General features: G+C 39.3%; 4 protein-coding genes across 16 annotated transcripts in view; 2 read left to right on the top strand and 2 right to left on the bottom strand.

Annotated features, from left to right (window-relative positions):
- USP54 (ubiquitin specific peptidase 54) overlaps nt 1-46,824 on the top strand; it is a gene marked incomplete at both ends in the record, with an annotated part of 56,310 nt that extends 9,486 nt beyond the window's left edge. The window contains 20 exons of the mRNA XM_080621192.1: nt 4,314-4,448; nt 7,968-8,081; nt 8,245-8,327; nt 10,783-10,888; nt 14,601-14,747; nt 16,179-16,328; nt 17,547-17,715; nt 20,934-21,104; nt 25,053-25,184; nt 25,452-25,832; nt 30,096-30,330; nt 31,204-31,343; nt 32,427-32,600; nt 35,660-35,779; nt 36,947-37,139; nt 39,348-40,801; nt 43,183-43,301; nt 43,959-44,099; nt 45,260-45,446; nt 46,193-46,824. Of these exons, the coding sequence (XP_080477318.1) occupies nt 4,314-4,448; nt 7,968-8,081; nt 8,245-8,327; nt 10,783-10,888; nt 14,601-14,747; nt 16,179-16,328; nt 17,547-17,715; nt 20,934-21,104; nt 25,053-25,184; nt 25,452-25,832; nt 30,096-30,330; nt 31,204-31,343; nt 32,427-32,600; nt 35,660-35,779; nt 36,947-37,139; nt 39,348-40,801; nt 43,183-43,301; nt 43,959-44,099; nt 45,260-45,446; nt 46,193-46,824 (4,983 nt within the window). The remainder of the gene's footprint in view (nt 1-4,313; nt 4,449-7,967; nt 8,082-8,244; nt 8,328-10,782; nt 10,889-14,600; nt 14,748-16,178; nt 16,329-17,546; nt 17,716-20,933; nt 21,105-25,052; nt 25,185-25,451; nt 25,833-30,095; nt 30,331-31,203; nt 31,344-32,426; nt 32,601-35,659; nt 35,780-36,946; nt 37,140-39,347; nt 40,802-43,182; nt 43,302-43,958; nt 44,100-45,259; nt 45,447-46,192) is intronic.
- A 9,495-nt stretch (nt 46,825-56,319) lies between these two features.
- On the top strand, nt 56,320-106,802 carry PPP3CB (protein phosphatase 3 catalytic subunit beta). 12 transcript variants are annotated; one of them, XR_013957179.1, is made up of 15 exons: nt 56,320-56,686; nt 69,936-70,136; nt 72,278-72,402; nt 75,518-75,629; nt 76,508-76,653; nt 81,369-81,508; nt 81,605-81,682; nt 81,784-81,878; nt 83,390-83,515; nt 85,522-85,599; nt 90,236-90,320; nt 91,186-91,283; nt 100,746-100,805; nt 101,428-101,499; nt 106,439-106,802. XR_013957179.1 is itself a non-coding variant. In XM_080620703.1 (14 exons), exons 1-13 carry the CDS (start codon nt 56,617-56,619, stop codon nt 100,754-100,756), a joined length of 1,365 nt encoding a protein of 454 aa, XP_080476829.1. In that variant the 5' UTR covers nt 56,320-56,616; the 3' UTR covers nt 100,757-100,805; nt 106,439-106,802. The 12 variants fall into 12 exon arrangements, 11 of the variants coding, with proteins under 11 accessions (XP_080476829.1, XP_080476838.1, XP_080476834.1 ...); XM_080620703.1 differs by lacking the exon at nt 101,428-101,499; XM_080620712.1 differs by lacking the exon at nt 106,439-106,802 and having other exon boundaries at nt 101,428-101,614.
- Nucleotides 103,091-119,842, bottom strand: ANXA7 (annexin A7). Of its 2 annotated transcripts, none has more exons than XM_080620713.1 (13): nt 119,762-119,842; nt 115,687-115,744; nt 112,839-113,040; nt 112,428-112,535; nt 111,235-111,278; nt 110,744-110,846; nt 110,387-110,481; nt 109,606-109,719; nt 107,894-108,064; nt 105,942-106,112; nt 105,758-105,833; nt 104,465-104,577; nt 103,091-103,951 (listed from the first exon to the last, which is right to left on the bottom strand). In XM_080620713.1, exons 2-13 carry the CDS (start codon nt 115,741-115,743, stop codon nt 103,829-103,831), a joined length of 1,377 nt encoding a protein of 458 aa, XP_080476839.1. In that variant the 5' UTR covers nt 115,744; nt 119,762-119,842; the 3' UTR covers nt 103,091-103,828. The 2 variants fall into 2 exon arrangements, with proteins under 2 accessions (XP_080476839.1, XP_080476840.1); XM_080620714.1 differs by having other exon boundaries at nt 111,235-111,275.
- Nucleotides 119,843-126,774: 6,932 nt separating this feature from the next.
- EIF3F (eukaryotic translation initiation factor 3 subunit F) lies at nt 126,775-131,621 on the bottom strand (the record flags this gene model as incomplete). Its single annotated transcript, XM_080621726.1, has 8 exons — nt 126,775-127,244; nt 127,988-128,101; nt 128,241-128,377; nt 128,560-128,651; nt 129,702-129,839; nt 130,889-130,968; nt 131,193-131,263; nt 131,339-131,621. The coding sequence occupies 8 exons, from the start codon at nt 131,619-131,621 to the stop codon at nt 127,167-127,169; spliced, it is 993 nt and encodes a 330-aa protein (XP_080477852.1). The 3' UTR covers nt 126,775-127,166.
- Nucleotides 131,622-144,179: the final 12,558 nt, after the last annotated feature.

Here is a 144,179-nt window from a genome sequence, read left to right as displayed (position 1 = left end):
CCTGTTCTCTTCAGCTATCAACTTATTCTTATGCCAGCCTGCTTCCACATGCTTGATTAAAAAGTCATATGTGCATGTGTATCAAGTCTGGGGTTTGTTTCATCAATGTGGTTAGATACACACTGCAGATGTCAATTTACCACAAATAAATGGAATACTTCTTTCCTAGGGAGAAAATTATCTCAGCTTCCAAATCTTTAAAATTTAAAAGAACTCTAAACTGTCAGTCTCATGAATTGCTAGAATTATCTGTATTCTCTAACCAAGTGAAGAACAACTTGTTTTATGATAATGCATGTGAATTTTAGCATTCTGAAATAGAAAGCCAGGTTTTAACTTGTGTGGTAAAGGTTCCTTGTCTCAAACCTTAGGTGATTTTCTTTTGAAGTTTTAGGAATTTTATGTTGATCCCCACACTTGCGAAACTGGAGGAGACTGTAGTGATAGGACAGGGAGTAATGGGTTTTAACATTAAGAGGGGAATGTTCAGGTTAGGTGTAAGGAAGAAGTTCTTACTGTGAGGGTGGTGAGACACTGGATCAGGTTGCCCAAAGAAGTTGTGAATCCTCCGTCCCTGGGAGTGTTCAAGACCAGGTTGGACAGAGCCCTGGCTGACATGGTCTAGTGTGAAGCGTCCCTGCCCATGCCAGGGGGCTTGGAACTAGATCTTGCGGTCCTTTCCAGCCCTAACCATTCTATGATTCTATGATTCTTTTGGTATACCACTGACTCTGCAAGCCTGTGTTCTACTGATATATGTCAGAAGCCCAGATCTGCAGTAGAAAGGACATGAGGCTTCCAGTTACAAAAGTAGGAAAAAGCCTTCCGAACTGTAATAAGCCAAGTGAGGCCCTGCAGTAGATTGCCTGTGATGGTTAAGGAATTTCCAGATTTGGATGCCTCGGGTAAAAGATTAACTATGTAACTGTAGTTGATTTTTGAGTTAGTACTTGGGGAAGGACTAGATGCAACTAGATGGACTTTGGCAATTTATTCCTGTTAAAGTTTTGGGGCTTCGTGGTGGGTTTTTTTTGTTTGTTTTGCTTTGTTCCCTCCCCACCCCGCAGCATCCTTGATTTTAGTTACTGAAAACTGGTAAAATATGAGAGACTTCCCTTGTTCTTGAAGCTTTTAGCAATGTGTTTTCATATTGTTGCTGCCATTAGGGAGACACTCATTTGTGTTGGAATGTAGGCATTGAGGGGGATCATTAGTGTGGTGAATACACTAATGGGGTTTTCACTATCTTCAAATTCAAGAGAAGAAGGTTTTGAAAGAGAACAAAGTTTGAATGTTTCATATATAAAGTTCTCACGAAGTTCTACAAGCACTTGCAGGAAGGGTGTCATGAAAACTCCTGGGGCAGAATCAGCAGTGCTTTCCTGGTCTACACCCAGCTGGCTTTCAGATCTGTATATGGAACAAATATGTTAGTTATTAAATGTATCACTCAAGGGCAAGACCTGAAATTAAGGAAAGAGATATGACTTAGATAACTTAGCAATGAAAATGCAGGAAAAGCCACGCCTGTCCATCTGAGGCTGAGACACAAGGAAGACCTGTTCTGAAGGTGAGCAAAGAACCTGTCTTGAAAAATAAGGAAAAGGGGAAACGCCCTGTCTCCCTGCCTCCCCCCAAAATAAACAAACCCAAACCCCCAAACCTGCACCCCCAAAACCCTGACCAAAACCAAATAAAAACCAGAGCCCTTTTATTCAAACTACTTCTGACTCCATTTGAGGTACTTCTTGGATTTCCTGCAAGCACTGTCTTCAAGCATGCTCTAAATTGCACTGTGCAATGACATGAGAAGATTTGAACTTCAGTAGACTAAAATGCAGAATTACTCACTGATTTTAAGACTTTTAGTTTTAATTGTGAAGGCTGTGTAAGTATTTTGCAATGACAAAAAAAAACAAACAACAAAACAAAAGAAGAATCTTGTGAAAAAACAGCTGCTGTTAATAATCAAGATCACTTTTATGGATCTGTTTATGTTAACTAGTAGGTATGTTACAGTTAAAGCATACCAGTATACTATTTCTTTAAAGATGGAAATTTAAAATAACAGTTTTGGTTTGCTTGTTTGCTTGCTTGCTTGTTTTTACTTTTACTTAGTTTGGAGCCTGCATTGATTCTCTCCCCACACACCCCAAAAGTGCAGAACCATTTCAGAGCTCTCGTTGAAGCAACCTGTGTCCTGTCCATCAGTTCCCTGCAGTGAGATTGTGGGCCAGTTGCTAGGCGAGTGTAGCATTTTCCAGATCTATGAAGTGAGATTGATGATAACCACATTTCTAAAGCACAGTCATGAATATTTTCAAGTGCTTTTAAATTACTTAATATAAAGTGCTGAAGCAGGATGAAATTATGTTTCGCTGGGTTTGGGGTTGGTTTTGGGTTTTTTTGTTTGTTTTGATTTGGTTTGGGGTTTTTGGGGGGGAGGTGTTTGGGTTTTGAGGTCCACTGAAATGAGAAAATTTAGTAATGAAACATGGAACTTGCTCAGTTAACAGTGACAGAAATGGGGATGAAGGTTGTTAAGTACAGAGACATTGTCATTCTTTCCATTTTTTATATATGCATATATAAAGGAACTGAGGAGAGGTAGACAATGTCGTTCATGAGGTGTGAGATGTACTGCCTTACAGCCTTCTCTTCATTACCACTTTCATTGTCATTATTTGATACTCTGATAAAGGCAATATTAGAAGAGCTCTCAGCTTCGGCACAGTGGGCCCTCACACATGAATGAGCACCATAAGGGCTATCAAAATAAAAACAGCAGTAAGGAGAGATGGGCATTTTACATCTATATTAGATAACATGTCAATAGTATAAACTGTGCAATTCCTGCAGCCAGAAATGTCAGGGGTTCAGAGATTGGGTTGCTGGCTGTGCAATGACAGCTGTGTTCTGCACCCTTTCAGCTTTCTCTAAGTAGTGAAGGTTGCAGTTTGGTTAACCATCTCCCAGTTTGCTTTCTCATTTCCTGATAAGAAACAAAAAAGAATAGTTAAAGGAGAGAAAGATTCAGATGATTTATTTCCAGTTAATATAGATCCTAAGTATGCTGGGGAGAGGCTTTCTGTAGTCAAGGGAGGAAGTGATGCATGAATCAACATTGCTATGGATTCTCAGTATAGGGTTGAAAGAAAACCAAACAGGCAGAACAGTTTGAGGCTGGCTTTCTGCTTGTTTGACTAAGTTTAGAAGGCAGAAAAGCTAAGTGATACCCAATTGATCTTTTTTCTCTTGCAGTTAGAATGGAGCTTTTCTGCAACCTTTAGGGAAATTGAAAGCTTTGATAGAAAAGGACAAGCAGAATTTTGAGATTGACACTGATGAAGATGGTGTCTTGTCAAATGAAATGAGGTAGACCAGAGGGGTGTTGGAGACAGAATGGTCTTGTATGAAAATAAGGGCTAGAAGTTTTTACTTAAACTGAGGATTTTGCATACAGAATGATGTTCCTGTTTTAGTGGGAGAGTATAGTGCAAGTTAAATAACTGTTCAGAAGATCTTTTGGATATCACGTGCACAAGTATATGCACATAGACATGCTCACAAAATAAAAGTGGGTTTTTAATCAGTTTGAGAATATGTACCAAACTTTCATGCATATAATCCACACTTTAGATGTAATGTGTCTTTATAGAGATACTCATCCTTGCAAATGATTACCCACATGACCTGTGAGTTAGTTGTGAAAAGCAGGCTTATGGTAGCAAATGAGCAACTGGCCATATGTAGGAACTGTTACTTGTGTCATGCCTTTTCCCTCCTGCATGCTGACTCAAAAATCATCTGATTCTTAGCAACTTGGACTTATTGGAAGGTAAATTCCTTAAACAGTTAAAGCAGCAGGTTGTGGCTGTTTGACGGCTAAGACATTTGAAAAGAGTTACTTGAAAGAGGAAAGAAGGCAGCTTATGTAAGAAGAAAGCTACTGAGGTGGGAATGAAAAAGTGAACTGGAGAAAAGAATTAGGAATAAAAAGTGAGGAACTGTTGGTGTCCATTGTGTTTGCTTTGGGGGTCAAAGTTGGAGGAATATCCAAGGGGGATTATTAACACTGAGGGAAATTTACCCCTAAGCTACGCACCCTGCCTTGGATATGTGAAAGGAAGGAATACACAAAGGCGCATGTAATTTCAAAGGAGAACTAATTCTGTGGTAGTCCCTGTATGATACAAAATATCTATGTGCTGCTTGATCAAAGTGAGTTAGATGTTTGCTGGTTTTTTTTTCAGATAATTTGAGTCATGTTTTGAAAATACAGTAACTTACCTATCTTTTTGTTTTACCGCTAGAGTATCTTCAACCAGTTCCAGTGTAGCAGTGAGAAGGTACTGCCTTCTGATGCCCTGCGCACTGCTCTTGCAAAGACATTTCAGGATGAGCAACGCTTCCAGCTGGGCATCATGGATGATGCTGCTGAATGTTTTGTGAGTATAACTGAAAGATGGTTTGACAGGCATAGATGTGAACCCCCACTACACAATCTTTTTTTTTAATTTTTTTTTTTTTTTTTAGTTCCTCCATTCCTCCCCAGATTCTAACAGACCTTGCATGTGTGGCCTGGAAAAGTCCACAGTGAGATCCTGAAGCTTCAAGTAGTCCAGTGGGGAACCACTATTTGGCTTGAGAGTCATTACTAATGATTTTGAAATGGAAACATCAGTGTTACCCATTTTTACAGTTACTTTTGCATATCTACTGCTTTCATGCTTAAGTGCATCTTGGATAGTAATTGTAAAAGCAATTGCACTGCAAGAATATTCCAGAATTCTGGTTTTAAGGATCACCTCAAAAGGGTGAAAGGACGTTTTGCCAGTTATTGTGAAACCATGTTTTCACAAACTCTAAGGGAAAGTAAAAATAAATAATCAAATACAACCCAACACAGTTGTTCATGTTTGTAAGCTGAGGTAAGCAACAGTAAAATGGATCATGTCCAATTATTTCTCTTGACATATTTGTAAACCATCTGACAACTTGTTTTAGGCTAGTTGTCTCACCAGTGTGGTTGGTAGATGGCTTTTAACACTAGTCTTCCATCCCAGATTTGCCCACCTGTTTTCTTTTTATACTCAAACTCTTTCCTGGCATCCATTATGTTAAGCTTTTATTCTTACCCACATTTCCTCCTTTTCCCTCTTCAGTCTCCTAAGTTGATTAAACTTAATTAGGATGTATTTTTATCTTGCTTACCTATTGGCTGCTCCCCTTTTTGGAAGGGGTGGCCCAAGTGTATTTGTATCTTAGTTGTTTATTAACAAAGATGTTATTTCTTAACCAAAGTACTGAATTTACTACTGCAAGGTAGAACTTCTCTCAGGTAAAGCACCTATCAGAGTGGAGTCATTTCTGTATATTAAATCTTTCATTTCTGATACCTAGCTAATTTGAAGCTTGCACTGTAAGAGATCACAGAAATGAGATAAATGCATATAGCTATTGTAGTTCTTCTCTTAAACTAAGTGGACTGACAGTGGCCTTTGATAACTCAACATATCCTGTCTTTCTAGAATACTAATATAGCAAAACATCATACTTTAATGAGCTTGCTTAAAATGGAAGTACATCATGCCGAGAAAGCCTCAAAGTCAAATAAATTGCATCAGCCTACACAGGAGCCCCTGAGCACAGTTATGCCAAATCATTGTCTGCAGTCCAGCACTTGAATGGAGCTCTGTATGTTGTACAACATGGGAACTTCTGATTTAGTTTCTTTCTTGAGAAAGCTATATAACCTATCTCATACTGCTGTGGAAGTCCCCACAAACAGGTTTGTTAGGTTAACTGTACTGACACAAGGACAGTTAAAATGGGTACAAGTTCCTTTATGAGGTTAAGCTTTAAGGCAGAGATAATTCATAGAATCGTAGAATCATAGAATAGTTAGGGTTGGAAAGGACCTTAAGATCATCTAGTTCCAAACCCCCTGCCATGGACAGGGACACCTCACACTAAACCATGTCACCCAAGGCTTTGTCCAAGCTGGCCTTGAACACTGCCAGGGATGGAGCATTCACAACTTCCCTAGACAACCCATTCCAGTGCCTCACCACCCTCACAGTAAAGAATTTCTTCCTTATATCCAATCTAAACTTCCCCTGTTTAAGCTTTAACCCGTTACCCCTTGTCCTGTCACTACAGTCCCTAATGAAGAGTCCATCCCAAGCATCCTTGTAGGCCCCTTTCAGATACTGGAAGGCTGCTATGAGGTCTCCACACAGCCTTCTCTTCTCCAGGCTGAACAGCCCCAACTTTCTCAGCCTGTCTTCATACGGGAGGTGCTTCAGTTTCCTGATCATCCTCGTGGCCCTCCTCTGGACTTGTTCCAACAGTTCCATGTCCTTTTTATGTTGAGGACACCAGAACTGCAGACAATACACTCCAAGTGAGGTCTCACGAGAGCAGAGTAGAGGGGCAGGATCACCTCCTTCGACCTGCTTGTCATGCTCCTCTTGATGCATCCCAGGATACGGTTGGCTTTCTGGGCTGCGAGCGCACACTGCCAGCTCATACTCATTTTCTCACCAACCAACACCCTGAAGTCCTTCTCTGCAGGGCTGCTCTGAATCTCTTCTCTGCCCAACCTGTAGCTGTGCCTTGGATTGCTCCGACCCAGGTGTAGGACCTTGCACTTGGCATGGTTAAACTTCATAAGGTTGGCATCAGCCCACCTCACAAGCGTGTCAAGGTCCCTCTGGATGGCATCCCTTCCCTCCAGCGTATCAACTGAACCACACAGCTTGGTGTCATTGGCAAACTTGCTGAGGGTGCACTCAATCCCACTGTCCATGTCACCAACAAAGATGTTGAACAAGACTGATCCCAACCCCTGAGGGACGCCACTCGTTACCGGTCTCCAGCTAGACATCAAGCCATAACTACAACTCTTTGCGTGCGGCCATCCAGCCAGTTCTTTATCCACTGAGTGGTCCACCCATCAAATTGATGTTTCTCCAATTTAGAGACAAGGATGTCATGTGGGACAGTGTCGAATGCTTTGCACAAGTCCAGATAGATGACGTCAACTGCTCTGCCCCTGTCCATCAGTTCCGTAGCCCCATCATAGAAGGCCACCAAATTGGTCAGGCAGGATTTCCCATTAGTGAAGCCATGCTGGCTGTCACCAACCACCTCCTTGTTTTTCATGTGCCTTAGCATGGCTTCCAGGAGAACCTGCTCCAAGATTTTGCCAGGCACAGAGGTGAGACTGACTGGTCTGTGATTCCCTGGGTCATCCATTTTCCCCTTCTTGAAAATGGGGGTTATATTTCCCTTTTTCCAGTCATCGGGAACTTCACCTGACTGCCATGATTTTTCAAATATGATGGCCAGTGGCTTAGCAACTTCATTCACCAGCTCCTTCAGGACCCGCAGATGGATTTCATCAGGTCCCATGGACGTGTGTATGTTCAGGTTCTTAAGATGGTCTCAAGCCAGATTCTCTCCTACAGTGGGCCTAGGGTCTTCATTCTCACAGTCCCTGCGTCTGCTTTCCAAGACTTCGGTGTTGTGGTCATTAAGAACCTCAGTCTTCTCCAAATCAAGGGTAGCCAGTTCTCCTGATAGCTTCCGAAGGGGGCCCGCGTTGTCCCTAGTCTGTCTTTTATTTGCAATGTACCTATAGAATCCCTTCCTGTTATCTTTCACATCCATTGATGCTTAAGAATTGGACAGAATAAGCAGTAACAAATCTTTAGCTGTGCTAGGAAATAAAATCAATGGTTAACCTGACACAGCATTGCAAATCAGAAGTGGTAGCCATTTTCTTTTATATCAAAGATATGCTAACTTGTGTTTTGTAAGCGACACTCAAAAATTTATAGGAACCCTCTATCTCCGTAAATAATGCTGACATTATTACATCTGACATGCTTTTGTGATTTACATTTTAACTTTTGTTTACATTTGAAATGATCTAATTTGGTTTTGCTTCTCTCTTCGGCTAGGAAAACCTGTTAATGCGAATTCACTTCCACATTGCAGATGAGACAAAGGAAGATATTTGCACTGCGTCACATTGTGTTTCCCATCAGAAGTTTGCAATGACTTTGTTTGAACAGGTGAGGTAATGATAACGTATGTTATACCAATCACAAGTTCTCCAGTTTCAAATTTTCATTTGTAAGACATGCATTGCCATGGTAAAAAAAAATACAAGCCAGAAGTGCTGCTGTGGAAATACCTGTTTAATTTTGTAATTTATCACATTTTCTTTCTCTTCAGTGTGTTTGTACCAGCTGTGGTGCCACATCTGACCCACTACCTTTCATCCAGATGGTACACTATATTTCCACAACCTCACTCTGGTGAGTTGAAGTTTTTAAAAGGAAGAGAATGTGTGCATGTGTACCTTTTCTTTTTTTGTTTGTTTGTTTTTGTTTTGTGTTTATGGTGTTGCTTTTTGTTTGTTTATTTTTTAAACTGGTATTGCAGTTTGAGCTTTTCCTTCACAAGATTAAATGTCCAGAACATGGTTTGATTAAAAGTTGGTGGAGCTTTGGTAACTATGATAAAGAACATGAGGATTTAGTGGAGCAGAAGATACCAATTTAGGCATGGATCAGTGTGTCTTCTTGTTTATGATTCTGAATCTGACAACTGTAGTGGCAAGGTCTTGTGGTGCAAGCAGGTGAGCTAAGAAAGATGAAAAAAGAATTACTCTGAAAAGGACCTTTGTACATCTACTCCATCCTCCTGTTCAAAGCAGGGCTAAATTCAAGGCTAGATGAGGCCAATTGGGGTTTTGTGCTGAGTTCGGAAAACATACAAGGATAGAAATTCCATGACTTCTCTGAGTTGCTTCTTCCAGTGCTTAACGACACAGCGTGAATTTCTTTTTTCCTTATATCTGATAAGAATTTCCATTTCTGCGTCTTTTACTTCTTTCTCTGTTCATCTCTGCAAAGAGTCTGGCTTATGTTCAGCTTGTCCTCCAGCTTTCTGCGGTGTTGCTCCTCAGCTGTTCAGTGCTCAGCCAGTACTGCTGGACCAGGTGTGCTCCATCTGAGGTGCAAGACTTTTTATTTTCGTTTAATGAATTTCATGAGATTCCTATCAGCTCATTCCTCCAGTCTGTCAAAAACCTTCTGGGTGACAGCACTCCTTTTCTGTATGTTGACTGCTCCATCCAGTTTGATGTCATCTGAAAACCTGATGTGGGTGTATTCTGATTCATCATCCAGGTTGTTAATGAAAATGTTAAATAGCGTCAGCCCCAGTATTAACCCTTGAGGAACCACAACTCTTAGCTGACTGCTGGTTGTGTTTTGGTCCTCTGAGCCTGAAGATCCAGCTGTATTCTACTCAGGCAGTCCACACCTCCCAGTTTGGCCACAAGCATGCACTAGGTGATTGGAAAACTTGCTAGAGACCAAATGATATTAACTGCTCTCACTTCCTCAGCAGAACCCATCGTTTTATGACTGGAAATAATCATGTAGGTCAAGTGTATTTTGCCCTTGATAAATCATTGCTGCCTGCTCTGATGTACTTTCTTGTCCTTCATTCACCTGGAGGTGATTTCCAAGGGGATTTTGATCTGTCATCACCCCAGGTACTGGAGCAAGACTCACCAGCCTGTAGTTCCTCAAACCCTCTTTCTTGGATGGATATGTAGCTCCTGCTTTCTCTAGTTATTGGGGAACTCCCCTGGTCACCATAACCTTTCATTAAAGGAGATGGTCTAGGGTGAGGCATCCCTGCCCATGGCATTGGGGTTGGAACTTAAGGTCCTTTCCAACCCTAACTGTTCTATTGTGCACAGAGCAATAGCTCTAGCTCTAGTCTTCTTTCAGTAGATTGCTGCTCAGTTACAAGCTGCTTAAATCTGATTGAGGTAGGAGTCTGATTTGCTTTTGTCTTGAAATTTTGATTGGGTGAAAACTTCTCTTGTGTGAGATATGTACTTACAGAGCCCCAAAATACTGTCTTGAAAACTGCTAGCTGCTTTTCTCATGCAGATCTGTTAAAAACTACCATTTTACCAGTGTATCAGGAGTACTGTAAAGCATTCCCCCTTATGGCTGCTACCTGCCATTCCATCGAGCTGTAGTTTTCCTTTAGGTCATCAACAGACATTAGGTATTCAGAATATTATTTATTATAAAAACATAAATAATATGTTTTCTGGCCAGGAAAAAAGTTGTGTAAATGGTATTCAGTATTTTATATTAAATATCTCAAATCTTAAGTCACACGATATTTTAAAATCATCAATAAACAGTAATATATTTACTTAAAGCATTTTAAGGTTGAACATACTTTGAGCACTAATATTCTTGCGTACTTACTGTCATCTTTCAACTTGGACAGTTGAAATTAGTTGAGTACGATGCTATTTTTGTATTTAGCTTTATTATTAAGGATGTGCTTTACTGTGCTACTTTACTAGGGTTGTGGTTACTGAAGGAAGGCACTGTTGAGGCAAATACTTCATTTTGAAACCAAGTATTTATCAATATAAATAAAAAAGCCTGAGGCTGGCTTTTAAGATGTAAATTTTAAGCCGAACTACAAACTGTTTCTATTTTAAGTTATAGTTGTTTTCTGTTGCAGTATTGTCATGGAAGGTGTAGTAATTCACACTGAATAATTTCATGATTTTTTCTGTACTATAATATTAAGTGTAAAAATGTTGTGTATTTTTAAGGTTCTTTTAATAAAATTTAAGTGAAACATATACAATGTGGGTTTGTGCTTTTATTTTGTTATTAAACTTTTTTTTTTTTTTTTTTTTTCCCTTGTGCTTTCTCTATACTGAAGCAATCAAGCTATTTGTATGCTGGAGAGACGAGAGAAACCCACTCCAGATATGTTTGGAGAGCTACTACAGAATGCCAGCACAATGGGAGACCTACGAAATTGTCCAGTTAGTATCCTTAGTTTTCCATGGCATGGGGCGGGGGGTTGGGGGGAGAAAGGTACAGAAAGGACAGAAGAGGTTCAGTGTATTACACTGGTGTGTACCTTTAATGTAAGCATTTTCAAGGTTCAGCTCATCATGATAAAGAGAGTTTTCTTGGTGTTTGAATTCAGTATCTCTCACTTAAACTACTGATGTTGAGTGCTTTGACTAGATGAAGTAGTGAGAAGAGGAATAGAAATAGTGTGGAAACTGAAAATGAATGCTTCAGAGAGTTTTGGGTGGAAACTAGAAATGAATGCTTTAGAGAGTTAGAAACCATGAAAAAAGGTGGTGAGGAGGAATAAATTTGGAATGCTTACGTTCCTCTCAAGGAATGGCCACACAATCCGTTCCTGTTCATGTCTGTTTCTGCTAGAAGTACTTATCATATGTTTGCTGTTCAGCTTCACTGAGAGTTGGTGAGGCCTCCAGCAGTAGGATTACATGAAGCTGCAATCATGCTGCTTTCATCCTGTGATGAAAGTTCTGGTATCTTACCTAAAGAAATGGAAATGACAAAGAATTTGGAGGCTATCTTTTTACAGGAAATGTCAGTAAGTTGACGGTGGTTTTGATTAGCTAAGCTTTTTAGAACAGTGTTTCCACAGTTCACCCAGTTTCTTTAGTGATTGTTTCTGTTGAGGCTAGTGTGCTTCATCTATAATAATAGCATGAGAAAGGATTAATTATGGTACAATCTTTTCAGTAGTACCTGCTATGGCACATACAGAACTTTTGCATCAGTTACTAATCGTGTACGAAATCAGTAGTTTTGCTTAGATAAGCTTCCATCCAACTTCATTACTACCTCTTAGTTGGAATAAATTGATCTGTTGACCAAACTGCTAAACCTACAGCTTTCATCCAAAATGTTGATCAGAGTGAAAGGAAAGAGGAAGGGTCTGCTGCTTCCCACTGCCAGAGAGTATTCTGACAGTGAAAAGCTTATAGACTACACAGTATATCTGCAAGAGTTGTGCCAAAGGCAGGAATTATCACAGAAAGTCTGAGGGAGTATTGGCTTGTTTTTCAGTGAGGAGTGTGGGAGAAACTGACCAGAAAGTGTAGGCTAAGTTGTGAGTGATGACTGGCATTTAACCACTTAAAAACAATTACTGCGTATGTCCAGTTGATAGTCACAGGCTGTTTTCTTAAAAATGTTCCATTCTGCTATGCAGTAAAAGTGACAAAATTCAGCTGAATTTTGTCTATAAAAGCTTCATGTAAATATAATTTTATTTTTCTTTAAATTGTAAGGGCTCAGTTTCAAAAAGAGGAGTTTGGTATCTTGTTCTACCTTTTAATTTGAGTATGTCCACATCCAGGGGTGCAGATAAGTATGCAAGAAGAGATATCATCACACTTTTTCACATATTGATTAATAGGTAGGGCAGGAAACAGATGCATAATTGCTGCTTCATATAATGCTACTGTTAGATGCCTCACCAGTCCTCAGTAAAGTAATACAGGCTCTAACAGGAATGGTTTGTGTACATGTTCCCTGGGGGCAGTGTATTTCCATTTTATCCCCCCGCGTTCTGTAATGCGTAACTCTGAAACTTTCACTCTTAGTCTCCATCAAAACATTATTTTGGTTTTTGGAATATTGGCAAATAGTGGCTCATCTGAGTACAAGAAATGAAGGTATTGTATTGTTGTCTAAAAGATTCATATGAGTCCAGCTATTTAGTAACTAAGGCATGGCAAATTTAATAAAAAGACATTCTTTGTCAGGTTGAACTGCTATTTATCTGTGAAATAATCAGTGGGATAAAATTGCTTACCACTAATTGCTGACCCTTTGTTTTTCTATTTGGGAATTTTTTCTTCTGAGGCTTAGCTAAGGATGGCCTAAAAGTCATGCAAGGGAAACTTTTATCAGGATGCCATATTCCTCCTGTCTTGCAGAAAATGATGATTTTAGTTAGCTGAAGGAAAGAAGACAATTTAAGAGTGAGATAGGTTTGTTGTGGTAATCCACAGGAATGCTTGTACTTTGAATGACCCTTGCAAAAAATGTGTGAATACAGTCACCTCAGTATTAAAGCCTCATAAGCTACATTTAAACATGTTGTGGTTTAAGCCCAGCCTGTCACTCAGAAACCATGCAGCTGTTCGCTCACTCCCCCCCACTTCCTCCCCGTGCTCCTGGAGGGATGGGGAGGAGAACCGAAAGATTGTAACTCCCACAGGCTGAGGTAAGGACAGTCCAGTAACTAAGGTATAACACAAAACCACTACTGCTACCACCAATAGTAATAATGATAAGGGAAATAACAAGGGAAGAGAATACAGCCGCTCACCACCCACTGACCAGTACCCAGTCCGACCGAGCAGTGATCTAAGCCCTTCTGAGTAACTGCCCCCGGTTTATATAGTGGGCATGACGTGCTGTGGTATGGAATACCTCTGTGACTAGTTTGGGTCAGGTGTCCTGTCTCTGCTTCCTCCCGGCTTCTCCTCCTCCTTGGCAGAGCATGAGACTCAGAAAGTCCTTGGTCAGACTAAACATTATTAAGCAGCAACTAAAAACATTGGTGTTATCAGTGCTGTTCCCAGGCTGGAAGTCAAAAACACAGCACTGCACCAGCTACTGAGAAGGAGGAAAATGACTGCTACTGCTGAACCCAGGACAAAACATCATTGTCTTCTGCCTGTAAAAATATCTGCCTTTCAGTGCCTTGTTGTTAAACTCGTTTCTTTCTGTTTCTGTCTGATAATTGGGACTGAAATTCTGGATAATTTTCTAGGCTGCTGTGGGGAAGAAATGCTTTATGATCTCTTCCCTGGTTGTAGTGTCAGAAATGAATTCAGTTGTGAAACTGGTTTCTCTGTAGAGATGAGAAACTATTCTCAGTATTAAAATGTTTTGGTTGCTTTGGGTTTTGGGGTTTGTTTGTTGGTTTGTTTCTGGTTTTGTTCTTTTTTTTTCTGGAATTTTGCAGAGGTACCTTTGTGACTTGCCACAGGGCAAAAATGAGCGTTGCAAAGAGACTTTGTCACAGTTGTTGTCTTGTCCCACCGTGTCCCATCCCTGTTGTCATCCCTGCCACCCCAAAACAAGATAAAGCACTGTTTACTAAAGTTAAGTGATAGTTATTAATTCAGATAGCACACTTTTTTCATGATGCTTTAAAGATGCCAGCCAGATCTTCCATCTGCTCTCACATTTATATGAATATCAGTCTAACTATTCTAATACGAGTACCTTGTAAAACAGCACCCAATTTTAACAGAGAAGCAGCACCTGAATGTTTATCTGACACTGTCGTAGAAAGCATCAGTCTCTGTAAATACAGTTTTTAATCTGAGATTCTGATCCAAAGAAAATGAGCTTTCCTTCCAATTGCTAAGAATGTTTATGGACTCTTTCGTGTATGCTGGCTTATCTCTTTTTACAGAAGCCTACTTTTGCACTATGCCTTTTAATCATTATCAGCAGTATGAAAAGAATTGACAATGTTTACTTTAAAACTTGAAAATACAAGATAGTCTTGCTAATGCTCCTTATCTGTGACATGAAAAACTCGTTATCTTGACACTGAGTGTATTATCCGCTGTGTTTCACCACCACCTCTTTGGAAGCTGTACTTTGAAACTTATACTTGTTAGTGCCTTGCCCTAACATTATAATAGGAGGATTATATTCAATGTTTTGTTTTATTTAAATCCTCAGAGTAACTGCGGGGAAAAGATCCGTATTCGTCGTGTGCTGATGAACTCTCCACAGATCATCACCATTGGGTTAGTCTGGGACTCTGACCACTCTGACCTGGCTGAGGATGTGATTCACAGTCTGGGTACTTGCCTTAAACTGGGAGATGTGAGTGTTTTTGTATTTTGACAGTACTTACAGACAGAGTCTTTCTCACAGTAGTCTATAGTAGTGGATTGAGAAAAGTAAAACGTCACCGCCTTTACCTTCTCGTTGTCTCTAGATAGGGGAGTAGAGAGCAGATTGAAGGATCTGACATGTTTCTCAGTGCATCACAACCTTCTGAAAACACTGGCGTATAATTGCATATTTCTTGAATTTCTGAACTTGCTGAAAATTAAAAATTACTCCACAAAACAAAGCTTGTCTGAATAAATAAAATAAAAAAAAATCAAGTGAAGGGAAACTTCATTGGGGTTTGTGCTATTTTCATGAAAATACATGTGTATGCTTTCATTTGAATAACAGGAGTTTGTTTCTGTTTCTTTTGAAGACAAAATGTAGATTGGGGTTGTCTGGGTTTGTTGGCAGTTTCAGTTGTTTGGTATGGTTGAGTTTTTTTGTGCTCCTTTAAATCCTGTTTTCATTGAAGTATGTGGTCATAACACTTAAGAGCTATTTATAAATGAGCAATCTGAGAGGTGGTGGCTGGCACTGTGTGATTGAATGATAGATTAAAATGAGAGTGTTTGGTATCTGAAGGTTTGTGCTCTAAAGGATTCACTTATTCTACATTAGCTGATGCTTTAGAGACGAACTATTGGTATGACAAATTGTAGCTGTGTCTCACTGTAGTGTTGAGCTATTACATTAAGATAATTAAATATATCTGCCCACACATACATTTAAAAAATGCATTGCCAGTGCACAGTGTACCAAAATTAGTTCAGCTTAACGGAAATGGGGTTATGAAACATTGTGGTCCTTGCACAGTAAAGCAGTAATGCACTAGAAAATGAGTCCTGTGCATTTTTAAATAAAACATGGTCAACTAAATAGAAAACAGTTTTTCTCTGTGTGCTGACTTCTTTTGACCTACAAATGTATTCAGTTTATCTTTTATGTGGTGTTGTCATGAATTTGTCTTAGCTTAAGTCAGAATAAATGTCAGCTGTTCACTGTCAGAAATGCTTTGTTTCTACAAAACAAAGAGGAATGAATGTTTTAACAATATTTGATATAAGCAGGCAGCATGACACAGAGAATACAGATTTTCAGAATAGAATGACACCCCAGATACTGAAAAGGTATTCTATTATTGTTGTAAATGTCTTCCTTAAAGTGCAGCCACAGTCTCCCAGATTGACTTGAATTTTGAGAATCTCTTCAGTTGGTAGGTGTCTGTTCCTAGTCTGTGTCACTGGGCTTGCTTAAACATTGGTTAATTACTTGAGTATTTATTGCCTTGTTTTCTTGATCATTAAAGTAAAAACCTGACACCTCTCTATAGTACTTGGAGGTCTTCAAACATAACAGGATGTAAAATTCTGGGCATTTTATTAATTTCTTCTTTCATTTTTATTAACTCCCTTCTTGAAGCTCTTCTTCAGAGTAACTGATGACAGAGCAAAACACTCGGAGCTGTATTTGGTGGGAATGATCTGTTACTATGGAAAACACTATTCTACATTCTTCTTCCAAACTAAAATCCGCAAGTGGATGTACTTTGATGATGCTCATGTCAAAGAGGTGAGAAATTAATGTTTAGAATAAGCTACTCGTGTGTATATCCATACTGTTTTCTACAGATTTCAAGGAATTTTGGATGTTTTTCCACTCAAGATCTGTTGCACCTTTTTCTGAGCAAAGTAAACCCTTCCCAAAAGAGAATATCAGTAGTCTCAGAAGCCCTATTCTTAGTTATATTGTGTTGACTGCCTGTCTTGCTTTTATGCTGTTTTTTGAAATCCTGCAGTTTGCTTGTGCACACAGCTAACATACATCTCTCCCTTGCTGACAAGCAGTATAGCTATTTGGTGCCTGCTTTTGGGGTTCTTTGTTGAAATATCTCGATGCCAGTCTTCCCTAGTGGTTGCTGTCAACAATAAATTTTCTGCTTCTGTTAGTGCTTTTTTGTCCCCTTTTCACTAAGCATGAGGCCCTTGACATTAAAGATACCAGTACTGGAATCTTGGCACACCATTATTACATCCCATTAGCTTGTTTGACATTATTTCACACCACTGCCCTTTTTTTCCTTCAAGTCATGGAAGCGCAAAGAAGAGAGAGGAAAATTTTGTCCTATAGTCATGCCAAGCTCAGTCTCAAAGGAAAAGCTCTAATCCTTGCATTTGTTCAGTCACATTTCTCTGCAGCAAAACAAGGATAGGTAGCACAGTGCTTTAGCAGAATACTTATGCATGGTGTAAATCTGTTAGAATAGGTATTCAGTGTGTTAGGTGAAACCTGTATTAGTGCATTTGGAATGCTTTTGAGATTAATATATGAAATATTCTCTGGCCTATCAAAATGCTTGCAGAGGTTTTGTAACAACAGAAATACACCAAAGTGGTTAGTTTTGACTTAGAGTCTGCTGTCATGCTGTTGATGTATTTTATTATTCATGGTTTTTATGGATTAAGACATTTTAACAAATATTTTTGACTGATACAAAGTTAAAACAGTTTTGAGGATAAAAAGCTTTTTATGGGGGGAAAATCTGAAAGGGAAGGATTATTTTTCTAGTCATGTTTTATTAGGAATTGTAATGTATTTAGCGATAAGATGGTGAATACTTTGATTTTAGTTAGGTTGGTTCCAGACTTTCTTGGACAGTCCAGTTCAATATTGCATATAGAAAGAGTTAAAAAGTGTCAGAGGAAGATAAAACTGTGAAAGAAGTATGACGAGGGCTGAACAGAGCTTATTATATTTTTGTGCATTCTTTTATTGTTGTTGTTAATTCAGATTGGTCCAAAATGGAAAGATGTTGTGACAAAGTGCATTAAAGGTCACTATCAGCCTTTGCTGCTGCTGTATGCAGATCCAAGAGGAACTCCAGTGTCAACACAAGACTTGCCCCCTCAAGTGGATTTACAGCAATATAGCAGGACTTGCTACGATAGTGAAGACTCAGGTAAGCAGTGTCGACTATATGCCTTATACTTTTATGCTGTAATGCTGCATGTGGATTCTTCAGTTTTGGATGTGGTTTTGTAGCAAGGGTTCTTGTTGCTTATCAAAGCTGATCTAGAATTCTGAAGAGGACTGCTAGCGTTTCAACTCTGAACCTCTCTCTTTCCACGACTTTGTTTATTGTTTGGGTAGCAATCTTTTCCAGAAAGGTTTGCAGAAAAAAGCTAAAAAAAAAAATAAAAAAAATAAAAAATTAAGGACCTGATGGCATGGACATAGAGGAGAACAATAACTGATAACTTCAGTGACTGAGTTCATAAATCCATCGTAAATCCTTGTCAGAAAGGGAGCAAGACCAGAGATGCACAAACACATGAAAAAAAATTAAAGGAAGCTGCAGAATTAAACATAGTAGGGAAGTTAGGGAAAAGAAATATTAAGGAAATGTATTAAATGAGTCCTTTGCTAGGATGGTGAAGGGATGTGGGGGGAAGAAATACCATTGAATTAAAAAGAGAGACAGAATCAGTGCAGCTTACCTTCAACGTTTGGCTTGTCTTTTACTTAGATAAAGCAGCACAAGAGATACGAACCGATTTGTGGAGACTGAAGGGGAAGGGATTGGTCAAAGGCTTATATGCATAGGTCATGTTTGCTTCTTCATTTTTCATGGTTTGTTTTGCATTAAAAAAGATCTGCAACTATAGATATGTAGCACTTAACATCTCGGAGGCCTTCAACACATTGCTCCTTCCTGAATTCTTTGTATTACTGATAGTCTGTTGAATTGGGTGTGTCCAAATAAGGTGCTTCAGAGGTTAGAACTTGGTCTGCTCAAGATACCAGTAGTGATCTGAACAGGCTGTTGTTCTGGATAATTGCAGACATTTAGTCACACCAGTGGGGGTTGAGCCCTTATTTAGAATAGATAAATTCTGAGAGAGAGATGCAATTGCAATCCAGACAGATCCAGCTCTTATTTTCAACCAGTTTATATTTAATGGCTTTGCAAAAGAAGATAGTTTCTATTTTTGGGTGTTTGCAGAGAATATCCTGAATTAGAGATGTGTTTTTCAGTTGCCAAGAACATCAAGGCCAAGACTAAAACCAAAAATGCAACCTTTCTTACAGGATTTTAGCCTATTTATACAACTGTAATTCCAAGAATCTTTTACAGTTTTCCTGGCCAACAGCTAACTTTATACTTCAGTGAATCTGTAGGGAATATCTGCTGTCTCCTTATCTATGTGTTGACAATCTACCGGTAATGAAATAAATCTCCAACTGTTCTTAAAGATAAATGCGAATAAAACCCGTGGTAAGATGACCTTCACTTCTCACTTGACAAAATGCATCACAATTTATAAATCTGTCTTCTTGTTCCAGACAAACAAACAAACAAAAAAGGAAGTGTGAAGGAGGGAGAGTGGTGCTCTCTGTCATTTATGAGCACTTCTACAAGCTTCAGATCAATATATGCTGTAAATTTGCCTTGTAGTTCTGCTGGTTGATCTCCAGGAAATACATAGATAACCCTTCTACTTACTGTCTGTGCAGTATCTAATACTGTTGTATTCTAAAACTACTTCAGGAAGCTGAATACAAATATATATATTTAAAGGTGTTTCCTTTCAGATCAAATTCATAAGGCTATAATGAGTAACCTGCTCTTGCATTTCAGAAACACTTGGTGAGTCCTCAAGGCTTATTCTTCTAGTCTGCAATGTTCAGCACTGATTTTGAGAGAATTTATGAGCTACTGTAGGTTGAAGTGCCGGAAGAAAAACATACCCTATACGTTTTCCTGTCAAATAGAATTATTTTCTAGCCTTGGTGATATCCAGGGTTTTCTATCATAATACACCTTTATCAGGTGGCCTGCTTGTCTCTCACTAAGTGTAACTGCAGCTGCTTCTGGATTACTCAGTGTTATTAGATATCCACAGGCCATAATTCAGAAACAAGCAGAGATTGCTTATTCTTAAGCTGTTAATTACAATATTGTACCTGAAATTTTGTCAAGGGAATCTGAAAAATGCCTCTCATCATATCAATATCTGATACTACAAATTATGGAGGAAAGATTGTCAGATGCTGCTATGAAATGTTGTGAAGCTAAATGCAAATAGCTCCTCTTAAATGTTTTTAATTTTCTGTTGAATAAAGACTTCAGTTTACAAATTGTTTTATAGTACTCAGTTCCACAGCACTGATTCCTGTTGCCTGCATTCATCTTTCTGTGACTGTCATTTCCATTAATAGCTGTATTCTATACTTCTTTAGACAGTGACATGTTTTATCTATAAGGAGGTGGGGAAAGTTCTGGCTTCAGAATTTGTTGTCCATCCTTAAATAGGACATCAGCTACAGGATTTGCTCTTACCAAAAACATGAAGTGTCCTCAGGCTGAGTTTGCGACTAAACATAAGAATGACTTTCTTTCTGAATTCCTTTATTTCTTCTTTAACTTCTCCGGTGAGAGACAAATATGAAATGAATATTTTGTATATTCAGGAGTGTATACATCACATATGTAAAATGGCCAACTGTCTTCAAACTGTGTTCAGATTTTTACTTTTATGGACTGAAAGTGGTGGGAGGAGGTTGTCTTTTCCTCTTCTTTGGATGAGCTTAGGAGTAACTGTACTGAATTTGAATCATTTCAGTACCCGACTTGTGCAGGGGATCAACGCTAGCTTCTTGAGAAGGAGCAGGTTCTTTTGCTTTAGATAATACAATTTCAGTATAAAATTTTGCTAGGTAAGCATACGTTTCATAGTAGATTAAATGTGCTAATTATTATAACTTGTGATGTTCTTGTTACCTGTACTAACATTTTGTACTTGACTAATTTTTTAACTTTGACTTTCACTTTGACTTGACAGTGTTGAAAATTAATGAAGAATAATCTGTGTGGTGCTAATGTGTACTTTCAGTCCAATGGACATAGTTTTATTTTGTGTAAAAAAGGATTTGATAAATCTGGAGTTATTGGAGAGAATGAAATAAAGGTTTGCAGAAGGAATGACAATCTCTTTCCCCTTCAAAAGGAGAGGACCTTTCCCATAAGCTTTAGCATCCTTGAATATAAGTTTTTATATTTGGTACTCTGTTTTTCTGTTAAATTTTATGCAGTTTCCTCTGTTTTCTTTTTTTAGCCTTTTCTGACTTTAATAATAGCCCAAAAAGATTGAAATTTGACATTGCTTCGTTCCCTAGGGAGAGAACCTTCCATATCAAGTGATACCAGAACAGATTCCTCTACAGACAGCTATCCTTATAAACAGGCGCACCATGAGTCTGTGGTCAGTCACTTCTCCTCTGACTCTCAGGGGACAGTAATCTACAATGTGGAGAATGATGCAGCTTCACAAAGCAGCAGGGACACAGGTAGCAGATACTCTTATATCTGTGTGATTGTCATTAAATATGATTGCAGTGGATTCCAGGGGAAAATGTCTCTATATACAACCTGTAAAAGCATAGTGAAAAATTTAGTATCCTAAATGTTTTTGGTTTGTAATGAACCATGAGCATTCACAAAAAAATAAGCATGATTTTAAATGTCTTGTTGGCTTTTGTAGACTTCCATCTAGCCAGAAAAACAGTTACAGGCATATTTTCTGCTATACACAATTGTACCTACTGGTTTTGTTACATACTTCTCTAAGCTGGAGTTTGTGCAGTGCCATTATATGTTTTGGTAAGTGCTGTGTGTGCTACTTGCTCATCTGCGGGCAGTTACTTCATTTCAGGAGCGGCAGCTGTCTGGGAAGGGCGCTTTCATCACCAGAATCTCATACTTGGGGACTAAGGACTTTCTATGTAAGTGGGTGTTGGTAGTAATATTTACAGCACCAGGAAGGAGCATAAGATGATTTCCTGCCTCTGCTATGGAAGCAAGTTAACTGAGAATCTGCAGTGAGAAGACAATATATATATATATGTTCCTTCAGGCAGCTGACCACTTTTTAGTTGAAAAGAGGTTAGCTGGAAGTCTGAAGGGTTAGATCTCCTCTATTTCTCAGGCCCAGTGACCCTAGCCAGCCTGTTTCTGCATACAGTAACTCTGACATGACTTGTGAAAAAGTAGTGCATGAGTTAAAGTCAGACTTCTTAAGCATCAGAAATATGATTTGCTAAGTCTGTTTGAAAAGTCACTTTACTGTGCCTTAAGTAGACTTTGTAAGACTATATTAGAGTTGAATCAACTGTTTGTTGCACTGATGTGTCAACAGATTATACTACTTCGTCCTTTTAGTTGCAGAATAGTTCTCTTTTGCATTGTGACTATATATGCGTATTTGGTTCATTTGAAAGACTCTATGATACAAATATATTTCACATCTAAAATCTGGAAAAATATTTCAAGTTAATTTTCTTCAGTACTTTTTGATTCTTCATCAGAGGTCCAACTAACTGTAATACGTGTTTTTAAATAGCCAGACAGTACTTCCATTGTTTTGACAAATACTTAACACTATGTTCCAGTCACAGTCCTAGGTAAAGTGTGAGAAAGAAGTAAAAGTTGGAGCAGAATTTGAGTGATGAGGAGACAAAATTGAAAGTGCTAGTGGAATATTGTTTATATAGTCTGCAAAACTGGCACAGAGTTTATTTGATTAGATTTTCCCTACAAAACTTGCCATGAAGAAGTTAGCAGAAAAGTAGGGTAGGGGGATGGTTGCAAACATTTAAGCATGAAGTTCAGCATGTAACCTTTTGTTATGTCATTTTTAGTGACTTTCTCCTTTTCTTTTTCTTCCTTCTCCTACTGATTCTATCCTGTGTTATTCCCTTCAGCTTAGCCTGTCTCTCTACCTAATTCAGTTGTCCTCATCCTCCCTGATTCAGCTTTAGCTATAGTCAGTCTGCCCCCTTAGCTAGCCACCTGTCTGGGCATTTCCCCTTTTTTTACCTACCCAAAACCTTTCCAAAAAAGTCAGTCTGCCAACTGGTACAACTGCTCAGTCACCAAATGCTGATCCGTGGGGCTATAAAGAAGCCATCCACATTGACCTGTCAACTGAGTCATTCTGGGCAAGAGCAGGATTCTTCATTTAATGGCCATTTACCCACTACTCCAGCCCAGAAAATTATGGACTCTATCCCACATCGTCCTCCAGGGAAGGACCACCATTGGGTTGTATGACCTCAGGCACCCGGTTACTTCAGAATGGGGGCATGAAGAGTGGCTGCATAAGCCCTCTCTTGTTCCTGCCAACCTGTGCTGCTGATGAGAAAAATGTGCGTATTCTGGCTGCCCTATTCATGCAACTGAGATTACAGTGGGAGGGAGTAGGGGGTGTTTTGTCTTAACCTGTTTGATTTCATTCTCTTCTCTAACATACATGCACACAACCCCTATAAGCCCCCAGACTTTTCCTTTGAGTATCACTGTTTGCTTATGAAGCCATCCCATCTCTGGAGGGTGAGGTGTTTAGGTGATACATTCAGCAAGGGACACCTTTTAAGCATACGGTTGGGTACCCAGACAGAAATCCTGGCTTGTTATTATAGTAAATTAAAAAAATTAGTGAAAAATGTTAACATATATTCTTGGTATTGCAATTCCTATAACCATGCATTTGTTGCAGAGGATCTAAGTACAGAAAACAAAGCCTGGTCATGCAGACTTTTGGATTGTTGGCATCTCTTCCATGGCTATTAAATGTCCAGTGACAATAGAACAAAATTTGCAGTTTATGAAAGGAGAAGAAAATATTTATGCAAAGCTAGCAGCCTTTAAATACTTTCTGTTAAAGTACTGAAAGGATACTAACCAAGCACTCCCTGCCAGGTTGAAAGGACGTTTGGGGGAAAATGTTGAACTAGAGAAGTTGTGCACTCTGAAGTGAAGCATAAGCGTCTTCTTGTCTTGATGGGAGCCACTACACATTCTAAGCCACTACACTACTGTTCTTTCAGTCGCTGAAAGATGTGTGAGTCCATGCTGTAAAGGAAGAAGAAAATTCTCCCAAAGCACTGACTTATGCTCACCTAAATGCTGCGCATCTTCTGTCTTCACTGCCAACATTTCTCTTTGACCTACTTAATTTCTTTTCTTTTATGTAATTTTCTTGTTTCTAAAGAATTTGGCTACAGAATCACTTTCTGCTTTGCAAATGAATAGAAATGCGAGTCTTGGGTAGCTTGCTTTTTGTTGCTTGGATTCCTTCCCGTTCATATATTGTAGTATCTCTGTAGCAATTGTAGTTGAAGTGAATTATTTTTTTTTCAGCTGTTGAAAGTACATTTTAATGTGTAAAATCTCTTTTAAATGTTGTTAATTTTTTATGTTAATTTTTAGTGAAGGGGGAAGGCTCAGAACAGCCAGCTCTATAGTCTCAGGGCTGTTAATCCACTATTGGGTAGTAAGGACTTCCCTTTCCTATCACCCTATGCAAGGTGAAAGTTGGAAATGTAAAGGCTAGAAAAAAGTCTTTGTAGCTTATTCATAAATTCCCTTCTTATCCTGCATCTTGCTTGGGACTGCTCATGTGAGTAAAGCCATGCGTGTGTTTGTGCTTACAGGTTTAGGTCTGTGAATGTGTGAGAATCATAAAGTTAAGAAAAAACAATAGAGAAAACTTATGATGTCAAATACTATTAATTTACATTTGATGTGGGGAAATGAGGAATAAATTGTGTGTAAAAGAAAATACTAGCACTCAGACACATGATCTGTAGTAAGGGAATATTGTCATGTGTCAAGCTGATCCATGTTGATGGTTTGTGTGTATGCTCTTAGCTTGTGACAGAAGCAAATTAGCTGGCTTACTCTTGACAGCCAACTGAAGCTTCTTCACTGTAGAGTAAGCTAACTCGTATTACCTAGTATTTGCTAAAGGTAAAGAGAGTGTAGATAAATAGTGCAGAGCAGCTGATGATGTGCCGTAATTTATTATTAAATGGTGATTCATTCATGTGTTTGAGTCTTTATTCAACAGAGTAAGTCAAGCAAGCTGTTGTCAGGAGTTTTGTGTTTGTGGCTGCTAAAACTGAGAAAGTATTCAGGCCGCAAGAAAGTGGTGTCCTTACACTAGAAGACAAATCAGTCAGCTTTTTCCTCTCCCTGTGGATGAGCTCTCATTAACCAGATGGGAGCTGGTTAATTATACTTGTAGGGGCTGTATTTATCTTTTATGACCTTAAAAACTGAACATACTCCCCATACAAAACCAAAAACTTTTGGATACAGAAATTAACCCATACTTGCCAGTTAGCATTGGAATGTCTGCAGCTCCTAAGGAGCAGGAAAGCCCTGCCGCTGTTAGTGCACAGAACACTCAGTCCGAAGGCTCTTGTCATCTCTACTCTGTTCTTCTGTCCTTCCAGGGCACCTGACTGACAGTGAGTGCAATCAGAGGCATGTTTCCAAAAAGGGCTCACTGGCAGACCGCAAGAGGAGTTCTAGCCGTTCCCGGCGAAAAGGAGATGAGGCTCAATCATCAGGATACCATAGTGAAGGCAAGAGATGCTATTTTATTTTTAGATATCAGTATCTCCTTATGCATGTTTTTAAGATGAATGCATTTCCCTCCTTGTTTTTTACATCTTTGCATTTTGTCCTGTCTCTGCTTTTTTTGTTTATTTGGGGGTGTTGGTTGGCTGAGGGGTTTTTTTATTGTATTGGAGGTGTGGGGTTTTGGTTTTTACTTTCCAAAATCTGCTAAAGATGCTGATAGTTTAATCTGAAGTTATTTTTGCGGCTTTTGCTGTCTCTCTAAACTGCAGGAGAAACCTTGAAGGAGAAACAAGCCCCCAGAACTGCCCCCAAACCATCCAGCAGCACCAGCAGGCTGAGGGAATTTAAAGAGACAGTGAGCAATATGATCCACAGCAGACCACAGCAGATTTCTCCAATCATCCAGAATTCTCCTCGTGGAGGGAGTAGTGTGGATCAAACAGAAACACGACCCTCAAAAAGCCTGTCTGCACACTCTCGCGATTGGGAGGTGGAGAGTACCAGTAGTGGGTCTAAATCTAATTCATCTAGCAGGTACCGGCCAACCTGGAGACCCAAAAGAGAGTCTCTGAATATAGACAGCATCTTCAGTAAAGACAAGAGGAAACATTGTGGCTACACTCAACTTAGCCCCTTCTCTGAAGAAGCAGGTAAGAGTTTGAGAAAAAAAGATTTATTTCTGAACGTGCGGAATTTGTAATACTCCACTATGCCATTTGGTTTAAGTAAAGTAGGAAAGTGAAATTTTGAACGTGGCATATAGGTCAGTGGTGATTTGTGTCCTTGAAGGCTAGTTTCTGTATGGGTGTTTGTGCTGCATGTATGAAAATTGTTTGCTAAATTTCACATTTAAGGAAATAATAAGAGAAACATTACTGCCTGTGCTGCTTAAATGGATGCAAGGTGTCGTGGCTTAAGCCCAGGCTGTAAATCAGAACCACGCAGTCTACTTCCCCCCCCCCCACTCCCCAGAGGGATGGGGAGGAGAATCGAAAGAATGTAACTCCCACGGGTTGAGATAAAAACAGTCCAGTAACTCAGGTATAACACAAATCACTACTGCTGCCACCAATAATAATAATGATAAGAGAAATAACAAGGGAAGAAAATATGATACCGCCCGCCGGAAAAGAGCCCGACCGAAAAGAGGACGTGCCCTTCCGGGTAGCTCCCAGTTATATCCCCAGGCATGACGTGCTGTGGTATGGAATACCTCTTTGGCTAGTTTGGGTCAGGTGTCCTGTCCCTGCTTCCTCCCGGCCCCTCCTCCTCCCTGGCAGAGCATGAGACTCACAAAGTCCTTGGTCAGTCTAAACATCGGTGTTATCAGCTCTGTTCCGAGGCTGAAAGTCAAAAACACAGTGCTGCAACAGCTACTAAGAAGGAGAAAAACTGACTGCTACTGCTGAACCCAGGACAGTATCCACCCCTTATTCCATACCATTCACGTCATGCTCAGATCCCACATTTTCCATATACCCTCACTCTCATTTCAGTGCACTGTTATCTTAGTGCCCGGACCAATTCCTATAAAGCTACTGAGTCCGTTCGGTTCATGATGTTGGGCTCCATCTCTTGTAACAGTCTTTCAGAGCAGGAGAAGCTGTGTGCAGTGTTGGATCGTTGTCTGCTGATGCTGATCATTCCTTTACTGTAGAACTCATCCGGTTCTATCAAAGTTCATTCTCTGTTGGGATGATGGTCGGAGGGAAGTCAGGGCCAGTCGCTGGTGCCCTGCAGACTTCTAGTTGATGGCTATAGCAGGCAACAGCGTACAATTGAGTTCATTGTCTGTTTTCCCCTAAAATCAAATCCCCTTGAGGTACGCATCGGACTTCCCTATCTTCCTGCATTACCCACCAAGTATATCCAGGTCCCTGAGCAAAAGCAATCCCACGAGTGGGTTTGCCTTTACCTGAAGCAGGAATAACCCAGACTGTCTTCCCCAGCAAATTCTTCATGTGCACCACAGGAACTTTGTCCCCCTCTACAGTATGTAAAAGTTCTGACTGGGCTGGGCCAGCCCTGTTGGCAGATCCTCTGGTGTTGACCAACCAGGTGGCCTTTGGTAAGTGTATATCCCAATGCTTGAAAGTTCCCCCACCCATTGCTCTCAGTGTAGTTTTTAACAGCCCATTATACCGTTCGATTTTCCCAGAGGCTGGTGCATGGTAGGGGATGTGATATACCCACTCAATGCCATGCTCTTTGGCCCAAGTGTCTATAAGGTTATTCCGGAAATGAGTCCCATTGTCTGATTCAATTCTTTCTGGGGTGCCATGTCGCCACAAAATCTGGTTCTCAAGGCCCAGGATAGTGTTCCTGGCAGTGGCATGGGGCACAGCGTATGTTTCCAGCCATCCGGTGGTTGCTTCCACCATGGTAAGCACATGGCGCTTGCCTTGGCGGGTTGGTGGGAGTGTGATATAATCAATCTGCCAGGCCTCCCCATATTTGTACTTCAGCCATCGTCCTCCATACCAAAGAGGCTTTAACCGTTTGGCTTGTTTAATTGCAGCACATGTTTCACACTCATGAATAACCTGGGCAATAATGTCCATTGTTAAGTCCACCCCTCGATCACGGGCCCATCTGTATGTTGCATCTCTGCCCTGATGGCCTGAAGTGTCATGGGCCCACCGAGCCAAAAATAATTCACCTTTATGTTGCCAATCTAAGTCCATCTGAGCCACTTCAATCTTAGCAGCTTTATCCACTGGTTGTTCTGGTGTTCCTCAGTGGCCCGACTCTTGGGTACATGGGCGTCTACATGGCGTACCTTCACCACCAGGTTCTGCACCCGGGCAGCGATATCTTGCCACAGTGCAGCAGCCCAGATGGGTTTACCTCTGCGTTGCCAGTTGCTCTGCTTCCATTGCTGCAACCACCCCCACAGGGCATTTGCCACCATCCATGAGTCAGTATAGAGATAAAGTACTGGCCACTTTTCTCGTTCAGCAATGTCCAGGGCCAGCTGGATGGCTTTCACCTCGGCAAACTGACTCGATTCACCCTCCCCTTCAGCAGTTTCTGCAACTTGTCGTTGAGGATTCCATACAGCTGCCTTCCATCTCCGATGCTTTCCCACAATACGGCAGGACCCATCAGTAAACAAGGCATACTGCTTTTCACTTTCTGATAGTTTATTATATGGTGGGGCCTCTTCAGCACGCATCACCTCCTCCTCTGGTGACATTCCAAAATCTTTGCCCTCTGGCCAGTCCATGATGACTTCTAGAATGCCTGGACAACTGGGATTTCCTATTCGAGCTCGTTGTGTAATTAGTGCAGCCCATTTACTCCATGTCGCATCGGTTGCATGATGTGTAGAGGAGACCCTGCCTTTGAACATCCAGCCCAGAACAGGCAACCGGGGTGCCAGGAGGAGCTGTGCTTCAGTGCCAATCACCTCCGAAGCAGCTCGAACCCCTTCATAGGCTGCCAGTATCTCTTTCTCAGTTGGGGTATAGCTGGCCTCAGATCCTTTGTATCCCCGACTCCAAAAGCCGAGGGGTCGACCTCGAGTCTCCCCTGGAGCTTTCTGCCAGAGGCTCCAGGTAGGACCATTCTCCCCAGCTGCGGTGTACAGTACATTTTTTACATCTGGCCCAGTTCGGACTGGTCCAAGGGCCACTGCATGAACTATCTCACGTTTAATTTGCTCAAAGGCTTGTTGTTGCTCAGGGCCCCATTTAAAATCGTTCTTCTTCCGGGTCACATGATAGAGAGGGCTTACAATCCAACTGTAATTTGGGATGTGCTGAACCCAGGACACAAGGCTAGACTGCTAAGTATCTGGAAGTTTATCCCTTGTAATGGACTTCTGTATTGGTCTGTTGTTTTCTTTAGTTCATCATGGTGTTTTTGCATGATGACTCAGACTATGGTGCTGTGACTACCTCACATGTCATTTCTGAATTCTCATTGTGAGGATAAGAGTTTGGCAGCCAGTGATGATTTTTATGGGCCACTTTACACTTGTACATAGAGACTTTGTCCTCAGCTTTGCTGGTTTTCAAGGTAATAAAATCTGTGGTAAAACAACTTTGGGTATCTTTTGTTGCCCTAGCCCTTACTTTCCTTTTTTCTGTCTGCAAATGAATATAATGGTTATTTTGCTCCCTATCAATTGAAGAGTACTCCTGAAACTGTAGAGGGTTTGAAGAGTAGATGTGTTCCGGTTCCTGCTTTTTATGCTGCTGTGTTCGCCTCTCAGATTGCTTGAAGGATACTGTGTGAATGAGAAGAGGTTTGTGTGACTGGCAGCAGAGTTGTAGTTAGTGAGGAAGCTGATGCAGATATTAGTGAGCCTGGAGAGAGGGAGGGACAGATGATACCAACTCGAAGGAGCTAAATGTTGAAAAGAATTGGGAAGCATAAAAAAACATGTATAAGGAAGGTGAAGGGAGAAGAGCACAGTTCCAGGGAAGGAAGCAAAGGAAGCAAACAAGAGGCAAGTGGGAAGACAGTGAAATCAGTAAGGAAGAATTAAAAAAAAATTTTCTGTCCGTGGCAAAATAATGTAAAAAGTGCAGCATTTGACGTAGCTATGACAGAGTATGATAACAAATATAAACTGGAAATACAGTTAGGTAAGCTGTAAAAATGATCTTGCAATAATACAAATAGTTATGGGGAAGAAAAGATTTTCTTTCCAGAATTTATTGTTACCTGGGAGAGGAATATGGTAAGTATGGGAGAGATTAAAAAAAATAATTTGTTGAATAGATTATTGCTTAGTATTACTAGGAATGCTGTAAAAGTATTGAGATTTTTTCTGCTTAATACTGCTAGTTTTATACTTAAGACAGAGCTTCTGGTTTTAAGCATGGTTGAGAAGCTAACATGTATATATAGATGATTTGGTGATGTTGAAGTTCGGATCTTCTACTAAGCTGTGTTCATCTTAACAGGTAAGGAGCTTATTGAGAATGAGGCGAAGGAACACGCTGTTCAAGAAATAAGATCAAGCCAGTCAAATGCCAGATACAAGCGAGGTATGCTAGGCCGGGGCACCCAGCATCATATGGTGGATCAGCAGCCTCATCTAATACAGAGGATGGAGTCTGGCTATGAAAGCAGTGAGCGCAACAGCAGCAGCCCTGTTAGTCTGGACTTGCCCTTGTCTGAAAGCTCAAGTACCCACAGGTAGATTTCAAGAAACTTCATTTTTTGAGTGATTGAAGTCTTGATTTGGTTTTTGTAGTTACATAATGGTACGGAACGTTTCTTTAAAAATACAAAACAGCGCTCCTAGCTTGTAATACAGGTTTATTGGGGCAGGGGGGATATAGAAGTGAAATAGGACTGAGTGAGTTTGATTCCTTTTCTTGTCAGTATATTAGCTGTATATGATAGCTTACTGCTAGTGAGAAAGAAGTGGGATTCATTAAATGAGAAATGTTGACTAAAATTGCACTTCTAAGTAGTTGTACCATGAGTCTGTGATTCAGAAATTCAACTAAAATATAAAACTTCATGCTTGTCCTTTGAAATTTTGTTCAAAAGACAAGTACGGACCTTTTTGTTTCAGTTAAACTATTGCTTGAGAGAAGCCTTGTATAAAATGAGAAATCAATATTCTTGTATAGAAATCTGTGATGTTTTCAGTTTCAGAGGTTCAGTGAAGTCTTCCAAGACACTTGCAGTATTTATATGCAAAAATAAATAGGCAGCATAGTGTGCTTTTCTTCTTGGCTCAGGAAGCTTCAGGCATTCACAAACTGAGACTGTTTATGGCTAGAATAGTAGATTTTCAGCTGTCCAAATTTGTTGAGAACAGCTACCAGATCACAGTTTTAATATGCATTGCATACTGTCATGGACGAGAACAGAATTTTTGTTCTCTGCCTTGTTAACTTTCTCTTTCCCTGTATCTCTGAAGATTTTCTGATGGTAGGCTTTCTTAAACTTAAATGAAAATGCAAATAAATATTTATGTGATGCTAAGAAAGAAAAGATAGATATAATTTCTCCTGGAGAAATTGGTAAAATGGTAAATTAATTTTTCTCTTCTTGGAGGGATGTTCATATGAAGCGAGCAGGTGGATTGGTTCCTGCCTGGCATAACATCCCAAAGTCTCATAGTAGTAGCATCTTGGAAGTGGAGTCTACTTCATCAATTGGTAGCTGGGCAAACATCCCACAGGCCATTGGAAATGGTAAGATACACTTCCTTGATAGCAGTGATTTTGCAAGGTAAACTGCATTGGATATTTATTTTCACAGTGAAATTATGAGGAAGGGAGAGGAAACACTGAGGATCACAACACGATTTTACAAGATATAACTTACAAGATCTACCAAAGGGGGTTGCAAAAAACATTGTTGGAATATTCCTTTGATCATGTTGCTCTGGCATCTTTTTGTGTATTAATGTAACTGATAAAGTAAAACTATTTTTCCTATTCTCCCCCATACCTCAGTATTCTGCCATCAGTGGAAGATAACTTCCCAAGCATAACTCATAACAACTTAGTAGGATGGACAAGTCCTGAAAAAAAAAGCTCATGAGAATGGATATTTACAGTATCCGGCTAAGGCTGAGATTTTCTTGCAGATGTGCATTCCAATTAAGTATTGTTCTGACCAAATAACTTATTCCGGAGAATGTCTGGGGGAGCGAAAGGGGGGTAGAGAGGAGACACTTTCTGAATACAGGTCATAATTGAAGCAAGAATGATGACTGATGTCTGCTTGTTGACTATGATATTGATATCCTTTATTTTCTTCCCATTTTCATCTGCTTGTGCTGTTAGATGAAAAGCTTTTCAGTTGGAATCCATTTTACTTAGTAAAGCTAATGATCTGGCTAATTTGATATAGCATTATTTACAAATTATAAGCACAGTAAGAAACTTAGAGATTTCAGCATCAATTTAGAGTTACCTCTTACGGTGATTCTCTCTGTTCCATTTGCTCTGTCTTGGGTCAGTGAATCCAGGGATGGGCTGTGCTGTGCTGCAGGGGAGCTTGAAGCAATATTGCAACGTTTCTGCCAGTCACTGGCACAGAGAAGGCAGTTGGAAACCAAATGGCTTAGGCAGGGTTTTGAAAGTAAAATTTAGCAAAGTAAAATTTGTGATATGAAATTCTGTAGTCTTTGCTTGGTAAGTCTGTTATTTTCTAGTATTAATTGTATTCTTCATTAATATTTCTTTGTCTTTTAAAGGGTATTAAAGAGTATCTTGAAGATACTTAACTATCAAAAAAGTTTTTTTCTCTCTCTTATTTTTTGGGGGAAGGTGGGGAGATGTTTGGCCCTTTAAAGAGTGAACTGGATGAATTGCAAGAGGAGGTGGCAAGGAGAGCACATGAACAAGAACTACGCAGAAAAAGAGAAAAGGAAATGGAGGCAGCAATGGGCTTTAATCCCCGCCCCAGCAGGTTCATGGATCTAGATGAACTGCAGAATCAGGGTAACTTTTTGAATGCAGTATATTTTGCAAGACTGTAGTGCTGGAATTTTTTAAACCTTTGAACTTTCCTATTGTAAGTCTTTCTCTTTTTCTCTCCCCCTCCATTACAATTTTGTACCTTCAGTTAGTGAAAGACTGTCAATTTCAAACCTGTAGGATGCAAAAAAACTGTTTGATATTTTGACCAAATACTTTCTTAAATGAGACAAAAATGCAGAGGTGTTTTTAATAGAGTTGCACCTTTCCATTGTCATGGTGATATGCACCATTACTAGTATTGATATCTAGATTTAGCTCTAAGGCTTCAATCAACGGCTTGGAATGAGCCGTTGATGGAATATGATGCAAAATGAGCCATCCACATGCAGCATAGCTTGTTCAGTTAGGCCATTGTTTTGTTTCTGGTAGAACTACTGCCAGTAAGCAATTCTGCTTGTTCCTGCTCTTGTACTTCCCACTCTTTATCCCTGACCAGCTGTGCAGCCACAGCCCAAGTGTGAGAACAAGTACTGTGGCAGGCTTAAACTGGATCTAATTGAAAATCTGAGCTGGGTTTAGATTATGTATGTTTTCTAAGGAAAAAGAATCTGGGGGGCGAAAAAAAAGCCAAATACTAAATTTGATTGTCTTCCATGATTCCTCATGTTTCTGGCAGGGGATGGCAGCAGAAGTTTTAATTGGAAGGGTAGAGCTGCAGCAGAGAAAACTTGGGGACAGGATTTGTATGTAGTACCTTCGTTTTAGCCTTAAATCTCTTATCAGTCAGTCAAGGGAGTCAGAAGGGAGGTGAAGTGCATTGACACAGTCAAGAGTGAAACCTGGTAGAGCATTTAACTCGGGAGGGGGGGTTGCTGGTGCCTCAGCAGAGCCAAGCAAGGTGTAGTGAATGAGCACCTAGACTCTGCTCCCACAAACGCTTGTATGACTGGGACAAACCCACTGAGGCCTCCTGTGTTACCAGGCCTCCTGACATCCCATGCTACTTGCTCAGACCTGTTGTAGGTAAGAGATGCAATGCTGGTCTGCTGCTACAGGAGAGAGAGGAAAGAGAGGGACACCCCACGACAATGCCAGCTTGGCACAGTATAGCCAGTGCTCTGTAACCTACAGCCATGCCAACTGCTCAGCAGCCAGAGTGTTACTGTGCCAATGACTGCTGAAAAATATGATCTCTGTGAGAGTATGTGACTGTGGGTATGTTCTTATAATTTTTGCTGGCCATCAGTGAGCCACTTAGTTATCCTGTACAGTCCCGCTGTGACCTGCCAGTAACTATTTGGAAAATTCTGATATACCAAAGAAGACAGATAACTTTTTTTATGTCTGCTTTTGTAACATAAATGCTAATGATATAAAAATTGAAAAGTTAACCTCTATTGTTGAGTAGGAAGATGTTGTCTTCTCTGCTTCTCCTGCCTGAAAGAAAATAGTATGTTCTCGAAGATACTACCCCTTTGTGATCTCTTGCTTTATTAATTGGTGAAAGTAAAAATTGCTTAGCTTTTCCTTGTTAAAAAGAAAGTAAACTAGACTAATCAAAAAAGACTTCAGTAGACTGTTTCAGGAGTTCACAGGCATTGACATGAGATCTGGGAAAGTTTTTGTTTATTCCTTTTAAGTCTTTCCCCACCGCAGTCAGAGATGTAATAATAGCTTAACATTAGCAAACTACTTGACTGCCTGGAAGGCTTGCTTGTGCATGTTACTCCAGAACACTTGTGACTCATTTTCCCCTCAAGTAAACTGCTAAATTCATACTAAGATAGCTAACTTTAGTATACTGGTTTTGATTACAAGCCTCAGTAGCCTTGATTTTGAAACTGAATGTGCTGCTTGATTAACTCACTGCTCTAACAACTCTCACTTCTCTCTCTGCAATATTTGCCCTTTATGCAAGTTCTTTGTGGTTTATGGTATAAGAAAGTTTGCATTTGTGCCTGTGCATGAGGGTGTTGGGGAGCAGGCCAGGCCATAGCATATGTTGGGCAAGTTGAGAAAACAATGTTGTTGGCTGGTAATGATACTTATGTTCTCTACCACAGTAACAGAGACATGTCATTAAAAATACCCAAAACAAAGCAAAAAGCAAAACCAAAAAAACCTCACAAAACCCACAAAAAGAACCAAAAAAAAGAAACCCAAAACAAAAAAAAAAAAAAACCCACAACAAGACATCCACCCTTAAACTAAACATTTTCTGTTTTCTGCTGCCTCATTTGAATGTATACATTTTAGTGCAGAACTTGCATAATACCTAATAGGTTACACCAGATTGTTTGGGCGTTTCCTCCTCTCAGAATTGGATGTTCTGATGCCAGGACACAGTGTTTCTTTTGTGTCTAAGGATAATTTATCCTGTTTTCTAAATTGTTGCATAAAGAATTCTTGACATGTGTCTCTTTCTCCTCGGCTTCTCACACCTATTTTTTCTTCTAAAGCTGCAAGACCATTGGGTTTTGATATTCCATATGCCTGTCTCAGCAGTTGAGTGTATTGTGCATGTTTGCAGAATTATTTTCTGCAGGCATTTACACTCGCACTGAAGTCTTGAGTTTTGTTTCCCAGATGTCTCAGTCGTTTCAGTTTGTTTCCATTTTGTATGGAAGTAATTTGATATCTGAAGAAGAGACCTGTGATTTTTGGCAGGGGACTTAACATACAAGGAAAGCCTTGACCTGCTAGATTTCTGTCACTGATATATTTTGGTTTAGATTTAATTCTAAATTTACATTAATTCCTCCTTGACAGAAGTCATCAGAACTGACTCTGTGATACGTCTGTACCATCTTTTGTACTGATTTAGACTGTTGAAAATAATAAACCGTTACATCTCAAGTAAACAAAACTTGAGGAGGAAAAATATTGTTTTACACAGTAAAACAATGTCAAGCATGTCAGGTGCTCAAGTTGTACTTCCTGCTTAGGAAAGGTTAGGTGGTGTGATCTGGGATACGTGCAGCCTCTGCAACACTCTGAATTTGGCAGTCACGAATGGGATGAAGGTAAGTTGAGGGGTCTGCAGTGAATGAAACCAAAATGAAGGGTGCTGCCCATTGCAGGGAGGAATGATGGCTTTGAGAAGTTGATGCAGGAGGCAGACTCAATCTTTGAAGAGTCGCTGAATCAGGAGCGGAAGGGGGATTGTGCTGCAGCTTTGGCTCTCTGTAACGAAGCTATATGTAAGTAACTCTAACTGCTTGAGCTATTGCGCTTTTGACAGTTTACTAATATGTAAAAAAGTCTGAATCTTTGAATCATGTTAAATGGTCAGGTAGTAATGTGGAGATCCAGGTGGTCTTTAGAAATATGCAGGGAGACACAGTCTTTCCTTTTTGAAAGCGTTCCCTTTTGGGGTTTTAGTCCTATTCCTCTTCATCTCTGTTTTTCTCATGTTTGCATCTGGTTTTGTTGTTCTCTCTAGCACTATGGCAGTAGCAGCACTTCGGTGCTGATGTGCCCTTTTTGGTACTAAATGGTGTGTTTCAGCAAACACCTAGTAGGGAACTCCCCCTACCACTCGGTCCTCAGTTAACAATTTTTCCCCATCCTCAGGCCAAATGACAAAGGGCATTAAGCTTCTCTGTTTCTCATGGAGGGTGTAGCAGAGGAAAAAATGGTAGCTCACTAATGAGTTCTGTGAATTAACAGAGATGAGCCATGCAGTATCTGACTTTCATGAAGAAAAAAGCGTTAGGACATTGAGTGCTTAAATGCATTGTGACCTTTGAGAATGTGTGCTATATGATTTCATTTTATTTTCAGTCTTTTTCCATTATGACTGGCTGGCTGTCTCACCCCATGCTCCCCTCTGTCTGTATAGAATGGCTGCAGACAGAGTGGGTAGCTACTGTGCATCTGCATTTAGAAATTGGCTTTTATGGACTGCAGAGTAAGGGGCACAGCATACAGCTGTTGTGATAGCTCTATTAGCTTCCATTCCAGCCAGGTATGTGCTGAATTTCAAATCCCAGCTGGGTATTCCTGCTGATAAAGGGAGTCCCACATATGGAGGATATAACAGAAGGGTAGATGACAGAATGAAGCATCAATGTGGTAAGGTTGGAAAGAGCCTGTGTGAAGGGGATGAGAAGTTGGGCTGAAACATGAATTATTATTTTTTTTTTTTTTATTTTGGTTTAGTTTCAATTAACATGTTTGGACACCTGGCTAAGCTGAATGTGCATTAATGGAAACAATAGCATCCTTGTGAACTCTTGTGGCAGTATTTGCATGGTCCATGTTTTATGTTCTTGCTGCATCTTTTTTCTTTTGGTTTTTCTTTTTTCTTTTTCAATTTTATTCCTTTTTTCTGTTTGTTTTCTGCTATGTTTTCTTTTGCATTTTAGCTAAACTAAGACTTGCCATGCATGATGCCAGCGCTAGCACTCACAGCAGAGCCCTAGTCGATAAGAAGCTGCAAATCAGTATCCGAAAAGCCCGGAGCCTCCAGGATCGCATGCAGCACCAACAGCCATCGCAGCCGCTGCCGCCGCCAACCTGCCACCCACCACAGGGCGGCGCCATGGCCCAGTCTACAAGGTAGTCCAAGTATATCACCTAGACCCAGATCTGAGCTGCATCTATGAGCAGTGCAGCCTGGAAAGAAATAGCAAACTACATATATATTACCCTGGATAGTCCAAATCCTCCAGTGTGACTCCCTGTTCCTTTCTTCTTTAGGTTAAATCCTATTATAAGATGGTCAGCTAACACCCTTCCCCCCCTCATTTTTTATCTCAACTCTTCATAAAGTAGTTCAGTGTGCATGTGTTCAAAATGTGATCTGTGTCAGAGAACTGCAGCAGTTGGTGCCTGGCAGCATTGATGTTTTATGCACCAAGGGAAAGAATACAATAGACAATAACCTGGCCAAAAAGGGAGTTGTGTATTAGGATTAAATATGCAACTGTTTATAATAAGGAGCAGTTTCAGAACTCAGTAAAGACTGTGCTACAGTAAAATTCTTGCTGTAATTGCTTTTATGTTGGGATCTGCAGCCAGTGTGGTTTAGTGCTCCGTAGTTTGAAGTGACAAGTATGCCGATCTTTTCTTTCTGGTCTGCTTCTCTAGTGGTGCACTGATACAACTCTTGGATCCAGATCCTGATCCCATCACCTTGACTACTCTCCCTGATGCTGTACCATTCTTCATTTTCTCTCTGTGCTTCCCAGCATCCTGTAGCCTGACTTAGCAGCCTCTTCAGTGCCTCTTCATGATTCGTTCTTCTTTACTGACTTTAACTATAGCATAATTAACTCTCTGCTATAACTGATGGTTTCTTCCTACCCTCTTTAGCATGTAGCTTAATCCTTCTTTCTTCCCATGCCATTCCCTCCTAGCACTTGACCATCCCTATCCAATTTCTTGAACCTTTACTTTTCTTCCCTCTACCTTTTCTTAACATGTTGTATTGTTAGAAGCTTAGATGATATTTCAGATGAGAATCCCTTTTCTTTTCCCTTTTTTAGAATGACACATACAGCTATATAGTAAAACACAGTTAATTTGCACGCCTGCCAGGCTATAGTTCAAAATGTTCTTTTCTTTTTCTGTAGTAGCTGAATTATGTGTAATAAAGGCTGATCTTTTTGTCAATCAGAGGCCCATTATATCCTCTTTTACAGGAGAAATGCAGAGCATTTTGGCAGATTCTAAGAAAATGAAAGAAAGGAATTTTCTCCTGATTTTGTTAATGCTGAACTTGCTCACTGCTGCTCTGTGAAAAGAACATTACTGTTGCAAAAAGTTTTATCCAACCAAGTTAATATTGCAGCCAGTAAAAAGTATCTATTCATAGTGAGAGTTCTATACTCTTGCTTTGGTATAAATAACATTGTAAATATTGCTTACAGGAAAGGTCATTCTGCTACACGTATCAACCAGGTCTTCATATGATAACTTTCATTTTGTGCATCTAAGGAGGAAACACAGCAATGATATTACAGTTTCCTTAAGTTCTCTTTTGGAGATGTTTGTAGCCTGTCATTTTCACACAGGCACATGGAGTTGGTACTGTTTTATCTATCCGCAAATTAAAATGCTAACTAAATGCAGAAAAACGCCAAGGCCATGTATGACCCAAGGATATAGTTGTCTTGCACTAGTACATTAAAGAATACAAATTGATTTTTAGAATTAGAATACAAATTCTTGCAAAATAATAGTTACATATTTAGCTTGAACTTTGTTTTATGCTTTGGATAAATATCTCAAAGATCAGAATACAAAGATGATATGAAATAAATTTCAACCTGTGCTTTCCATTTGTCATATAATTCTTCGTAAAGTTGTCTGGAGAGAGAGAGGACCTTATGGAAATAGCTTGTTCATGTTCAGATCATGAACGTGTCCAATGTATTTTCAAAAATATCTAAGATGTGAATGTTGAAAACAGTTGTTTTATTTTATATAAATGTTATTGTTACTGTTCTTACAGTTAATACCTACCCACATGCTCACACTGCTGGTTAAAGTGCCTAGGGTGCTGTACAAGGATATATAGAGCCTAAATGTAGCAAAATGCGCTTAAAAATATGAAATTAATTCAGTAGATCAGTTATAGTAGGAAAATCAGGGTTAGAAGCCAGGGCCTAATATGTATGTATCTACTAAATTAATGCAAAGTCTTCATCAGAATACATTTAGCAAAGTGTGTGGAGGCATATGTCACATAGTACACATTCTTTACCCTAGGAGTAAACTTAAGCAATGACTACTGCTAATCATTTACCCTTCTGTGTGTTTTAGTGAACAGACTGGCCCGCTCCAAGTACTGCTGAGCCAGGAAGTACCACTGGAACCCAACAAAGAAGTGGAATTTGGGTCCAGTTCTTTCTTCCACCCACCTGCTTCCTGCCATGAATTGCACTCATCATTATATCCAGAGTCTTCCTCCTTGCCCCCTTGTGAAAGCAATCCATCCAACAGGATCTCTCCAAACTTCCAGTCTGCTTCTGCTGATTTTCATGACCAAGTTCCCTCTTTTTCCTATAGGCAAGGGTTGGCAGAGAGGTCTGCAAGAACTGAGAATGATGCCCACCATAGTGTGGAATTTGCTGACACCACAGCCACAGGGCCAAAAGACTATAGGGATTGCTGCAGAAGCAGCAAGTTAGAAGAGGTTCATAACATAATGCCTATTCTCACACCTCAGTACAAATCCAAGGCTAACACAATAAACTCTGGGTCTTTTCCTACACTGTTTCCCTGTCCACATCCACCACAACCAGCATCTCCTGAAAATGACGGTCAGCACAGTCCCTGTTCGAAACTTGCAAGCTCTCCAGTGCAGCCCAGCATTGATCATTTAGGGGCCTACCATGCAATGACCCCTGTAATTTTATCCCCTACACAGCAGTGCTCCTTGGATCCTTTGCAGAAAGCAAATAAGTGCTCCAGAGCAAACAGCCATAAGATACTACCCTCACAGGATGAATATGGCACAGGAGAAGGTTGTAAATCTGAGGCTTTTAGTACAAAGGGACATGTTCGCTCCTTGGCAGAGCAGTTTCAGAAAATGCATGCAGTCTCCCAGAGAAAAGGTACTCTTGAAAAAGGCTGGATTGCTGCAGTGTGTCAGGATGAGAAGTCTCCAAAGTTACCACAAAAATCTTCCATCAGCCCTTCATCCTCTGATCACAGACAGCTAATCCATCAAAACCAAGAAAACAAAAAACAGTCTTCTGAAAAATTACACTCAACTGTGGATATTAGGGATGTGGTAGTTTCTTTGGAGGGTTTTAGTGCCCAACATGTTGCTTCTAAGAGTATTTGTTCTCACAGCGAAGAGCTATGTAGAAGAGGTGGACAGAATATAGCAGACCCTGCACACTACCTGGAAAGGCACTCTCATGATGGAGGAATGAAGCAGGTGGATGATGGAGCTACTAATAGCATGGTTGCCTCTATGCCTGTGGACCATTGGGTGAATAATGTTACTAGGTATTACAGTTCTCAGAAGGCTAATAAGAATACTGAATGGCTTCCTGTACCTGGGAGGAGTCCACCCCTTTCTGATCAGAGAGCAGTTGGAGATGACTTGAGCAGGATCCCAGTACATCTGCATCCACAGTGGAATCAAGACACAGAACAGGAACTCTCAGAACTGGAATCCCTCTATCATACTAGTCTGCAGGCATCTCAGGCCACTAGGCCTTTCTTGGGAAGACAGGACAGTGCTAGGTATCCATTTGACCAATCAGGTAAGAACGATGCAGCTGTTTTTCTTGGTTGATCTGCCTATCTATTCCCAATATAGGTGAAGATACGTTTTCCAGTCAATATAGTTAAATGGGCATGAATTTGTGCACAGATGCAGAAAGATTCAGATTGTGGACTCTGAAAACATTCTAAGGATACAGGTAGAGAAGCAGTGTGATAGCAGTGCCTGTGGAGGCTGCAGAGTAGCTGTTGATCTTGGCAAATGGAAAGCAACATCTGTCAAGAGTGACATAGAAATAATTGATCCTGTTTTCAAGCAGGGAACTAGCTGATGAATTTTCCTGTTTTAAAGCCCCACATCAACTCTGGAATTCATTAAATGATTTCTATATCTGAAGTTAATGTTCCCCGCATTTGTGAATTTGAACTGATTGTATTGTATTTGAGAACTTAATCTGTACCTGGTTGAGGGGAGTAACTTTTACAAGTGTTTCCAGATCTATGAGAGTTGAGCTTATGTTTTGCGAAGAACTACCTGCTTAAAATTCTGGAAAATTACTTGTGAAAGCAGCACTGGGGGTACACAATCTGCACTAAGTTACTTGAGACCTTGTGGATTAGTTGATGCCAAAAGAAAATGAACAGGTTCTGTTGCTGTTGGTGAGAACACCCAGCTGTTGCTGGAGACGTTCAGTTAGAGTGTGATGACAGCAGTCCAGTTCCACTTAAGCTGATCTAATCTCCTGACTGAGATAGGGCAACCTTGATTCTCTGCTTAGTACAAGTGAACCAAATTTCTTTGTAATCCATGTCATAGCTTACAGCTACGAATCTTCCAGTTTAAATACAAAGCAGCCTGAAACTTCATGGGTACCAAAGTGAAAGAGATATATACATACACATATACATGTGTGTGTGATCTGTACTGCAATACATACACAAGACAGGTTTTCCCCTGCTTTGCACCCATGGAAGTAGAGCCTCCATCATTCCTGACAATATCAAGTTTAGCTTGCTGATAGAGCAAATACTGCAGTAAACTCTTGAACAGGTTTTTATTCAACAGCTCGAGTTTTCTTTGGAACTCTCTTTGTCTTGCAGTCCACTGTCAGACCAGTTGCCACATCTGAAGGTGGCCATTTCGCATTTGTTGTCCTTTGGTTTTCTTTCAGAGTTAGGCAAGATCTGACCTCACAACCTTGCAAATACTCTCTTGCATGAGCTTGAATCAGGTCTTATATATTCCTACTTAACTTACTGATTTTTGGAAGCTCTTTCTGGAAATCTTAACAGGATAAAGCCCAGTTGCTTTAGTGTTATCTGGAGCTTCAGACTTCTGTCCTTGTATGTCTCGTTTCTTATGCTGACACTTTTCTTGCCTATTTTCTCGCTACATATATGAGGGATACAAGATACAAATACTTCTAAGATGAAGTTTGTATCTGAGAACTTCTGGTTTGCTGTCACTTTCAGATGTTTCTTTCTAAGTTCTGCAAATTCTCTATAAGGCAAAAAGTGAACTAGTGCATCTGCTGTGATGAACTAGATAAAAATCGCCTGAGTGGGTCTAGGACAGCTCTTTCTCACTTTCAGGTTGGATTACCTATTCATTTGCAAATGCTGTTTAAGCTTTCAGCCCCATATCAACTGGTTTTGTCAGACCTTTGCATTCAGAGTAATGGTGAAAATGCCTCTGTTTCATTACTGGAGCTTTACAGCAGAGATTAAAGCAAAGACCTGATCCTCCAAATGCACCACCTCAATGCAGAAAACGTGTTGTTACCAGCACATCAGGTTTCTTCCTTTATAGAGAGATTGCCCGTAAGGGAATTTTTATTAGGCAAATAATCTGCATGTCTATTCTATGAGAAATTTTAGGATTATGAGATTTATGTTGGGATGGCACTGAAGTGAAGGAATTGTAGCAATTCTAGTTAAAAATATCAATTTTAACTGCTTAAGCAGCACAACAAATGGCTGACAAACTGTAGCAGTGGGTGGGAACCAGCAGGTGAATATGTGGGGAACTTAAAGCTGATGAGTCTTGTTCATTCCAAGTAATTTTAGATAACTTGCTCTCAGTAGCTGATTTTCTGTCCCTTTAGACCATCTATAAACTATTTCATCTCTGTATCCAAAAAGTGCTGGTGTGCAGTTAAATCATTTAACTCTTAAATAGGTCACCTAACTGTTCCCCAGAAGCCTTCAAAAGTAAAAGGGCAAGTAAAGCAGGTGTAAGTTTCCTGATAGACTGTCTGCCCTGGAAATGTTGGAAGCTAGCTTACAAATTACTGTTCAAAGGATCTCTGACTTCTCATTCTGTGTATAGTCTGTATTTGCTGGAGTCAGGCCTAAGAAAGTCAGAAATGGGCTGTAACGTGCAATCAGGTGTTGAATTTAACCATAGCATTTTCCTTTCCAGTCTCTGCGAACCTGAATGTGAGGAAGCTGCATGCTACAGCTGGCACAGGACTCTCGAAAACCCCAACAGCAGAGATCGAGCGCAGTCTCTCTGGGTCCGCTGTCTCTTCTGTCTCCAAGGTGACATATTACTTAGAATGTGCTAGAGGGGAAAGGGCTTGTCCTGTGCAAGTGAAAAAATTTATAATGGAAAAACTGGAATATATTATGAAAAAGGTACTGGGGTCATTGATACTAGTGTAAGAGAGAATTTTAAGTGCAGTGTAGCTCAAGATTAATTAGCTAAAAATGAGTGACTCATGCTACATGCAGCTTGCATGCAATCAAATTACCCACATTCTGACTCTGAGGAGCAAATCCCTGAAAACTTTGAGAAACTTTAAATAACTGCTAGTTAACACATCAGTGTTGGATGAAAACATACAAGTATTTTCAAGGGGAAATGACATGTCCTATGGTACTTGCATAGTCATTTAAAGGAGCTTAAATAGTCTTCCTTGTATTGAAGAGAGGAAAAGAAGGAATAAACATTTCCCTTGCTTAATTAATAAGATTAACAAGCCTCCAGCACTCATTAGATAATCCTAAAATTCTTTTTTTTGTTTGTTTTTTTGAGAATACTGTAGTATTTACCGCTTTTCGCAGCTACCTGAAAGTGAGGTGGGGGGTCAGTCTCTTCTCCCATGTAACAAGCAATAGGACAAGAGGTAACGGCCTTCAGCTGTTAAAATTGACATTTTGGAGAGCCTTTTCTGAAATGTGTGATATTGTTTGCAGGTCACATATACCCGAGAACATAGCGGGGAACCAGAAGAGGAGGAAATGTACAGTGCAGAGAATTTCCGTCGCATTGCTCGCAGTCTCAGTGGGACAGTCATCTCAAACAGAGAAGAGACCTTGGTCTCTTCTCACAGCTTTGTAAGTAGAATGATGTTCAGCTTTCCAAAGAGCCGCCATCTGTGTGTAGGGTTGCTGTTTTCTCTGTCTGCATTTAGAAGGTAACAAACAAGACAGCATACAACTGAATAATAAGCCATTATTGTTCAGAAAATGAAAGCTTCTCTTTTTGAATTTTTCTTCCCTTTTTGGAAGAAGAATGAGCTTTTATGTAACAGAACCATCTACTTCAAATGTCAGTGCAGAGTAGTACCTGCTGCAGCTGGTAAGCATGTGAGCTGATATTACTTGCCAGTATGCAAAGACATCCAGGATAAACTTTTTTTCAGTTACAGTACTGTATTTTCAAGAGAACTTCTAATACACCTATGATTTTAAAAAGACACCACTAGCCATTTGAAAGTTTCCGCTCTCGTGGTTATATTTCAGCAAACAGTATTTTCAGAGAGTAAAAGCAAACAAGGGGGGACAGTTCAAGACTTGGTATGTAATGTGCAGCCAGTTACAGGAATTAACTAAAACCAGGGAGATAAAAAAATCAATCTCTGTTAAGTAGCAAGTTAATACTGCCAGTAAGGAAAACAGTAACAGATTATTGTTGGTGTTTAGCAACATAGTCAGATAAAATGTGAAGATTTAGCTTGGATTGAATTTTTTTGTGAACTGAGCTCAAGTTTTGATTTCAAACCAACTGCATAGTAAGTATAGAGGAGTCTCAGTTGCAAAATCAGTTATTTAGACTGGTTGGTCTGATTCTCTTTCTGCTGTGTGCCATAAGCTAGGAATATGTCAACTTTGGCATGTTTGCTCTTTAGCATGCTTTAGTTGAGGGCTTGAATGCATACCTAGGGGTGCTGGCAGAAGCAATTAAGAACCTTTAGCTGTCCGAGATACACACACACAATTTGTGAACCAAACCTCCATGAGTGGTTTGTATTTGGTTTTGCTTTTTCTCCTATATTCCCAGTCAGGTGATTCTCCCAAGTAGCCCACCACTGCAGTAAGAACCTTACTGGATTGATGCAGTTCTTATTTGTATTTTTTTTTCACATACAGATGCATGTTTCTGGTCCGGTGACTCCTCCCTTTCCTTGGATCAGCACCATCTTTGCTTGTTTCAACCCAACTCTGTGTTTACTCATCATTTTACGTTCTTTTTCTCCTTTCTCATTTTATAAAAGGAAGCACCCAGTACAAGGAAAATGCCAGTGGATACCAGCCACCGTTCTTACAGCTCCACTTCCCTTCCTATCCCCCATGATCCTCCTGTGTTTCCCTTTGATCCCCAGCACAACCCAAACCACGTGCTGCACCTACCCCATGATGTACTGATGCCCAGCATGGTGGGCAAGGCACGTAAACCGTCAGGTAATCACAGGACTTTTAATCCTCCTTCATGATCAGAAATATTGCTGAAATACAACTCTTCAGATCTTGTCTTTCATGATGATGTTTCACCACCTGCCTGAATTCCTCCAGAATTCCTGCCAGAATTCTTCCTCTGAAAGGACAAGTCACATTCTTTTTCTTCTCTGCCCTTTTGAGTTACGCTGTGATTCTGTGCTAAGTGGAGATAAAAAAAAAGAGAATAATCTTTATGGAAACATTATGATGACTTTTATGTAAAATCCTGTTCACATTTTTGTGAGGTGTTTTCTTTAGTGTAAAATTAGCAGTAAGACCCACCACTTTGTCATGTATGAGAGTACTTCCACAGGCTACTCACACGCATGTAACTGTGACAATAGAAATAACTAATTCCTGCATGAGATTATTTTCTCTGAGACAGCCATCAAAACCAGTTTGATCTACCAGCTCTATCTTGAAATACTTTAGGCTCCTCCTTGATGACACAAGGAGCTAGTAAAGAAGTCAGAAGTCTATGACAGTGGCTGTGGTAGGATAAAGACAAATGCAGTGAGGAAAGTGAATGCTAGAAAGGGTACAGCTACCTTCTATTCAGAATTGCATGTCAACCAGTAACTGGATGTACTAGTGATTTTGGTTTTCTTCTTACCTGCTGGCCACAGCTGAAAGTTCAGAGAGGATGAAACAAAAAAAATTAAACTAAGCAAACTTTTTCTTTTTTTTTTTTTTTTCACCTCCCTCCGCAGGAGATCAGAAGAACATCATCCAGAAACTTTTGGTTGTGCCTGACAGGGGTGAAGCTTTCCAAGGTGAAGACTACCCAGGTGTGGCACTGAGCTATGGGAGTCTCCCTTGTGTGCCCAAAGGCACCCTCTCTCAGGGGCAAAAGCCTCTTGTTAATCCGCATTTAGGAGGTGGCGCATCAAGTATCTCTGGCTGTTGGCTGAACACGAGCTACCCTGCCAGGCAAACAGCCATATTACCAGATAAGCTAATGATGCTTTGGGAGAAACATGCTGGCCAGCCAGGAAACAGTTTACATCATCAAACACATGAATCTTACGCCATTGGTTGCAAGCTACCAGCCAGCACAGACTACAGCACTTTAAGAATACTACATAAGCCTTCTTGGGATCCCGGTACCTCTCATGGTTGTCCTGTGCCCCCTTCTTGCGTTAAAGCCCCGGGTCCAAGGAGAGTTGACATGCCCCCAGAAGAGGACTGGCGACAGAACAGCTACACCTCTCAGCTTGGCAGAAGGCGAATGCTGCCAGTGCATGCAATGGATGAGACTTTCTCTTCTGCTTCAGAGGCACACAGAAATACGCTGGCTTCAGCAGCAGCAACTCCTGGTACCACACAAAATAATGGCTGGTGAGATTCCATCCACTCCATGTGCCCTAATAAACTGCTCTGTGAACAGACTATAGCTGTTGCCAGAGCATGGATTACATGGAGACAGCAAACTCTTTGAATCAATATCTGTGCCAGTTTCGTCTTAAAATGTAGCTACACAATATGTGGAAACTAATTGCACTGTATTTCATTTCTGACACTACTGAACTGCTGTCTGGATGAGAAATCTTAGCTATTCTAGTCCTGGCCTCTCCTAGCAAAAAAGTGCTATAGGAATGGTAAGCTTAAAGGGCACTGGTTTACGGGTAAGTTCAGAAGTATGTGCATGTTTTGAAGGAGGACGGCCCCTAACAAAAGGACGTTTTTGAGGACTCTTTCATGAAATGTAGCTTTGGTAAATTCTTCACATAAAAAAACCAAACCAATCCTTTTGTTTTCCTCTCATTCCTCTCTCCTGTTGCTTCCTAGGGGAAAAAACAGGCCCACCTTCCAAGTTGCAGTAAATCTGCACTTGGCAGGCTGGCAGTTAGTAAAGCAAACCCAGTTTTCAGTGTGCTGAAATCTCGGGCAGAGACCACAGCTGTAGTTGCTGCTGAGGAAGCGGTAGGGAGGCTCTGTTCATCTGTAAACCAGAATTTTTCCCACTTCCTTTAAAGCAAACTAACAATGCTTCAAACAGAAAAGACTGTTAATGCTGCACGCTTAATTACACCGATGTAAACACAGAATAAGTTTAACTATTTTAGTGTCAAACATACTTGCTTTTGTAAGTATTTTTCAAATAAACCTATGAAAATAGTTCTGTTTACCTGTGTATGAGATTTCCTTGCTGTTTAGCTTTACTCATCAGTTGGCCTGAAACTGCTGATTTATTTTCTTACACACTAACAAATGAGTAAATTGTTTATTCTAGTTCATTAACAAAGTTTAAGTAACGTTTAGATTGGAGTACATATCTAATTTTGTCCCTGGATTTGATGTGTTTCATCACTACTCTGTGCTTAAGTTCCCCCCTTTCCCCTCATAATAGACAGTAATTAACAGTGTCCTTAGAAAAGTATTTTGAGACTTCTTTGTTGAAGGGAAAACTACAGAATCTGTGCAAAATGGTAGTGTATGCAGATAGGACTCTTACACCAAAAAAAGTCATTAGAAATTATTGATGTAGAGAGAAGTGTCATTTTAATAAGAGTTGCACTCCAGCTCTTGCAGAAGCTTTCAGGTGTGGTGGTTGTTCGGGTTGTTCAAAAATGTGGAGGGTTCTGTTACATGCTTGTATTGCAAGCGGAATTGCAGCTGTGGTGGTTGTGGCCCAGCCATCCAGTGGAAGGTGCAGGCTGCCCTCTAGTGCATGGTATTCCTTGGTAAGCTGCTGTCCTGTTGCTCTAGCTGAGGGTCTTTTAGTTTCGTGTTTTGCACCTCAGTGCTTGATGGAATTTCATCAATTTTTGCTGTTTAGTTTGAGATTGAATCTCATTAATTTTAATAAATGTAATTTCTCAGTTTCTGATTCTAAATAATTGCTGTTATGTCTGTTATTGTTACAATTTCTTTTAACTACATCATGATAAATGTGTTTTATATTTGGGGTTATGTTCCACATTTCTTCCCACTTAACTCATTTCAGTAGCAGTGGCTATGGGAACAAAGCAGTCTCTTCTTCCTCCCTCCGTTCCAAAAAAGCCCTACTGACTTTGGACTTTTTCACCTGATGGTTTTGCCAACTTAGTTACATGAAACTTTCAACAGTACTGATTTTTTACTGCTGTTCTAAATGTAAAAAAAAAACCCAGAGTTTTGTTTTACTTGAAACAGCTATTTGATCAAAGTTTTGCAACAGGCGTGGAATCATTAGCCTCTGGCTCCACATGGACATGCTACAGCCAACTGCTAAGTTTCTAGCTGTAGAAAATACAATTTTAGGAAGTGACGGCAATGCAGAGGTGGATTTGGACAGAAACATTCCTGTTGCAGTTCTCTCCGCTCTCCCATGGGTAGAACGATACTATTGGAGTAAAGGGAGTCTGGGCAGAAGCAGTCCCTGTTTTCGGCTTTTTGTTACCTTCAGCAGTTAGAGAAAGTTACAGTAGCCCAAGAATGCAAATGAGGATATGGATAAGTATTTGACACTTTGCTTGACTACAGCTCTCAAAAATTCAGGTTGCAGAGTGAGGCTTAAGTAGTCTTGAACACAATTATCTAAAAAAAAAAATAAATCTGCCACAATAAAGTGCAAAGTCACCTCTTCACGGATCAATATGGAGTATGAAACGTTAGCAAAGAAAGAAAATACGTGTGCTTAGATTTGGTTTTTTCTTCTGGATATGTTTGCTAGCATATTTAGGGAAGCAGATGCAAAGAGGTAAGTTCAGCTGAAGAAACCTAAACTTTATTGGCATCAATAAAATTGTTTTAGTATTAATTCTTGAGTAAGCACTGAATATACTCATGAATAAAGAAGATCAAGTGTCTATTTATAAACTAACTTACATGGTGTTTGAAGGAGGATTATATTGAGTTTGGGATGGCTCAGTCCCAGATAATTCACTATGAATCATAGGCATGAGAAGCTTTATGTGTGTATATATCGCTAATTAAAATAATTTCAAATGTGAATACATGAGAAAAGTGAGTACAATAAAGCTACACTTTAATAATAAGTCTAATAATTTCATATTGTTAAATTTAACTTAAGTTTTTTACGGCTCAGACAAGGTGATTTTGACAGCAGTCTAGCATTATTCCATTTTTATTTTTTTTACTTAAAATTTATACCAGCTTATTGTTATGTGGCTATCAATTGAGGGAGTTCCAAGCATAGAAATCTTGCTAATTACAAAAACAAAACCCTCAAACTATTCATGGTTGTCTTAAGTAGGTTAAAGCACATTAATGCATAAGCATATTAACATACAATATGTGAAGAATAAGCAGTAGGTGAACACAAGTAACTTGCTTCAGTTTACAAACCTTGAATTACTTGGCTGGAATGCTGCACATAGGGTAATTTAACTAAGGAATATGTATTTCTATTTCTCTTATCTGACAAGGTGTTGGTTCTGAGATAGATACATGAACAAACATAATTGTGTAACCTACCATCATGAGCTATATACTATTTGAAAAATACCTGGATTTTGTTTGCCATGGAGCTGGATGGGTTTTTTCTTTTTTGCTTGAAAATAATTTGCTTTCAGATTCCTGTAGTTCCACTGCAGCTTCCTAAACATCAACTTCTTACAAAGGTTCAGATTGACTTTTTTTTTTTTTTTTAGATCTAAAATATGTCAAATATATAAAAGTTAACATTTACTACCATTAAGTCAGCTACAAGTTTTTAGCAATCAGGCATGTATTTTTAAGTACATTTAAGAAAAAATAACTTATTTTTAAGACACTTTTTAAATTGTTCCTAATTGGATGAAATAATGCATAAATAAATTTTCCATTCTCTTTAGTAGTTCAGTTAGTTTCTCCAGATAGGCGGAAAACCCCCTCAGTTGATGTTAAAGAGTCATTCCAGAGCTGTAGACAGATTTTGGTTTACAGCCATTAGAGGCTTAAAAGAAGCTATTTAATACAGAAGATATGCCAGGTGTTTATGACACTTAACTGAAAAGGGAGAGGAAGGTGTGTGTGGGGGAGTCTCAACTGACTTTTTGCAGTAAGCTACTGATTGGAACACAAGGGTGTAATTTATATGAAGAGCTGAGTGGTGCAGATCTGAAAATAAATTTGTAACATCATCTCGTACTTTATGGGGAGGGAGGAAAGCCCACATGTCTGCAGTGGTTTTACAATTTTCTAGTTACATATAGTTGTATTTTTACTGGGACAGAATACATAGTAGAAAAGCTTTTAAATCCTTATGTGTGATTACTTAGGGATATCCTTTTCTGCATTCATTTAACTATTTGTCATGACCTCAGGCTTGCCCAGTTATGAGGGTCATTTTTTGTTCAACCCTTTCTTAAGCTATCCAGGCCCAATGTAGCAGTTAATTCTTATTAATACTTAATGGAGCTTGGGGAAAAAGATGCAGAGGGGTAGGCTGAAGGCGTATTTGCTCTTTTGCCATCTGGTAATGACAACCAAATGTATTTGTGAGAAAAGACTGCATGTACTCTTCAGTAACCAAGTTGTAATGCCTCTGCCTTTTGTGGGTTTGTGTTGTGTCCCCCCCCCCCCCAGTTTCCTTTAAAATTCCTTAATGGGATTTTTCTGATCTGTAGGACATTGTGTTCATGGATCAACGTGCATCATCAACGTTTAAAAAAAAAAAAAAAAGAATCATCACATAGTTTTACATCACAATTCTTGTTATAGAGCAACAAGATAGGTGGTTTTTAGTAAGGTCCTACATGTAAAGCTGCTTATCTTTAATACTTTTAACAGTAAAGTCTCTTGCTTGTGCAGGCTCAGAGGAAATGAGAGGGAACACAAAGGAGGGCAGCAAAAAGCAGAGTGAACTCAATTTTTAGAATTAGTAGAGGTGACTGGATTATAGTCTATTAATATCATCAAGGTAGTAAGATAAATTAAGAGAGGGAATTGCTTGGTCTCAGATGGTAGGAGAAAGAGCAATCGCTTAAGGCTAAGGAAGGAAAAGTTTGAACTAGATAATAAGTGGGTGGCAGGAATGCTTTAAGCAGAGCAAGTGAGCAGTGTTTTGAGGAACCTAAGGAAGAGTTTGGGGTACAATCACTCCAGAGACATGAGGTTTAGAGATGCAGCTGGTAGCTTTTGGTATGAAAAAATTACCTAAAATTATGGAGTCGGAAGTGGCACAGGCTGGGATGCCTTAGCCTGTACTTTACAGTTGTGATATGATGCAAGGAATGATTTTGGCCTTAACTTTTTTTTTTTTTAAATGTAGTCTGTACTTGCACAGCCTGCTCACAGAGGTTATTGGGGAATGAAGGAAATGTGTGCAGGAGGGAGCATAACAGGATAGACTGTAATAGTAAAGTAGCGTGTAATTTATATCAGCAGCTTTCTGATAATTTTGGTTTTTGGGGAATTAAGTCAGTGCAACTTCTCAGTACTGGATGACATTGTCAGCTAGGGTATTGCAGTGATAACAATTTCATAATGCTGGAGAAAATGGCTTAAGATTATGCTTTCAACCTTTCTGAATTACGCCCTCATGTTACAGATAATAAAGTATGCCATAAAACTGGCTTGGGACAGCAGGGAAATCTTATGTCCTAAAAGAAAGCTTTCAAGTATTCATATTGAAACAATACAGCAAAAACATATTTAAAGTAAAATGTGGCTTGTTCTGAGGCAGTCTTGTAGTTTATGCCAACTGCAGTACTGTTTCTGGCAATTCAGAAAGGACAGTTTCACTAGTTTCTCACTAGTGAGAATCAATGAAATGGAACAACCTGTTAAAAGTTTTGTCTTCTTCATCTTATTCTGCTGCTTATAGCACAACTTCTCCTCTCAGACCTGGTTTATCTCTGCATGATTTGCTCTATGCATCTTTCTCTCGGGATCTGAAATATATCACTCTCTCCTGTGATTCAATTTCCTTCTTAGAGTTTTCAAAAAGTTCTTGTTGGATAATTAGATGATTCTGGGACATTGTGTTGTGCCAGTTTTAAAGATATGTCGCTGTTAGTCAGAAGGGACTGTTCTAATCACCTGACCTTCTGCATGGGATGGTTACAGAATTTCACATAGTCATTTTTATGTCTAACTTCTGTCTGAACTTCAGTAAACAGCACTTGTTGTCTGAGGCGATGATGTACTAAAATTCTGTTGCTACTATACCTTGCAATACTCAGTCAGGAGAGGTGTCAAAAAGTCTAGGTTTTAACATAACACCTTTTTGGTTAAACATCTTTTACATGCAGCTTCACTGTGTACTGCTTTGAGATGAAGCAGGAGGAAGTCAGAGATCATCCACATCTCAGATGGCTGCATTCCCCATGGTACAGAAGAGGATGGATTGGCTTGGTTATTCCGTGTGCTCCTCTTGCTGAATTATTTCTCCGTTATGAAAGTAGTTCTTCAGAAATTAGTCCAGTGCTAGCATAGCTGCTACCTAATGGTTTGGAATAGCCAGTCAGAATACATAGGAATTGGGCTGTTTTCTGGTTTGGTTTGTTTTTGTTTTTTTTTTAACTGGGTGTTAAAATGTGTGGAATGGAATGGCCACTTGGTGGCAAAGCTGAATGGGAAGTGAAATGTGACTCCACTTTTCAGAAATACTTTGTCTGGCATTTGTGGCAGATTTGTGGGAAACTCAGTATTATAAAGGCACACACTTCTGCCTGCAAGGCCACATTTCTGTTTGTAATTATGTTCATAAGTTCCTACAATCATACTACTACTTGTGGTGCCAGTAGAAATTGTTTGGTTCCTTGAACACCAGATGTACCAAATCAATCAGCTTGGCTTTCACTGTGAGGTAAGTTGGGGCAATATGACTGCCCCTTCCAGAGTCCCTAGCAGATTTAGAGACAATGCTACATGACAAGCTAAAGGGCTTAGGTAGAGTTCTGTAGTTCTTTCTCCCTAATGTAGGTTTTTGTATTTTCTTAATGACAAAGGCATATGCTCTGTAATTTAATGAGGCAAGATGGAATATATTAGAAAAATTAGAACAATAAAACCCCAAGGCAACTGTGCTAGCTAATTTCTCTTTCTAGCTGTTCTTATCCAAAAGAAATACTCAAATTATTTCTTTTAATGTTTTAAGGAGGTGTGGTTTGTTGGGAGGCGTAAGACCATTTATCACATCAACCTAATATATTGTGGGGGATGAAACCCAGCAAGATTTATCTGTGCGAGCTTTTTCTTCATGTCATGCCTATATAGAACTGGAAGTGTTTCAGCACACAGTGCACTAGGTATACTAGATAATATCCCTAGAAGCTGAGAATGTCTCCTTGTTGCACAGCATGATAGCAAAATTAAATTATGCTATGCTTCTTCCTCAGCCAGAGTTCTGACTGTGTCAGTCCCTTTGAATTCATACCCTAGGAGGTGAGATGGATGTTGGCTGAGGGCTCATGAGAGAAGCGAGCAAGTGAAAGAAGTGAGAGGCATCTCTCTTGGTGACTGCACTCAGGTGAGGTGAAGAGGTGGTTCCTGACAACACTCTGCAAGATCTCAGGCTCCCTCTGTGTTTGGAAATGTATGAACAAATGAATTTCTTTATAGTAGGAGAATCTCTCTGCTGTTTCATGCTGTCAAACATTCAAACTGTATTTATTACCAAGCTTCTCCTGATCCTAAACAAGAGACTGAATTCATTCTCCCTGTTCTTTGTTCTGGCAGGTCTACTCTAAGCTAATGCTAAGTCTACAGGAGCAGCATTTACTTTCTGCTCTTCCTAGCCCATGCTCTCACTGCATATTTTGAAAGGAAACACGTGCATGCTATCCAAGCAAATGAGCTTTTGTTCCATTTAAGAAACAGCCCTTTAAGTTGGTTGTACAATGACAGACATTTGCAGAACGTAGTGTAAAATACTTCCCACTACTGGAAATCTTAGCAATTAAATCCAAAAGTTGTCCAGGATTTCTTCCATGATGCTCTGATGTATCCCAGCTCTCTTTTTGCGTGCATGCACACATTTTACTTGTGGACCTGGAATTAATAGAATTCTGTTTTTCCAGGATTTTGGAGTCTTACAAGTGTCATTAATAAATAATTCAAGGGTTTATAATTCTGATTCCTTTAAAATTTTCGGTTGCTTCCTTTTAATGTCTTCCTGGAAGTGTTTCATTCAAAGTTTCTTGCTTGGACTGTCTTGGCTATGTAGTTGAAAAGCAAGGTTAACCCAAGTGCTCATGTAACCCATCAGTTTCAACGTATTTTTGCTTAAGCCAAACAGCTTTTCATGATCAAGATGGCAGGTACTCACCTCAGGTGTCATCCTATTCCCTTAGGCCTGAATGGGGCAAGAACTAAGACATTGCTGAAACTATTACCCCCAAATGGTTTTTCTTTCTTAAATTTCTGATTTACTGCATGAAATAGTTTGCACAACTCAGTACAAATAATGCCTAAGAGCTGTATTAGTTGAGATGCAAAGCAGCAACTCTTTAGATATACTGCATTTGATTAAATATAGATATATGTTAGATGCTTGCTAGATCTGACTGTGTTTGTTGGCAGATATTTCAATACCAAATTTGGAAATTTTTGGTTTGGGTTTTTTTGGGGTGTTTTTTGTCTGGTTTGAGGTTGGGTTTTTTTTATTTTTAAATGCAGCAATTTTCTGTGATCCCAACTACAGTGCAGTCCTGCAGCTAACCTACACTGATACTACTGAGAATATACTAAATGGGAGAAGAGAGAATGAAATTAATTGGTACAAAGGGGAGAGCAAGAACTACTTGGCTTTTTCATTAGCAAAGTTAATCTAATACAGAGTAGTCATAAATAATTATCATATTAGCTTAGATTTAATACATTTATGCCAGCCTTTTTGCCTGTCTTATGCCCTCCATATCATTGGGCCAGTTGCTCTACATATAATTTGCATGGTCTGTATATAATAGAAGGCCTGTAGCTTGCTGCATTTGCAAAGATCAGGCCAGTGGTGCACAGCCTCTACCCTGTTTTCTTCTCATGCAGCTTTGGAGGGTGTCAGAGACTGGGAGGGGGGCAGCTGGTGCTCTGACTGCCTGTATTGTCCACTGTTGTTCAGCTCCCTGGGTGGAGCAGAAACATTTGGCTTACTTGTCTGGTGGTGCTGGGTTTTTCATAGAGTAATAGGATGGTTTAGGTTGGAAGGGACTTTAATGATCATCTAGTTCCAGGCCCCCTGCTACAGGCAGGGACATCTTCCACTAGACCAGATTGCTCAAAGCCCCATCCAACCTGGCCTTAAACACAGCCAGGGATGGAACTTCTTTGGGCAACCTGTTCCAGTGTTTCCCCACCCTCACACCCTCACAGTAAAGAATTCCTTCCTAATTTGCCCTCTTTCAGTCTAAAGCCATTCCCCCTTGTCCTATCCCCACATGACCTTGTAAAAAGTCCCTCCATAGATTTCCTGTAGACTCTTTTTTCCTCCTCCTCTGCACCTCAGGCCTCAACTGAGAGGCCAGGCTGTAAAGCCCCTTCCAACCGTCTGTTGTAGGTGAGCGGCACCCCGGTGGGGAATGGATGCAGTCACTTGCTCCGAGGTGCTATCCGGGGACACTGCGAATCCCAGTCAGCCCAGCCGGGAAGGTGGCTGTTTCGCCGCTTGACAAAATGGTTCCCCTAGCCGTGCGGCCGGCGGGGCAGTGCCTTGCCCCGGCTGGAGGAGCGGCCGGGACGGCCCCCCGGAGCTCTCCATGGTGGCCACCGGGCCGCCCGCGGTGCTGCTCCCCCCAGCCTCGGCCCTCCACCCGCCTGTCCCGGGGGCGGGGGCGCGCCCTGCTCCTCGCCCGCCTCCCCCGGCCGCTGGGCAGAGCCCGGAGGTGCAGGGCCGCAGCCACCGCCCCTCCTCGCGCCCCGCGGGGGAGGCACCGCCCCGGGGAGAGCGGAGTTTCGCCACGCTCCCTAACGGGCGTGCTGCCCGCGCGGCGGAGCCAGGAGTTTCGCCACACTCCCGTAGTCCCCTCGTGGGGTGGTGGCGCGGTGCATGCCGGGCCCGACGCGGACTGTCCCTTCGCTGCGCGAGGAGCTGGGAGCTGCTACTGCCGCCATGTTCCGCTGGGCCGCCGCCGCCCGGGGCCTCTAGCTGCCCACGCCCCGTCCCGCCGCCGGCCGCCGCACGCCCCTCTCCCCGCCAGCCCGCCGGCGGAGGAGGCGGACCCAGGCGCCGTCGCGCCCAGCAGCAGCCGCCGGAGCCCGGCAGCGCACAGCGATGTCCGCCAAGGAAGGGAGCAAGGTGCTGCTGCTGACGCCCCACGCCACCAGTGAGCGCGCCGTCAAGGGTGAGCGTCCCTCTTATCGCGGCCTGGCGCTGACCAGGCCCGGATCTGGCGGGAGTGCGATTAACATGGCTGCCCGGCGCGGCGGAGGGCGGTGGCCCCCCGGGTCCGGAGGCGCCCGGTCTGGGAGGGGCGGCTGATGGTCGCCGGGCTGCCCGCAGGTGGGGCTGGGGGCGGTGTGACCGCGAGACGGCTGCCTGGTCCCGGCACTGGTGGAGAGACACCCTGCCGGCTTGGCTTGTGGGTGGGGAGGCCGAGCCGGGCGTGGAGGCTGCCCGGGAGGGCGACGGGGCTGACCCTGCCTGCTAGGACCCCCGGGGCTCCCGCCCGCCTCCAGGAGCTGCCCATGGGGCTGAGGGTCCGGTGCCGCGGGTGGAAGCAGTGACCACGGCCTGCGGCCCTGGCGCCTCCCGCTCCGATGCGCTACTCGGGCGTTGTTGTCACGAGTGTTTGTGTGCTCTGCAGGCCGGGGGCCACCGGCTTCCCCGCCTGGGGTCTGGCCCCTCACGCCTCGTTCTCTGCGGGGTTTTTCCTCTGTCTGCGCAAAGGCGATCCTTGTAATTGCAGAAGCTGACAGCACCGAAGAAGAGGGAGCGGAAAGGTGCTGCCGCCCTTTCTATTGGCTGCTGATCTCAGGTTCCCTGGTCTGATGGAAAAAAAATCACCTTGATCTATTTCTTCGTGGCCTTCCTAGGTAGCACAATCTCATGGGAAGCCTTTAAAAGTCGAACGTGTTATACTTCTCAGGGAAAAGAAAAAAAAAGTAAAGCCTTTCAAAGTAGATGCATCTGTGTAAAACTAAGATGGTTTAGCAACCAGAATGCTGTAAAACATTAATAGTCTTGCTCTGGAGCACATCAAATGTGTCATTTTAGTATTTGTGGCGAGAATAATTCTTCAACATTAAAGTCTCCTTAATACATCCATTAGATCTAAATTGTCATTTATAGGATAGCATAGGTAACGCCTCAAAGAATTTCTAGGTTTTACTGACTCAAGGGACAGATCATTTTATTTTGATCTCGAAGGTTTTGATATTGAGCTGTATTTGGTGATGGCAGTGATGACATTTGTGATAGTGGACCTAGACTATGAGAAGTTCTGGTTGTACACAAAGCAGCCTGCTTTTAAGATTGACATTCCTAGGGAGCACAGGGTCTGATGGAGTTCAGAGTGTAGGAGATCTGCCTGTTTAACTTTTTATGTGACGGGGGCGGGGGGAGTGTCTTGAGAAATTAAAAGGATATCTTTGTCTTCATCAGGTCTTAATTAAAGCCTTAGAATCCCATAGTATGTTTTGGAAATCAGAATGTTTTCCAGTAAGCTGGAAAGCTTTGCTCACAATAAGCTGTTATTCATTTTGGATTGCTTAACCTGTTGATTTGTTTGAACAAATTGCAAGAGCAAAAGTAGAAAATGTTAAAACTAGTCTATTAGAAACTTGTGCTCATTAGTGCTAGTATAAAGTGTAGCTGGATTTTTGTACCTTTATTGCAATGTCTTGTAACAAATTAAGTTCTTCAAACAGTCTTAAGAGAGCTAATGGTAATTAGACACCTTAGAGTGTGCTGGAAAACCTGCATCCGGTTGTTGAAAATCGTAGGTAAGGCTTGCTTCATTCTAACAGGATTACAGCCTGGGGTTACAGTATTTCTTTGAGCCTGGGTGTGTAGGATGCAGAGCTAGTGTAAAGGTAATCAGGCTTTGACAGCTTTATCTGACGTAGTTACAACCAGTTAAATGTTAGTGTAGCAGCATTTCTCTATTCCTTCTGTTGACCTGACCTCTCCATGCCTCTTGTGCTGAATCACTGGCTTCTGAAGAAAGCCTGGACAGCTGTGCCAAGCTGTCTGTGTTCCTGAAATGAAGAACAGGGTGGTTTGGTTCCACCACTCCCCATTAGGTGCAGTGCAGTTGGAAATACGTTTTTTGTGCAGTGACTCCAGAGATGCAAAATTGCAGGTTATGTCAGTGCTGATTGGGGATATCTGTGCAACATAAATATGTTAAAACCATGTTAAAATGTGACAACTGTCACATCCCTGTTTGCCAATAGATGTGTTGCCTCTTGCATACCAAGAAGTGATCACTGTACTCTTGCCTGTTTTACAATGAATAGATTACAGATAAGCGATACTTTCTTAACGTGGGCCCTCAGCTTTTGTCAAGGCAACATTGCATTCTAAAGGACCCCAAAGTGTTAACTTTTTATGCTGGAAATGTGTGGACCAGGCATGCTGGTGGAACTGTTAAGACAACAGTTCAAATGGTTGCATAATGTCTTATACTTTTAACTTCTCTGATGCTCATTGCAGAAATTGCCTCTTTTTTTCCTAAGTGTCCACTTATTGATAATTATTAGTATTTATTTACTGTAATAAGGTTTGGGGAATCTTTTTAAGGTAATTTTTTTAACATTTATTTTGTTTAATGTGATCCATTATAGGGAAAAAAAACCAAAAAGCATGAAAGTGTTCTGCAAATGTTATTTGTGCGTGTGTGTGTGTGTGAGCTCTGTTCGCAAGAAAAAAAAACATCCTTGGGGCACCCAGGCTTTCTGCCTCTCTTTTCTGAGACATTTCACTTATAATGTCTTAAGTCCTTGAGAAAAGCTACAGAGAAAAATGTAGTAATGTTGTCTGGTGTGTGTCTATTGGTCCATATTTCAGCTTTTATGCTCTCCATATACTAGGTCTTTTTAGGAGGAAATGTGAATTCAGGACTTATTGCCTCCTGGTATTTGCATTGTTTCATCTCTTGCTTTTATTTCAGCTTTGCCTCCTTCCTTCTTACTGGAAGAGAGGAAAAATTAGCTATTACATTTCAGAGGCCATGAGAAATTAAATCTGTTATCACTAATAATATATGTTGGCAGAAGTGTGTGAGAGGTATTCAAGAAAAAATGGTTACATTATTTTATAATCAGTAACTTTTCTAATAAGGTAGGATAATAAGTAGGATGTGTCCCTCTTTGTATTTTGACCTGTATATTTAGCAATTAGTGGGAAGTGCATATATCTAGAAAAAAATCTGAAATATTATCAGGTGTAATGTTCATATGAGGCATATATATAATACACATGATAATGGCTTTAAATATGCAGTCTGAAAGCTATGTTGGTCTGGCATACCTTCCCAAGTATGAATTGTATCAGCAGATTGGTTGCTTTTAAAGTGTATAGAAAGCTCAAATTTTCTCTTTTCATGGTGTAAGCAATTTGTCTAAGCAATTTGTACTTGCAGAGTTTCCTATTAATTAATGGTTAGCTGTGAAATTGAAATGTCTGAAGTCAGTTGTTGGCACTTGGTTCCAAAAGGTGTCTTATGGTGAGGTTTTTGTTACTGTTTTTTTTAAATAGAGATGAGAAAATGAACCTGTCATGTTGATTCACTGCTTTGTAAGACACTCTTCAGCTTTAAGGGATGATAGTGTCTCATGGAAGGTAGCAGTTTCCTCTGTTATGTTCTGTAAAAATCACAGGGGAAGGAAATAGTTATCTTTTTTCTTTAAACTGCTGTTGATACTTACCTGCTGTGTCTGGTGCTCTTGGGGTTGGGTTTGCCTTTCTTTTTGAATGATAATTGACTAACTTCATTCAGTGCACCTGAGCTTTCAGTGCATATGACTTTTATACTTTAAATTTGTCAATGTAATGCATCTTTTCTACCAAAACAACTGTTTTGCTATCTTGTAGTAAAGGAAAAAGAAGTGCTTGTAAGCTCAGTTTGATAGAGTGGTCCTGGGCATGGTAGGGATGAGCCTTCATTGGCTTTCCTTGAAGGGCAGAGCATCAGGACTTCTCTGACCCCCGGTGGGTAGCTACCTCATGAAGTTGTGCTTGGAAGTACTCTGTCTTCATGGCATTGTGCTTTGCCCACTACAGGTTTTCAGAAGCAATCCTTAGAACCTTGTTGTGCTGAACTAATGGATACTTTGTGCTAAATTTGGAGATCATGTCTGGTCTTCTGGAAATGAGAGGCTTCGGTATTCCTTTGTTTTGGGTGAAAGTCATAGAATCATAGAATCATAAAATAGTTAGGGTTGGAAAGGACCTTGAGATCATCTACTTCCAACCCCCCTGACATGGGCAGGGACACCACCATGGGCAGATGAGAGCCTCATCCAACCTGGCCTTGAACACCACCAAGGATGGAGCATTCACAACCTCCCTGGGCAACCCATTTGAGTGCCTCACCACCCTCTCAGTAAAGAATTTCTTCCTTAGATCCAATCTAAACTTCCCCTGTTTAAGTTTGAACCTGTTACCCCTTGTCCTGTCACTACAGTCCCTGATGAAGAGTCCCTCCCCAGCATCCCTGTAGGCCCCCTTCAGATACTGGAAGGCTGCTATGAGGTCTCCACGCAGCCTTCTCTTCTCCAGGCTGAACAGCCCCAACTTTCTCAGCCTGTCTCCATACGGGAGGTGCTCCAGTCCCCTGATCATCCTCGTGGCCCTCCTTTGGACTTGTTCCAACAGTTCCATGTCCTTTTTATGTTGAGGACACCACAACTGCACACAATACTCCAAGTGAGGTCTCACGAGAGCAGAGTAGAGGGGCAGGATCACCTCCTTCGACTGACAGTCATCATAGATATTAAATGGTAGTTTGTTGAAACAACTCTTCAGAGAATTGCAAAGAAAAGTAACTCATATCCTTCAGCAAGGTCCTAAATTAAGACACTAATAACTACTTTTTAACAATGATTTCCATGTAGGAAATAAAGAAATCATCACAGGAATCATCACAACTTCAGCATTCAGACTGGTAAGAAAACCAACAAACCAAAACAAAACCCAACAGGTAAATGGATAAATGTTTACAGGCAGCATGAAGGCTGTTTTAAAAATATTATAAGGCACTTAGAATGCCTTTATGCTGCTGGTCAGAAATGATTCTGAAATGATTCAGAAGAGCAGCAGAGTAAAGACAGTATTTAAAAGTCATACTTAAAAAAAAAAAAAATCAAAATTTTGTTTTGGGAGAGACAATGGAATGGAGCTGATTTCTGACAAGTGAATGCTTGACTGACTTGGCCTTATACTTTGTTTTGAGAGGATGGTTAGAATGAATAAATTTTAAAATAACAACAAGAAGACCCCCCAAAACCCACCCAAAAATGGAAGCCTGCCTTAACTTCAGTAGGGCAAATTGGCAGTTGAGGCTTGGGAAGGTAAGGCCAGAGCAGAAAAATCTGGTGACTACTTTCATGTGTATTTATTGTGTAAGGAATTAAGGACTCTTCCATACATGAGTCAGTTCTTATTGTTGAATGGGACCAAAGAATTATCTCATTGAAATGTAAGTGGTTTCAGAACCTATCAACAAAAAATATCCCAGGACCGGAAGATATTTGTCCAGTGGCTCTAAAGGAATTCTTTTGGGGTTTTTGGGTGCAAAATTGCGGATTTATTTTCCATCGCCTGTGGCATAACTCATCTTCTGAACCTGAGAGATGGAGCACAGCAGCATTTTTTTATAAACTCTAGATTGAAATGGGAACTGTAGATCAGTAAGCTTAATTTAAGCAGACTCATAGCACTTGTAAGAAAGAGTGGACTAACTATGCCCTTGGGGAAATATGGTATTAAAGAGGAGTTGGTACAGTTTTTATAGATGGAAAGCAAGAGAAATTGTTAGAATATTTTGGAGGAGGCAGTTAGCTGATTGATCCAGGCAAAACTGTTCATTGGGTTCCTCCATCAGAGTCTTTAATGTAAGCAAAAGAGAAAATATCCTCTTTTGGATCAAAATTGGTAAAGAAAAGATGTTATGAGGTTATCAAATTCCATAGTTGAGTGTGGTTAACATCTGTCATCTGGGCTCTTTAAATGTATTGATAAGTTAATTAGAAAACAAAGTGAATGCCAAATAGTAACACTTATTCAGGATGGTAAACTTCCAGAGATGTTTCAGATAGCTCTTGTTAGACTGAGTGTCTGCGCAAAGAAATTTCAGGAGATGCTGTTCTAGTAAAGTCAGAGTAGACTCCACAAGGAGGGAAAGATCAATTTTCGCTTAAATGTAGAGGGTAGGGAACTCGGGAAAGAAACATTAGGGTCTGTATGGATAATATTATGAAAATATTTGTACAGTGGCAGTCAAACAGGCTGAGAGGAATTTAGGGAATATTAGAAGATCAGTTTAGAAAACAGGGAATATACACCATCATGCCGTTATATGCCTCATGTGTTATGTGTGCATCTTGAACAGCAGTATGTAATTTTGGTACCTTTTCCTGATTTTCTTCTTTATCTAAAGATATGTTCAGAGGCACTGACTGCCTATCATGGAAGGTGGATCAGCAAAGATGAGAAATCTGTGACTTGGAAAGGGGATAGCTAAGTAGGGGGTAGAGTTAGATGCTGCTTACACCATGAATGGTGTTTAATGGAAAAGTTGAATAGGAAACAGCTACAGTTCTTGTCTGTCTGTGAAAACGAGAAATGCAGTACTGAACAAAATTTTCCAGAAATGAATATAAAGGAAAGGTAAAATAATTTTTCATTTAATATGTAATTAAATTTGTGGAATTCCTAGTGGTAAGATGCAGTGGAAGCAAAAATGATGAAAGTGTCTGTTCAGGATCTGGACAAAATTAGGGAGAAGTTCTTCACTGAGAGTGTGGTGAGGCACAGGAACAGGTTTCCCAGAGAAGTTGTGGCTGCCCCATTCGTGGAAATGTTCAAGGCCAGGTTGAATGGGTCTTTGAGCAACCTGGTTTAGTGAAGGTGCGCCTGCCCATGGCAGGGGGTTGGAACTAGATGATCTTTAAGGTCCCTTCCAAGCCTAACCATTCTATGTTTCTATGATACGTGGTAAGGATAAACTAAACAGTGCCTGCAGTGCCTTTATGGGGTTTCAAGGTTTACAGAGTCATTTTTCCTTGCTTATAGAATGCTTGTTAATATAGCTTGCAGCATCCATTTAAGTAAACTTGAGTAAAGGGATAGATTTGTGGCATTTATGAAAAATACCATAATTCGCAAGAAACTGACTTTGCTGAATTTATTCTTTCTTGCTTGGGATGAATAGGGTGACTTTCATCTTTTGACAACTGATTGTAGCTTTCTGAGTCAAGTAGACACTGCTGTGTATTTGTGCTTAACTAATATTCTCAAGGTTCCTGGTCCATAGACCATCTGGGATGTCTTTATGCTTTTTCTTTTCAAATCTGTTCTTCCAAATGCAGGAGAATAATTGAACTTATTCTGTCTTCATAGCAGTCATGGGTGCTACATCTCTTTCTTCTGTAGAGATGTTGGCAGAAGCATGGAAACTCCAGGGACAGACTGAAATGACAATACATAGACAGCAATGCATTTATAAAACCAAAGCCCACAAAACTTGATCAAATGACAGAAAACACACAGACAACTGTGCTGTCGTGGTAATAAACCTGCTGACAAAAGGAAGGAGACTGGCCTATCTTTTCACAGAACAACATGGTTGTATTGATACATGATATCACTTAGTGTAGACAAACATTATATACTGTTTCACATATAAATACTGCCAAAGCTACAAATTCATTACAATGTCTGTGTTTAGTAACCTTGATAATGTGAGCTGAGACTATCTGTGAAATCAAAACTACTCCTGAAACAGAAAATGAAATCTGGGACATTGAACATGATTTTACAGCCAAACTGAGTTCATTAAACATATCATGGACCTCTGATTATAGAGGAAAAATTGGCTTATTTTCTTTCACTGTCAGAGAAGAAAAATTATATAAGTTTTAAGGTCTTAAGAGCAGAAAATACTTTGCTTGTGGAAGTACAGTACCTTGTACAGTTGATCCCTGATACTTACCATTCGTCTAGAGGCTTTGATCTCATCTTTTTTCATCAGCCTATTCCAGCAGATTGTCTCTGATATAAGCCATATTTAACCAAGATTATTAAAATAGGCATATATATCAGTGTGGTTTAAATTTACGGTATCTACATGTAAGATTTCATTAGCAGCTACTGTTGTACTTGGTTACTAGGCAATGTGAGATCTGCTTTGGGTCTGAAAGTAGTGTGTTTGTGTTAGTTGCCATACTGCACCTCTCAGCAGGGATTATTGTACTGGGTAAAAGTGCCATGCTAATGTAGTTTTCTGATTTTGAACCTTTTTACAGTGTGTTGTGAATTTATTCAGATTGATGCTAACTTTTGGTTCTCTGTAGCATGCTTTATTCTAAGGTATAAATATACCCAGAGATTTCTAGAAAGTCAGTATAGAACTACGTTTAGAGGTTTTGTGGTTGATATCTCTGTTTTAAGTACTAGGGCAGGTAAGGTGATTTGTTTTCCTCTTTGTAAATGGGTATACAAATAGTAATAAAAAACAATCCCAAAAGCTGCTCACTGTTCTGTTTGGTTTGTTTGTTTGCTTGGTTTTTTCCCAGCATTACTGTTAAAAATTTTGAATGTGCAATCATGATGTGCTATCTTTGTTACTACTATACTTTTACTAATAGGATATAGTATGTTATTTTCTGCAGCAGTAATTTTTTAGAGATTCATCTCTAAATATTTTCCTATTGCTTATCTTTGCTGGGAATGGAAGAAGGGAATCCTTTAATGACCAACACCATGTTATTTCCTTAGGGCAGTTCGTCTTAATTACCATTCCGTTACAGTCCCAAGAGCTCAGGTCATGCACAAAGACTTTGAAACATAGATTATATTTCTGTCTTGGAACACATCATGCTGCAATTCTTTTTCCTTAGGCTATAACATTCTGTTACTGCTTCATCAAAGGTTTAATTAAACCCTTTAGTTTGCAGAAATTGTGTATATGCTTCAGAAATGATCATTCTTAACCTATTAAAAAATGTTATTTGTAATATTTTTCAAAGGTATGAGCTCTAATATAGTGTTAACTATTGTTAAGACAAAAATTAAAGTATAAAATGGAAAGAAACAGTTTTTATAGTAGGTGTTACTGTTTTATTCAGCTGGGTGATGCAGATAAAATCTTTGCCACGTTTTAGTCTGTCTGTGAAGATTATTTTAAGAAAAAAATCCTTCTTAAGCAATAGGAAAATACATGAATTTTGTGAAAAGGATTTTGTTAAACTCTGAGGAACTAGTTGTAAGACTTTTTTCATGAGGCAAATGTAACTTGATGGATGCTTAACTACTTCTGATACTACGTTCATTGGTTTTGGACATTATGGATAACCCCTAGGTATACAGAGGTTTTAATTTGAATCTTTATAAGAATAGTAATTAAAATAATCTGAGTCAGCTCTTTTCAGGCACTGAACAGAAACATTGTTTTTTATAGCCACCAAGAAAATGTAGCTTGCTAGACAAACTCAAAGCTGTAGTTTCTTAAAATGGGCAGAATTGAGTGCAAATCTGATCTGAGATACAATACATGGACATTAGAATTTTATTAAGAGAAGAAAATTACATCTGCCATGTGCTTAGAACCCCTGAAATATTTCTGAACTGTCATAAGGAAGAGGTCAAAACCATATTTCTGAGTTCTGCAGCCATTGGTAGTCGTAAGAAGTCAGGAATGATTTGCAAATTACAGACTGAAGAACAGGTGTTCATTTCACCTCAACAGACCATTCTCTACCACAGCCTTCATCTACCAAAAAAACTCCAGAAAGAAAAAAAAGGGTCAACTTTCACTTAAGTACATCATTATCTAGGAATAATACTAGAACTAATGAAGTGCAGTTCCTACGAAACTGTGTCTTGGAGGTGATTGACTTTAGTTCTGGGAAAGTATGATTTCTAATGCTTTTACAAAAATTAAAGCAGGAGAAATCTACTTCCTGAGTTGTCTGGTCTCTTATAGAAGAATGAGATCAACTCTGCTGCTGAAAGCAGGTTTGGGCACACAAATAATATGTTAAAAAAAGTGGGAGAAGAAATGGCCTAAAACAAATTTAGGCACTGATTAATATAAACTTCCAAGTAATGCAAAAATAACATGAAGAGAATATGAAGATTGGAAAATCAAGTTCAAAAAACTGGTGAATGCTGGAATTGGTATTTGCATGGTCATAATTAAGTGCTTCTAAAAATCAGTTAAATTTATCATGTTGGAACAATGGATTTCTCTTTTCAGAGACAGATTTATGTTTTTAAACAATTGTTGTGCATGGAACAGACATGGTTGTCCTTTGATTTCTTAAGTATATTAAGTTTATTAACATTTGGACTACATGGAATTTTAACACTTCCAAATGGAACTTGAATCATTGCTAGAAGAGTCTGGAAGAACAGGCATGCCATTTCTTTCCTGTTAATAAAATACTTTATGTCCAAAAATAAAGTGCCAAATTTGTTCTAAACTGCAAAGACACATTTTTCAGTTTTTTCCTTCTTAGAATCTTTTATAAGAGGAAGAACATACAATTCTCCAGTTTATGTTCTAGTATAATTTAATTTCAGTGAATATATGGGTGTGATCTAGGCATCAGATATTTTATTCATAGGTTTTTCTTATTGCATAAAACAGAAGGGTAGCAATTTGTTGCTAGTAATCTAGAAGTCAATTTAAAGGAAGTCAATGATTGGTTTAGTATTTAAGCATTGATTTTTTTGAATATAAAGCTTAAAAAAGTGAAGTATGAATAAGCTGTTTACAAGTGCATTCATACTGCTAGTTCTTATCTTTGAATAGATGTTTGTCTAATTTTTGTTTTTGAATGTATTTGAAATAATATTTAGATGGAGTGTAACTGGATGATTCTGCTCTTTTTTTATTTAATTCTTTCAATAGCAGTATGCTTTGGTAGGGAGGTGTCAGATGAGTTTCATTTCCTGGAATGTAGCAGGAATGCAATGATACTCTGCACTGCTTAGTGGCAATTTTGATGCATCCTCTTCTCCCACATCCCACGTTCATATTTCACGTGTAACTGAATTAACACTGTTTGAATTCATATAAGCTGCTGGCCATCAAATGTACTGTCTGGGCAGTTGCTGAGCCTGGTTTTGTCCCCTGCATCAGACCTGCTCTACTTCTTTGAGATATGGGTCACACCTGGCTGCTTTTGACCTGCAAGCCGGGATCCAAGTAGTTCCTGTACTTCCATTAATTTCTAAAGTTGTGTGTACGATATAGAATCATAGAATAGTTAGGGTTGGAAAGGACCTTAAGATCATCTAGTTCCAACCCCCCTGCCATGGGCAGGGACACCTCACAATAAACCATGCCACCCAAGGCCTCATCCAACCTGGCCTTGAACACCACCAAGGATGGAGCATTCACAACCTCCCCATTCCAGTGCCTCACCACCCTAACAGTAAAGAATTTCTTCCTTATATCCAATGAACAGCCTCTACTAAAATTTAATCTTTTTAGAGACAGTGCAACAGGAGAATAAGGAAAATAAGGTCAAAAAAGGAATTTCAACCTAAAGTGGCAATGTTGTAGGCTCCCAAAATTATATCTTTTTTTCTGGCAGCATGAACTTGTTAGGCTGCTTAGTCAGTGGTTTGACAAAACTTCAAACTGGCAGAGTGCACCCTGGCCCTTTCTGCCATTCAGGGGCCATCAGCACTAGTACTGTTCTCCCTTCATCTTCCCCATTAATGCTGTCATAGACCTCTGTTAGAGTCTCCCTTAGTTTTCGTGGGTTTAGGCTGAAGTTTCTCGTGAGACCTCACTTGGAGTATTGTGTGCAGTTGTGGTGTCCTCAACATAAAAAGGACATGGAACTGTTGGAACAAGTCCAGAGGAGGGCCACGAGGATGATCAGGGGACTGGAGCACCTCCCGTATGGAGACAGGCTGAGAAAGTTGGGGCTGTTCAGCCTGGAGAAGAGAAGGCTGCATGGAGACCTCATAGCAGCCTTCCAGTATCTGAAGGGGGCCTATAGGGATGCTGGGGAGGGACTCTTCATCAGGGACTGTAGTGACAGGACAAGGGGTAACAGGTTCAAACTTAAACAGGGGAAGTTTAGATTGGATCTAAGGAAGAAATTCTTTACTGAGAGGGTGGTGAGGCACTGGAATGGGTTGCCCAGGGAGGTTGTGAATGCTTCATCCTTGGCGGTGTTCAAGGCCAGGTTGGATGAGGCCTTGGGTGACATGGTTTATTGTGAGGTGTCCCTGCTCATGGCAGGGGGGTTGGAACTAGATGATCTTCAGGTCCTTTCCAACTCTAACTATTCTATGATTCTAAGTTAGTGTAGTTATTCCTGAAGAAATAAAATCTAACTTTTTGATTTCCCTTATTGTCTCTTGAATCCTTCCTGATTATTTTTTTTTTTTTTTTATATAAGTTAGACAAACCAGAGTTGCATACTAGATTTATCTGTGGCTCAATTACTACTTCTTTTGTTTTTCATTTACTAATAATTCTTAATACTCGGTTTTCTGGATTTCGTTGACTAGTCAGCATCAAGTATTTTCCTAGAACTATAGAAAAGACCTTGCTTCTGAGTAGTAATTTTATGACCTGTGATTTTTATATGTAAAATTAGGATTGATTTCATTCATTAATTTGCATGTATTTTTATTTAATATGTCATATTTTGCTAAGCCACTCAGTAGCATGGACAATAGCTCTTCATAGCCTACCATATTCTTCATTATCTGGAATATTTACTGTCACCTAAATACTACATCACTCCCATTAGTTACCTTCTTTTCAGTGTAATTTATGAATTTATTAAATAGCACAGATTCTAGTGAGAGTCCTCTAGTAATCTTCTTCCTTTCCAAGTGCTGGCTATTACCTGCTTTTGTATCTAGTCCTTTAAACATTATTGTATCCTTTACTTGCTAGCTTTGGATTTGTTTAGGTGGGTTTTTTTGGTTGGTTTGATGGGGTTTTTTGGTGTTTGGGGTGGGGTGGGGTGTGTGACACTTTGATGATGGAAATAAATAATTTCAAAATGCCTTTTACAAGTCTGAATGGATATGAAATGGATCTCCTGCATCCTCGATAATTGTTGAGTCCTTCAGAGAATGGCAGTATATTGGAGAGAGAGATGTGTCCCTTTGCAAAAGCAGTTTTGACTCTTCCAGATGTTTTACATATATTAATATGTCTTCTAACTCTTGTCTCATAGTTTACAAATTCACACATTCTAGATGCCAATTTTTAAAATATACATACACAGATGGCACTGTTCCATCTGGCTTTTAATGATGTCGTCAAGTTGGTTCATTGAAAGACAAATCTGCTACTTTGGATAGCAGCTATTCCATGACAGATCCAAGCCTAGATGGAGTATATTTTTAAAATGGCATCGTTGCGACTAGTGTTTCTTCTTTTTAAATTTTAGCTGTCCCTTTTCCACCAACGCATCGCTTGACATCTGAAGAAGTGTTTGACACAGATGGAAGGCCAAGGGTTGACATTTTGAAGAACCACTTGGTAAAAGAGGGTCGAGTAGATGAAGAAATTGCACTTAGAATCATCAATGAGGGTGCTGCAATATTACGGAGGGAAAAAACTATGATAGAAGTTGAAGCGCCAATTACAGGTAGTATTTCTAATATTTTCGTTCATAAATAAATTTGAAAAAAGCCAGATATTTTCAGTAGTTGAGTTCATCTTAAAAATTGCTAAAATAAAATTTATGTATAGTCATTGAATTATCCCTCCCAACTGCATTTGCTTAACAATACTCAAATGGTCTGAAAAAATAGGCTGCACATTAATTTTCACAATGAAGTCATTAAACCTATTGGAAAAAGATAGTATGATTGCTATTAACATGACGAAACAGAAAATACTTAAATGTTGATGAATTATGGATTGCTAATTCCTGCAGTATTGTAAGTGGGAATAAAGATATCTACCTGCTATAGAAAAATGAACTCGAAATTATCCTATTTTTTGCTGTAGTTTGAAGCAAATACTGTGAACTGGAATTCTGAGTGAAAATACACCTTTGTAGTTCCTATGTAGATGAGACTCATGATTGCATGTGAAACCATGTGCTTGTGAGGGTAGTAGTACTGGAAAGTGTTGAAAGATTGTTCTAGCATTTTTAATGTGCTAGGACCAGATCCACTGTGGTACAAGACTGACTAGTCGGGGGGGTGGGGGTGAGTATTTTCATGGTTTGACTAATTGAATTTCTGCTTGACCTGGTGAAAGGTGGAACAGGTGTCTTTTAGTGATTTCATTTATAAACAATCCAAACTGGTAGAAGATCACTGACGTTGCTTATCTATTATTTATGGTAATGAAAGTAGATTTGATTTATGCGTTCAAATCAGATTTTCTTTGATGTGAGTACGTTTTCTTCTAAATGGACCTCTCTAAAATTTATGTCTGAAAAGCTTCTTTTAAGGCATCACTTTGCTTTAACTTGTTAATGTCAGGTAAATGAAAACACTTAAACAGTACATCATTATTACTGCAATTTATTTTTTTTTAAATAAGTGATTGAAATGGTGGAAACCAGTGGCTGTCTGAACTCAGAGTCTTTTGAAGCTCCAGATAAAACTACACGGTTTTCCATATGTTTAGAATTTGTATATTTCCATTTATTCAGGTAGTTACCCAGAGCTAGTGGTAAATTAGCAGCTGAAAAAGAAGGGAAGCTCTTGCAGTATTTCAGTAGAAATCTTAACAACAGTGACATAAAAGAGGACGCAGTCTATTTAGTCTAATACTTTGTAGGTCATGATGACAAATGGTCTGCTCCGAGGGAATAACAGTCCTGTCTGTGGTGTGCCATATCCAATACTTCTCTCCAAAATCAGAACAACATTTTTTTCCACAAAAAAATTTACTGATAAACCCTGAGAAGTCAGAAGATGCTATTCATCAGTTGTCCAGCGACATTTTGCTTCGGTGGAAGGCACAATCTCTCTAATTCCTGTTAATTGTTATCAGCAATCCCTTATGCAGAAGCCAAAAGGCAGCTCCTGACTTTCATTGAGCTGGGAATTCCTGTGGGAATGAGGAGTGTTAGGAGCAGTTCTCTTCCATATATTTTTTAAATTTCTATTTCTTTATTTTTTGAACTGTGAGATGACCTGGCTTTGTTGTATGCTCTTCAAAGTCTTCCCATCTGCTATCTTTGGCACTTCTGCCTTAGGTTGCTGACCACTGGTCTTGTCCTGTCTCATATTCTAAAAACACAAGAAAAATCCACTGTTGAAATAGTGAACATGGTTATTTGAAGGAGAAAAGTAACTGAGCAAAGAGAAGATATGATGATATTAAAAGGTATGTTAGTCTGACATAGAAACAAAAGCATACTCCCTGCTTTATTCAATCCCACATGGACACAGCAAATCGTTGCAAAGCAACAGGCATTTTCAAATATGCATACCAAGGAGAATTTATGAAGATACCTAAGGGGCTGGGGAGGACAGTAAAGAGCTGCTGACAACTTTCAAGACCTCAATGCTCAGTGCGTTAAATGTCTTTGAAAAGTATTCCACAGTTTGCTAGACTGAGATGGGGCTGTCATCAGCATTGTTGCAGGTGAGGACAGCATCTTAATGAAAAGCGAAGGGGGAAGCTTCAAAAATTTCTGTTATTCGTGCTTTATACCTGCCTTTCCTCCTAATTAGAAGTACTTTGTGGCTCTTAACTATAACTTAGTAAATTTTCCATTAGATTTTTTTTTTTTTTAATTAATTTGAACAAAATTTTTGCTTGCAGTGTGTGGTGATATTCATGGCCAGTTCTTTGATCTAATGAAGCTGTTTGAAGTGGGAGGATCACCTGCTAACACAAGATACCTCTTCCTCGGTGACTATGTAGACAGAGGTTATTTTAGTATAGAGGTAACTGAATATATTAATCTGTTTTGTCCTAAATTTTTCTATAAGCACACTTTTATGGAGGTTTTCAAATGAAATTTTAGGTCTGCTTTAAGATGTGCATATGTTCTTCGTTGCTGTGCTTTCTTCTATGAGAGAGGCCTGCTCACAGGAGGATATTGACCAGCCATTTGGACTGTCCTGTTGAAATAGATGGACTTAATCATTTTTCCTCCTCTTTCTTTAGTCAGTTTTTGAAAATTTGAATTCTATAGCTTTATTATACATAATCCTGCTTCTCTGGAAATATCCAGGAAGTTGGTTTTGTAGGTTTTTGGTAAACAGGTGAGTAATGACTGCAAAGTGTTTTAATATATTATGGCTGTTTGTTTGTATAAAGTAGATTAATTTTCCCTATGTAATCAAATGGTTTTTTAATAATCATTAATATTTTTCTTTACTAAAATTCTGAGGGCGATTACAGATATTCCCTAAGGATGACCTGTGTTTCTGCCATTAATTTTTCAGGTATTTTGAATAAAAATGTTTGCTTTATTTTTCAGCATGTTTGTTAAGTATGCTAAATTCCAGAGATATTCACGTATTCATATCAGTTAGTTTCAGAGTTATGAATTTGAAGTTAACTATTCTTCTGGAGCCAGCTTGGGAAGTGCCTCAGCTTGGGATCTCTTAATAGATACCAAATCTAATAAAGTGGCATACTATTTGAGGTAGTACTTGGCAAGTCATGGTGTATGATACTTCATTTTTGTATTAAAATTATGCTGTTCTAATAGCATGTGTGGGTATATACCGTGAAGGGCACGCACAGTGCCTTTTGTGGTTGGTAGGGATGGTAGACAAAAGGAGATTCAGCAGGAATGATTACCTCAAATTTCAACAGACTTTCCCTATTTATCAATTTGATCTTCTTGTCCTGTTGCTGATTATTACAAATAATGTAATTGTCCTTGAAAAGGACATTTACATAGCAACACTGTACGCTGCTATATCAAAACATGGTATGAAAGCTTTTCAACCATTACGCTTACAAAAAAACTTCTGTACAATGAATGTTCTTGAATTTCTTAATAAGAAGAGGCTCAGGGTTTCTTTGTCATATAATTTTAATTCAATTTTTAATATAATATTTGACATGCTAGATATACTTGTGGAACGTGTAAAGATATGTTAAATATACTCTTGAAACCACTCCAGGGTTCTTAAAAGGCTTGTCTTTCTTCATTGAGATAATCTGCTCTCTTCTGCTGTGAGTGGTTCTTGGAACATCAGCAAAGTACATGGCAGATTATCTGAATAAAGTTGAATTGCTGCAAGTGCATGAAGGCAGGGCTGTGCTTTGTGGTCCTGTTGAGAAAGCAAAAAATAGTATATGAAAATCAGCCATTTGTTCTCTGTTTTAACCTTTTAAAAAAAAAATCCTGCTTATGTTTTTGCCTTAATTAGCAGTTAGGAAGTTTAAGTTGACCTCCAGGAGTTTTTATATGTGGTTACTTTAAAATCTTTCTTAGAGATTGGAAGCATAATATACTTTTGGTAAAATATTTGATGTTTCACAGCATAGTAAAGGTGAAACTTTCTAAAAATGTTCGAACAGTGAAATGTGATCTTTCACCATTAAATTCTGAATCAGTCTGTCCTGAAAAATCTGTAATTGCACTGATATTTTAGTAATAACCCATGTCCAATTAAAAACTGTTGTTGCTCCTAATAGGAAAGATAATTACATGCTACTGTAATTGTGTATAACAAACTGCTGGGGTCAAGATGAAGTCCTTTACATAAGTGTGCAAGTTCTTTTCTGTGCTGGAAGTATCAGGACATAGAAAACTCTGACATTAGTTTGCTTTCATTTTATAATAAAAAAAGAAATATGCCAATACAGCAAAAGGTAAAAAAATAAAAAGTAATTATTTTAATGCTTAATAGGTAACATGCTTGAGAGTGTGTAAATCTACAGTTTAATCACATGTAGTACCCATTCACTGAAAGGAAGGGACTATTTTGCTATTTTTCTGTTACATGTTTTCAAGGTTGACAACTCTTATAAATTTTTCATCCCAACTGACTTAACTAAAACAGTTCACAGTTGTAGAATCTGCTAAATTAATTCATGTATTCATTTGACGATAAGCACTTGTTTTATAAGAAACTGATTATGCTTTCTGCTGGGAAAGAGTTTTAAAGAGTCTGGGGACTTTACAATATATCAGGATATTTTAGAGTTACGGAAGTGTTGGAAGGCAAATGGTATCATTAGAAAAATTACTATTTTGCATATTTTTACTAAGAAGATAAGAAAAATTCAGTTATTAGTTTAGCTAAACTTCACAGTAGAAGTCTTTGATATGTTTCTCCATGTTTGCTGGTTTTTTTAAGTTTTCCTGTGTTTTCTGTCTTCCTTCATGTACTTGCTATTCTATGCAAAATAGCTGTGAAGAATGATAGCTTCAGGGTACTCATTTTGATTTAAGAACAACAATAATAGCAACTTGCAGGTGACTTCAGTGTAGTCCAAAACTTCTGGGATTTTGAGATCTTTGTGCTCAGTTAAAAATACAAGAATCAGATATGAAATTTAAGAAATGCAATTTGAGTGTTCAACACTGAATAAATACCTGGCTTTCCCAGTTTTTTGAGGAAAAAAAGGGTTTACTCTGTCCATTCTTAGTTTAAAAACAGTCTTCAAATTATACAAATGACTTAAATGTAAATAGATTTGTGGTTGCTTTTTTTTCTTCTCCCTTGTTCAATCTCAGCTTTTCTTCTTACGCTAGTGTTTTGAATCATATAAAATCAGGTTTTAGGTGCAAACATATACATTATTTGTCTAGATGAAAGTGTTCCGTAGTATAATTCTGCTGAGTTTATTTTAACTATTGTCTGGTAAATATGAATGTTTTTACAGCATTCTTTGTGTCTCTTCTTGAGAAAATAAGTAATTTGCTAACACATGTCTAGAACTGGACTCGGGGAAGCAGGGCTGTATTTTAAAATGGTGCATTAAGCTGTACTTGCTTTTGAAGCTGTTAACATTCTTGTTCAGTGTTTCTCAGTAATAATTTTTTAAGTTTTTATAAACCGGTGTATTTTACTGGATATCTTTGTTTTTCAACAGTGTGTGCTGTACTTATGGGTCCTGAAAATTCTCTACCCAAGCACATTATTTCTTTTGAGAGGCAACCATGAATGCAGACACCTAACAGAGTATTTTACCTTTAAGCAAGAATGTAAGTACTAAGAATGTAAAATTAGCTTCCAACCTGATGATCTGCAGTCTAATTTTGCTTGAGAGATGTTTGTCTTCTAGTTTAGTTAAGGTCTTGCAAACATTTGGAGGACCTGTTGACTTTGGTAGAATTGCTTGCAGTTAAGCATGGTGTTGGGAGTGCAAGTTATGTAGAACTGTGCTGTCCATACAGATACATTGTAGACTCAATTTTGATCTATCAATCCCAATTTTAAAATCCTGGAGAGAGGAAGGTTATTTTGCTGTCTTGGCTATAACTGGGAGTGCAAAGTAACATGCTGAGCAGCACTGTGAAGCTAGCAAAAAAACCCTACTGCTGAGTAATTTTTGCATTTGGGGAGCTGATTTGAACCATACTAGTAAGATAACTCTTCGGTGCTCCTCCACTTGGAGGCTTGTGTAAGTATTGATCCAGTGATAAATGGATCATTTGTCCTTGTAAAACTGTTTTTGATGGAGGAAAACATGGTGTAATCTATAAGCAGTTCCTAGCTTTCACTGTAAATGAGAAATCATACCCTTCTCAGTAGTATTTTACATGAAGTGTGCTGTATAATTGTATAATACAAAATAATTCTGTTATTTAAAAAAAAAAAAACCAGAAACTGGTTTTCCACACTTGAAATTGAAGAAGAAATGAAAAAAGTTTATAGTTCTGGAATAGTATATCTAAGAAATGTGCTTGCTGTTGCGGTGTTTGGAAATGCTCATTTAAACCCCAAATATTTATTGCTTTGGATTGGTTTTTGGGGTTTTTTAAGCATTCACTTTGAGATTTGTTCGTATAAGTATGATCTACTAGATTACTTCTTCCATCTAATATGGATTTCTTAATGTTTTATATTTTCTTTCCTGTAGGTAAAATAAAGTACTCGGAAAGAGTCTACGATGCCTGTATGGAAGCTTTCGATTGTCTCCCTCTTGCTGCTCTCTTAAATCAACAGTTTCTTTGTGTTCATGGTGGACTCTCACCAGAAATTAATACACTAGATGACATTAGGAGAGTGAGTATTCTGTGTATATGAAAATAAGTGGAAATACAGATATTTATATGGTGCTACACAAAGTCATCTTTGTGAAAGTGTCAGCGTATTGTTTTCTGTTCTTGTCTCTTTTGGAAGTGTAAATCAGGAACTGAAATGTAGTCTATGCAGTATCACATTTAAAAACTCTTGGATTATTTAGTGTATTTTCCATTAGTACATCTCCTTGGGACAGCTGGGACTATTACATTAAAAAAAACCCCTCAAGATCTCCACATAGTTTCCTGAGGCAGGTAGTACATGTACAGAGCTTCATATCCAGTTGAAATAATGCTTTGTATTTCTTTCTAGGTAAAGGTAGTGTTCTCGTGGCTTTCACAACAAAACTCACTGAAGTTAATTGTAGTCTTAAAATGGTTTGTCATATCAAACATATTTCAGTTATTCTTATATTTCTTCGAAATTTTTGAATATTTCTTATATTTCTTTTGCAGTGTTTAATAGAAATTCAGATTGCTGTTTAAAATGGCAAATTTGGTAGGCATTTGAGTAGCAGCTGTAGAGTGCTTCTCACTGTGGTAAATGTGCAGAGTACATTGGTAAGAATGAAAACAAGTTTTAAAAATTACACAATAGAGAGATAAAATAGTCATGTCCAATTTAAAGGGAAGAAGATTGTGATGACACGAAGTGTCTGTTTCTAGCAACTTGGTTGTAATTTGCGTGGACTGCTGATGTCAGGTAAAGGTTTATCAGATGGGAATTTTCAAATTGCTTTCTTTTTTGTGTACTCATTTTGACTTATTTTAGTTCACTTAACTGACATCTTAACTGCTGTGTTTAGGATTCAAACCCATTCCTGTTATGATTAGTAACAGCTAAAGAGTAACTGATATCAGCTTAAAATATAAATATGTGGTTCTAAGGAACTTTGGAATTATTGGTAAAGATGCAAGAAAAAAGTTGTTTATCCACATACGGAAGGAGTTACATGGGGACCTATTTTAAAAAAAAAGATCCAAATTTCAGAAGGAAAAAGTATGTTCCTAATTTCATTTTATACTATATAGCTGTTGATGCCCATTTTGTCTTTTATCTTCATTTATGGTATTTCTCATTCTCTTGTCATTTTCTCCTTTGCTTGTGCTCCATTTTAGTTTTTTCCCTCTATCTCTCCTCAGATTACTGTGCTGCTGTGCAGTCGAATCTCAGTTCTGATCTTTTTTTTTTTTTTGTTTAATTTTATTTTATTTTTTATTTTACGGACTGGCCCGTTTCAGAGGCTGGAATGTCAGCTTATTTCACTTACACATACTACACTGCCAAGCAGAATGATGTGACAGGAGAAGATGGTAGGAACAGAGAAGAAGTAGATTTACAAGCTTAGTCGTGTAAGAAGGAAAGTGTACTGAGGCACGTTGCATTTTCTTGTTTTCTAAATAATCATCTGGTGACTTGGAAAAGGAACTGTTCAAGAGTTGGCAGCAGCTTCAATAGCTGCATTAGAGCTTAGCATGCATTGATATTGTAGATGTATTTAAATGGGTGATGTAAAATGCTCTTTTTGTATCTAGGAAAAAATTGCATACTTGTGGTACAAGTGTGTTGTGTGAAATGACTTTTGTAAACAGTCGAGAGAATTGTATAATTTTACAAGCCTTCTGGTTTATTAGCAGAAGTTCTTATTAAGGAGAGGTCTTCTCTGCAGACATGTGTAGGCATAATCATCTGGCCTAAGAAGGGAATTCACAGCTCTATGAATAGTATAGGAATCACCTCAGAAAAAAAAATAAGTCTGTGCAGATGAAGCTTCTTGTGGGTGAAGTCTTAGTGTCAGTATTACTGACATCCACGAAGATGATTAAACTACACAAATGATCATTTTTGCTGGCATAAACTTACTTCCAGTGGAGGACAGCTATCATAGTAGCTATGACAGTAAGACCTAGCTAGAAAGATTGCTGCAAGTGCTTCTTATTTCTGGGAAGATGAATGTTTGTGAAACTTGGATTAATCTGATTTTTATTCTCTGAACTTCATTTACACAGGTGTTCTGATTGTGTTGGTAAAGAGTGTCTCTTTCAGACACATGTCCAACAACTTAGAGACGCTGTGCACTGCCAAGATTTCAGCTGAAACAAAATTCCAGGAATTATGATTTTAAATCTTGTGATTTATAAGGAGGGAAATGTCCAGATAAGTTTACGAGGATTCTTAATTTAAAGAAGAGAGACAGAGAATTTACTTCCTCATTTTACAACAGATGGTTGTTCTTTTCTTTAGTTCTTTTCTTGGTGATACTAAGGCTTGATCATCAAAGTGCCTTGAAATAAATCAGGGTGCTGCTGTGAATCTGTCTTTGTAATACCTTCCTTTCTTTCTGTGGTCTGCTTAAATTTCCTTTTCTTCAGTAATATGTAAGACGACTGCCACTCTTCACTGGCCTTCACGTTGTTTTTAAGCTTTACTATGTCGTGATTCCCAGGAAAATTACTACAGATTAATTAAAACTGCTGTCTGTATCTTCAAGAATGTGAAACTTCTGTGAAGGTCTTTTGCCTCAAAAGTAAAATAGTTTTAATTTGCTGTACCTTAATCTACCTCCAAGGTTTTGCTACACCTGAATTTGAACATCCATGTGGAGGTATGATGCACTTTAGTTTAGTAGCCCTGACTGCTTAATGCCTAGGAATTAATTTGGATTCTATGATCTTATGGTACATATTAAAAATTATACTACCTATTTCTGGGTCAGCACCAGGTATAGTGATTCTTATTCTTGAATAAAATTGTCTTTCTCAGTTACCTTAATCATATTTAGAAATATGTTAAGCTAATTTGCATTGAGATTCTGTTTTGCCATAGTCACAGCATATTCAGAAATAGCTGATCAGTAACAAGTGTTTTGAATTGACTCATGTCCTTCGTTAACTTTCTTGCTGTCCTGATGTAGAGAAACCCTTAAGTTGATTATTCTGATTTGATATGTACAGTCAGGGTTGGGTAGCTTACAGTGGTATTTCCTTAAAATTTTGAAATGTCTTGAGAACCATGCCAGTTGGTAAACTGTCTAGTGAAGGAGACACTGATTTGGTGCGTATGTATGTTTGTTTTTTACAAACTGACCTCCGTACTTCAAGATGTCAACGTCATTGTTCTAATGCTATGAGAAAGTGGTTTGGGAGAGAGGGTTGCTTATAGCAACCAAAACTTTATAACATCTCTATCTATTTAGCCCAAGTCATAAGGAAAATCCTTGAAAAAAACCCAAAGAAAATCTTAGAAGTGCTTTCTAGACTTTCAGCCTTCTGTATTGCAGGAAACATCAATTGGGAAACAGTTGAATCTTCTTTGTGTGAATGCTTCTGTTAGCTTCTGGACCCAAATTTATTGCTGGAGGTTTAGAAACTTGATGGTTTAATCTACAGAAATTCAGGTACTTGCAGAAGTTGATGGACTGACTTCTTCAGTTTCTGGAAGAAATATTCCATGCAGGGTTTATCATCCAGTGTGGGAAACGTTAAACCACTGGATTTTTAATAATGAATGAATTCCAACAACAAGTTCAGTTAATACCTCCCTTGCCTTATCTGGCAGGAATTTGTAAAGATCTGGACCTCTCCACTTATGTTACAGGTGGCAACCTCAGGAGCTCTGATTTTCCAGGGCACGAGAGAGCTTGGCACTACTGCTGGTTTCATATTTGAATGGATTCCTATGGACTGTTAGACTCAAATTCACCAGGTGCCCACCAAACCTCCCTTCGAACCTGTCATGAAGAGTTAAGTGTTCTCTAGTACCATCAAAGTCATCTTCTTTGGTGTGGGAGGTAAAGTGAGATAAATGCACTGTCCATCAAAGAACCGTTCCTACATTTCTTGGATAAAATCATCTTGTGAACAAACTCCAGCTACATAAAGATCAAATAAACTTATATTGAATCTGGGATGTCTAATTTTATTTCTGGGACATCAGAGATTGATTGACCGTTACTTATTAAGCAGAGTATTTTCCTTTTAAGTTAAGAAATGCACTGTCCTCCTTACCTCTGCCTGTTTTCACTGTGATTACTAGGAAAGTTGCAGGCTGCTAAAACAGGTGTTTCCAAGTAGAAATCTGTAAAGCAGCAGCTAGAGAAAGAAAACAAAGACATCTCCCAGGATGTATAATGGCCCATAGCTGAGAAATAAAGCCTGAATGAAAGAAGTCTAAGATGGCTAAGCTAGTCGACTCTTCATTACGTTGTTAAATGATCCATTTTGGTGTTTTAGGTTTTGTTTCAATTATCAGTATTATTATGATAATTTTTAAAATTTATTTAGTCTCTTCTAGTCAGTGCTAATTATTTATGCTTTTCTTTTATAATTCCTGTTTCCTGTACTCTTTGCTAATTCCTGGCAGTGTCTCCAGATTGGTAGGTGTGGCATGTGCATGAAAAAGAACCATTTTGTTGCTTGTCTGTAACTTGACCTTGTATTACACATACCCATCAGTCTGTAATTTATCTCCCTTCTTTTTACAACTAATAAATCTTATTGCTCTTAACAGGTTTGGTTCTTTGGGCGTGTCTGTGCCTTATTTCATGAGGAGGAGAGGAAAAAATATACAGAAACCACTTTTATGCTGTGATTTATTGTAAAAATGCTTAGTATTGATGGATATGTAGTTTAACAAATGTGTAAAACTTACTGATTAATATTCAAAGAATCTTTGTGCTGTTACCTTTTCTTTAACAGTTAGATAGATTCAAAGAGCCTCCAGCATTTGGACCAATGTGTGACTTATTGTGGTCAGATCCTTCAGAAGATTTTGGAAACGAAAATTCACAAGAGCATTTCAGTCACAATACAGTCAGAGGATGCTCATACTTTTATAGGTGAGAGTATGCTGGGACCTATTTGATGTCTTGATGCTGACTCTTGCTGTGTATTTTAGATAATTTTGGTTACTCATAGCTGTTTTCATTTCGCAGCTATCCAGCAGTTTGTGAATTTTTGCAAAATAATAATTTGTTGTCAATCATTAGAGCACATGAAGCACAAGATGCAGGGTAAGTATTTTGCGTCTTGCAAGAAATTATTCACAGTGTAAAATAAAAACATGTAACTGCTTATTGCTGTAAGATGTGAAATAATCTGTCTGGTTTTGCAGTTATAGAATGTACAGGAAAAGTCAAACAACAGGGTTCCCATCATTAATAACAATTTTTTCAGCACCTAATTACCTGGATGTCTACAATAATAAAGGTAAGATCTTGTTATTAGTAACTGTACGTAATAATAAAATAAAAATGTTTTGCTAGATTAAATCATCTGATATTAACAATTTTTTGCCAGGAGGGCAAAAAGGAAGGAAATATTGATCAGGAGTCTATGGATAAGGTAGTTTGTGTTGTGTAACGCAGCTTCTGAGAATCTGATTGTGATGGTACAGGGTCATAATGGGAAATTGAGAAAGAGCAAATAGTGATCTAAATACTGATCACCACTGGAAATGTTATTAGGGAGGTGTAGACTATAGAAGGAATTAATTTTTGTCCATCCTCTGCTTATGACAAAGTTGCACTGGAGAAGCATGCTTAATAGTGTGGAGATTTACAAGTCAGAATTACAGAGAAGAGCTTAGCTGTGAATTAATATTATTCATAGATGAAAGCAAAGTTCAACAACAGAAATAATTAAAAATAAAGTCTGCTGAAATTCAATTTTGACATTAAAGTCTGGCTTTTAAAGTATGTGAGAAGTGAATGATCTCCAAATGTTAAAACAGTGTTCCTTTGAAACCAAAACCTTTTTTCTATGAAATACGTTGCATTTTCTCTGTCCAACATCCGAAGAACCAACTACCAACCCATACCACTTATGTAGGGTGATTAGCTGTATAGAGGAAAAGATAAGCTGTTGTTACTTGCACTGAAGGAGTAAAGGAGACATAAAACTAGCTGCAGCTGGCTTTTTACATCTTTTCACCATCTCTGTGGATATTGCATTTTGAGAATCTTTTTTCACATCAGCTGTTTCCAGTGTAATGTAAGTGTAAGTGTGGAAAAATGCAGTCAATGCTTTAGAATGCTTCTGGTTTGCTGTTTTGTTTCTCTCTGCTTCCCCTTCTTCCTGATCTTCTAGATTTCTATGGTTTTACTTGAGGCAAGAGGTTACGGACTAAAGCTGTGCCATGGGAGGTTTAGATTGGATATTTGGAAAAATATCTTCGCTGAGAGGGTGATCAGATACTGGAACAGGCTGCCCATGGAGGTGGTAGAATCACCATCTCTGGAAGTATTCAAAAAACCTATAGATGAGGCCCTTAGTGACATGGTTTAGTGGTGGACTTGGCAGGCCTGGAGTAATGGTTTGACTCGACGATCTTAAAGGTCTTTTCCCACCTATTTGATCCTGTGATTCTATGATTCTATATGAAGAAAAAAACCTGAGTCTAGGTATACTGGATATACTACTGTCTGAGTTAGGATTTTGGTGCTGAAATTGTACCATTTCAGGATCTTTTAAAGTCTTTATTCATTATAGACCTATAATAGGATAGTACAGAACTCTATTGACATGTAACAGTGCCTTAAACTGCAACATGTGCAATAAAAATTAGAAGTTCTCCACTAGAAATCTGTGAAAGAGAGTGGAGTATCTCTGGGATTGTTTTGTCTGTAGTGGAAAATAGAGCTAAAACAAACTTGTGCCTTTACTTTGTGGTACTTGCAAGTTTTAAACATTCTTTTCAAAATGTCTGAATTTTCTTTTAGCTGCTGTGTTAAAATATGAAAACAATGTGATGAATATTCGTCAGTTCAATTGTTCTCCTCATCCTTACTGGCTACCAAATTTTATGGATGTTTTTACATGGTCTTTGCCATTTGTTGGAGAAAAAGGTAAGCAAAAGCTACACATCAGTGGGTATCTTTTCTGTTTCTCCCAGATTGATGTTGGGAAGATTTTTGTATTTTTTTTAGATATATTTACCAATGAGAGATTAATTGCATGGGTTTTATGAAAAAGAGTATCTGTGTTTGTCTTTATCAGGTAGAAGATTTGGTAAAGTTGTCAAACGGATTTGGAGGGGGGTTTGGTATGTGAAAATGCTATTTCTGAGAATACAACTTGTTCTACAGGTTTTGGTTGTTTACTTCACCTGTTTCGGTCAAGATAGTTTAAGCTGCATCTAATAAAGCAGAAGTGTTAACAGAAATTATCAGTTCCATTGAGGGTGTATACATGCATTATTAAGTAGTACCTTTGAACTTTTGAATTAATGTGTTATTAATCTTGTACAGTTATAGGTATAAACTATGTTGAGATGTTCATGTAAAATTATAACTTTCCTATATAGTTATAACAGATTGACCTTCATTAAAGATAACTTTTTCAGTTATTATTTTACTTGTACAAAAGATAATTTAGCATGGATTTTTTTTATTTTTTTTTTTTCTCCTTGTTTCCCCCGTCTCTCTCCCTCCCTAGAGTTGCTAACTCTGAATCTGGGACACTGGGGCTCCAAGTAGTTTTCAGGGAAAAAGCAATGAGGTTGGAGGCTATTGGATCTGTTTAAAATCCTCCATGACAGAAACTGGTCTTTTTATAAAAGAGGTCTAGAAAGCTCTTTAAATTTCTTTGAAAAGTATTCTTGAGATGATATATTTACAGTCATATAAGCCTAGGATTCTGGATTTGTTTATATTGTCTTTAATGAGCAGTTTAACACAAATAATTTGGATACTTCTTGGTACAGTTAACCCACTCAACAGGTTATTTCATTTTTAAACAGAGGGACCTCACATTTGAAGGGAGATTTTTGTATATGTCTTATTTACCTGATGATGTAATAGATAACATTTTCAAGAACAAAGAGTTGGTACTTTTTATTTTGCCTTTTTTTATGCTGCTGGTAATGAAACACCCAAGTACTGTTAAGTTTGACATTGACTCACTGTATGCTTAAGTTTGCTGGAATCATGGCCTTGTAGTTTGCCTTTGGACAAGTTCATACTTCCGCTTTTGATGAGGGATACAGTGCCAATATTGTCTGATCTCATTGAACAGATCAAAATCAAATAATTTGGGGTTTTGGGATTTGTTTTAGGTTTTTTTCAATAAAGTGGGGAGTAACTTCCAAGAATGGAGAAGAATACCCTAGCAGGTAACACAGGAAGTGTATGAATTAGTCATGAATAAATGTAGATAGCAATTCACAGGCTTTTTAACCATCTGACTGAACTTCTGGAATAGGTTTCTGAATACTCTAGGGGGAGGAGAAGTTTGGCTGTTTTAAGAAAGCCTGATATAAGTGAGCAAGTTTGATTGGCAGAACAGGGAGATTCCTGAAGAAAGAAAATTAAGCTTTCTGAGGCAAGCTTGTGTATCCACTCTATCGATATTTTTAAGGAGAGTTGAAAAAGACATGTAATTTGCATCATATTTATGTCATAATATTTTTCTGCTTTGGTGCTTCTGCTACAGGCCTGCAGGTGCCAGGAATGGAACAGCTTTTTTGTTTTAAACCTAAATTTGAGCAGTCAAAATATTTTCTTATTTAAGTAAATTTTGTATAAAATCTAGTTCAAATACATATCCTAATGTAAAAATACTAATATACAAGAAGACAATCCTTATCTAAAAGAACTCCTTGTATGATAGGAGAGAAAGCTCTGCTGTGGTCTTAGATTGGTAGGTGGTACAATTTTTAGCTTATTTTTCTGAGCTTTTTAAATTCAGTGACAACACACAGCAAGAAAAACTTTTTTGAAACCAGGTTATTGAGCAATAGCTGTGATGTAAGAAGTTCATTCGCTGTCGTTGCTGGTAACTGGTTATATCTTGTGTGCATGAAAATATGTACAATTCTACAGGGATTGAATTAAGACTTTTTTTTCTTATACAGTAACAGAAATGTTGGTGAATGTTTTGAGCATTTGCTCTGATGATGAACTGATGACAGAGGGGGAAGATCAATTTGACGGTAGGGGTTACTTTAAGACGTATATATCTTTAATGGTAATAACTTTTGAATGAGTAATTGGCTTAGGCTGGTGTAAACTACCTGGAACTTGAAGAAAATCGGCTTCAAATTTTCCTTTAGATTTCTTTTGTATTTAACTTGGTTTTGTGTTCAGGGCAGGAAATCTGCCTGCTCTTGTGCAACAGGAATAATTTGGGGGACAAAAATTGGGGAATTATTATAAGGGGAGGGAGTTGTGGTTTTTGTGCTTGTGTTCAAGAAACACTGATGGTATTCTTTACAAATATTCATATCTGATTTCTGTTTAAAACTGAAACTTTTTGTGGAAAATTTTCATAATTTCTTATCATTTTAAATTAAAAAAATACTAAACTCTGTAAAGTCATTAGAATGAATTTATTATGAGATGTTAAATTTCTTACTGCTTGCTCTTCAGGAGAGAGTTGATGTAGGTGAAAGCCATATATAATATTTCTTATGGCAAAGTGGTACACAATGAGTGTGAAATACAGATTTGAGTCTTAGTGTTTGAGTTTAAAGCATAAAAGTTAAAGGATAACTTGTATGTGTACATTGTATAATATGTGTTTATTTTTTGAATTATAACATTACTTTTTAAACTATGATACAGTAGATTGTTAAGGAGATGTTTGCAATGTGATGATTGAGAAGCAACATTAACATGAAGACCTAAAATATCACACTTCTTTTTATTGAGTTTTTACAGTAGTGCTTAATGTCACGCCTAAAAGTTTTTCAGACGTGCTTCCTTTTATCCAATAACAATTGATTTGGTGGATTATTTGATGATGGGGGAGGAGGAAGAAAAGTTTTAGCAGCCGTTGAGGAACACTAAAGGATCATTTATAAAGATACTAGAGACATGAAGCCATTCTTAATGTTTGATAACTACTGTGTTTAAATTCAGTAGCAGAATAGTGTTGTGCTAAGCAGCTGTGTGGTTTAGATTGAGGTGCATTGGTTATGAGCCACTGGAATTTTGCTGCCATTCAGATTGTTGACAGAAATGTGAAAACTTAGAAATAGTCTCAAATGCGATCCTGAAAACAATTAATTTACGTTTTTCATTCAAGTAATCCTGCTAAACTGAGTGTAAATCAAGTATACCAAGCACTTGCTGGGTAGGGTTAGGTGGTATTCCATGTTGTCCAGCATAATTGCAGTCATCAATTGATTGCACACGCCCTGTCTTCAGTATGATAGTTGCAGTTTCCTAATTTGAATTACTTTATTCATCTGTCTCTTTTAACACTTTCTTTGCTTGATGCATCTCTTAATGCCACCTAGGTACTGTCTACGCTTTATCTTTCTATGTGAATGGATTTTTTTTTTTTTAACTGTTGACTTTCAAGCTTTCACTTGTTTATTGTCAAATTTTAAAACACACTCAACAATTCCACTTCTTGTTTGATGAATGTATTTTTAAGTGTTGCGATTTTCCACTTTATTTTTTCACATTTCTTCTCCATTCCTTCTTTATTACCACTGCCAAGTTAAATATCTTTTATTTGTCTCACTCACCTTTTTCTCCATCGTTCACTTCCTTTTTTTCTGGACTCTCCATCTGAAGAGCGACTCATATATGGCAATAAAAAAGGTACAGACCAGACAGAGTAGGAATGTTTTGAAATATGACTTCATAGAACCTGGCAGCATAAGTATTAATGCAGAAAATACCTTTCTGTCGAAAGACATATGTAGCCTTTATTATTACTACCCGTTTTAATGGGATGTTTATAAAAGCTTCTGTATTTTGCTATCAGAAGTCATATTCCAAGACATCTGTCTTTCTGTGCATGAATTTTTCTCCTTCTTCCTTCCATTCCTTTTTTTTTTTTTTTTTGTAGAATTTTATTCTTTTACCTGTTTCTAAAATTTCATCTTTGATCCTGCATGTGTAGGGAGCATTCAGTTGTCTGTCTTGCTCTTTAATACTTTTATCATGAGGATTTTTTTGAGGTTGTGCATGGAATGTGTTTATAGAATGTTCCAAAACCTGGTTTGTGTAGTATTTTTGGTTTCCTTCAACTGGTATGTCAAAAAGGTACTTTTTGATTGTATGTACAATTTTGAAAATGGCTGGAAACAGACAGGTAAAAAGAAACCTACCATCTTAAAGTGATGGTCTGTCACCTGGTTTTCAGAAACCTCAGGGTAGATAATTCTGTGCAGAAAAATTTTTCTGTTACTTACCTAATAAAATAAATTTGCTCTCTGTTTAAATTTGTCACTTCCAGATAATATTTCTAGTATTTGGGAATGCATTAGATTATGGAGATGTTTCCAAAAGTTATGAGTTCTTTAGAGCATAATAGTATAAGCATTTCAAATTTTTCTCTTGTGCAGGCATTGGGAATGGGGGATGGGAGAGTTCTGTGTCATATCTCCTCTAATACAGGGTATAATCAAGACATTCTTCAGCAAGCAGATGCCACTTTACAGTCTCTCTGAACTAAACAGGATTCAGTGGCTACATTAGCGCAGTGCAGCAGCCTGAAGTAATACCTTTGGTCTTTTGGCTTCGATGTGGTACTTCTGGAGGGCTGGGACAATGAAAGATCATGTTAAAACAAAACAAACAAAAAACCCCACCCCAAACCAAGCAAACACCAAAACCACACAAAGCCAGCCTTTCTTCTCTTAAGGCAAGGGGACATTCCAGAGTTAGATACAGGCATTAGCACTGCCTGAAATCTTTTCAGCCTAGGTGTTACAGCTCTGCATCATTCTAGCCCTCAAATAGGTGTAAGTAAGAGGAAAACCAAGAGACTTTTAGGGAAAGATTGATGGTCCCTTATTTAGCCCTAGCTTTTTCAAAACTCTGAGGGAGTCCTCATTCCAGATCCTCAAGCTTTTGTTTCATCGTGTTCAAAGAGAGAAAGTAAAAACTTTTAGACTTTAAAAATTAAAAGTTAAATATTTTTAGTAAAACTTGAATTTTTCACCTTAACCTGGTCAAAGATTTTCCTGAGCCTTCTGTGGTTTTTGGGGGGTTTTGTTGGGTTTTTTGGTTTGGTTTTTTCTTGTGTGTTTGGTTTTAATTTGGTGTCTGCAATTTGTTATAGTTGTTCAGTTGTCTAAAAAAACTTTACTCAGTAGTTCCTGGCTTTTTCATTTGGTTCAAATGGATTGGCAAATACTTGGCTTACCCCACAATTCTTTCATTGTGTTCATTTGAAGGTTGTCTCTTGCTCCCTTTTTTCTTTATCGGTACTGTGCGTTTTCCTTCTTATGTGATTTTGTTGTTGTCATTTGCCCTTGCAGGCCTTCTCTTTTGTATTTTACTTGGTTTTGTGTTCAGGGCGGGAAATCTGCCCACTCTTGTGCAGCAGAAGGCCTTGCGTTCTTGCAGCTGTGGTTTAAGAAGGGTGACTGTTGGTGCTGGAGTGTATGTACTCTCACATGGAAGCTAAATACTAGTGAGCAGGGATATAAAAAGGCTCCTTTCATAGCTGTCTTTTCTGAATGCAAGTAAAAAAATCTGTGGACATGCAGCTTTCCTTTGCCCGATTCTGAGATCCTCTCTTCTACATTCTTACATTCTTGCAAATTAGTTTTGCGACTTTTTAATGAGGGGGATTGAAGATCAATGTTACATGGAAGATCTGGAATGTTTAACAGCTGTCTGAGTTTGCTCACTTATGGTCCCCTGTGGTTGAATTCAAAGTATGGCTTGAGTTAGTCTTGGTGTCATTAGTACTCTCCTTCCCCAGTGTCTGAGAAGTAAGGAGTTTAGTTGTGATATCTCCTCATCTGCCTTTCCTGTTTTAGTGGAATTAAGGAGTCAGGAGAAGGAGTGGAGGATGAGGGGAAGGATGACTTTTATGCATTGAAACAAACCTGCAGCACTTAGTGTTGGAGAAAGGAGCTCCTGTTTTATAATATTTATACAATTTTTTCAGGCAAGTAAAGGTGGCTCACCTTCCCAATCGCAAGCTGCTGTTCAGAGTGTTGTCTTCACTTTTATCTTTCACAATTGGTATCTCTCTGCTCTGTGGAATATACAGAATTTACTCCAAGTCTTTGATATTTGTAATTTCTGGAAATGATGCAAACCTAAGATGATGAGGACATAGGCTTAGGTGTTAAGGGATGTAACGCTGCAATTCTTTGTCATTTTGTTTTGTGGTGTCTTTTTGTGGGGATGACACAAAACCAAGCAAAATGAACTAGTGTTTTCTCTTGGACAGTTGTGTAAGAGTTAGCAACAAATCTTTATTTTTTGTGGCTTTAGTATCTCTTTGGCTTCTGTATTAAGCTGCATGCCTAAATCTTGATATATACAGATGTCAGTGAAGAGTTACAAGTGTAAAATTTAGGCAAATGAGTTAATTATAGTTATTACACTGTAGTGGCGGTAATATAGCTGCCTGCTAGCTTTACGAAATCACTGTAAACATTCTAAATTTGTGTGTGTGTTTTGTGGACACAGAAGTGATAGTGGGTTTGGTGGCATTCTGAGTCCATAATTTTGTAACTGTGCCTTTAAGTGATTGCGTACTGGCCTCCTGTGAAGAGCACTGAACTTAAACAGTTATATTGAAATCTATGCGTTTTAAAGTGGTGACCCTGTAAATACTCATGAGCTTGAGACTCTCTCTTATTCCATTGAAAGTAGGTACAGCTGCCGCACGGAAAGAAATAATCAGAAACAAAATTCGTGCAATTGGCAAGATGGCAAGAGTCTTCTCTGTTCTCAGGTACTTGCGTGACTTCTGCATTCCAAATTCCTCTCTTACATGTATTAGGAAAACACCTCTGCTCCAGGATAATAGGTGCCAAATGTTTTTTTCAAGGAAATCAGCTGTGTGTCAGAATCTTGTTTGGCTTATTGATGCACCGCATTGATGTTGGTATTTTTGGTTATAGAATATTTGTATGTAATTTTTGAAATGTGTTTCAGGAAATTGGAGAACATGATCTTTAGTTTACAAGTTATTTGTCCAGCCATTGGCTATGGGTGTTGGAAAGAAAATACAAAAAAAAAGAGATTGAAATCAAGGGTGTAATGGAGGTGGTCAGGACTGCCTTGAAAATTTCTGGCATACCAGAAAGTTGAGGATTAAGGGCTTTTTGTTTCAGGTTTTTGTTTGTTGTTTTCAGGTTTTTAAAAAACTTGTCTTCTTATACCTGTCTAGATGCAGAAATTTCATGATCGCATTTACCCAGATAGTTTTCCACAGAACATAGTTGTCCAAATAGGGATAATTTTGTAAAGTTAGCATTTCCTGAAGCACAGAGGGTTTGAACAATATTGTGGGTTGTTTTGTGCCACTGAGATGTGTTCAGTACCTCCTGAGGCATTCAGTGCTAATTTCAAAGCTAATGAGCTTGCATGTGAATAATTGCTCAGAATGTGGTTCAGAACTAATCAACATTTATAACTCATATGCAGAGGAAAGACTGGTATGGAATATTTTCCTCTTTCTAGTTGTTTGAGTTTACATTCAGTCTTGACATGCATAAAGCACAGCAAAAATAGGCTCTCCCTATCCCTTATTTTACTTCAATACAAGTTTTCATGAGTGGATATTTAAGGTTCTGTTATGTTTTTTCTCACACCAGAGAGGAGAGTGAAAGTGTGCTGACACTCAAGGGTTTGACTCCCACTGGAATGTTACCTAGTGGAGTGTTGGCTGGAGGACGACAGACCCTGCAAAGTGGTAATGATGTTATGCAACTTGCTGTGCCTCAGATGGACTGGGGCACATCTCACTCTTTTGCTAACACTACACATAATGCATGCAGGGAATTTCTTATGCTTTTCAGTTCTTGTCTTAGCGGCTGATAACAAGCATAGTGTTACGTGTTAATCAGGCAATGTGAAATGGATACTTAACCAGGGTATAAAACTAAAAGCAAATTAATTCAGCAGTGTCAGGCTACATTTTTCAGACTTTCAGTTTCCCTAGTTTGCAGTTTTTCAGGCGGCGCAGATGCCTGAAGTGAGGTAACTTTATTATATATCTGGTATTGAGGCATTTGATCATTACAGATACAAAAATGTAATTTTGCATCATTACATGTCTGCTTTCCATTAAAATGGTTTTATTATAGATGTGTTAGTATTTTCATTGACAATGTCAAATGCTTGTTGATATTAATATAAACAAACAGCTACAGGCTGCAGAGTTCCATATTATACTCCATTGATAGATTTGAAATGTGCTACGTTTTGTACCCTGGTAATTAATGCCAAAGTTTGTTCTCTATGTTGTTTGTCAAATGTTCTATGTATAATTGACCTCCCTGAATTGTCCTTGTAACATGCTGTTTCCTTCCTCTGCAGATGTAGCTGCTTTCTTAGATCTGTCTGTCTCTCTCTAGGTATAGATGTATGTCTGTATAAGTGTTATAATTAAACCACTATCCCAGACACTTGTCTGTCTCTTGATGTAGAAGCAATGTTGTAGCACCTTGTTTTTGAGGTTTGCTGCATTTGCTGCTGCACATTGTCTGTGCATTCTGAACAATAATGTACTTGAAAAATATTCAGTAATTGTTATAAAATCAGTTGAGAATAAAGGGATTGAATTTAAAACTTGTAAATAAATCAAAATAAAAGGGTGTTATTAAGTGTGCATATATTTTTTTTGCATGAAAATAAAAAGAACTCTATACAAAATATACCTGTAATCTGGCTCATTGAATATTTTGTAAAAGGTTTTTCTTCCTTTTTTTTTAGTTTGTTGAATTATTGGATCACATTTTTCACAGGGCCCATAAATGATTGACTAGGGAAAATGCTGTGAGATTGTACCAAATGTATTAAAAGAATGAAGTCCATCTTTCTGCTCACAATGGTGAATAACTAAAATATACCAGTCTGAAACTGGACTTCATATCTGCAGCACTCAACATAGATTGTTCAAAGGCTCTTTATTGGCCATGTTCTGACTTTACTAGAAAGTACTAGACTGTTGCATGGGACCACTGAATTATATAACTATTGAAAGATTGTGATATATGAATACCACTTTTTACACAATCTATTTTGCAAGAGCAGCTGCTTTTCTCATTTTGTGACTTGGGCTGTTTGAATTTTTTTAAATTTTCTGTGTAGTTTTTATAAAGTCTTTCACTGCATTTTCTATTAAACTACCAAAGCTGTTATTTTAATGGCTTTGAAACATGAATGTCACATTGAAAGTCATTTTTTTCAGTGGACATATAATGTCTACAATTAAGTTTATATGTCCAGTGTATGTATGTGATTGTTTTGTGAGTGTCTATAATAAGAAATGGTGTATGTTTCCTAATCCATCCAACTATTCCAAAAACATATGTTCTAGTTTAAATTTCATTGTTTAATAAGATACTTTATTATGCTTAAAAAAATGAGTCTGCATTCCTCTCACTTATTTAACAGATTTTTATCCGTGTTGCGTTATAAAAATCAGAGAGGATCAAACTGACTAGAAAATTTTTTTAACATGAAACATACGACTTTCTGTTATTGCTGAAAATGTGGGACATTTGGAAAGTATGCAAAATGCGCTTTGGATTTTTGTGGGTGTTTTTGTCTTGACTAGAACTTTTGATGGCAGTACTCCTTAATGCACTTCATTAATATACCTCATTTGTTTTAGTCATGTTGATTGTTCAAAATAACTCGTGCCAACTGTTAGTTCTCCCTAAACTGCAGTAACTTCTACTTACTGATGAGAATTTTATTGTTTCAGTCATAAAGTAGTTTTCAAATTATTATGCTCAATTTCAAAGCTAGAGGTAAACAAAAAATGGAATAATTCAATAATTAACACTTTTCTAAGCCATCATAATATCAGTGAAGTCCTATTCTTGGCAAAAATATGGTCTCTGATAGTAGGGCAGGATTTATTATTAAAGATATTTAATTACTATTTGAAGTATGTTGTACTATGTTGATTAGTACACTATCAATAATTTAAACTAGTATAGATTTGAGAAAAAAGAACATAGCATTTTTTTTATTCTATTCTTTTGTTTGTTTGAAAATTCACAAAATTGTCATGGGGTTCCAGGTTTCAATCTTAGAAGTGCTTGTTTTTCAAGGGCACATTGAGAAAAGGTCTAGTTGTGCTGGTTGCTGTTAAATCTGAGAAGCTTCGAAAGCTGTAATAAATTGGAGTGTACATTTAGGATTTTCTAAAGAGCTGGGCTAAATTTTTTTTATCAGGGTAAATATATATATATATGCACACATACACATATATATGTAAGTCACCACTGAGACAATGCATATGTGATTTTTGCATATATGCCTGTTAGAATTCGTCATGTCAGTAACAATATGTACTAGATCTTAGCAAATAGCCACGTCTGTTTCAGGAATTTGTTCAGCCGCACTTGCGATGTTTTCTGAGATACTCAGTGGCCATTCTCAAAGGAGAGAAACTTTTTGGCATTCACATAATGCAGAGTAGGGCACCAAACGCATGGGTCAGTCTGATGCAATGCCTTTATTGGCAATGCTTGAACAGATTTTTGCTGCAAAGCAGAACAGTCTGAGGGTGAAATACAAATTCGAACTCTAGTGAAAGGGTTAAAGACCGGTCAGTTTAAAAAAGATAGTTTTGGAAAAAAGGGCAGAACTCCATCCTGTGGAAGAAGTCAATATACGATTTTTTTTAAATTTCAGAAATATGTGGATATATTTTTGAAAACCAAATCATAGGTTATTTTTTGGTAGCTTTGATGTGCTAGAATAAAAATAGCCTTTGGGAAATTGTGCTCTTTGTATGTTTCTGAGTCTTTTTTTTTAAATATAGATTTATGGTTTTTATTAATTATGTTGCTTGCATAATAGTAGCTGAAATATTAAAAACCAAGTACTGTTCTTTAACATTTTAGTATTTCCTAGTGATTTATTCTGTGAGCTGAATCCAACAAAACTTTTCCAAATTGAGTTAAGGTCTGTTAAAAAAAACCCCAAACACCTAAAACTTTATTCAGCAACCTACTAGACACATGCCTAAAGGAAAAGTTGTAATACTTACGTAGAAGTCAGTTGAACTAGCCAAATACATCTTATCTTTCACTGCTGCCCTTGCTATTAATCAAAGCGGCAGTAAGATAGGTTTCTTGAGGTTTATGTTGAAAGTTGGCAAGGATTTTGTATCAGATTTGTCCCTTGTATAAAGCAGGGGGAGAGCTGCAAGTGAGGATGGAAATGCCATTGAACCCTGTTGCTTAGATTTTGCTCTCAGTTGAGAATTTTCTGAGCCAAGACATCAGGATTACCTGTTACATTAATATGATACAGTATTTACTTGAGGTTTATCAGGGTTTACAACAAATACAGTTTTAATTCAGGTGTACCTGCAAAAGAGAATCCAACAAAATTCCAAATTGAGTCTTTACAGTATGGGATTTTCTTAAGTGCTTGTATTTTCCAGTCAGTTTGTTCTTTTATGTCAAGTTGAAAATTACCTTTTTCTTAATTGTGATGTATATTCCAAGATCTTTTTGGAATAATAGTACTACACATAGAACCAACTAGGAGTAAAAATTTGTATTTATGACAAGCTACATAATTTACAGAGATAAATCAGTATTCGTGATCTTTTCAGGAAAAGATTGAAAAGAAAGACTTCACAGGTAACAGGAAATGGTGGAAAGAGGTGGTTTTTCTACATAGTTTTGTACGGCAAATAGATTATAGTATGAAAGTATGTATTTGGTGACTTTCTAAAATAATTCTTAACTAATTTATTTTTACAACTTGAGAAGAATTCTTTCCCTTAATGTAAATAAATAACCATCCATAGAAGATACTTTTTTTTTTAATTCTGGGATTGTCTCTGTAGATCGGCATACAGGAAATCTATTTTTTTTCCCTACCATGGAATGTGCAGTATGTAAGAGTTAAAATGCTGCGTTACCCTTAAGCATTCCACGTTATTTCAGTAGCACTTAATGCAAGTATCCGAATTTATTTATTTTTTTTAGAGATTCTCAGTGGAAATTATAATTTTATGCATCAGTGAGGTTGAGGCATAGTGTAGGCAGCTGAAATTTTGTGTCTGGGTTTTGGTGGATAGGAAATGAGAAATAATAAACAATTAAGTTTAAAGCATTCCGATCTAATGCTGTATTTTTTAATATGGCTAGTTTCCCCAGCATTTACTTGAATACTGTGCTATGATTTTTGTTGTTAACAATATATATCAAGCACTACACAAGTAGGTTTACCGTTATATGTGCTGTTTTTTGTTAATATTTATGAAAATATGGTATTAGAGGCATGGCACATAGCAGGGGAGGTAAAAAGTTATTATCTTTATTGAAACTTAGCAATATTTTAGGTTGTAGTTACAAATTGGTTTCTTTAGCAAGGCTGCCCTAATAGAAAGGTTTTTTTATATCCTAATAACCTTATATTAAAGCTTTGACTTCTAAAGCTAAAACAGTTGGGAAGGGTCTTACACCTAAGAAATTGCTGTAGATGTCATGGTTATTTAGTTAAAAAAAACGAGTAAGCTAAACTTTTCATATTCACATTGATTCACCCACCAAGACTATGTTAAATCCAAACCTCTTCCTGCTATAGGATTTGTCTTTCATCCAACTGAACAGTTGATGAGACTTTGTAAAGATGATTTGCTAGATTTGTCTTTCCTGGCTTAAATTTCATTGTTCAGTTCTCATAGATGTTTTTACTTAAAATACAGTGAGAATTTGACGTACTTGTTTAACTTCAGGCAGCTAAACATAAAGCGAAAAATAATTTTTTCTTATTACAATATTTTCATAGTATCCTTCCTGATAATTTAATGAAGTTCACTAATGCGTTTTAATCTTTAGAATCAGTAGTCTCAAATAGATTTTTAGTACTTTTTTAAATCCATACCACAGCTTTAACCTCAGTGTAAGGTTTTTGTTGCTGCCTCAGAGAAACCCAAACGAACCCACAAAACTTAGAGAAATGTGTAGTTAATAACATCAGTTAATTAGTGTTGCTCTTAGTTACTTTTAGTTGATAAACTGTATTAGTTAAAATTTAGAAGATTGACTTAAACTTAAAAACAACTCCCCAAAACCTTAATTATCATTTTAACTAACTGTAATCTAATCTGGCGTAACATACTATATTAAATTGATCATTGCCTTTTCTGCTATGCGATATTACACTCTTCATCTTTCTCATTCATTTTGCATGCATCTGCTCACTTCTGTACAGCCACTGTAGAGGCAATTGAGGCTGAAAAAGGTATGATCAGAGTCTTTGCCATTGGCAGAGATCTGTGGTGTCTGGGAGGGAATTCAAAAGTACTCTGTGTGGGTGTGTTTTACTTTCAACTTGCACAAGCAGAGATGAATCAACTGCATTGATTCATCCCTTTTACATGTAACATTCATTTCTGGCTTTAGGATGATGATAATCTTTAATATTTTAGGGAAATTCTTGGGGGTTTTTTGGTCTTTTTTTGTTTGTTTTTATGAATTATGCAGTAGGTTTTTTTTGTATAATAGCATGTTGTGATACGTGGTGTTGTCTTGAAGTCCTTAAAAATGGTAGTGTTTAGTGTTGGGTTTTTTTCCTTCATTCCAACTGCAAGGTTGTGTTTGATGGGGGGTTACATGTGGAAGGAGGGTTGTCTATGCATGCCTTTTCTCATAAAATCTATTTTAATGGCTTTGAACAAATGTTTTTAAAACTTTCCATAACATTTCTGATAGTGCAAGATTTATAAATGTAATGGGATTTTTCTACAGATTTTGAACATAATTTGTTGACCAAATTTATTTCCAGTACATATGCCAGCCTGCCAGTATGAGGCTTATTAATTTCCATGGATTATCAGTGCTTCTGTGCTATATAAATAGTATATTTCTCCTTTTTTAGTGGTATTGAGCAAAATGCCATCAAATTATTTGGTATTCAGAGCATCCAACTTCAGATTATTGTCTTTTTGGTGAGACTTTGATTTCTTCTTGCTCAATATTCAGTGTAGTGAATGGCAAACAGCATAGCAGTTAAGGGAGCTGCCCTTGGGGGTTTTCAGATTTGGTCGCAAAGCACCATTTAATGACCGTATTCTTTGTTTTTTAATTAAGGAAGTCAGAGCTCCAAAAATATAAGCAAGTACCATATTCCGTTCTCACACACACATGCAGGAGGTCCCGTTGTTGTGGGTGGAAAGCTGTAGTTACTCTCCAAAGAATTATTTCATCCCAAAGACTTCAGTCTTACTATGTGATCCACCATTTTCAGGTGTCAATTCAACAACAGACCTCATTTATTAAAATAATCAGTAGCAAAATAATACCTATTTTCTACACTTATTTTAAATACATTTGTATTTAAATGGTACCATTGTTTAACCAAGGTGCTAATTCAGTGCTTGTGGTTGTGTCCATTTCCATCATCCACAATTAGCACCAAATGCAAACCACATCCTGCAGTTTTGCCTGCATGAAAACTGCAGGATCAGGCCATCGATGCGTATGCAGGATGTAAATCTACTATTACTTTTAGAACCCTTTGCTGCTTTGCCTCCACTGCACTTGCTGTGCTGCTTAGATCTTACTGACATTCTGCTGGAGAAAAGGGGGATGTCAAGATAAGCCTGACACACCAGGCAGCAAAAGCAGTTGGTGTTGATAGCTGGCCAAACCAGGGATGCGCAGAAGCAATCAAGTGGGTCTAAACCCCTTGATTCCTACTTGCAGAGTATTTTGCCATACCTTGTTCTTTTGTTACAAACTGAACTCATGATTGCAGTTTCAGGAAAGCAGGTTAGAGAAGCTTTTACTAATACAAACGCAGAGCCATAAGTCTTTGGCTGATTTCTTACCTGTTTTTAAAACATCATTTGTTAGAAAAAGTATATGCTTTCTACTTATTTTTCCATTACTGACATATCAAATTTGCATTTTGTTAAGCAATACGAGGATTCTCTCCGCAACATAGAATCTGCAGTTTTGAAGAAGCAAAAGGTTTGGATAGGATCAATGAGAGAATGCCACCAAGAAAAGATGCTCTTCAGCAAGACGGTATTAATACTATAAACACAACAAATGCCAATGGAAACAATGGAACTGGCAACAACAATGCACAGTGACCATGTCAGCTTCTGGTTTACTCACTCATGTCTTGCCTGAGAATTCCTAGATTACTGCTTTTTGATGTGGCAACAGATGAAATAGCCAGGGGGATCACTCGAAGCAACTACTTCACATGAGGTGGAAAACCGTCTGACTTGATCCCGCTGAAGAACGACCGTCGTGCTTTTGAGACAACAGCCCCTCTCTTTACATGGTGACCCGACCTCCTGGGAGCCTGCCTCTCCTGTTCACACAAACTCCACCACTGGCTGCTGAAGTTCAGAAGAAGTCTGGGGAAAGGATGAGGCTGTTATCGCTAAAGCACATCTAGACTAGCATCTTACGCTTATTGTTGTCAACACTTAAGTTTACAAATGGGATTTTTCTGTCGGTATAGGTTGTTTGTTTTTTTAAATCAGACTTTCAAATACAACCCTAAGAGCTAACTATTTATTAATGGACATCGGTTTCATGAAATGTCTTTAAAATGATAGATTAGAATGGTCTTCAAATATCTGAGGCTGCAAAAACTGTGTTTTAAGTAGACAGAAAAAATGCCAAAAAAAAAAAAATCTCTTGTCATTCTGTAAAATGCTGACCTCAGGTTTACTCCTTAGATGTTGCTAATTCTATATTGTATTCACTGTATTTTTTAGTTACAGCTTATCAGAAGATTTCTATGTAGGAATGTTTATTACTTGAACACAGATTTAAAAAACAAATATTTAATTCAGAAACTTTTTTGCCCAGCTTTTTCAAGACTCTTCCCCACCTTAAATTTTAAAAAAAAATTAAAATATTATATATACTGATTTTAAAAGTAAGAAAAATATGGAAGTGTTAATTTTAAGGTACTTTTAATTGAACTTTGTACATTGTTTAAGTAAATTTTGATTCATATCAAGTCTGTAAAGCTTGGCATTGTATTTTGTGTATGCATGTTTTCATTTTGCAAATATTTAATATATAGACCTATGATGTACATCTATAGGTTACCTAGATGTGATGGGTACTTTTAGTTTATTGTGAGTATTGCGGTTGCATAAATAGCTGATAATCACTGGGCTGAATAGCTGCAAGCTTGTCATTATTTTTCGATCTGTAAAGGAAACTGAACCTGTATGGGACATACTTTTTGTTTAGGCAAAGCAGCACGTAAGCAATTGCTCTGTTCAACTGCTAAGGCATTAGTGAAAGTGTAAACTTGAGACTGCATGTATTTTGGTATCTACAGGACTGCTTGGTTAAAATAAAAGTTGAAGCCCTGTGCTGATTTGTTCACAACTAATGGACTGTACTGATTGCCACTGTACTTTGTTATCTATTTTGACATTTGCTATGTGTCCCTCTCGTCCCCTGGAACACAACTTGAAACTTAGGTCACTGGAGTTCATCTCCCCCCTTTTTTTTGGTTTGTTTGCCATGAAGTACAATCTGTACATACCCCTGAGTTGGAAATTTTATGCATGTTCTGAGCTATTCAAGTATTTTATAAACGGTAGCACACAATAAATTTTGTGCATGTGCTGCGGCTCCTATCACTGTGTATGGGTGTTATTTGGCATACGCAGGTCTCATCTGGCCTTGAAAATTGTTTGGAAATAGTCTTCAAGATTTAAGGTAGCAAAAAGAGCCTGAAGGCTCAGATGTGGCTTGCAGAGAACTGCTTGAATGTCAATGCTATTTAATTTAAATTTTACTCCTGCTTCTTTTTTTTTTTTTTTTTTTTTTGAGTTCTCTCTCACAAATAAAATACCCAGATATTTCCTGTCTGCTAAACTGGGCATCCATTGCTGGTTTCCACAGAACAGTGTTAGTTGATTCTAGAAAGGCTGTTCAATGTAGCTACATTTTGAGTGTTGGTTTGAGCTAAATGTTCAAAACCAGTGAAGTGTGTTGGTCCTGCTTTTTGGGATAGAAAGGGAGGATTGCTTGTGTTGATAGTCAGTACAGATAAGTCATTCAGTCTTTTTGGTATATTCTTTTTAAAATAAGGATAAGCTGCTGAACAGGGTGAGAATTAAAAGATAAAAAATATTAAGTCACAATTTATATTATGCTAATGGATTTTAATATTTGATTTTACTTTATTGCAGATGCATTCTAGTTGGAAACTCTCCTCAAAGGTTGAGTGCAGAAGAACAAATTTGAAAATGGTAAGTGTTTGGTGTTTTGTATGAAGCACTCCCATACTCATGAGCTGGCTCGTGTCTGCATATGATGTCATATTAGAGCAGGACAAGCATGTATTACTAAGTACAACTGAAATTTTACATGATGAACATTATGATGGTACCTTCCTCCTTGTGAGCACTAGTGGAAAATTTCTCAGCCTCACAAAACAGTATCTTTCATGATGTGATATCAGATTTTAGTTGTGATCAGTATTCTGACTAGCTGGAGTTGTCTGTGTGAAGAAAATACAGATTCAGTCCTTGTCTGGAAAGTCCTTGGTATAACTGGATAGAACTGGTTATGATTCTTGCATGGCAGTAAGTTCCCAGCTGCAGTGAAGCTGGCTCTCATGAGGATTCCCTTGCAGCACCTGATTTGCTTCCTTGAGCATTCCCTGGCAGCATCTTTTGTCTGTAGTAGATTTTGCCAGATACGAAGGCAGATCTGCAAGAAGGGAAAATTTCTTGGGCAGTTGTTGACCTGATGGGTCAAACAGGAAACCTGTGGGTTTCCTGCCACCCTTTAAGTCACGTAACAGGATGATGTTGGTGGGTTTTCTTTGTTTGGAAAGGTACTAATTTTCTGCTACTGTGTTTCTGAAAGGTGGTGTTTGGAGCTGTCTCTAATTCTTGTATTGTTGGGGAGAAGAAATTATATCCTTCCTCCCAGAAAACTGTAAGTAGTTTGCTTTGTTCGTTTTATGCTTTCAGCATTCTAAGGAGGGAAAAAGTGTGTAACTTTAGTCTGTTCTTGGGTAGTGAGGGCAGAAGGCTTGGGAGTACCTCTGTTGGAGAACATGGGTAGCAAAAGCTGTGAGAGGCATGACTGGGTTCTGGTTTGAGCTGGAGCAGGCAGTGCTGCCCTGCCCTGGGTTCTGTGGATGTTGTGTGGCTCTCAGAGAAGAGGCCATTTCATCCCTGAACTGATGGATTAAACCACCATCTGTGGTTCCCTTATCTGTAGGGCACCAGCAGCGAGGAGGAGTATTCAGAAGCAGGGTGGGGATTCTGACTCTGCCAAGGAAGGTAAATGCGTTGTACTGAAACTTGATGAAGGTTTTGGGCCTATTTCAAAGCAGGTACTTGAGCTGTCGAGAAACTTGCTGCTACCTGGTGAGCTGGCCAGGGAAGACCCGTGTAGCTCAGTGTCTTAGTATAAGGGCACACACAGCTTCAGAACCCAGAATTACTTACAGTGTTAAATAGCAGCTTTCCTTTCAAAAGCTTTTTAAATTCCAGTTGTGAAGTGGAAAAGTTGCTATAGTCCTATTGATTGAATTGTGACAGTTGGTCTCTAGCAAAAAGACAAATGGTCGGGATTGGGGCTGGTTTTCTCTTAGGAATTGGTAGGTCTCTTCTGGTTTGAGTCTGAACACTTGTAAGTGGAACAGTCTCATAAATGGCTTTCTCTTTTCTAATGTTTCATGTTGAAACACCGCTGTGTTAGCAACATAGAAAAGTAAGGCTTTTTCAGATGCAGAATAGACAGTATCTGTTCCCTTGCCTGTTTTCTACTACAATTTCATTATCATTTAGCTCTTGTTACCCATCTAACAATTCTTCCTTACTAGCATGTAATGAAAAGAACTTTTTGCCATAAACCAGGTGAATGTCATTAGAAAATAAAACCCTATTCATCTGTGCATTTTCTTGGAGTAGTAGTATGCATGAGCCAGACTTAATCAATACTCCACTTTGAATGACAAGTGGTGGGGATTCTTTTAGTTACTTAAAAAGATACAGAGGCACTAATATGCTTTAATTATTAAATGCCAAGCTTCTTCACTTGTAAGGAAGCTTGCTCAGGAGCAAAGAAACAAGAAGCAAATCTTACAAGAACCTCTGTGACACTTGTAAAGCTATTGACAGCTATATACATATAGTCTGAAGTCAGATTTTAGGTAGCAGAACATCAATATAATTTTGGTGTGGTAAACTCTATGCCTGTTACTGTTTTGCAAAAACCTTCATGTGCATGCTGTGTAGGAGTGAAAGGTTTGCCAGATTAGAGTCAACTCTGCCAGCCTGAACTGGTTTTTTGAGGGATAACAGAAATGGGGGTTCGCTGTTTGTGTGAGGGTGTCCTAGAACACAATCACTGTTAAAGCTTTGCTTAGAAATGTTAGGAGACACACTGCCAGCTGCTAGACTTGAAGCTTCTGTTAAATTCATGGCTGGGGACAGATTCACTATGGCTTTCTGAAAAACCAAATGTGCTATTCAGCACTGTTCTTTTTAAGCTCTTTGAAAACATCCACAGTCATTTATATTGTGTAGGTCACAATCACTTTCAGTTGGGCTTGACACATGATCCGTAGTGTTATCATTTACATACTAGCTTTTCTCATTGCTCAGTCGTTTGCTGTGTAACCTACTCCCTTAAAAGCAGATGCCTAAAAATTAGATACAAAATTGTTTTTCCTGTCTATTGCTCCCTTAAGCATAATTATAACTAACCACTAATGGTAATATAAGAAATTAAATGGGGGACGGGGGGACTGTACAGTCAGATTCTGCCAAGGTCCCTAAACTGTCACTGTAATGTGACATAAACTGAGCACTTGCATGTTTTTCAACATTACAATGCAAACGTTGGGGGAGGAGGGGGTGTAAAATGCTTTACAGCACAGCCTCAGGCTTTTTTTTGTCATCCACAGGTAGCTCAGCAGTTCAGGTATCTCAAGGAACTTGAGTGCTGGAGATGTGTCTTGAGTTTAATCATGTGGGAGTCTGGCAGAGGGAAGGCATTTTTGTCTGGGTCAAAAGGACTAAAGCTTGGGGTAGTAGACAAGATATATTTTTTATTATACAATAAGGAATATTATGTGCTGTAAATTAAGGCAATTTTAAGTGCAACAAGCTTATTGAATCACCCAGCAGGCATATTTGATTATACAAAGCTTAAAATTATTCTTTTACACACAAGGATAGTGAGTGTCTGCATAAAGCATGTTACATGTCCTTTGGCTTGTTTTATAAAAGAAAACAAAAAAACAGATACTCTTTTATTGACCAACAATCGCCAAGAGCAAACGCCGGTAATCACCGCTTGTATCACTTGCTATCATTGTAGCCAAAGTCTTCTGATACATTTGTGAGAACATCTGTTTAATTTGCACAAGGTCAATCTAGGCAAAGGAAGACAAAAGCACAGAACATAAACACAGGGTATGATTTTAACGCCTTGACAGTCACCCCACATCTCTCTCACTAACTAGAAAACATACACCATGGGTGAAACGTGCAACTGATAACTGCATGTTATCAAAGCCAGCTGGTCCCTCCAAGGCCAGAGGAGCAGCTCCCAAAACAGAGTGTAGCAGCTGTTCTTACTTTGTTAGGACTATACTATCCTAATGCCTAACAGCTGAACCGTTGAACTTGAGGTGCCTATCTGCTACATGGGCTGGCAACCACAGTTAAGAAGGAATACAAGCAGCACTGCTATCTAGCCAGAGATAATTCAATTACTACATAAAAGCTGGCTTTAAAGCTAATTAACATGTTCATCTAAATCTGAACCCTGTAAAAGCTTCATGGCAAAACAGTATTTCTGCAGCTGTGAAGGAGGACTAAGTGAAAAGCTGGTTAGGGCAGAAAGCTTTCTGCTATGTGCAACACTTTCAGAGAAAGTTTCTTACCTCACTGCGAGTGACTATAATTCTGATGAGGGTAGAATCGTCTGTGCCAGCTCCTTTCATAGAATAATAAAGTCTTTCTGCAAAAAAGGCTGGGCAATTTAAAGCACATTGCACTGCAATAAAGTATATTTTTAGGATTAGTTCCAGCATTGTACACTGTACAGTGATACCTGGCAGGATCAGTTCATAATTTTTGCTGTAGAGATAGGTGTTGGTGAAGATGCAGTTTGTGTGGACTACAGGAACTGTTTTACAGAGCTGAGTTATTTGGAAGTTGACCAAGTGAGTTACTCTGTCACACACTAAGTTACAGTTATTAGCAGTTAACTTCTCTGGAAGTGCTTTTCAAAGCTGCCTGAAACCTTAATTCTCAAATAGGCAATTCAGAAGCAGTTGTTCTCCTGGGGTAGCTGGTACTGGAACACAAGGTATTTTACTCGTACTCCACTGCTTCAATCTCACTAAGAAAAGTACAACTGTAAAAAGTTGTCACTCCGGTAGTTTCAGAGTGGATCTTGTTTCAGTTAGATTGTTCACTCTCAGAGACAAGCCTTTATTCTTTTACATCATTTTCCCCATAAAACTCTCAAGTAGAATATAATCTGGGAAGCTTTTGCTTATCTGTTATGGCTACAGAAATGCTGTCATTCTGGTAAACATTGGTGTCTGGAGATTTACTGCTAAGTCATACTGATGCTCACTATTGGCAAATTGTATTAAATGTTAACTGCTTTACTATACAAGTCAGTAGGAAAAAGTGAATTCAAAACAGGTCTTCTATTTGCTGACATTTTCCTTAGCAAATGCTGAGGTTTTTAGGGATAGGTGGTGGTGGGGAAGGGAGGTGGAAAGGAAACTGCGCCTGAAGTATGTTCATGTTGGCTCTGAGATGATGTATGGGGTGGCTCAGCTGTCTCTGCTGAGGTGTGTCACAACCAGAGTCAGGTCTGGGTTCTGCCAGTACTCACATCATTTTGCAGGGCTCTGAAAAATACAGTTACAAGTGGTAACCAGTGACCCTTGCTTCTGTGTCCTTGCCTGCCTTCCCAGAAAAGCGTCAAGTAGTTTCTGTGTAGCCTTTTCTAGTTTCGAAATCACTTCTCCCTGGTGGATGCTTATTTTCTCCAATTAAGGGTAAAGTGAATAATTTGAATAATGGAAGTTTTGTGTTAGCAAAGTTTCAGGTTGTGTGTTCATTTGCCATACAGCCACTATTGAATTGGATTACTCTTTTGTTACATGTATAAGGTTTAATTCCTAAGCAATAAAGAGAGGGAAGAACATATCACTTACAAATAGCCTTCAAACCATGTTCCACGTTTCCAGAAAATTCTCGGTCAATGCTGCTTAATAAATCACGATTAGCAATCTACAAATAAATGAGATTAATATGAGGATAATGAAATGTGGTAACAACTGGAAGCTTAATTTAAAATACACTGACCAAGCCCATTTGAAATGAAGAAAGAACTCCTACCCTGGAGTATGCCTCAACTGTTGCTTTCAGTTGGGGAAAACTTCTGCTTGCCAGAACCATATTAAAGCAAGATTCATCAGTCCCAAGTTTTCCTTCACCTGCTTGGTACAGACGCTGAGCATCTTCTTGAGCTTTTCGGTAATCCACAGTTTGGTTCTCATCCCGATTACCCTAAAAGCAAAGATAACAGATGACAAATGAAAAAAGGCTTGGGGTCTGTGCTTGCAGCATATCTTCAAAGCCTGAAGCAGAAAGAGTAATACCAGTTTGAAATACTTCACATTGGTTTAAAGCTACCCTTTAGTTTAATATTTCTTATAGGCAACAAATTCAGAAGTGACCCAGAACCCTACCTGTAGGGCATGCTTTAAACTGTAGATACACTGACTCACATAATTTCACCCCTACATACCATCTCATAGTTCTAATTACATATGGAACTTAAGTCTCTATTTTCCTTAATAATGTAAGCTTTCTCTTGATTTGTTTATTTCTAGGCTTGAAGTTGCAAAGAGTCTTCCCAAACGAACTAACGAATTATCTTACTGAATATGCACACCTGAAATATCTCAGGTCTTCTGTTTTATTTAGAATTTGCTAATTTTGAGTAAGAATCATAGAATGCCTCCAGAAAGCACTTACTGTAGTTGTAATATGTCCATAGAGCTTATATGACATTTTACGTGCCTTGGGTTTGTGGGGGTTTTTTGCTGCCCAGAGCATGGATGGATGTTGCTAAATGTACTGGCTGAGCAGGCTGAACACAAGCTCTCTAATACTGTTGTATCTATAGTGGTTATTACAATATTTAAATTATGTGGTTGTCAGTTATTGTAAACTACTGGATTTACCAAAATAAAAATTAGCAGCATGAGCTTCTCAAGGTTTGCTTTCTTGTGAATTTTGACTTTTTAATCCAAACACCTAGTGTGCAGCTGAACTCTCACAAAGGTAGAGGCAAATGACATACAGAAGCATCATAGAAATTCTAACAGCAAATAGGCAGATGGATCAGAGAAATGTGGAAGTTGCATTAGTACGTATTTCTTCCTTGACATGGATAACTGCAACACAAAAAGAGCCCTAGTATATGATATGGGATAAGCAAGCTCCCAAATTCTGATGATGTGAAGGGAAGGAAGGCTATGGTGTAACTTGGAAGCTGTGGTACCTCTTGACTTGTTCACAGGGCTTCTTACAGGTGTTATACATAGAATCATAGAATAGTTAGGGTTGGAAAGGACCTTAAGATCAAGTTCCAACCCCTCTGCCATGGGCAGGGACACCTCACACTACCCAAGGCTCTGTCCAACCTGGCCTTGAACATTGCCAGGGATGAAGCATTCACAACTTCCCTGGGCAACTCATTCCAGTGCTTCACCACCCTCACAGTAAAGAACTTCCTCCTTATATCCAATCTAAACTTCCCCTGTTTAAGTTTTAACCTGTTACCCCTTGTCCTATCACTACAGTCCCTAATGAAGAGTCCCTCTCCAGCATCCTTATAGGCCCCCTTCAGATACTGGAAGGCTGCTATGAGGTTTCCACGCAGCCATACCTGTATAATCACATCCACCCAAATTATTTTGTTAACATAGGCAAAAGAAACCCAGAAGCATTTTGCTTTAACAGCAGTGTGGAGCTCCGCTTTATAGTACCACTTGATTGCTTCTGCACAATAAAGTATTTACACATAAATTCTCCAAGATGAATACAGGGTGCTAAATTAGGTCACACAATTCATCAGATTTGTAGATAGTATCTCTTCCTTGAGGAGGGACTGATGTGTCATATATTGTCATTAGGGAATAAATGGCCCAGAGGTAATTTCTTAAAAACCTGGCTCTTGCTAAGCAGACAGAGGCTATTTCTGAAGCCATTATGACTACATGCATCAAAGGTGGACTGTACACAGTTACCTTACCCAAACAACAAAAAAAATTAAAGCTTACCTGGCACATAGATATAAGTAATCGTTCAAAGTGTCCTGAAGTGTCTGCTCTGATGTCTTGTTCAATGTCCCGTCCAAATTCTGATTTATAGCAGTTCACTATTTCTCGTATTTCCTGGTTTGTCCTTGTGCAAAGGATCTCAATCAGCACTCTCTCCTGAGTGCCTACTCCCTGTAGGCAGAGAAAAAGAGGGCATAACTAATAAAAAGCACTATTTATTCAGTTTTCTTCAACTGTGAAATTAAGCATGTTATTTCAAAACTTAATACAATCTACATTGCAAGAATAATATCCCTTCAATGTGAAAGTCTTCGGTGTACTTAAAATGGAATGAAGATTCCTCAAACATTCAGTTCTGCACCAGTTCAAAAAAATACCCCAAAGCTATATATCCATAGCAGTAACATCAGCCAAAGTTAACTAGAAAATGGTGTAGAAAGGAAGTTCTTTGACAACCTTAACCTGGAAACATACTGGAGGAAGTACAGACTTATGCTAATCATTAAAGCCAAAGATACACACACAAATTCTGTTTTGGTCAACGTACAAGTGTGCTCCCTATTCCAAATGTTGCTGCTTCATTAATATGGAGCACCGGCAGGAACTTTTCATAGATATAGGGACTTTCACACAAGAGCATGTAGTGACAGGACAAGGGGGAATGGCTTTAGAATGACAGAGGGGAGATTTACATTAGATATTAGGAAAAAAATCTTCATTATGAAGGTGGTGAGACACTGAAACATGTTGCCCAGAGAAGTTGTGTCTTCCCCATCCATGGAAGTGTTCAAGGCCAGGTTGGATGGGGCTTGGAGCAACCTGGTCTAGTGGAAGGACTCTCTGCCCATGGCAGGGGGGTTGGAACCAGATGATCTTTAAGGTACTTTCCAACCCAAACCATTCTATGATTCTGCTCTTCCCTCTCCCAAGAATAAATATCTTATTGGCCTGGTCATCTCTATTCAGGCAAGGATTAGATAGAAGTGGATCTGTGCGAGGCTTCTAGGTAATGTTACGACTTTTTAAAAATGGTTAAAGAGTGACTGTTGGCTCCAGTAAAGCCAGATTTTCATTTAAGCTCCAGATTCCTTGGAAGGTCAGCATTCATACATGGGCTAAGCTAGTTGATTCCAGTATCGCCCACCTGCTAACTGATGCAGCTCAAACAAGAAGGATATTCTGGTAAACTGTATGTACCAGTCTACCTGAATTAAAATTTTAAATGAACTAGCTCACCTAATCTTTAATGCAGTCTTAACACTTGAACAGGTACCTTCATGATCTGACCTTAATTTTTCACTACTGTTCTTTTGGAAAAAAACTGGGATAATCCAAAAATAAATTTCAGTATCAATTGTTTGTTCCTAATAAGGAGAGGTACATACCTTCAATTTAAACAGTGGTTACAGTTTTAACAGCAGCCAGGCCCTTTCTAGGTTCTAGCAACTTAGTTGTGACCAAGTGGCAGAGTAACTTAGTTCTGACTAAGTGGCGGAGAGCAGAGGATGAATGGACAGCTGCTCTGAATTGGCTAATCCTGAAGAAATTGGCTGGAAGTGGGGGGCACAACAGAAAAAAATTTTAAGCCCCACAGTCCCCAAATTTGTTTGCCACTACAGGATTTTTTAACAATGCAGCAGTCAGGCATGTTTTTTTCTTGGATAAGCATTTTAAGATGTTTTTAAGCTATTCCATTTACATAAAAACCATACCTTCATTGCATGACGTAAACTCCAGGCATCGTAGTAGGTGCTGGGCATGAAGAGTGCTAAAATCAGTTCTTCCACATTTCCACTTAATTCAGACTTCAGGTCTTTAATTAAATCCTGTTCAATTATAAATACAAAAAGGGCTTTGCAGAGTGTTAGCTGTGTAGATTATGTATTGCAAAAAAGATCAAACTTACTTTTGTGACTGATTTCCAGCTTTGTGCTGGTTTTTCTGTAAAGCTTAGTTTAATTTCTTATAAAGAACTTCCCTCTATCCAAACCTTTGACAGTTCAGCTCTTCTCTGTTATCTCCTCACTGATTAGGACCTAGTTAGGTCCTGAAAAATGCCACAAACTATAACATTTCACTCTAAGTTGCAAAAATGACAGAGGGAAGAAATTAATTTATTTCAGCTTTTTATTGACTAACCAATCCTCAACCAGTTTCTCAGTTTGTTTCTTACAAAAAAACCCCCAGATTCAGGGCTGCTTTGTACGCATAAGAATCTCAGTTTTAAACACTAATACAAGGACAGATTAATTGATTATTTTCCATCTATCAAGCATTACAAATGCAAAGAAGAAGCTTCTTTGGTCAGGGACAGCCAGCCACCCAACCTTCCCCCACCCCTGCTTCTTCCAGGGGAATATATCAAAAGAATATAACCAAAAGAATGCATTTCAAAAATGACCAAACCACTCCCCAGGACTAAAATGCAATCAGGCACGTGAAGCAGCAGCTGATTTGGGTTTGCTTACTGATTCAAAGAACTAATGAACATACCTTGCCATACATAGTCTTGAAAGCTGCCTTGATTTTTTGCCTTTGATCATTGGAACGGTTAGCAACAACATTTATGATAGCCTGCTCATCAGTTCCTTGGAAATACAAGGGCAATTTCATGTAAGAACTCATAATAATCCCTCTGAGAATGCATTTTACATAATAAATTACTACCATTTAAGTCTACCAAATTTTCTCTATAGCTTTGCCCACTAAATAGTGTGAGTAATTTAGAAAGTGTGACTTTTGAAAAGCTTGGGGAGGGGAAATGTATGGTTATATAAAAATTGAAGAAAAGGACAAAATGGCATCTCAAGGCTAGTTCAATAGAAATTTAAGTTTCTACTGCTTACTTACCAAACCCCTTCATAGCTTTGCGTAGAATTTCTGCGTCCCTTCCAGCATCAAAGTTGGGAGCAGCTTGAATTGTGCCCTGGGTACACTGAACCATTGCTGCAGGCTGAAAGTATAAGTTGGGTTAATTAGATGTGCTGCACAACGGAAATTCACATTAAAATCACAGCACTGGAATCAGTACTTAAGAAGGAGTTGTCCATGAGTAACTCTCTTTTTTTTTCCTAGCACAGAACCAGAGTGACATTCTGTTTCGTTCAACAGCTTTGGCCCCCTAATGCCAAAGAGATGCTTTTAGCCAATTGGATGGATGAAGATCTACCTGATGACTGAGTATACACAGATAAAGGGTTATGATTTTGTTCAGGTTGTACTGAGTGTAGGTGGGAATTGTTGATGCAGAACACACTGCAAATTGTTGGAAATTAGTTGTAAAAAATACTAAAACTACAGAAGCTACATAAGATTGATTATAGAAGAGGGTACAGACGTACCAGGCCAGGCATTGGTGATGGTGCTTGTCCACTGGGATATCCTACTGAAATTCAAAAGATAAAATTAATGAATTAGTTCTCCTCTGATTATGTAAATGCTATCTTATCTGAAAATAAAGCCATTTAAAGACCTATATTTACCTCTGCACAAAACCTGTTTCCTAAGTAATGATACCTATCATGATCAATAACTGAACTTCTTGCCCTTGGGAATGATGGGAAGAAGCCATCATAGGCATATTCAGGTATGTATATTAGCAAAACTATTCTAAAAATACTAAATTTATTGGTGGTGTGGGAACTGGAAGGCTTTCTCCTTATTAAATATTATTAAATTAATAAGAATAATTATTAATATTATTGAATATTGCTGTCTTTGACAAAAGCCAAGATAGCCCATGCAAATGAAGAATGTGTGTCCCATGATCTCTTTTAAAGTCATATTATGCGCTTTAAAATGTCTAGCATCTAAATGATAAATATTAAGAATTCATTGGTGCAAAAAGAATTGAAGGAATCTCATTTTGTGGTCAAAAGCACTTCGAATACAAAAGCTACAACTACATTTTTCATACTGGAATTGTATTTTCATCCATAATACGTATGTACAATTGTTGTATTTTTAACAGCAGCTTAGCTGTTAGTAGAGTTAACAAATCAACCATAAAAACAGTTTTTGCTGCTCTGAATTTCTTGCAAACACAACTGACACATTCCAGGACAAAAATTGTCTTGATGGTAACTGACCACTCAAAGCATTAAAAACACTGCACTGTTTTTAAGGAATTGTGTGCATTCTCCTTTCCACTTCCCCATAAGGCCAGCAATCACCATGAACACACAGATCTAAAAAATGCATTAATTTATTTGGTATTAACAGAACAGCTATATACTCATCCAGATACTCACTGAATGCGGACTCTGGACTGTCATCAGATACTTGCAGTTTGAGGAAGGATAAGCACCTAAACCACTATAGCATGACCATTAATCAGTAACAGCCATCCCTTTTGGATGTAGCACTTACAGAGATGGTTCTCATTAGCCCTTCAGTGGTCTCATCGAGAAAGGTAGGAGAAAGTGTACAAACCTCAAAAGCTAGAAGTAATAAAGGTAAGGGCCTAATTTTTTACTACCTGTCCTGGAATCTCTTTGTTTAAGCTTGAATGCTTAAAGTCTCATATATAACTTACCTGGCATTTGTGCTGGTCCACTTCCAGCATAGCTTTGGGCAGGAGGTTGCGGGTAGCCACCAAAGCTAGGGCCAGCAGGAGGCACACCAAACCCAGGGCCTGAAGGAGCTAGGGGGAAAATGGCGACTTTAGCACGCTTCATGTTCTGTACTTGACTTCTGTCTGACATGTGAACCAGGTTATTGAGCAGAGCTGTATAAGTGACTAAATCCTCTCTGTCTGTGCAGTGGCCCAAAACCATCAAGGCCCTGCCATCACTACACAGGTATTTACTGCAAGACAGCAATCTGGCTGGCTGCCTGCATTCTGCTGCCTAAATTGATCACTGAAGAAAGTTGTTTTTTCTTTACTACTTCTACCAAGCACAGGGAATGGTTAGACCAGAAGGGGTACTCTAACAAGGAATCTTACCTCCAGCATAAGATGGCATTCCTCCAGCCTGGGGAGCCCCAGGGTAGCCCCCGGGGGCAGGATATCCTGCTGTCCCTGCATACCCAGCACTTGGTGGTGCTGCAGGATAGGTGCTGCCTCCTCCTGCCGGAGGGTAGCCTCCAGGGACTGGGGGATAAGAGTACTGACCAGCTGGTGGGTAGACAAACTCTTGTCCTGTGGGCTGAAACACAAAACTGGGATGTCTGTACGCATGCTAACAGGACACTAAAGTAAAAACTCTCAAGCTACAAAAATGTCCAGGTGTGTAATAATGTGAATTATATAATTAAATTCAGCAGTTGAAACAGCAGCAGTAGAATTCCTGAAGCCTGGATAGGGGCCTTCTGGTTGGGTTTTCTGATGCATCTTCTATGGTGACACAGAATCAGAATGCTGCACGGTGGAAGGCACCTCTGAGCAGTCTCTGATCCCTTCCACCTTTAAAGCAGGGTCAGCTTTGGAGTTAGGTGAGGTCACGCAAGGCCTTGTCAAGTTTTCAGTATCCCCAGGGAATAGTGAACCCTCAGACACTCTGGGCCCCTCTTCCAATGTTTGCTTAGCAGAAGACTGAATATATTTCCGCTTAGCCTTCCTCCAGGTGAGCGCCCTCCCTGGGCTGTCTTCCTCTTTGTCCATGTCTGTTGTACTGGGAGGCCACAACTAGACATGGTATTCCAGATGTGGCCTTGTGAGCACTGAGGAATAATCATTGCCCTTGACCTGCTGGCTTCACTCTTTGCTAAAGCCTGGTATGTTATTAGCCTTCCTCCCTGGGAACATGCACCTGCTAACTTGTCAACCACCAGGACCCCATGTCCTTTACTGGAAAGCTGCTATTTCTATCCTGCATAAGTAAAAGGTGAGCTCAGCCAGGCTTGCTCTCTGTGAATCATTAGAAGCTCAACTCCTGTTTTTACAGGACTTTTAAGAGCTTAGTATCTTTGAACTTTCTGCCTCTCTTGCACAGTATTTTCAAATGATGGTGACAACTTACAAGAGGTGTTGGGGTTTTTTTCCATTTCCTTTGGAATCCGGGTTATAAAGCATGGACATTCAATGACTAAATCTGGACCACTGAGTCAGATTGAATACCTATTACAGGCTTTAAATAAAAAGAAAAGTCAAACATCTATATGCCTTTGTTTCGCTACGTGTATGACTTATCAGTCATACCACAAATGTTTGCTATTAGCATTAACATACGTTAGAAATATTTACTTGAATGACCAGGATCTCTAAGGGAAAAACCCTGTATGTTAAAAGTCATACACTTGATCTTAACAATCAGGTATTTAAAATCAGCTTCATAATGAAGTATAATGTATGGACTCATTACTCAGTGGGAATCATCTTACTAACTAGCTTTAGAAATATGGGTCACACATTAGATACAGTACACATTCATTCTCGATCCCAGAAAACAGAAATAAACTTCAAAGCAGTAAAGTCTAGCTCAAATATTCTCGTCAGATTTGGTTGCCCCAAGATTTCTACCCCCAGATTATGGTGCCCAGGCTATATAATACTCTCTCCCGCAGCAGTACAGTCTAACCTGCCAGACTGAACTAGAAGATTTTAATAGCATTTAGATTTACAAATCCAAAATTAGGATCCTCAAAAGCCCTGCTCAGATAACTATCACTACTGCAGAAGAAAAAAGTCTTGCATTTTTTTTTTGCACTAGTTATCGCTTTGGGCATCATCAGTTAGATTAGGAAACCTAGAATTGTTGGTATCAAATCTAAAAGGTCTTTTAAATTAATCCATTAAAATTTGCTATATTTTAAATGCTAGCTAAGAAAAAAAGGTATTTTCAGATGTAAGCAAAATACAACAGCTACAAACAGGAGGGTTAGCAGAACTGGGAGGAGGGGAAAGAAATCCTGGAGTTAGCAAAGTCTGGTTTCCTGCATGTTTGTCTTCAGTTTGACTGACTTCAGTGTTTCAGAAGGAGTAAGGGTAAACTGTAAAGCAAAATAATTGAAGAATTTATTGCATGTATTTATACATATTTATTTATAGTTTTTCAGTATCTTAATGGGATCGAGGCTGAGCTCCATGCTGAAGTCTAGTTCTGTACTACATGAAACACAGACCATATAAAATTTCCACAATTATAGTGTGATCAGTGCCATACTAATAGAAGCACACAGTTGCATCTAGCTTTGAAAAACGATGCAGGCATATCAAAAAGACTGCAGTATCAGTCACACCTGATACATTCCAGACTTCTGTTAAGTTTCATTGGAGTTTTCAGCCCATTCAGTCATGAACTGAAGGTGGAACAAAGTCCTATGGCTGAAGGAGAGGGGGTCGAAGTCAAGATACAGTGTTCTTTATCCTCAGAAAAATATTTACTTGGTGTTGTATGAAAGCTGGGCTACTTGAGTAAAGCATTCCAAGCTCTTCCTGAGGGTAGTGGCCACTGAAGATTTTTCAGCATCTCTGTAAATCCTGGGATACAGGTACACAGGGTATTTGTACAGACTGTGGTACAGACTGGTTCAGAGATTACCTCTGACCCTGTACATAAAGACCTGCAAGAACTGCCAATACATTAAAAAAAAAACTATTTGCTGAGATAGTTAGCTATATTTATTAAAAAACAAACTAGCAAGAAAAGGATGAGCTAAAACAAGACCAAATAATCAAAAACTTTCTGGAACAACAGGCAACATTAGAAAAGACAGAAACAAAGCCCCTAATCTCTAGAGAATATTGTATATGAACTGACAGCTACTATTCACACGCAGAGAGCACAGTAAGAAGGGGTTTTCACAGAATATAAAAACCTTAGGAATGCAACACATTTAAGAGCCTTACTTACAGGATAACCAGGGAAAGCAGGATAGCCACCAGACGGAGGATAACCTGGGTATGACATTCTGGGAAGAACAAAAGATATTTTCACTGTCAAGGCACTACATACGAGTTTGTAGTAGTTATTTGCTTGCTAATTATCTGTTAAATCACTTGAGCAATATGTTTAGTAGGTTTAGAATTGCTCAGAAGTACTGTCAGCTATTAAGCCCACAAAACCTTTTCTTTTTTCCATAAACATGACCATAGCAAGCAGGATTCAGAAAGGAAGCATCTTCAACTTCATAATTACCTACCACTCTTACTTTGGTCAGGTAGACACTGAAGCATGGTAAGAGGCTTAGACCTCCAAAAAGAACTCTGAAATACAGGATACCCTTCAAGGTGCCAGCAGGAAGGGCTGAGCCCTTCACCAGAACAGAAACAGAAGGGTGAGGCTAGAGCAGGGTCCCAGTCCTGAACTGCACCAAGCACCTGTCTCCCACCACCCTGCACTCCTCTGCTCACAGGGGTAGTTCCTATAAGAAAAGCAATACCCTATCTATCCCATGTAGAATGATAATTTGATAGAAATATGTGTAATCTCACAGCTTCATTTGGGTATAAAATGTCTGTTTTCTGCCAGTAACTGTTATTTTAGCCCAGTTTTTAATAGAGCAACCTGGGGAGTAGGAACACAAGAAGACAGAAATCATTCCCTATATTGCCTACCAGTTGTCAGGGATTTTTTGAGGCCATTAGCCAGGTTACGAAACACATAATGGTATGAAAAAAAAATCCTGTTAATGTTAACCAGCCATATTCGCTGATCAGGGTCTGGGAGTTACTCATGGCATGTTTCTAAGACAGTATGCACTGTAGCTGCATATCAGAGGACATGGGAAATACAAAATGAATGCAATACAGTGAATGATTATTCATATTTCTAGGTATTCAGTAGCCAAACCAAATGGATTTTAAAGCAGAATTATTTCTGTGTTGGACCATTAAGGCAATAGGTGGTAGTAGAATTAAACACCTGAGACTTAATGTGGAAAACATTTAAACTCTGTGTAGGTCTGTTCAAATAAAAGCCAAAACCAGCTTGCAGAGAAGCACAGAGGTGATTCTTCCCCTCTACTATGTTCTTGTGAGATCTCACCTGGAGTATTGTGTACAGTCCTCAACATAAAAAGGACATGGAACTGTTGGACAAGTGCAGAGGGGGGCCACGAGGATGATCAGGAGACTGGAGCACCTCCCTTATAAGAAAGTTGGGGCTATTCAGCCTGGAGAAGAGAAGTATCCCCAGTATCTGAAGGGGGCCCACAAGGATGCTGGAAAGGGACTCTTCGTCAGGGACTATACCAATAGGACAAGGGGTCATGGGTTTAAACTTAAACAGGAGAAGTTTAGATTAGATGTAAATAAAAAGTTCTATGATTCTATGATAAACTTGGGTCATTACTTTCAAATAAATAAAGGGGGAAGAGCAACATGAGTGTTTGTAGAACTATGCTTGCATTATAGAATAGTTAGTGTTGGAAAGGACCTTAAGATCATCTAGTTCCAGCCCCCCTGCCATAGGCAGGGACACCTCACTCTAGACCACGTCACCTAGGGCTCTCTCCAACCTGGCCACTGCCAGGGATGGAGCATTTACTACTTCCTTGAGCGACCTGTTCCAGTGCCTCACCACACTCACAATAAAGAGCTTCTTCCTTATATCTAATCTGAACTTCTGTGTAAGTTTAAAACCATTACCCCTTGTCCTATTGCTACAGTCCCTGATGAATAGTCCCTCTCTGGCTAATGGCTTTTACTTCCCTAAGAACTAATATCTTCAAACAGTACCTGTACAGTATTTATTACTGACAGCTGCTTGAAGGGACTTTAAATTTGGCTTTCAACAGCACACTTCCTTTGTTATTTCTGACTTTAACACTAATTGTAACTCCTTTCAGGAACAGGATGACTAGCAACACTTCCTTCTGATTTCAATGTCACACTTTCTGCTTACAGGAAAACATTGTGCCAGCAAAACAAACTGTGTTTTGTAAACAAACACAAACTTTTTCAGCTTTTCAGCTTCATGTAATTCAACTAAAGCTACACCATTAACCAGACAGGATTATAAAGACTGTGAAATTTGTTGAGGTGCACTGTATCATTTCCACTGTACAACTTACTATGTTTTTCATGATGCAGTGATGCCCACTCAGCTGTTTGAACAGCTGTAAAAAGTTTAAGTTGTAAAATAAATGGAACCCAGCAATCTTTAACCATATTACAATACACCAAATTTTACACTTATTGGTAAGATACTTCATTTAGAATCTGATTTACTAGCAAACACATTCTGGCAAAAAGCTTTTTAAGGGATGAGTTTCCAACATCTCACTTTCAAGCAAACAAGCTATGACAACTATGTTGTATTTTTGATTAGCAGATTAACCAGCCATGTCAACCTGTGACTTACGGTGCACTGTTGTTTAACACTTCCCTTACTTTTGCTGTGTTGGTTCCTTTTCTAGGACTCAGTTTGTACTGCGAGTTCCTTTGGGCCAGGTATGGGGAATTGTGGTATTTCATTTAATCATTCCCCCTTTAACAAGACCTCGATTCCTATTTGTCATTCTTTGGGATTGCAAAAATGAAAATGTTTTCTTCGCATTTGATTGATTTAGCTTACTTCTTTTTCTATTAAAAAAAAAAAAAAAGGACTTTAAAAAAAAAAAAAAAAAGACTGCTACTGCTGAACCGAGGACAGTAATAAAAGGGTCAAGTAAGGACTGCTGCTTCAATTACTTCAAGCCTTTTATAACTAGATGGACATGATGCTAAACTGGCATTTCAGACTTGCCTCTGACACCAGTTACAAGAGTCTCTCAAAACTTACTATGACCAGACAACAGTATTGACTGAAACCTCTCCATATGTAGATACATTTCCCAGGAGATTAATTAAGTCGCTTACACAATGTTAAATACTTGATAAAACATTGCACTGCCGCTGCCGTAGGGCATGGCCTCATATCCGCAGCGCAAGCATCTTCAGGCAGAACATAGGCTCTGATAATACTAGTTTTATAACAAAACAACAGATTTTCCTGTCAGATTTTAACTCCCGCCCCGTTCTCTCTGGGCGGTGGAGGGGGAAGCCGCGGGCCGGGCGCTGTCATAGCCCGCCCGGGGGTGGGTCAGCCGCGGGGCCGCCCAAGGGCGGCATCCGTCGGTTCTCCTCTCCGGGCTGGAACCCACATCTTGGGGAGGTGTCTCTTTTTTGGCGAATGCGGGAGGCGTATATGTAGCTCTGGCGGTGTAACATTAGGGGCCTCGCTGAACTTGGGAGTGCTGGACGGGAGCCCAGCAGGTAAAAACAAGGAAGTCTCCTACGGCCGCTGCCTCAGCCCGGCCCCGCGGGACCTCCAGGCACTCAGCGGGCGGAGGAAGCCCCACCCGGCCTGGCCCCGCCCACACCTGCTCCCCTCTCCGAGGACGCCCCCGCCAGCACCACACCCGCCCCCAGAACGCTTGAAAGACGCCGGTGGGGCCACCGCCGCCTTCCGTTCTGAGCCGGCCCAGCCCCGCCTGCCGGGCGAGCCACCGCCCTGCTCTGTTTTAGGGCGGCCATGCATTGCCATGTCTCTCTTCCCGCTCCCTCAGCCACTAGACCGGGCGCGGCGAGCCCTCCGGGGAGGCACAGCTGCAGGCGAAGGCAGGCAGCACTGTGCTTGCTTCTCCTGAGGCGACCGGGACCTCGTTTCCGCTCCGTCCCGGGATGGCAGACCTCCGGCCGGGGCTTGCGGCTCTCGGGGGGGGCCGTCTGGCTGACTCTTGCCGAGTCCTCAGCTGGCGGGCAGCTGCGGCTCCTGGAGCCCTGCCCCAGGCTGACACTCGTGCCGCCCCGGACCCTAGCACGCCCGTGCTGCAGGGCGCACCGGGGTCGGGGCCGAGCCCCTCCCCATCCTTCCCACCTGCCCTCCCCCCCCCCCCCCCCCCCCCCCCCCCCGGAGGCGGTGTGTGACAAGAGGCGCCCGGCCCGCTGTGGGGGGCGCGAGTCACGGCGGGCAGGCTCTTCCCCTCACCCGCCAGCTGCCTCACCTTAGGAGATACCTGCAGCCTCCGGCCTCTCTCCCGCAGCAACACCGCCAACTGGAGGCTGTGACGCCAGGCGGCAGCCGCCCCGCCCCCGTTACCGAGACCGCCCCGGCCCGGCCCACGGACCGCGCTCCCCTCCGTTTCCGGGTGCCGGCGTGGCGAAGGCGGGCCAGCAGCGGCTCCAGGTGGTGATCACGCTACTAACCCAGGACCCCTTTCCTGTCCGTGCAGGTTTGCCCCATCTTGCTGAAGGAAAGCTGCAGTATGCCCAAATCTCCTTCTAAACGTCTGAAAGGTAAGTTCAAAAATACAAGTGCTACAGAAACGTAGAGTGACTTCCCAGTGGAGCTGTCAGGGAAGCGCCAGGCGATGCCACCCCTCAGGAGTCCTTAGCTGCCGCCCCATGGCATTCCTTAGCCGCCTGCCTAGGAAAGGAAGGGAGAAGTCCACACTGCAGTTTCCCTGCAACACCACTGCAGTGGAGTTCATGCACGTAGCTCTAAATCGAGTCTGTTCTCCAGTTACACATGAGTTTTTAGCACAACATCTTCATTCAGTAGCTGGCAGGTAGTCAGCCGAGTCATCTAAGCCACCAGAACAGCATGTAACATGTGAAGCATGTAAAAGATTTTAGTGGAGCTGGAGCAGTTGTTCCTCAAATCAGGATCTAGGTCCCAAGAGGGCATAAAAGTAAGATTGTCCTGACTACTACATACCTTTCTCTAGAAAGAAATCTTAATTACAGTTATATGTATGCAGTTGTGGGAAGTGAATTTCATGTTTTGTTTCTGCCTATTATAACATTTATTCATGCTATACATAGAACAGAAACTAGATACGAATAGTCCTTTCTTTACCTGGTGATTACTTATCCGTAAGAGATTCTGACCAGCAAGATAGAATTTATGAAGGATCCACCTATGATATTATGCACCAGTTACTTGGGATTATTCAAAATAACTTCTTAGGGTTTTTTATTTTTATGATAAACATCTTAGCAGTTCAGAGACCATTAAAATGCAAACTACTTTTCTTTTTTTTCCTGTAACCTGGTGCCACACTTGAACTCCAGATGAAACAACAGCCACTGTTCTGTCTGTAAACCAGCATTAAGTGCAGGCAGCAGAAAATAGGTGGGTAATAATTTACTATGCTTGCCTGCTTCAAATGAAAAACACCTAAAGCCACATAAAGAACCTAATAAATTACCTATCTTCAACAAGACTTGGCTTGTTCTCCCTTGTTTGCCCAGAATGCATCAGGAACAGCTTTAAGAGTGTAATCTTCACATTATTCTCCAGCTGACGCTTCGAGTGTATGTCTACTTTATTTCACATCTGTTATACACGTTTCTTTCCAGTGGGGTTCAGATTTAAATCCTGTTTCCATGGGAACCAAGTACCTTCATAAAATATACAATTCTTTATCTCTTCCATTTAGTGGACTGTTTGGATTTGAGCTATTTGGGAAAGAAACAGTTGTGGTTTTGTGTTGGTTTTTTGGTTTTTTTTTTTCCCCACTGACAAGCGGAAAAAGAGCAAGAGAAAACATTTGAGCAAAACGGCGTAAGTCTGAAGAGCCTATTATATGTTCCATGTTTTATGTTAATATCTCAAATTACTTTTTTAAAGCATGGAATGAAACCATTGTGGTCATCTAATTTCACTCCCTATATTTAAGGAAATCCTTTGGCTTGTTACTGTAGCTACAGTCAATACATTAAGGAAAGCTTCTAAAACCTCATGGAGAGTCAAGGCAGCTTTTCACTATTAGAAAATTCAACTTCAGTGAAGTTGAGAGACAAACTCTTGCACTTTTGTAATATCCTTTTATCTTCTGTTACAAGCCAAGATGACAGAATTCTGGTCTGGAGGGTCTTTGCTTTCAACTACATAGTTGTGCTAACTGAGTACTATGAATAGAGCTGAAAAATCTTTTTTTTATTTTCCAGAGTAATTTATTGTTGGTGAGATAGATCACTAAAGCATTGCTGCTTCTTTGTGCTATGTATCATGGCTGGAATATTGTTTCCCACTTAAATAATATGAAGCATTACGTTTAATGTTCTATTTTAGTCAATACAGTTAAATTAAAAAAAAAAAACAAAACCAAAACAAACAAAAGAAACCCCACCAAACACCAAAAAAAAAAATAAAAATTAAAAATCAAAGCCAACCAAGCACACACACAACCCACGCTCCCTCTCCCCCCCCTCCCATAGTTTGTGGTAAGCAAGAAGATCTGGTCAGCTCTGAACCATAGGTCAAAGTATAATAATCCAACAGGACACTGCAGTGACCCAAGTCTAAGATTTGCACTAAAACTTACTTTTCCTGTTACACTATCATGTGACTGCAGTAATTAAAATGCAGATACTGAAAGTTAACTGTTAAGTTAGCTTTCTATGTGCACAGGGAGCAGAGCAAGTTCAGTTTACTTCAGGAAGAGCCACGTGTTTGGTTAGCTGCTCAAGTGAGAGTCACTACCCCATGAGTCATGTTAGGGTCCCACCCACTGTAGTCCAAACATTAAGATTTCACAGAAACCTTACAAGTCAGCTGCTGCCAGGGTCTCTAGTTCTGTTGTGTGGAAGCACACTAAAATTAGAAGCTTTACCCTTTCTCAAAGTAGAGAAGGAGAACAGCAGGATTTTCAGTTAGACTGCTTAAAAGAGCAGCGTATCCAATATTTTTCACAATCAGCTTTTTAATCCTTACAATTAAACCCATGCATTTCAGATATAGATAGCATGTCCACAAATTCACAAAATCACACACCAGAACACTACTTCCTCTTCGCAGCAGACTTAGGCATTCTGCCAAGAAACTTAAATGACTCAGCTAACAAAGCAAACTTAGTGACCTTCATCCCAGTATATGGAAATAGTCACCAAAATTGTAATGCAATAGCTACAATGCAAATTGTAATTCTGGCAGTCAGGATTTTTTTTTAAGTATCAATTTGCAGATAGCAAAATAAAAAGTTTGTTATTCTCACCATATAGAACAATTAGTCTTATCTCCACTTTCCAAGGCTCCCAACTGAACACATGGTTTATCAATCATGGGCCATATGGGGTCAGTCTGACACAATGCACATTCTAAATGAGGAATGCAGTATAAACCACTTGGACATCCACAGAAGGGTTGACAAGAACCCAGAATTAGTTAAAGTACAAAAAGAGGAATTAGCATAAGCAAAGATAAAAAACTTGTAAGAAAGAACAAAAGCTGTGTTGAAAAGGGAACTTGTAGAATTCTGTTAAGCTGGTCTGGGATCAATTCCAAGTCTTAACTGAGTAGGGCACAAAAGTTAGGAATAAGCTAACTGCTGATACTTGCTGACAAAACTGTGAGGTGTTCAACAATACTGAGAATAATCCAAACCAGGAGAAATACATGGATTTAGACTTTTTTTAATGAAAAAGTTTCATAATGTCAGGTCATGTGCTCAAATTAATAACTTTCTTGGCAAATTGGAGCTCAGCTGCAAATGAGAACAGGGGCATGAGACTGGGATGCTCAATCACACTACATGACAGACACCAAGAGGCAAACAAGGGCTTTATAACAGGAAAGTATTAATATATTCTTATATTAATTGTAATATAATTGATGTGGGTATGGTCTTTACCAACTCATGTTCATGAAAGACTGGAATTAAGCTTTAAGTGGGCTGCTAAGTGATCAAAGCATAGACAGTGCATCAGTGGAAAGGAGATAAAGCTTACCATGCTTAGTAAAATGAAAGCTACAGTACGATGGCTACCTATTATATATAAATACCTATTATGTATAAATATATAGATTATATATAAATACCAGAAAGCGCATAACATAAGAACTTTAGTAAGTACAAAGGAGTTATATTTAGGTATATTTAAAGTAGAATTTAAGATATAGTTGGTTGAGACAGGAAAGAGATGAATTTATGATTCAGGAAACTCCTTCTAAGGTAGTTAGTGAACCAGAGAAGATGACAACAATGAAGTATCTGTTAAACACACCAAATTAGCACAAACTTCTTTCCCTACCCAGAGAAACACATAGTATAAACACTTTAGTCGCACACACTTACTTAGAATGTCAAATTCCAATTGCTTTTTAACTTAACTGGCAAACTAACAGTAACACAATGCAGTCTGGAAGGACTCCCTTTAGATCGCATTCTAATCCTGGTCACAACCACCACCAGGAGTGTTCTGTGCATTATTGATCCTAAATACCTGATAGCACTCATAGGAAGCCTGAAACCTGACTGTTGCATACTGCCTATCCACTAACATCTCTTGAAGAGTCATCTAAATGTCATCTGCAAGTCTTGCAACACAACAGAGCACAGGGAAACTAATTACCATCAGGTACCTGCAATTTCCATCGTGGTACACCACCTTCTTTCTACTGTTGAGACTCATCAGTTAGGAAATACTCGAGCATTACCAGCTCCTCCCTGCATTTTTAACGTGGCATTTCTATTAAAGATAGTATAACACTAAGTACCTTCATGTGCTTGTGGATTTTACATGCACTTGCTCAAAGATGTGAGCAACCACTGTCTTACTACAGCAGGAAGATGTCAGAACAAAGTGTAGCATCTGCATGCTAATTAAACTGCGGGTTGTCAGAAGTCATCACGCTCACTGGAAAAACACAAGGTTTCATTGCCACTTTGTACTGCCAAGAGATGCTTTGCTGAAACTCTATTCCTTTGTTGAGGCTGACTGAGATTACATGTCTGAGAAGGGTCCAAGGCAGCAAGGTGGACTGACTTTATACACCCCTCTAGCTTTCCTAAGTACATAGTATATCAAAAGAAAACAAGAGACTCAATTGTCACAGTAAACTCTTTGATGAATATTGTGTATATTGAGGAAAAGAAGTTTTCAAGAACACGCTGAGGTAAAAACCCAAGATCAGCTCAACTAAACTAAGATACAAGGAAAGATCTTACCGTCGTTTGAGCAATTAAATATTTGAGTGCTAGGAGGTGGTAACAGAGCCATTTAAGCAAGGTATTTTAAAGCTTAATACTTTCCAGGAAAACATGCACATTGCCGGAAATAAACATGTAATAGAGTAATGTCCAGTATAGTTGTACTCATTCAGAAAAGACATCTAAGAAAACAAAAGGCTGAACATACCACAGAGTATACAAAAAGTTGTACTAGTAAGGGCACTAATATGACTAAATATAATAAACATTGCATATAGAAGCATACACAGAGACCTATCTATCCTGACTATTATCAAAGTTACTTGAAGCAATGCATCCTAAACAAACACACAAAACCCAAGGAAAAACTCCCCTAATAAATCCAAGAAATCTGTGATTTACAAATCAATAGGAAGTTAAAACTTGAAATCCTTGGTGATGTTTGTTGACTCCCAAGCTTTCCCCACCAGATTTTCTATTGAACTTCCAAGTTTTTTGATAGATTTTCATAAAGTGGAGCAATTCACATACATAAAATACTTTTAGGAATTCCTGTCTAGACTTTCACACTCCGGGGCAGGAATGCCTCTTACATACAGCCAGGCTTTACAATTAAGCAAAATGATGCATTACATTTATGTTTGAAATATTGTCTTTCACAAGAATGGCCACTGAAATTTGAAATTAGGCATTCAAAGTTCCAGCAGTAAAGTAAGGTTCACAATGTGCTGTTCACCCAGTAAAAAGGGACAGACAGAATGGATGGAATCAGATATGGGCTTTCTAAACAGGCAATTACTTTTTCCCTATTTCAATTCCAAGCATTTGTCACTGTAGTGTCTGACATACAACCAAATCTATGGATTGTCTCCTGACACCTCTGCTTTGCAGTGAATCTACCTAGGAAGACATAGCTTCAGTCCCTTCTGATGTATCATCATCATCAGTCTTCAGGGACTTGCAAGGACTGGCAAATTCTATGATACATTTTCTGTAACAATGATCACAAATTAATCTTTCTTTTCAGGGCTTTGCATTTTGTGCTTATTAGATAGCATAGCTAATCAACTTGTACAGCATTTAAAATTTTTCTTCTTACATATTATCTTCTTACATTTAGTTTTCCTAACAGGGAATGGCAAGAGTTTACTGCAGAGGAGAGATCAGGGAAAGGATGTTATCCTTTCTTCCCAAATTTTTTTGTAGTAATTGAGAGACTTATCCACCTTTGCTGCTTGCTCTTTCCCTCCACCTATTTCAAGGCTTACTTTAAAGAACACCTTGACCTGAAAATCTGCAAAATATTTAAAATGTTATCCTTTCTTCCCAAATTTTTTTGTAGTAATTGAGAGACTTATCCAGCTTTGCTGCTTGCTCTTTCCCTCCACCTATCTCAAGGCTTACTTTAAAGAACACCTTGACCTGAAAATCTGCAAAATATTTAAATGGCCAAAGTTATGAATATTAAGTCTAAAGACAAGAAGGGAAACCGAAGATTTTTATTCAGACTTATAAAAAATGAGAGCTGAGTTTGAACTTACTTAATGCTCACAAATAACATTATCAAAGGGGTGAGAATCCTTGCTATACCTTCAGTTTTCATGTACCTTGTCCTTGCAATTAGAGCTTAGCATTTAATCACTGGGGGAATTCTCCACATTGGAACCAGTACAGGATCTACAGATCTGTAACATGAGTCCCATTCTTGGTAAATTTCAAATTCATTTACCAAAACAGATGCAAGGCATCAGAAATCATCATTAGTAATTAGGGGGAACAATTATGTTGTAGAAGAGGGACACTTACAATCCATCACACAACCTTCCCCTCAGTACAGGTAAACAGACTTCTAAAGGTCTGAATTCACTGTCTCATACTCTGTCAGTTCCCTGCTGAAGAAGGGCACATGCACAGCACCACTATAATAAATCAGTGGCCATAATATTCTGTAGTCCTCCGTATCACAAGCAACACAAGAAGTCACACTTTCAGTGTGCTTTAACAGCTGAAAAAAAACCCTGCAAAGAAGCCTGCAGAACTGAAGTTGACTTGCATCCACTCTGGTTTTCTTTCCTCATGCCACGTTATCCCCCCTTTTCTTTCAAAAGTGGATTCATTATACAATAATGAATGAAACAAGTTTTTTTTCTGGACAGAAGCCAATCTTGCCATTGCAATGGAACTTTTATTTCAAATACGTTCTTACAATAAAGCTGTATTTTGTTATACAAGTACATAAACCCAGGAGACAAAAGACTTATGTAATCAATTTAAAAATATTGGGCTCATCTAAATTGCAGCCGTTCCCATGAATTTCCTAAACCATGGTAAGGATTTTTCAAGGCAATGGAAATAAAGATGTAAATCAAGTCATCCAGGTAATTAAATTAATATCTGGGGAAATTTTGTAACAACATAGAAAAGTGTTTCTGCCCATTCTTCAGGCTCTTTGATGTGTAGGGTGGCACAATTTTCTTTATAAACTCAGAAGTTTTTCATTGAGAGCAATCTGTGACTGTGTGAGGTTTGCCAAGTAGGTTACCATCAGCAAGTCCTGAGAGGAGGAAAAAAAAAAACAACCCACAGTGATGAGAAATACTAACAAAGATGATAGCCTATTAGGGAGTTGAATTTTTAACATCTGTAAAGCAGTTTACAATCAGCTATTAGGAATGCTTCCCTCACAGGAAGAAGGGTTTGGTATTCCCAGAATATGAAACTCTGCCTGTGAAATTTTAACTCCGAGTTCACCCATGTTAACCAGGCAAGTCAAAGGGTATAAGCAAAATTAAAAATTAGATCTGGTCTTGCAGACTGTGGCTGAACAACACATTCAGAAATTTAGCTTTTGCTTTCTACAATTTTGTTACAAAAGTAAGGTAGCACACTAAAACCCTGCTCATGTCCTAAGTGTTATGCAAGGAGACAGAACTTCAGCTCAGGCAAAGGAAGCTGGCAAGTCACCAGTTGTAGTCCATCCTGTAATACTACTTTAAGCCTGGTAATTTGTATTGTACAGTCACTCTAAAAAGAGTTGATGCTGACTTTCAGATTACTTGCATAATTCCTAAGTACTTTAGAACTTTCTCATTCACAGTTGCTTTCAAGATTATTATGGTGAACTGATTTATCCACCTTCAGCTCTTAAAACATCAAATTACCTACACAAAAGAGCTGTATCTTCTTCTTAACATGTTTGTATAAAATCAAAGATTGTTTTGATCTCAGACAAATTTGTGTCTGTATCACAAATTTTCAGAATTGCTGTCAACTGAAAAAAATGGATGATGAACTTACATTGATATTGCTGTTCAACATTGTCTCAAAGTCCTCTGGTGAAATCTTTGGCACCTGGTTAATGAGATCCATCAGGAAACGACCAACAGTGTTGTCAGCAGCCACTTTGCCGGACTAAGTATAAGAAACATACACATCAACATGAGTAAAACTCGGCAAGTTTATGGCCCAGTGAGAAAATACAGAAAAAGAAAACCAAGATGCACAAGCTTACATGAAACTTATTTGCTGGCTCATAAAAAGTTTGCCTTACCAACACATCCTCTGCATACTGCAGCACCATGGTGAGGGTGTCCTGAATCCTGGCTGATGCTGACCCCACCTGCTGTAAGTCACTGGACAAGCCAATCACTCGGTTAGGGCTAAAACAAGTCTTCATGATAAGATCCACTGAAAGCACAAGGGGGATAAGTAAAAAAAACTGTCACAGAAACCAACTTGTTGAGGACTTCAGCAACAGTCTTATTTCCAGTAGAATTCCCAGAATGGCAATTTTACCAGGGTAAAAAACCCCCAACATTTAAACAGTGTCACAACAATGCCTATAGCCAAAATAGGAAGAAAAGATTCACCTCCTATCCGCTCTGTATCATAATAAACATACTTCACTGTCAGAGGTGTGAACATCACGCCCATAGTTTTACCAGGGACTCCCATTGGAGCACTAGGGAAAAAAGAACAACAAAAAGTTTTCAGCATGGATATATTTAAGGGAGGATGTAATAATTTCCATCTCAATAATCCGTTAGCACTGAAGTGTAAACATGAGTATACTCATTCTCACCAAAATCAGCAATATTAAGACCATGAATAACTGAGGACAGAAAATCAGTCTGCCATACTATTAATTGCTCATTTTCAACCAAGAATATTCCTAGCTGGTCTGATGTCATCAGCACGAATGCATGAAGAGCTAAGTATTATCTTCTTAGCTACAATTCCTTCTTGCTTATAGCGCAGGTATTCTTCTATCCTGAAATAGCCCACACTTTGAGAAATTGCTTAAGGAACAAAAATATGACAGATTCAATTACAAAGCACTCTCAACACTTTTATCACTCCTATTATTCGAAGTATTTGAAGTGCATTTATGCTTTAAGATGTCAGGGAATAGCTTCCTTTTTGAAGATGTGCAGTAGACTTCCACTATAAAGAAAGGCTGGGGTTCTGTTCCTTAAAAAGGAAAGCTCTACAGTCAGTGCTAGGAAGAACAGTGAGGTGGAAGAGGTTCATTTCTCAATATTCAATCTCCATTATTAATTGATAAAAATGGAAGGGATTGGGGGGAATAAAGACTGATCAAAAAGATGCAGTTTCAGTTGTCTTAACTGCAGTAATCCTCCAAGCTGCATAAATAAACTGCCAAGCCATAAAGCCAGTAACTACAGGCTAGCATTCTGACAGTGTGATGGAAGTTAGTGAAATTAACACTAGCTATGTGAATCCTGTGAAATGTCACAAAGATGTTCAGAACACTACTAATGAAGTCACAATTCCTCACCCCAATGAAGGTTAGGTCTTTCAGCTTATATACAGTGATCAGGACATTCCAATGAGAAGTAAGCCATGATCCCTGGCTCTCTACTGTGTTTTAGCTACTGCACAGCATTGTTCAAAATGGGACACTGCAGCCCACTATGTTTCTGGTTGCCCTGATGTGGTCTCTTAATAACTCAGATAACTCCCATCCCAGAAATGCAGCCTCACGGAGTACCTGACATAGGCTTTAATGCTCATGCGTGAATTCTGGAGACTCGTGTCCACAGTGAGATGGATTGGATTGTGCGCTTCCCGGCTGTAATATTCATGGATCAGGACAGAATGTTCTGTGATGTCATGGCCTGTTGCATACCTTCAAAACAAATCACAGGTTGAAGAGCCATTCTTCCAACATTCTAGCGCCCAGTGTTTGGTACCATTGATATTCAACAGGTTTTTATCCTAAGCCACTCATTTCCAAGCACTGAGCTGCAGAAGCATATTAAATACAAGTGTTTTAACTAAGGAGTTTGCAGTTTGTAGGAATTACAGAATGAGCATACCCACTCTAAAAACATGCACAAGACCAGTGTTGTAGTACCAGCCGTAAAGAGTTGGTACAGTTGACATCAGACACCCAAGATTCAGTTATCTGATGTTATGTTGTGGAGCAACTCTTTAATTCTGTGTAAGTCAAAGCATGCCAAACAAATCTGGACCAACCAAGTAGATCTTCCACAAAGCATCTCTCTGCAGGAGGAACAACTCATTAATCTAGGTCCTTTAACTGCTCTGCAATTAGCTTCACAGGAAAATTTCTGTCACCAAGACTGCACTTTGCTGTGCCATTAGAAGGTGGTTAAGGTCTGCTGCACAGGAACAGAACTGAGCTATTCTGTAGGAACAGAGGAGCATTAAAAGACTAATAGAGCCACCCACACACTCAGGCACTGACATCATACTGATCTTGCTTCGCATCCCACACACACATACTCCCACCTTTTCTCAGCAGAGAACTTCTCTGCATGCTCCAGCTGTTATCACTGATTCCTCCTGAGGCCTTTGGTACTCTAAACTACTCTTCTGTGTTCTCCTTTCTTTCTAACCAGTTATCTTCTATGGTGCAGGCTGTATTACAGGTGGCTATGTCCTTCTAGTAAAGCCATGCAGGCATTCTCTAACTCACCACGCTTCTGTGATATCTTTGCTAGATAGATAAAAAAATCCTGCACATCTTCAATACCATCTCTTCCTCTTGTGAACTGCAAAAGCTTTACAACTGATTCTATAACAAGAGTTGCAAGATCTTACTGACACAAGCATTAGTGCTTCTGCTTCTCAACCTGTGACAAGTAGAATGATGTATTTCAATTAGTTAAGGGACCAACAGAAGTGCTTGCATGTTCTTGCAGGAGAACTTACCAGCCCAAGATGATCTCGTTAGGAGACACCTTCTTGTGCAACTCATACATGTTTTTGGCAAATTCCATATCGACTGCCACCTAAGAAATGGGACAGGCCCAAGTCAGCTGTTTACAGGGATGCTGAACCCTTAACGGCGGACAACACGGCTATAAGCCCTCACGCAGCCATCAGGGGCGGCACATGGGCAGCACACACCCCCGCTCCCCAGCAATCGCCGAGAGACCTACTGCCCGCTCTACAGCGCAGCTCCGGTGGGTTGTACGGCCTGCCACACCCGCCCGGGCTGTCCCGCACTCCGTACCTCATCTTCGGACTCGTTGTGAGGGACGGAAAAGCAGTTAGTGACCTCCACCGAGTGCTTGTCCACAGTCCCTGCGGGAGGGCAGCACAGTTAGAGGGGCACCGTGGAGGAGGTGGGCTGCTCTCCCCGCGGTCGGCAGCTCTTACCCAGCAGTGTCCCAATGACCCTCGCCGCGCCCTCGTTGCGGCGCTCGAAGCTGTCCACGATGGAGGCGAGCACGACCGGGTGCAGCCGCACCACGCGGCCGCCAGGGAACGGACCCGAGAGCGCGGCCGACAGCGGCGCTGTCGGTGGCGGCGGTGCTGGAGTGGCAGGCGGGAGCGGCGCGGCAGTGGGGGGAGCGTTCCCCGCCGGTGTGGTGGGCGCTGTCGTTGGACTCTGCGCCGGAGCCGCCGCGGGAGAAGCTGGAACGGGCGCTGTCGCCGCCATTTTGCAACAAAGAAAGGGGTGGGGGGGGGGTTCACGCCGGCAGTAATTGGCTGATCTGAACGCCTGTCACGCAGCGTTACCTTTCTATTGGGGAAAGGGTTGTGCTAAGGCCCTCCTGCCATCTGTTAACCAATCTGGGGAGAGCGATGAGGGAAGACGCTCTGGTTGGAGCAAGAGTACACTGCTGGTGACTGAAGTTTAGTCTTATTCACATCCTCTAGGAGCCGGAACGTTTCTCAATTGGGCTTTCACGTTCCCCACCTCCCTGCGTGTCTGCTCTCGCTGCCTATTGGCTAGCATCGCCCCTGCCCACTAGCAGGGCGGGAGGGTATATGTTGGCCGTGGCGCTGCTGTTCACCCTGGTGGTGGCTACGAGAAAAGGTTTGTGTACGTCTGTAGTGCCGACCATTAGCCCGTCCGCTTGCTCGCTCTGTCGAGCAGCAGGGAGACCTGCTGGAGGTAGGCTGAGCCGGCCTGGGTGTTTCAGAGCTCCCTGTGCCCTTCCAGGCCGTACCATCTCGGTGGCCTTAGGGGTGTCTGTGCATCCAAGGGCCTGCCTTAGCTGGTTGTGTGTTTATGGCACGTTCCTGGTTATGCTTCAGATCCGTGTTGCCGCCAGCTGTGGTTGAATGCTGAGGTGTTTGGGTGATGATAGTATGGTTCTGGTCACAGTGGTGGGGCTGTTGCAGCCCCCTTGGTCTGCTTGTGGTGAGGGTAGAGACCGTAGCTCTTTTACTGCTTGCAGCTATATAGCGTGTGATGAACATAACAGCCTTCAGACACGCCACCAAGTGGCCACCATAGGGAAGAAGATTAGCCAGTAATGCTGTGTGTGAGGGATTCGCAACCTTTCCGGCATTGGGCCTGTGAGGCAGCGAAGTGCTGTTAGCCGTGCTTTCCAGGTCTTTGTAGTGCGGAAGAGTGATTGCCAAGTAACATGTAGAGAGCAAATGCTGGCTACCTCTATCCAAGGTTTAAGGGTTACCCAACAAATGGACTTCTTGGACATAATTTGCCTGTTACTAATGGTTCCCCATGTTTTTGTGCTCAAGCAACAAACCTGTGTAGGTGGGGACATGTATGGCTGCAGAATGAAGCCTGTATGCTTTTGATAACTGCTAAGGAGATTCCATTCTTTTGAATCTTCCTTGTCGCTTTCTTGGCTGTGTACTTGCAGGTGTGGCTGTATACTTGCAAGTGTGGCTATATACTAACAGGAGTAGCAACATGGTAACAGATTTACCTCTAATTCTCTTAGTTAAAAAACTGATTATCATAGTTTTTAATGTTGGTTTGACAAACTTTTAAGGGAGAATTTCAGGTGTCATTGAAATCATAGGACAAGGAGTAATGGGATAGAACTTAAATGGGTGGTTCAGGTTAGATGTAAGGAAGAAGCTCTTTATTGTGAGGGTGGTGAGGCACTGGAACAGGCTGCCCAAAGAAGCTGTGAGTGCTCCATCCCTGGCAGTGTTCGAGGTCAGGTTGAAGAGACCCTTGAGCAACACCGTCTAGTGTGAGGAGTCCCTGCCCATTGGGGTTGGAACTAGATGGTCTTAAGCTCCTTTCCAACCCTAACCATTCTGTGATTCTATGTTTAGGAATTTTGCATCTCAAGCTGTTCTTTTGCCACAAGTAAACTGTTTGTGTGTGTGTGATTACAAATATATAAACACTGAAAAATGTAGAAGTCTCACCACATGATAAAATGCTTAGTTTCATGAAACTATGCCAGCTAGAAACCACATCAATTCTCTGGCACCACTTTCTCTGTGAGGTGGCTGTTTGAATAATTGAGAACATTTCCAGGAGTAGCAAAGTACAGTGGTGGTTACTGCCTCAGGTGTAATCATCTTTACTCTCTTACAGATCCACTTTGAGCTCCTGGCACACTTTCCCATATTTGGATTACCAGTTTAAAGTAATTTTAATATACAAAACCTGATTTTATTGCTTGGTAGCTTTTGGAGTTTTTTCTGCTTTTCAGCTGAGGACTGAATATCATCAGTTGATGAGCAGTTTTAACTCAGTCAGTAAAGACAAGTTCCTGAGTATAAAAGGAGCAGCTCACTAAAGATAATACATTCTGCCCATGTGCTACCAGTTTGCTGCTTTTATATAAATGGGGAACACTTGTCAAAGCTACAAAGGAGAGCTAGTGATTATGAACAAGAACAGATTTTATCTCTTCATAAAAGCACTTCCTAGTCTGTGTACCAGTAAAAAATGGTTCTCCTATTCTTAGGCTTTCACTGTGCAGCCTTCATTTCTTGTAACTGTGCTTAGGTCAAATCGCATAAAGCTTTAAAATGTTTCTGTTCCTGGAGCTTTGATGTGTCATTGAGAAGTCTAATGTGTGAGGTGTTCTCATTAGAGAGCGGTTGTTTGATCTCATTCTTGTTTGCATCAAACTTTCCTTGGTACTTAATTTGACATAGTCAGCTGTAGGTTCAGGTGAAGCAAGCAAGGCTCTTTAAGACCTGCCCATTATACTTTTATGTTGCCACTTTAAAAATTGGCGAACTTAAAGCTGCAGTTGTACTTCAAAACTGGCAACTGTGAAAACCTTCTCATATGTTGATATAAAACTGCTGGAGAGAATGCCAGGGGAGCTATGTAGTGAGTAAAAGTTGATAGCTTATATCTCAAGAGTCAAAGGTCAGTGGTTGTCTCGCACAAAACCCACTTCATACAAAGATTGTATAAATCTAACAACAATAAAATCAATCGTGTGATAGTACTTGGAGCAGATGTGTCCAAGCCACAAAACTGTTCTTCCTTGCTAAAAGACTACAGGAAAAAAAAAAAAAAAAAGAGACTTTCATAATTGATATGGTTTTGTAGAATCATGGAATAGTTAGGGTTGGAAAGGACCTTAAGATCATCTAGTTTCAACCCCTCTGCCATGAGTAGGGACACCTCACACTAAACCATGTCACCTGAGGCTCTGTCCAACCCAGCCTTGAACATTGCCAGGGATGGAGCATTCACAGCTTCTTTGGCCAATCCATTCCAGTGTCTTACCACCCTCACAGTAAAGAACTTCCTCCTTATATCCAATCTAAACTTTCCCTGTTTAAGTTTTAACCCATTACCCCCTGTCTGGTCACTACAGTCCCTGATGAAGAGTCCTTCCCCAGCATCCTTAATAGGCCCCTTCCAGATACTGGAAGGCTGCTATGAGGTCTCCACGCAGCCTTCTCTTCTCCAGGCTGAACAGCCTCAACTTTCTCAGCCTGTCTTCATATAGGAGGTGCTCCAGTCCCCTGATCATCCTCGTGGCCCTCCTCACAAAATATCAGTTTATGGTTAGAGTAGGGTAGTTACCAGTGACCCATTAATGGCGCCTGTTGTTGGAAACTTAGTGTCTGTCTAGCAAGATGATTAAGATGTTCAGATACTACCTCATTACAGTAAAATCTGCCTAGAGGAGAATCAGAAGACACATTTACACATGAACATGGATCAGTGTTGTACCTTGGGCTTTCTGATCTTAATTGCTTGGTTTCCCTGTGTCTGCTTTTGGTGGTGAATTTATTTGATTCATCATTTCAGGGCGTGATTTTATCTGCTTAGTTTCATGGGATTGAATCTGACTTTTTATTCCATTATTGTAAGTCCATGTCCATGCCTGGAATTTCGAGACTGGGTCTCCAGCCTTCATTGTGCTCACAGAGCTGTCTCTTTACTTTCTCTCAGTCCAGTTACCAGAACTTGTGTTGCCTACTGGGTTTTTCAGAATCCATATGTTCTGTCTTTTATCCAGGGTTTTTATATGATGTAGACTTGGGCAATAATTTCGGGTTTTGGTTTCTTGGTTTGTTTGGGGTTTGTGTCTGCCCCCCTCTAGTATTAGTTCACTTATTTGGTCTTAATGGAATGTCTTAGATAGTCATCTGCTTCTCATGCATTTGGGATTGCCAGTAGATGAAAGGCACTTGGTGGCAGCAGCCAGTTCTGAGTGTAATGAGTCAGCTGATTCAGCTTCATCCCTTTAGCAAGAGGCATCCAAGCCCTTCCCTGACTTTGTGTGGTATTTTGTAGACTACCTTAATTATCAGAGAAATAACACTGACACATGGGACCGCTGAGGTAATGCTTAGGGTGTAAATCCAAATACTACCTAAAAATAATGAGGCATAGTGTTAACTGCATGCCACACTGATAAAAGAATATACCTTCTCTAAAGTTAGAGTGGCAATGGAAGTCATCATTAGATGTTAAAAAATAGGACATTAAGGACTGCTGTGTACTTTTTAGTCAATATGTGGAAATATAGAGATCCAAACTAATTGCCTCAGACAAGTGTTGAAAATTTTAAATTGTCGAAATGTCCCAAAACTACTTACTTGGCTGTTCATGAATCTCAATATACCAGTTCCATTGCTTCTGATTACCAGTGACAGATCTGTCTAAAAAGAGAGAAGGTGACCTGCGTTTAAAAGCTGTGGTAAAGGCATTTTGATCTAAAAGGCAGATTTCTGTTGTTGCAATACTGTACCTTCTCCAGTTTCAGTGGAAGCGTATCAGTAACAACTTCGAACAGGCTTTTCCTGAAGAGAGGGTAGGCTTTGTGCTTTTCTTCCTTTTTGCAATTCAGTGCATACTGTTGGGATCAATGGCTAACTGCTTTTATTCCAAATGCTGATAGGATATCCTGAAACAGTCTTCTGTTGTCTCATACCATGCCTCTTCCCCAGTATGTACAGTTAGATGTTCATCCTTTTTTCCCCAGATGAGTTTGAAAATACTAGCCCTAATATTCTATATAAAAGCAATAGTGCATTTTATTATAAAGATCTGCATCACATTTATATGTAAAAAATGGTGACTGAACTCCTAAAAGCCCTTATGGAACTTATACTATGAGGATACACACTTTGCTAGATGATGTTTGGAAGTTTGTTTCAGCTGTTTTCAGGGCCAGGTCAAGATAATTTAATTCTTTGATTATTAAGTCAAAATGGGTAAAAAGGTAATTCCCCCATACATGCTTGCCTGGTTTTTAGTACTGGCTGCAGGATATTCAGATACCCATGGCAGGGACTAAGGCTGCTCAAGTAACAATGGAAAAGCTTAGCAAGGCGTAATCCCTGAAATTCAGGCTGGACGTGAGGAAGAAATTTTTTATAATGAGGGTGGTAAACCACTGGAACAGGTTGCTCAGAGAAGTGGTAGATGTGCTATCCCCTGCAGACATTCAGGACCAGGCTGAATGGAGCTCTGAACAACCAGATCTAGTTGAAGATATCCCTGCTCGTTGTAGGGATGTTGAACTAGAATGACCTTTGAAGGTCCCATCCAACCCAAACCAGTCTGTGATAATACAACTGTCGTAACACAGCTTGTTGGGAAAAACCAGAAATATTTAACAGCTATGCCCCAGCTTACATGCGCACACTGCGAACATCTGCATGAAGAGAGTTGTTGCCATACATCAGTAGAGAAGACCCCCTGCTTTTTGGACTAATTGTGTATGAGGTAGTTTCGTCATTTTATGTATTTGAAGAGTAATCACTTATGCTGTGCAGATCATCGTGAACGTTTCAGGTACACAGATAGAAAGACATGAGAGGGAGAGTCTTACATGCAGTGTATTAATGTCTAGGGCCGGAAAGGCCCGGCTCTGGGCGTGCTGCGGCGGCGCCTCCCCGCGAGGAGGCGGCAGGCGCGCGCGGTTCGCACCAGGAAACGCGCGCAATCCCTCCTGAAATCATTACCTTCACACCGGCGTCGTGCTTAACTGGGTTTGCTGACTGTTGCTCAGAGATGCGATTATATTTTCCTCCGATATTAAGGCAATTAGATGGCCGTGAATGCAAACCGCATCCCTTATAATCACTTAATGCCAATTAATTAGTGACTTATCTCTGCTTGGATTGAAGCAGCATAAGTGGGAATTTGTGCACAGTGCTTTTCTCACCTGTATTTATTATGTGTATTTGACTTGCCAGTTTCTTCAGTTAATAAAATTAAGGTAGAATCAATGAGGTGGAATTCATTGATTTTACCTTAATTCTTCTGTGCTATTTCACATAAGAATATTAAGAGAGATTGAATTACGGATATCCAGTCCTAAAATGTGTTGTACAAACCCACATTTTACTGAAATATATGGTATTGAAAGGCGTTTTGTGTCTGATGAAAGCACAAATTCTCCAAGCGCTCAGGATGTTCTTGTTGCTTGATGATCTATGATTGTGATTTTCTGCTTTTGACTCAAATCATGTTCAGAGTCAGCTTTCAAGTGAGAGGCATTTTATATACTACTTGTGCTTAAAATTAAGATGGTATGTGCTTGCACTGACCTAGCAAAGCAGTTAGGTGCAATACCTTGCAAGATCAAACATTGTGTCATTATATTATACTACATTCTTCCTGCCTACCCCATGCAGTGAGAAATGAAGAAAACCTGCCTGTGACTCCTGGCTGTTGGGTTTTTTTATTTTCCCAGGGAGTATGAGGCAGAAATGTGGCAGCGCTGCCGTCCTTTCTGTCTAATCAGCTGGAATAAGTAAATTCTGGCAGGCAGCCTTTACAGCCTTTACACAGTGTCCCTTTGTCTGGTGACTTGCTGCTACTGTGCTTGACTTAAAAGCATTTGTCACAGAGCAGTGCTGTGTCCTTGAATACCTACTGACATCCAAATAAAATTAGGTGTAATGTCACTGAGCAGATAAGTATGAAAAATCTTGTGCAAGTAGATTTCAAATATTAAAAATTTTTAACACTTGTAACAGCTAATATATTTGTGTGCTGTTTGTTTGGAAAATAATCTCTTCTCCCAGTCCCTTGTTCTGTAAAATCACTTTACAGCTTTATTTCTCTTGTCACAAAGCATGTCCTTTCCTTGGTGTCCTTTACAGCATGGGTTAAAGTCACCACTTTCCATACATTTCAGCCCAGACCAAAATTGCTTATGTGCCCAAAAGCATTGACCTAGACCTTTGGGACTGACACTATTAGCTATGTCACTCAGGACAACAATTTGCTTCAGTGCCTTGAGATGGAGTCTGCATGCAGAAGTGAAGCAGCTAGACTGGAAAATACATATTTAATTTGATGGTGTAGGGAGCCTGTCGAGAAATAGAATGGCAAAAATGTTGTTTTGTGAACTCCAAGGGTTCTATGTTTCTCAGTGCTGTCTGTCTCTTCACAGCTGTGTGCTTTGTCCAGTATGAGGCAGCTGCATCATGATGTGTTGGATGAATAAGTGGGCAATGATGGAGAAGGTATGAAGATAATAATTTACATACAGAAATGGGAGCTGAAAGGAACTGTAGTAATAAAATCTAGGTGACAGTTTCTGTGTAGTAGCATGGGAGACCTGAGGGCCTATCACATTTCTGTTAATGGCATCTTGGGCAATGTTAAGTCATCCATACAACTGAAGTAATGATAGAAACATGCTTTGGGTAGTGTTTTAGCTCTTTCAATGTGAAGTTTTTGATAACTAGATAGTATTCCTCTCCTATCTGGCCGTTTACTTTGGGGAAGTAATTTAACATGAAGATCTCAGTTATTTGCTTCTGCAAAGTATGACTAATGATACTGTAGTGGCTAGGTTTGTATACAGGATGTGCACAGATGATCTACTGAAGAAAGGCAGGAAAGACCTTACCCTTTAAGGAAACAGTTTTGAGAGGAAGCTGAAGAGTACATTTCTGACCCAGAGACTCTGCCATTTGGAGAGGGAGGAAGTGCCTAAGTGGGAGCCTAAGAAGGAGAACAGTAACTGTCTTTGCACTGTTTTCCAATAATAAAGGGAAATAATTCTTTAGCTGAGGTGAGTTCAGGCTGTTAAGACCTCAGGTGTAGCAGCAAAATTTGATTGCATTTTATATCAAACCTGCTTATCATCAAACTTGGACTATACTATAGTATTTGCGAGGACTGCTTTTGCTAGATGCTGTCCTAACCAATCTGTCTGTAGATTTCTAATACTCTGAGCGGTGACATATAAATTCACCTTCTATATTCTGTTTGCCAATTGGTCTTTCTGCATCAGAAAGCATAATACAGCATTGGCTGAGTGATCTGCATAGGGCTGGTTGGATGGGTCTGAACAAATAAAGAACTGATTCCAAAATGCCCAGTACTCCAGCTGGATCACAAGCCTTTACAGCCATACTCAACTTGAGTTACTGTGGCAGATAGGGGAGTACACAACACAAGTAATTAGGCTGCTCAGGTGAGATTTTCAGTTCCTTCTGGAAAGTAAACTTTTTGTTTGTAGTTACAACTTCACAGCTAATTTGTTTCATCTAGTGTAATTTGACCTGAAAGGTTCGGAATTTCCAGAGCTGTTTTTAGATGTTCTGGGGATTTTCTGCTTTAATTCTCTCAAACATTTGGGATTTGCCATTTACTAATCTGAATTATTCTGAATTACACCCTTTTCCATCTCGTTTAGTGATTCGGTGTTTTATTTTGTGGGTTTGTGGGTTTTTTGGGGTTTTTTGTTTTGGTTTTGTTTTGTTTTTTTCTTTGGAATAAAAAGAGCTGGTCCAGCAGTGAAATATCATCCCAGTCATTTGTTTCCATAGCTGCCAGCAAGGCAGCTATCTGCTAATGGCAAAACTTATGTGAGAGATCCCTCACCATGCCCACTCATCTTCTCTTAGCTAGCTCTGTCTAGAAAGCTTTCTTTTACATTCGCTGCCCTTCGAAGTCTACACTGGATTCCATCTCCTGTGGAGTAGTTGAAATCTGAGTGTTTGCGAATAAAAGGAAGGCTGAACTAACAACTTGCTTTTCTGTTCTTGCTTCTGCACTCTAATAACTAGTTCATTAATGAATTTTAGCTCATTCTGAGCGTGCCAGCCCCTGTGGCTTCAAATATCTCTAAAATTTATTAGAAACAGAAGAACAGAAATTAAAGACTTGTTTTAGGGGTAGCACAGCATCTCTCCAGCAAAATCAAAGTCTAGATCATTGCCCTTTGGAAACTTATGCTTTCAGAGTCATAGAGGTTAAGAGCTTAGGTGTACATTTTGCCTCCTGGAACTGAGTCAAATTTTACCTCAGTCCATGCGGTGTCTGTATTGGCTGATGTGGTGTTCAGATATATCTAATCTGTAAGAAACACTAAACTTGGGGCCATAGATAAAATATTGGTCATCAGTATGTAGCTTAGAGTCTTTCTGCATCAGAGTAAGATATGGATAATAACACCCCCTTGCTTTACAGGAGGATTATGGAAACAGCTATTTTAGTCTATTAGAAGCTTGGGTATTCTGTCTTGGGAGATATATGAGTAACGTAGAAAAATAGAGGGAGTGTAAAAAAGCTTCTCTATATTTCTTCTGTAAAACACTTCTGAGACAGGCAGTCTGCAACCTTTCAGCAGTGTTTAAATTCACTCTCTTGAAAAGAAAAGCATTTTGCTCTCTGTGGTGGTTTGCTGTTTCCCTGTTTGAAATCAACTAGTAGAACCCCAGAGGGTTTCACAAACAGCTGACCATTAAACACAGTCAGGAACAAAGATCAATTGAAAGCACATTTAGATTTAAGCTTCCTGGCCTGCTTTTAATTTCTTCAAATCAGCATTGGGAGTTATTGCTGTGGTCAATCCCAACTTCTATTTGTTCAATGGCTTATTCATATAAACAATCAACTTTAGGGATGCCTAACTGCCTTTGTTTGTTTGTTTGTTTTAATTTATTTTTATATACATCTTCCAAATATTCCCAAAGTTATTAAAGAATTAGGGTTTAAAATGCAGAAAACATTAAATAGAAACACATTATCGGAAACAGAACTTTATTTATGAGTCTAGAGGAAGCTTGAGAGAAAGAATACGGGTCATGATACCTTAAAGCTTTGGTAGTTTTCTTGAGTCTGGGATCTGGATTTGTGGCAGTCTTGATTATTTTTTCTGTTCAGATGGAGCTATACAGGCAGAAAAGTTTACTGTCAGCAAGTTTGCTGATGACACTAAGCTGGGAGGAGTGGCTGACACGCCAGAAGGCTGTGCTGCCATCCAGCAGGACCTGGATAGGCTGGAGAGTTGGGCAGGGAGAAACTTGATGAAATATAACAAGGGAAAGTGTAGAGTCCTGCATCTGGGCAGGAACAACCCCAGGTTCCAATATAGGTTGGGGAACGACCTGTTAGAGAGTAGTGTAGGGGAGAGGGACCTGGGGGTCCTAGTGGATGGCAGGATGACCATGAGCCAACACTGTGCCCTTGTGGCCAAGAAGGCCAATGGCATCCTAGGGTGTATTAGAAGGGGGGTGGTCAGTAGGTCGAGAGAGGTCCTCCTTCCCCTCTACTCTGCCCTGGTGAGACCGCATCTGGAATATTGTGTCCAGTTCTGGGCCCCTCAGTTCAAGAAGGACAGGGACCTGCTGGAGAGAGTCCAGCGCAGGGCAACTAAGATGATTAAGGGAGTGGAGCATCTCCCTTATGAGGAAAGGCTGAGGGAGCTGGGTCTCTATAGTTTGGAGAAGAGGAGACTGCGGGGGGACCTTATTAGTGTATATAAATATATAAAGGGGGAGTGTCACGAGGATGGAGCCAGGCTCTTCTCAGTGGCAAACAATGATAAGACAAGGGGTAATGGGTATAAACTGGAACACAAGAGGTTCCACTTAAACTTGAGAAGAAACTTCTTCTCAGTGAGGGTGACAGAACACTGGAACAGGCTGCCCAGGGGGGTTGTGGAGTCTCCTTCTCTGGAGACATTCAAAACCTGCCTGGACACATTCCTATGTAACCTTATTTAGGTGTTCCTGCTCTGGCAGGGGGATTGGACTAGATGATCTTTTGAGGTCCCTTCCAATCTCTTAACATACTGTGATACTGTGATAAAAGGATGTACAGCTCCAAAGAGTTTGCAGTTGAGATGGAAATCAGGAATAGTCAGTGGTTGGGCTGAGCTTACTTATGCCTTGGAACCGGAGAGGAATCCTAAATGTAGTTTGTAGCAACCTTAGGGCATTAAAATGACTGAAGCACCTGAAGTTCTGCCCATGGTTGTTCTGAGTCTGGAACCCTTTCTCTGTGTAAGGTGCCATGCTAGTGTATTGCCACCAAAAGTGTGATGCCAAACATATTGTTTTGTTGCAAGTCTTGCAATAATTGCTGGATTTGGGTTTGGGTCTTGCTTTTCTTTTTATGGTTTTAATTCTCAATGTTACAAAAGAAAATTATGATCATAGGAATGCTGTATAAAGCAAATAATGTTTTGCCAATATGCAAAAACTTTCACAGACTTGGGGATTGTTAAATAGTATGAATGTTGAAAGCTGATGGCAATATAGCATCACTGTCAAGATGAAAATAATAATTAAAACACAAAAATACATATGTTTGCATTGAATGCATTAAAACACAAAAACTAATACACCCTTCACTCAATTTCTGTGCTATATTATTTCGCACACCCGAGCTAACTTACTCAGGTACCACAGCTGTCACTGTATGGTGATGTTTGTCATGCAGGCATATAACTTCACAGAGGGACAAGCACATGGGGACAAACAAACAACATCCCCAGCAGAGATTCAAGGCTCTGAGTAGGTATACTACATCTTTTTAAGGGAATAGCATTAGTGATACTTTCAATATACAGCAGGGTATTCATTGTAAATAGTGGTATCCTAGAGCCAGGTAATCATATTTGCAGGGTGGTTTCCCTAAAAAGCAGATGTTGGACATGGTAAAAAATGATCAGTCTTTCCACCATCTACAGCAAGTTTGAGCACTGTGGGGAAAAAGGTAGTGTGAGAAACATACTTCTCATTTCCTGGAGAGACTTGTACTTTTTTACAAGTATACAAAGGCTCATAGAAATATATAAGTTGTTGGTTAAGAATTGTAGAGCTGCTGATGGTTGGCTACAGCAAATTAGCAAATTTGCTTGTTACCTTTTGGTAATAAAATAAAGTTGTTTGTTACCTGTAAATTAGCATATGTGCTTGTTACCTTTGGGTCACTTTGAATCCTGTAACAGAACTCTCCAAAGGTGATGAGACTGCATGCTAGCAGAGCTTTGCAGAAGCCTTTTTTTAGGCTTCTTTGCTTCTATTTTTATTCCTTGTGTTTGAAAACTTTTGTATGCCTTTTTTCAGTCTGCTTTGTCATAGAAACTCTCTATGCTATTGTGTTGCAAGTCAATAGCATTGAACAGAGTATTTCAGTATTATTCAACTAAAAACTAGTTTGCTATTCTGTTGGTACTGAGATACTCAAAACAAACAACACTGCCTGTGTAGTGACTTGTAGCATAGTCTAGTATTTAACAGGGCTTGTGTAAGGAACTGTTCAGTCTTTATCATCTTTGTTCAGCATTGGAACTAGAATTGTATTTCCTGTGTAATAGCAAGCCTTTCCTAAGACATAGCTCTCATCATGGGTTCATAACAGTACTGATTTCAGTGTATCTTGATTGTGGCTAAACACATTTGTTTTGTCAGCTGAAGGCAAATTACAGGACACATTCTATGCAAATAGAACATGGTACTTAATCGCTTTAAGTGGTACATCCAGTTTGCGTCACCGCAGAAGTTCTTCTGGTTTCTGGGTAGAACTTTTGCAAAGGCTCAAAACTGCTCA

Source organism: Psittacula echo (assembly GCF_963264785.1).
Source record: "Psittacula echo genome assembly, chromosome: 6".
Classification (NCBI taxonomy): domain Eukaryota; kingdom Metazoa; phylum Chordata; class Aves; order Psittaciformes; family Psittacidae; genus Psittacula; species Psittacula echo.
This window is presented reverse-complemented; position numbering and strand designations above follow the sequence as displayed.

What these genes read in the sequence shown, in the direction of transcription:
- PPP3CB (XM_080620702.1), top strand. Translation starts at nt 56,617, where the DNA reads ATGTCCGCCAAGGAAGGGAGCAAGGTGCTGCTGCTGACGCCCCACGCC. An exon ending in AGTTGAAGCGCCAATTACAG is followed by an intron (nt 70,137 to 72,277) that starts GTAGTATTTCTA and finishes TTTTGCTTGCAG; the next exon opens with TGTGTGGTGATATTCATGGC. An exon ending in CATGAAGCACAAGATGCAGG is followed by an intron (nt 81,683 to 81,783) that starts GTAAGTATTTTG and finishes CTGGTTTTGCAG; the next exon opens with TTATAGAATGTACAGGAAAA.
- ANXA7 (XM_080620713.1), bottom strand. Translation starts at nt 115,743, where the DNA reads ATGTCATACCCAGGTTATCCTCCGTCTGGTGGCTATCCTGCTTTCCCT. An exon ending in CTGCTTTCCCTGGTTATCCT is followed by an intron (nt 113,041 to 115,686) that starts GTAAGTAAGGCT and finishes TTTGTGTTTCAG; the next exon opens with CCCACAGGACAAGAGTTTGT. An exon ending in AATGCCATCTTATGCTGGAG is followed by an intron (nt 112,536 to 112,838) that starts GTAAGATTCCTT and finishes TTTTCCCCCTAG; the next exon opens with CTCCTTCAGGCCCTGGGTTT.